At 37.8% G+C, this 144,179-nt stretch overlaps 1 protein-coding gene across 2 annotated transcripts; it reads left to right on the top strand.

Moving 5' to 3' along the window:
- The first annotated feature begins 30,041 nt into the window (after nucleotides 1-30,041).
- On the top strand, nucleotides 30,042-143,747 carry PARP8 (poly(ADP-ribose) polymerase family member 8). Of its 2 annotated transcripts, none has more exons than XR_008203176.1 (26): nucleotides 30,042-30,443; nucleotides 31,129-31,183; nucleotides 81,688-81,725; nucleotides 86,787-86,876; nucleotides 87,905-87,975; nucleotides 90,187-90,264; nucleotides 94,740-94,834; nucleotides 97,161-97,221; nucleotides 98,880-98,970; nucleotides 102,268-102,334; nucleotides 103,683-103,808; nucleotides 105,824-106,388; nucleotides 108,658-108,711; nucleotides 108,814-108,909; nucleotides 121,986-122,078; nucleotides 127,359-127,484; nucleotides 128,911-128,976; nucleotides 130,236-130,303; nucleotides 130,661-130,709; nucleotides 131,535-131,647; nucleotides 131,818-131,890; nucleotides 133,755-133,824; nucleotides 135,693-135,769; nucleotides 136,745-136,814; nucleotides 137,234-138,528; nucleotides 139,507-139,545. XR_008203176.1 is itself a non-coding variant. In XM_052670118.1 (26 exons), exons 1-26 carry the CDS (start codon nucleotides 30,353-30,355, stop codon nucleotides 139,607-139,609), a joined length of 2,571 nt encoding a protein of 856 aa, XP_052526078.1. In that variant the 5' UTR covers nucleotides 30,044-30,352; the 3' UTR covers nucleotides 139,610-143,747. The 2 variants fall into 2 exon arrangements, 1 of the variants encoding a protein (XP_052526078.1); XM_052670118.1 differs by having other exon boundaries at nucleotides 30,044-30,443; nucleotides 138,444-138,528; nucleotides 139,507-143,747.
- Nucleotides 143,748-144,179: the final 432 nt, after the last annotated feature.

Below are 144,179 nucleotides of genomic sequence, written 5' to 3'. Positions count from 1 at the left end.
GCCAATGGGTCATTCTGACTATTGGGATGACATATGCCTCCGGCTGATTTCTCATCTTACTGGAAACAAGTTTGGCAGAGGAAAAGGTAATCTATGTATGTGGACCCCATTCCCATGCTTAACACCATTTAATATGTTCTCATGTCAGCTTTGTGGTTAATTTTAACTCCAGAGAATTACTAAGCCACTCACCTGAGATAGCACTGGGACAATGTTATGCTTGACTGCTCTTTTCTAGCTTCTTCTCCCTTTTATTCTGATTCCTTGAGAAAGAGTTGGATAAGTGGAGAAGACTGCCAAAGGTGCAATGAACAAGTCAGAGGCATTCTTTACTGACCTGCTTTTTACACTTCTTCCTTTTAGGAGAGAACAAGCCATGCCCTTTGTACAGCCAGCGTGTTTGGACTTGGCGAGGGAGGAATTTGAGTTGCCATCTCTAACAGCACAGGTTGCAGGGTGAGCATCAAATAGCTATGAGACCATGGGGATTTCATGCAAGCAAAAGTTTGAATGCATTTATACATTGACATTATGTTGGAAATCAGAGTCAAATTACCAGTAGCCTGAAAAATTGCAATTGTGCAACAGGTTCATTATCCTGTAGGATTTCTGCAAGGAATTTGATAGTAGATCTCCAGGACTTGATGGTCTTTTGAAATTACAGCTACTGTAGTATATAAATAGGAAAAAGGCTGCTGAGGCTGAAAATTCTTACAGTGATATATTTCCTGGATTTCACAGATAAATAATGTCTAGTTTTAGTTTAAAAGTGTCATGTTCATTACTACTTTGGACTGTCCTGGGATCTTCAATCCAGAAGTAAGATTTTAGTTACAACTTCTTAGTGGGACAGACTTAAATATGCCTGAAAGTTTCATAAAAAGTGTTTAAATCTTCTTACAAAGTTGGTAGAACAAAGCCTATTAATTCTAAATTACTTCATGGCTTTTTTTTTCTCTTGATAATACACCCTTGAGGATGATGGTGCCTCACTATTGTAACTCATCAAACCAGAGGCAGTGCAGAAATTAATTACATTTCTCTACTCATCATTAAATTCTACTTCACACAGACAGTGACCTCCATGCAGTAAGTTAATTGAACTTAATAGTAGGAAAGTAGGAGACCAGATTGCAGAAGTCACTGCCTGAAATCTGTGACTGGTGTAGCTGGAAAATACACGATCCTCTTTTCATATGCCTTTCTTAGTCACTGTTCTACTTAATCTCAGTAAGGGAAAAATTAACTCCTGTATGGCTGTGGACAAACTTCCTGTATCATCTACTGCAACCCAGTTTGTTAGAGCAGCATAATTGATCACGATTTCTACAACTTCTCTGAAGCATCATCCCTGAACTAGTTCAAAGGCAACTGTCATTACAGCACAGTATTTTTCCAGGTGTGTGCTGAAGAAGTTGCTCTGCCTGCTGAAACTCCATAGGTCACATCATCCCTTCCTAGTAGGAAAAAAAAATCAAGTGCATTTATTTATTTTTTTTTTCCCCCAGTTCCCTCTTGAGGGCATTCATTCTTGAAGATGTTTCCACACTTCACCAGGCCATCATGCTTTGTGATGTCTCTGGTAGAAGTGCTGCAGAAACTGAGATCCTGAAAGCCCATATGTAGAAAGACTTGCAACAGGGAATGTGAAATTGAAATATAAAACTATTTAATCTCACAGGTAAACTGAGGGATGGGCTTTCAGTCAATTTCACACACTTTTTTGCAAGTTGCAAATATGAATCTATTTTCAAGTACCCTTTGGTGTTCTGATGATGTCAGTAGAGTGGAGAGCACTGTTACTGTCTACTTTTTCCTGAAGTGGACACAATATAACATTCTATCACAGGCATTAAAAAAACAAACAAACAAACAAACAAACAAACCCTACCACTACCAAAAAACACACTTGGAGCTTTGCAAAAGAGAAACTTTTCAAAAGAGAACAGGATCTTGTAATGGCAACCTGAAGGCAACTGAAGCCGGAAACATCATGTTTTCCACTTCTTTGTCTGTATGCCAAGTATGCAGCTTATCTGATTCACAGTATGACTGTCCACATTTAGTCCTGAACAGGCATCCTCTGTAGCTCAAAAAATTAAATGTCTGGGCTTTCCAAAAGGCAAAGTACAAAAGTGACATGTCTGACAAAAGGACTGGATTTCAGTGGGATCAGATCAAAGTTTTTTTCAGAAGATTACTACCAGTGCTATCAAGAAGCATTTTTATTTTTCTTGTTCAGTGTTATGTTTCTTGTTCATGTGCTTCTCTCCCACTCCTGCAGTAGAAGCTAGAGAATGTTTATCAACTGCATATTTATTTCTTACTCTCTAGGTGTTACTTACACGTGATGGCTTTTGCTTCTTTGTGTGTATGTCTGAGTATACACGTGAATGAATGGAGAAGCACAGTTCTCAATTACATTTCATACTGGGGAAGGAATGTGAATGTCATCCATCCCCTTAATGCTAGGTTTACATAAGTTTATATAGTTCTGTTTGTTTGTTTTATCGCACTTCGTCCTACATACACCCAGAGAGAAAGTTGTCTTTCTCTCAGATCTTGAACTACAGCACAAAAATGGCTTATAGGAAATGTATTGGATTCTTCGTAGTGTCTCTGAGGCAGCAGTTACACTGGCAGCAGGCACTGATCAGAGAGCAGGCTTGGGATCACACTAAACAGCAGTGTGTGGCAGAAACTGCCAAATCTTGCCCAAAGTCCATGGACTAGCATGGATGAACCTGGACCTGAGTGCAGGTTTGGATTTGTATCTGCAGTGCAGTGTAGATGTATCCAGAACAAGCCATGTTTATATAAAACCCATATATAACCTATATATAAAAGCCATGTTTATATAAAACAAAGAATATGCAAATCTTCCGTAAAGCAAAACAAGAAAACTTTATTCAATGCAAAATTAACTTTTTGTATGGTAATGACAAGTTGTTAGTTTCTCTTCATAGATAACAGTAGTTTGCCCTAGGGCACAAGTTTGCAGGGAGGAAAACCTTTGTATACCTCTGCCTCTGCAACTTCACTGCTGATATCAGTTGGCTGACTTGGAGACAGTGTAGATGTGTGGTGTCAGATATTCTATTTTGGGGAATGATGGTCTATGCTCAGCTGGGAAATAAGTCAAATTTTGTCATGGTAAATCCATTAAACTTATGTTTAAATTGGAGTCTCTGCTTTACAACTTAGTGAGCTCTGTTAAAATAGTAAGAGGGAAAAGTAAAGATATCTGCAACAATTGATTGGTGATTTAAAGTCATCTATAACAGAAGTAACTGATACCTATTAATAAAAAGCCTCTCCCTTGAAAGACAAGAGAGTAATTTCCATCTCAAATTCATACAGAATCTGCCATTCCCTGTGATTTCTTACCAATTCTCTTTGCAAATATTTATCAATATTCTGACAGTAAATTAGGAAACAAAATTGAACCTCCTTGCAATTCCTGCAGCAATTTACACAGCATATGCTCTCCTGTCAGGCTCACAAGCTGAAGCGATGTCCTACTCCTGGCACGCCATCTAGTTTCCTCCGCAGTTATGACTAGAAATCTACCCAGAATAGACCCACCCCCTTGGGGACCTCTATCTCTCTCTGGTATTCAACATAAACTGGGAATGTCCAGAATCCCAGCTCTCTGCAAAAGCGGAGCAGCCTGCAGAAAGCCACTAGGCTGCCCTGACTGCCCTGCTGCCCAGCTGTATCCTGCAGCAAGCCATTAGGCTGCCCTGGCTGGGACAGCAGCTGTGAGGAGCTAAAGCCCCCGTCTCTGGTCCAGGCTCAGAGTGTGTGCTGTGAGCATGCTCCTGAATATCCCTTGTTCTACTTGTCTTTGAGACAGCCGACTAACTCTTGAGACTGCAGTGTCTGGCACTATTTTAAACATAGCTAACAAATAGATAGCATTTTTCTATTATAATAAATAGTTTTCTTGTATTTTTTTGGTGTAGCCTTCAATCAGTTCTAGTTTCCTACAATGTTTTGTTGTCTCATTGACACTTACACATTTAGTCTCTTTACAGTTTCAGTTTAAAGCCTAAATGTATGCTGGTCTTCCTCATTGTGAGCTGTTTCTTCTCTTAGGATACATCTAAAAATGAATAATCCGTTTGTTTTTAAAAGTGCTAACTTTTAAAACTCTCCTAATACAGCACTCTCCTTATACAGCAGAAGAATAGTGAAAGAATGTTCTGGTGTTAAAAGCTTGGAATGCAATAAGATTTCATAGTGCATTATATAAAGTACTGAATACTTTTATGAAGATAACAGCATTCACTAATTACTAAGAGGCTGGTTTTGAACTACTGACCTGCAAGATAAAAAGAAGATGGGATCATTCTCTGGAGATACATAATGTACTGTCTAGTTTTTAATGTAAAAAAAATTACTGATCCTTGGAAGAAGATCCTGCATGTTTAATTGTTTTGGGAGATTTATTTTGTTTTAGTTATTTATTTTGGAGTGGAGAGGACTAGAGTCAGGTGAGACTAATTGCGGCAAATAAAATCATGGTCAAGAATGTTGATAATAACTGAATTTTACTTATATTACAAAGTTTCTGATGGGTCAGTTTTCTCTGAGTTGCATTATAATGCTCTGCTGAGTATGACTTGAAACTGCTGAAGCTATGATGGAGTATAAAAGACATTTTTAAAATAAGTATTGAATAGATAGTCTAAAAGGAGTTGTGTAGAGTTTGCAGTCAAATCTGAGGTGAAGGCTAGAATAAGAAAGGAGATGTGTGTGTTTTTATAGGGGTCTTTTAGTGCTAGATCTGACTGCAATTTCTGTATTGATTACTTCCACAGTGAGCTTCAATAAAGAAACAGAAATGGCAGAGAGTTTTGAAGAAACAATAGATACTTCACAGTCATGGAGAGGAGCTAGTATCATCACGAACAAACAAATTAATTGTTGTTGAACAAAGTGTTTTCAGCAAAACGTGAAAAGATAGATGGATTTTCAATTGTCAGTAAATAACAGGTCATACCCTTGCATTTTTTTCATCCTGAAACATGGACATTGTAAGTAGTATCTTTCTTTTGGATAGTAAGTTGTAAGATTATAAATATTGATCAGATGACTAGAGTAGGAAGTAAATGTTCTAACACAGTTTGTGTGATCTTTTTGCTGTTGTTTCTGACAGTGCTTAGATCAATTACAATTTTACAAGAATTATTCATCATCTATCACAACAGTAAGTTGGACTATGACTTTGTTTTATGTCCTTAGATATCTGAGGCAACGCTGAATAGTGTAGGATGGCAAAGAGTTCTTTCTGTAGCAATCAATCGAGAATGAGGAGATGGTCTTGGAAGTGATTCCTTTACTCCATGATTGCAGCGTTTTACCCTTTTCCATTCACAGTGAGAAAAACTGTGACTTGAGAAAGTCATGCCTCAGACTAAGAATCAAGTCTTTTTACTCTATCTTAGCTTGCACTGTGTTCTTTCTCTCTTTACAATTCAAATGTTTTTCTATATTTTATCTCAATCACTTATTTTTTTGGATCAAGGAAATTCATGTACATGTACTCCTGCACAAGGCAATCTGCTCACCTACCTTCATGCTGAATTTAAAACTGCCTATTTAGTACTTTAGTACTTCATGTTTTCATGCATGCAGTCTGCCATCATTTGTATTTTCTCAAGGCACCCATGCCCCCACCTCTCACTAAGGAGCTGTCATTTCTCTTCCTCCTCCCTCAGACTTGTCCTGACATTCTGAAGAGCTCTGTTTTCTTAAAACAAACAAACAAACAAACATTCCCATCTGACTCAGGTCCAGGAATGAAGACAATGCTCTAGTTTTGTAACTATTTGGCATTCTTTGGGATTTTAATTGCTTTCTAGGTGTGCTTGTACAGGCACTTCAGAATATGTTAATTTCCTTAAAGAAGAATGTAAAGCATATCTGTTTTTGTGTCTTTCACAGTACTAAAAGTACATAAAGAGGTACTGCAAGCTATTTGTCAAGGCAAGAGTTACTGATACCAACATCTCACTACATCAAACTTACTACATTTATAATTAAATGTAGTAATTTAGAGACTGTAGAGACCTGTCTATCTCAGGGGCTGAGCCTGACCAGAACTGGTTGATGAATGAGAAATTGTGAAATTAAAGCATCTCAGCATCCAGAGTGGGATAAAATCCCCTTGTCAAAAGGGCACTGAGAGAAGACACACCTTTCCCTGGGGAGCCCTCCAGCCTAACGCTCCCTATTCCTGGAACGCTCTCTGCCCCTCTGCCATCACTTCCTTTTATCACAGCATAATTAAACATTAATTAGAGAAAAGAGACAGACTGAAAGGGAGTACAAATCTGTGGCTATGCAGTCAGACACTCACTGGGGAGTGACTGAAGGTACTTTTAAGTCCTATTTATGTACTTTGTTCAGTAACTGTTCTTGAGAAAGTGTTGGGAGTTCAATTTTTCATTTCATTTTTATTCCAAATTTTCACTTAAATGAATGCTGAATGCTATACAGGACATATCAAATTGTGTTTGTCCTGTACTGAAAGATGTCCAGTCATCATAAGCAGCCCTGGTGGAGGAGAAGGTGCTGATCCCCACCCTGGAGGTGTGCATGGCACCCTCAGTAAACCAGGCAGCTGTGAGCACAGATTTAAAAATAAGCACTTCTTTGCAGGTCAGAAAGCAGAAGGAAGTGGAATATAGAGGTGGAGGCATGCCTTTCTCTTCCGACATGAGACCCATCGCATCACATGGGGCAGAGTCCCTCACTGCTGTTTTGCCCTCTCACTGGCTCTGGCAGGAATGGGGCTTGTTCGTAGCAGTACTAAAGGAAACTCCAACACACTGGAACACTTGCATGGGTTACAGTGGAGTCTGGCCTGGGGATCTGAGCACATCAGTCTGTCAAAACTAAAGGATGATCTGCAGAACTGGCACCCGTGACATTGGTGCATTTCCAAGGTAAGGTGCCAGCTCAATGGTACTTTCAGGCTAAGTAGTTAATACTTTTCTAACACTTAAATGCAGGACATCTCAATTCCTTGGATCATACCAGGTTCATTAGCTAACATTTGATTGTTATGTACCTCCTTGTGTGTTCTCTAAAAAACTCTACAATAATAAGTTAAGAAAAAATAGTCTTTCATTGCATCGAGACAGGCAAATACTTTGTTGTCATTGTGAATCTCATCAAAACCACAGCATGTTTTATTTAATTTTATACTGTCCATTTTTGTTCTCATTCAGAGATAGCTAGATTTAGATTTAGATTTAGTATCACTCCAGGATTTTTGTTATTTTATCTAAGGAAAAAATGGTAAAGGACTAGCATGATAGTTTTTATTCCTTTAATTAAGATTTTCTTCTATGAAGTAGAGCAATAAATTCTTACACCTGACATATAATTGTCTGAAATAAAATCTTACCTATGCTTTTATTGATTTAACAATTCTTGGAGTAAAAATATACTTATATATGCAATTTTGCACACCTCCCACACTTAAGCTTCTGTAGGAGCTGCATATGTTGTACAAGTCAGCATTTTCTCTTTATTTTTATGCGTGCAGTTTGTTATCAGATTATACCCCTTTAAGGCTTGGCAGTTATTTCAATAGTGCTCTCTTCTAGTTGCAGTTTTCCTTTCAAATGACACTTTTCCTTCTTGAGGCTTGTTAGAAATACCAGAAAGGTGTAGAGGCAAAAGTGTTATAAACCAAAACAGATGGCATTTCAGTTTCAGAGGATATAGTGCAGTTTGAATGTAATGTTAATTGTCTTGTAACCCAGTGCATGCATTTCGTATGCTATGTTGAAAATCAGCCAGATGCTTCCAGGAGGAAGGATTTTAATGCCATTTAGGAAGGTATCAGAAAAGTAACGTACAAATAACAGAATAGTTGGAGAGGTTGATCAGGGCTAATATCAGGACTTTGGGCTAGCTGCTGCTTTTGAAGACATCCAGTCTTTTCCAGTGACTGTATTTAGTCATTTAAAAGTACTTAAATACTTGAAAAGAGTATTACCTCCAAGAAGGTAACAAGGCCAGCTGAAGTGTTACTACACCAAGCACACAGCTTGGGGAACAAACAGAAGGAGCTGGAAAGCAATGTTTTACTGGAGAACTACGATGTCGTTGCCAGCGCCGACACCTTGTGGTTTTAACACAACTGGAAAGAATGGACAGGTGAAGAAGGAGGGAAGGAGGTGATTCCATCTGAATCAAGAAAGGAATACAGTGTGAAGAGCTATCGCTGAAGAATGGCCCTAAGCAAGTCAGAATGCTATGGGTAAGAGTTAGCGACGGAGGCAAAAAAGGAAGCCTTGTGTGGAAGATTGGTGTTTGCTACTGCTTGTCTGATCAAGCAGAACTTTTGATGAAGCTTTCTTCCACCAGGTACAGGATCTTTAAAGATGCTTTCCTTATGGCACATGAGCTCTCCATTCTCAGGTGGAGGAAATCATGAAAGGAAGGTAAAAGACTGGCATGACTGAACCAAGCCCTGCTGATCAAACTGTATAACAAAAAAAAAAAAAAAAAAGATAAATGAATGCACAGGCAGTGGAAGCATGGATTTAACTGGAAATAGTATAGGGATGCTGCTAGGTTGTGTAGGGACGGGATCAGGAAGGCCAAGGCCTAACTGAAACTGGACTTGGCAAGGTGTGCAAAGAATGAAAAGAAAGGCTTCTGTAGGCACATCAACCGGAAAAGGAAAGTCCAGAAGGGTGTACTCCCTAGGTGTGCAATATAAGCAGTCTTGTAATAACAGAAAGGAGAAGGCTGAGATACTCAACAACTTTTTTGCCTCCGTCTTCATGAGCAACTGCTCTACACACAGTGAATGGTTCAGAAGGTGGGAACTGGGGAAGTGATGACCCTTGCACTGTAAGCAAAGATCAGGTTCATGGCTGACTGAGGAACCTGAAAGTCTATGGGTCCTGATGAAGTGCATCCCAGAGTCCTGAGTGAATCGGCTGACGTAGTCGCCAAGCCATTCTCAGTGATATTGGAAAAGCTGTGGGCACATGAAGTCCCTGGTGATAAGAGAAAAAGGCCATGTCACACACATTTTTAAGAAGGGTAGAAAGGATGACCCAAGGAACTACTGACCGGTCAGCCTTACCTCTGTACTGGGGAAGATCATGGAGCAGATCATCCTGGAAGCTATGCGAAGGCACATAGATGAGAGGAAGGTGATATGGAGTAACCAGTGTAGCTTCTCCAAGGGCAGGTCTTGACAGACCAACCTTGTTGCTTTTTCTGATGGTATAACTGCATCAGTAGACAAGGGAAGAGCCACTTCTGCCATCTATCTGGACTTCAACAAAGCCTTCAAAATGATCTCTCATATCCTTCTCTCCAGTTTGAAAGATATAAATTTGTTGGGTGGAGTGTTAGACGAACAAGGAACTGGTTACAATATCGTACCCAGAGAGTGGTGGCCAATGGCTCAATGTCCAGATGGAAATCAGTATCAAGAGGTGTTCCTTGCAGTTCAGTACTGGGACTGATGTTCTTCAGAGTCTTGATTGATTATATCAACAGTGAGTTTGAGTGTACCCTCAGCAAATTTGTGAATGACACCAAGATGTGGGCTGTGGTCAACATTCCTGAGGGACGGAATGCCATCCAGAGTGATCTAGGCAGATTTGAGCAGTGGGCCCAGGTGAACTGCTTGAAGTTCGACAAATCCAACTGCAAAGTCTTGCACCTACGTAGTGGCAACCTCCACCAATACAAGCTGTATGTAAAGATAGAATGCAGCTCTTCTGAAAACTGTCTGGGGGTACCGTTGGATGGCAAGCTGAACATGCAGCATGCCCTTCCAGTCCAGAAAGCTAACCATATCCTGGGCTACATCAAAAGAAGTGTGGTACCAGGTTAAGGGAGCTGATCCTGCCCTTCTACTCTATGCTGGCGAGATCTCACCTGGAATACTGCATTCTGATGTGAACTCCTCAGTACAAGAGAGATGTAGATCTATTGGAGCTTAACCAGAGGAGGGCCACAAAAATGGTGCGAGGGATGGAACACATTCCCTACAAGGACAGGCTGAGACAGATGGGGCAGTTCAGCTTGGAGAAGAGAAGGCTCCAGAGAGACCTGATAGCAGCCTTTCAGTATCTAAAGAGGGGCTGGAAGTAAGGGGACAAAATCTTTAGCAGAGTCCGGTGTGACAGGACAACAGCAAATGGTTTCAGACTAAAAGAGGGGAGATTTAGATTGGACATAAAGAAGTTTTTTACTATAAAAGTAGAAAAGCACTGGAATAGGTTGCTCAGAGTGGTGGTGGATGCCCTGTCTCTGGAGACATTAAAGGTTAGGATGGACCAGGCTCCAAGCAACCTGATCCAGCTGGGGATGTCACTTTGCAGCAACTAGATGATCTTTAAGGGTCTTTTCCAACTCCATATTCTATAATTCTATCATTTAGAATTCTCACATAACTTGACAGCCCAGAGTAATTCCAATACTGAAACATCAGGATACTAAGAGTTGAGCTAGTGCATACCTCCCAAGCATAGCTTCATCGTTGTTGTGTTTTACCAGAAAAAAAAACGAACAACAAAAAAAGCTGCTTGTAATTCATTTTGGAGAAGGAATAAAGTATATGCTATTGTGACAAATTCACTAACTTTGGTGAGCTGATTACTTGGCATAATGAGTTGTATTTTCAGATAATATGATGATAATAGAGCTGAGATTCCAATTTCCTGAACAGATATAAAAGCATGTTAATATAACCTTAGAGGCAAAATCTGTGTCTTCAAGGTAAAACAATAAACAAGCAAGCTACCCTTGTTTACAATTTTGTGTGCTCTAACTACTTTCTGAACTGGCTTTTCCTTTGCACTCTTCCCCTTCTTTTTTCTGACATCACATTAATTTTTCATTCTTTCCTTAAGACTGTTTTGCTAAATTGCATGCAACAGACGCTATCAACCTTATATGAAAAAGAAGGTGCTGGTGATAATCTTGCATGTACTTCTAAATTGGATAAAGGGTTTCCATCTTTTTATAGCTCTCCCTTGAAGTATTATTAAGTAGAACAGATATCACAATGCAGTACAGTACAATTTGTATATATGGGTGGCTGTTTATTAACCAGAAGATGATAGTTTAATAGAAATACCTCCTACCTGGTTTTGCTTAAACGAGTGTTCATGTTTCCTCAGAAACCCAAAAGTGATTTTTCTCTTCTTCAGAACGAAAAATAACTGTGCATTAATCTAATTCAGAAAAAAAAAAATCGCTCATATTATGAAAACATAAGCTAGTATTGCCTTAGAATGAAAGCTATATGACATGAATTTAATGAATTTGAAAATATATTTGGAAAAAAAGTTATCACAGGTATTTACTTGCATTGAGCTATTTAACCATAATATTTTTTGAAAGATAATATGTTAGTATTTTATTTATGAAACACTATCATATGAATTGTAACATTGGACTATAGCATCAAGGTTAAACTATGATTGTAGTAAAAGAGGATCGGAATCCATCTGGTCCTACATCCTATACAGGATCCATAGGAGAGAATTGCTTCCATAACCTCAAAGCACTGTGTTTCAGCTCTGTGAATGTGTTATATACGTATATATATGTTATATATGTATATATATATATGATTATATGCCTCTCAATGAAGATGTCACTGTGTTTTTGTTTCCCCCTCCTTCCTTATTTTGATGGAAATGTCTTTGCACAGCAGAGTTTAAGCCATCTGTACAACTGCTTGCAGTGCTTAGAGCTTGGCTGATAAGAGGAAGGGGAACAGTAAGGAGCTTAAGAAACTGCAGGCAATGGCAAGCAGAAATGAGAAGGTGGTCAGGGTGCACCTACAGCTCACCTGGAGGCTCTGAGGAAGTTGTGGTTACCTCTGGATTTTTGTCACTTGTTGGACAGGGGAGGTAGGTTTCAGAGCACATGTACACTCTTTGGTAGGACAGACAACTCACCTCTGATTATTGGAGAAGCTAAGGGATGTACAGAAGCCTTATTTTCTGCAATCAGCTGTCCCCCGCCTTCTTTGAACGCTGCAATATTTGCCATGTTCTCTTACCAATAACAATAATGAGTACAGTGAGACAAAACAATTTGGAAGAAATTATTTTGAACTCAGCTTCAGCTACAGAATCATAATTGCTTAGAATAATAGTAATTTTTTAAAAAGTCTAATGAGAGGCAGCTTTTTAGTTAAAACCAAACCTTCCACTTCTGTTGTCCTTATATACTTAGCACACTTCCTTTCCTGCTCACTTCTTATTTTATACATCTTAGCTATTGCTTTCCCAAGACCTGAGTCCCACCTGTCTTCCAGAAAATTGCAAACAAAACAAAACTGCACAGATTGACTTAATAGGCAGTTGTAGAACACAAAGAATCTGTATAACCAAAAGGCAGCTTTCAAATGACCAAAATTTTGGAAATATACAGCTTCAGATACATGAGAATGTACAGAGCATCAGCTGTCTAACTGAATAGTTCTGGTTATATACAGTTAGAGGGCAGTGGTACACACCCTACACAGTTCCTTTCTCACTTGGCTGTGTATTATTTGTTATGATCTCAGAGAAAATAAGACAGCAAGGTGGGATTTAGCAAATCTTATCACTGTAAATCATTTTTATATTGTGTAGCATGAAGTTACAAAGAATATATTCCTTTTATCTCTGTTATTTTTGGAGATATATCTGGAAGTAAATGCCCAAAATCTTTTAGAAAAGTCACAAGGCCACATACTATATTTTGTTCTTTGGACTCACTTGAAGAAACCTGATTCCACATAACTGATACGCAGTTATTATGAGTACAAAATATTTCAGGATATGTGGATACATTGACAAAAAAAAGCAAAAAAAAAAGCAAAAAAAAAAAAATCTTAATACAGCATCAGACAAAGAGTAAATACAAGGATATAGGTCTCCACACTCATTTCTTGCTGAAGAATTAGGAATGCTACATTACTTTCTGAAGAGGTAATGCAGCCATTGAATAATACATCATTTTAAATTGTGAAAGGACTTAATGGACCATATGCTACAAAAGGAAATGAATTTCTGAACTTGTGATCAAAAGCTTCTATGCCTTTTTTTTTTTTTTTTTTTTTTTTTTTTGCTGCTGCATTTTTTCTGAATTCTATTTCTCATAAGTGTTGTTTAAAATAATTTATTGGGTAGTATCCTAGTATCCTGCTGCTTCTCCCTTTCTAAGAGGACAGAAGTGATGATCTGAACAAGGACTGTTTCTGTGGTTTATACAGTCAGGGAGCTTGCCTTGGCCAAAATGCTGATGCTTATTTAGATAGAAGGGTCACCATGAGAAGACAACTACTTTACGCAGGGCTCTGTTCTCACACACCAGTTTTGAGGCTGCCATTTGGAACATATGAGCCAGCAGTGTGTCCTGGTGGTCAAGAAGGCCAATGCTGAGGCGCATTAAAAAGAGCCTCACCTGGAGTACTGTGTCCTGTTCTGGGCTCCCCAGCACAAAAAAGAGAGATCTCCTGGAGAGAGTACAGCAGAAGGCCACAAAAATTATAAAGGGCCTGAAGAATATCCTCTCTGAGGAAAGGCTGAGCAACCTGGCTGTTCAGCCTTGAGAAAAGAAGACTGACAGGGCATCTTATTAATTGCTATAAATACCTAAGAGAGGCAAAGGGATGAGGCCAGACGCTTTTCAGCAGTGAGTGGCAATAGTACAAGGGGAAATGGCCACAAACTGAAGCATAGAAAGCTCCTCAAAATGTGCATGAGAACTTCTTCACACTGAGGATAACAAAGCACTGGAACAGGCTGCTCAGAGGGGCTGTGGAATTTCCTCTGGAGACATTCAAGACCAACCTGGATGCCTACCTGTGCAGCCTGCTGTAGGCAGCCTGCTTTGCAGGGAGTTGGACTTGATGATCTCTGAAAGTCCCTTCCAGCCCCTACAATTCTGTGATTCTGTGATATTCTTTCTTGCTCAGTTTGTGTCCTTACAATGGGGCAACTGCCCACCCTGTAAATCTGAGCCAACCTCATCATCACTGGAGTGAATGAGGTAATTACATCACAGTATTTGGCCTTCTGTTCTCTAAGACTCCATTTTGTGATGAATTTTTTGTGTCTTTCTTATATGCAGAGTTTCATGTAGTAAAGCTCAACTGGCATTCTTTCTGTACTTCAGTAGCTTTATGTTTTAGAACATAAGGTTTATATACCTGTACAAGGGGTACTTAGACTATTTGACTGTAATCAGTATATAAGCGACCAGATTCAAGCTTGAGAAACTTCTCAGAGAAGCTGCAATCTATCAGCAGGGTCTGCTGTGGTCCTGCCCTCTCTCCTGAACCAACAATATGCTAGAACAAGTTAATATGCTCTAATAAGACACAAGTCTCTTGAAATTGCTTTTTCTAGATACTTGATTTTATGTTTCATTCTCTGAACAAGCTAATTATGGGATTGCACAATATCTATGCTGGTCTAAGAAAGGCGTGTCAATCACAACCCGAACTAGAAAGTAAGTGGACTGTGGAAGAATGAACTTAATTTCTGAAATTTCAGCTTTATTCTGGGGGTGGAAGAGTGGTGGGAAATAAAGGAGACATATCCTCAATATCCACAGAACAGTATTGTCCAGCGGCTGTTATTTGACTTCACAAAGAAACATGTATTCAATGTATTTTGACCCTAGACTGCTAATTTAGAAACTTGGCCTTAGATAATTCTAATGATTGTCAATTAAATATTTTTCTCAGAGACGAGTATTTCAGAACTCCAGAGACACTCAAACTACACATTATTTTCTTGGAAACTTCTCTTAGGTGAGTGTCACAGTGATACACAAACAATTGATCTTTCTGTCAAGCAACAAAAATGCCTACTAAGGGAGGTCTTGAATTATTTATTCTCGTTAATTGCATTGATAGATTCTTTATTCCCAGCTGAAAATAATATTCTCCTTCACTGAGTAATGTGGTTAGTGCATTCATTCCAGAAATAGGAAAGTTGAACTGAGCTCCTTTCTCTTCAGGAGACTTAGATATTACACCTCTAAACAGAGTGCCATAAATACACTGCTGTCAGATGAGTGCTGTCACTCTGTGCTTGTAAAGCTGTTTCTCTTTGACTAATCCATAAGTTAGTTTAGGAAAAGTCTGTTCACAGGTCTCATTGAAAGGGCTTTAAATTAGGGTGGAAGGGCACAGGAGATAAAACCAAGTTTGCTAGAAATCAGCATAGAGACAGAATTCCAGGGCTGGGAGTGAGACTGATAGCCTGGCTGGGCTGTATCTGTACTAATGCATGCAGCATGGGAGCTAGAAGCCACTGTGCAGCAGGAAAGATATGACAGTCATCAGCTCCAAAACATGGTGGACTCACAACTGCAGTGCTACAAATGGATGGCTACAAACTCTTTAGAAGAGATGGGGATAGGCAACAAAGGAAGGTCAGTGGCTCTCTATGTTAGGGAGAGTGTTGGTGTTGTAGATCTCAGCACTGGTAGTAACAATGTCAGGTACTTATGGGTAAGGATCTGGGGAAGGTCAATAAGGCTGACATCCTGGTTGGAGTCTGTTACAGACCACCCAAGCAGGATGAATAGAACAGATAAAGCATTCTGTGACTAACTGGCAAAAGTTACATAATCACCAGCCCTTGCTCTTATGGAGGACTTCAACTTTCCTGATGTTTGCTGGAAACGCAGTATAGCAGAGAGGAAGCAGTACAGGAGGTTCCTGGAGCGTGTGGCAGATAACTTCCTGACACAGCAGCTGAGAGAACATACCAGAGGAGTTGTTCCATTAGATCCACTGTTTACAAACAGAGGAGGAAGGGTGAGAGATGTGGTCGTTAGAAGCCATCTTGGGCATAGCAACAATAAAATGGTTGAGTTCTCAATTCTTGGTCAACTCAGGAAATTTGGGGGGTGGGGGGGAAGGGAGGTCCACAAAACTGCTACCTTAGACTGTTCAGAACATTGTCTGGGAGAGTCCCTCTGGAGGCAGTCCTAAAGGGCAAAAGGCTGGGCAGGCATAGGAACAGGCGATCCCTTTGTGCCATAAGACAGTGGGAAGAAGGCCTGGATGAGCAGGGAGCTTTGACTGAGACTTGGGGAAAAAAAAGTTTACCACCTTTGGAAGAAGGGGCAGGTGACTCAGGGAGAGTACAGGGATGTTGCTATGAAATGCAGAGAGATTAACAGTTGAAAGCCCAGCACGAACTTAATCTGGCCTCTACTCAGGGAATGGTAGTGAATAGAGCGATGCCAGCTGGCGATCAGCCATGAGTGGTGTTCCCCAGGGTTCAGTACTGGGGCCTCTCCTATTTAATGTCTTTATTGATCTGGGCAAAGGAATTGAGTGCATCCTCACTAAGTTTGCAGATGACACTGAGTTGGGAGGAAATATTGGTCTACTGGAGCATGGGAAGGCCCTAAAGAGGGATCTGGACAGGCTGGATAGCTGGGCCCAGTCCAATCGTATGAGCTTCAAGAAGTCCAAGTGCTGGATTGTGCACTTTGGTCACAGCAACTCCATTGTTGGAAAAGTGGAAAAGGATCTGGGGGTATTAGTTGGAAGCTGATGAACACGAGCCAGCAGTGTGCACAGGTGGCCAAGAAAGCTAATGGCATCCTTGCTTCTATCAGAAATACTGTAGTCAGCAAGACTAGATAAATTATTTTCCCCCACTGGTGAAGTTGCACCTGAGATACTGTGTTCAAATCTGGACTCCTCACTACAAGAAAACAAAGAGGGGCAATGAAGCTGAAGGGTCCACAGCACGTCTTATGAGGAATGACTGAGGGAACTGCTATTATTTAGTCTGGAGAAGAGAAAGCTCAGGAGAGACTTTATTTGTCTCCACAATGACCAGAAAAGAGGTTGCAGAGAGGTGAGAGTTGGTCTCTTCTCCCAGATAACTAGTGATACCTGCCAATAAATTCAGAGTCTTTAGTGATTAATTCAGAATCTCTAGCAAGCTGAAATTCTGTCCAAGGAAAGTTGTTTTTTTTTCTAGATAGGCAGGATATCTGGCACCTAAAAGTGGAGTCTCAACATTCCACAAGCTACGCAGGAGGTACACTGTGTCCTGTTAGGGTTGATAGTACAGGCACCATAACAAAGTTGATGTGCTGGTTAGAAACTTAGTCAACAGCCAATTTTTTGAAAATAACTTCTTGACTAATTATGAGACCTGGCTGATGTAACACAGGAGAATTTGCCTGGATAATGCCTTACAATGGAACCCCATGACCACCAAAGACCCCTTGCAAAAACCTCACGTTAACACAGCACTTTGTAGTATTAGATTAAATTTTAATATATATAGCAGTTCTTGGAATATGCAGAAACTGCAGAAATTACATGAATATTCATGTTATGTGTATACATTCGTATTCTTTAGCTCCTGGATGTACATATTAGGAAGAGAGATCTCCAGAGTACCCAGTGCTATAGTAAAATAATGTCAGCTTTATAACATGTCATTCAGGTGGTTGAGCTTCATTCCCAGATTTTGATAACAATAAGAGCAATAATGGCTTTAAGTTGCACTAGGGGAGGTTCAGGTCAAATATTAGGAAAAAAATTTATTTGAAAGAGTCCTCAAGCATTGGAACAGACTGTCCAGGGAGGTGGTGGAGTCTTGATTGCTGGAGGAGTTTGAGAAGTGTGTAGATGTGGCTCTGAAGGACATAATTTAGCAGACATGGTAGTAATGCATTGAAGGTTGGACTTGATGATCTTAAAGGTCTTTTCCAATGTTAATGATTCTATGATTCTAACTACTTTCCCTTCATATGTAACTCAAATGAAGGCTCTGTTCCATGCAAAGCAGGAACAAATTAAACTTAATTTCTAGTAAGTATCCTAACTAGTGGCTGGATGAATTTTCTGGAGTGAGGTGCTCTTTTTGAAGCTGTTTCAGCTGCTAGAAAATATTTCTGCAAAGGCAAAGTGGTGAAACAAACAATCCACAGTCTCCTCAGGCCTTGTAAGACAGTGAATAGAGTGTTTCTTCAAAGTGTAGTTTTGTTCTTTTTCTTTTCTTTTTTTTTTTTTTTTTTCTAAAGTGAGTGTCCCCAAATGAAACTTTTTTATTTCAGGCTGAAAAGAACAATTCTTTGTTGTATGGACCAGAATTTCTTGTCTTCTATCTCAGTGACATTAAAAAAAAAAAAAAAAAAAAAAGTTTAGCTTAATACAATCCAAGTATGATTTTCCTTTTTCTTTGACACAGCAGCATAAATTGCATTGTAAAGGACCTCAGAATGCTGAACAGCTGTGCCCTATCACTTCTAGGAATGCATATGTCACACCTCTGTTATTTAGAAATATTTATGTGAAACATCAGTGTGAATACAGCCATCCTGTATTGCTTGAAATTGCTTCAGTCTAATCACAGCTTAACCAATTACAGTACTTCATCTATAAGTGTGGAACTTCTGTTACACGATATCCTGTTTATTTCTTGGTTGTGTAAAAAGAAGAGTTTTAAGGATCAAATGTAAATACTAATATATGTACAAAAATTATCACGACTACATACTGACACCATCCAATAAAAGTCCTTGTGAATATTTTGAAAAGAGGCAAATACAAGTAATAGGATAATAGCCAAATTATAAGGGATTTGTGAATGTCTCCATGAATATTTTTTCCTAATATTTGCCCATTTCTTCTCTTGTGCCTAAGTTTACCAAAGTACATAAATCGGTATCGAGCATTTTAGGGCTCTATCCAGCTGCATTTTTCTTTTAGCATTCTCTTTCTAGTATAAAATATTTTGCCAAGAGCTGTATCCGTGTAGTTTGCAGAATTTAGATAATTATGTGGGAAGAACAAAAAATTAATTAAAAGAAATAAAAATAGGGTTTCTAAGTATAGAACACTCTGTAGCTGCATAAAAAATCACCAGGACACAACAACAACTATGGTATATCTTCTTATCTAAGATCTTATCATTGTTTTGCACAACAAAACACTATGGAGCACCTCTGTAAAACTGAAATAGTTTAACTGCCATAGTAATTATTGGTTTAGGGAAACTGCAAATGTATAAATAAAAATTTGTTGAAATACTATCAACTAATTATTTTACTAGAAGTTTATTTCCAACTTTGAAATAATTCCGAAGATATGAGTGTTGTCCTTGTGATTTTCATGAATTTGGAAGAAAAAAAGAAGACCATTAGACATTAAATAATATATAGAAAAACTTATAATAATAAATGTTCCCATCTGGAAATCTGTAGTAATGACCTAGTTATAATTGTGGCTGTTTTTCTATTCTATTCCTATAGAGGAATGTTAGTCGTTTAACATTCTGTTTGTCTGTTTATCTATTTGTCTGTTTATGCTATTTTATATTGCTCCCAAACTTTTTATTTATTTATTTATTTTACATTTGTTTCTTTATTAATTTTGTGATTTTAAACAAACGTGGCATCCCTCTTAGCTCAGTTAGAGGACTTGCTCAAGAGAGAGGGTATCATTATCTTACTTTTAGCATATAACCTTGTCTTGCTGCATGTTTTGTATATCAGAGAAGGAAAAGAGAAGAAAATACCACTGTGAGAGCTCACGTGCTTGCATTAAAAGAGAATTTTCTCACAAAGAGAATTCTGAATATTTTCAATAATGATGGTAAATTATTTTGGCATTGTTTTCAAGAAGACTTGTTCATAGTATTTACCTAAATAATATTACCAGAAATATATAGGAATAATATTGTTAAAATTATGTTATCAGACTAAGTGGAGCTTCACCAGGCTTATAGACAATGCCTCTTTTTGTGTACGCTTCAAATAAATATATGGGTTTTAACAGTCAGAGTAAGAATGGATCACAGACAACTAAGACCTGTGCTTAAAAAATAATTCATTTCTTCATTTTAATTCATAACTTGTCTTGCTCACCTCATTGTGACTACTTATGCTGAAAGCTTAGATGAAATTTGTAAAAGCAAGATCTGACTGAATTCATAATTTCAGCAAAGGAAATCTTTGCAGAAATATATCTTCAATATAAACTGTTAATAAGCGTTGACTTTTTTTATTCTTCTTTTTTGTAAGAAGCAAGAATACTGACATGATCTTTAAGAAATCAAGTTAAGTATTTGATCGTGCTTTTTCTTCCCAGTAAAAGAAATCTTACTTCTTTTCTTCCATTTTTTTCGGGATGCTTTTTCATGAACTCCTCTCATTTTTTCTTCCCTTCCTTCCCTTACTCAATGCCTTCACCAGCTGTAGATTTACTTTTCTATAGGAGTACTGCACACTTTCTCTTACATCTGATCTTTGTCTTTGATGGGGCATCAGGTTTTCTTTCACTGACACTTGTTCTGTTTCATCCCTTTCCTGTCTTGTAGACAGTTAGCAGTATACTCATTGGACATCAGAAGCTGATAATCTGCTGAAAAGAACTGAGAAAACAATATGTAATTTTAGAAGGAATGACATCTAGTTGATATGCTGCAAGCAAGCTTTTATACAATAACTGTACAAAGTGCCTCAAAATACATGTAAAGGAGTTGATTTGTTTCTACTGTTATTCTGATAGTTCAGATTTATGGCTCTAAAATCACAGAATCACAGAACTGCAGGGGCTGGAAGGGACCTACAGAGATCATCAAGTCCAACCCCCTGCAAAGCAGGCTCCCTACAGCAGGCTGCACAGGTAGGCATCCAGGTGGGTCTTGAATGTCTCCAGAGAAGAGAGTCTCCACAGCCCCCCTGGGCAGCTTTTTTCAGTGCTCTGTCATCCTCAGTGTGAAGCAGTTATTACATACATTTGTGCAGAACTTTCTATGCTTTAGTTTGTGGGCATTTCCCCTTGTCATGTTGTCACATACCACTGAAGAGTCTGGCCTCGTCCCTTGCCTCCCACACCTTAGATATTTATAAACACTGATCAGATCCCCTCTCAGTCTTCTTTTCTCAGCAGACCCAGATTACTCATCCCTTCCTCAGATGGGAGATGCTCCAGGCTCTTTGCTGGACTGTCTCCAGCAGATCTCTGTCTTTTTTGTACCTAGGAGCCCAGAACTGGACACAGTACTTTAGATGAGGCCTGACCAGGGCAGAATAGTGGGGGAGGATCACCTCCCTCGACCTGCTGGCCACATGCCTTTTAATGCACCCTATGATCCCATGATCCTTCTTAAAGGACAAAACTGTTCTTTGTCTCAAAGCGTGCTTTGTGAGGCCTTCCGGTGATAAGACTATAACAGACAACTAAAAATTTAAAAAGTTTCCTGGCTGTCTTCCATCCCCCACGGTGACGAGTTCCTGACATCAACGGATGTATTATGAACCATGCTCGGACCCATGGTGGTGACTATCTCTCTCTTGCTCTCTACAAAGACTCCTTGCTTTTATTTCCTCTCTCTTTTCTTTTGCCCTTCTTTCCTTCTCCATCTCCCTAAGTGACTAGAATTTGTAATCAAATGGTCAGGCTAACATTTGACTCGTTGTGTCTTAATCTCGCTGCCGGATATACATATACTAAAAAAACCTCCTCTCCCTCCTATAAATTGGAGCAAGACACCTTCTTGGCCACCAAGATACACTGCTCGCTTATGACCAACCTGCTGTCCATCAGGTCTCCCTCTGTAGAGCTTCTCACCAGCAGGTCATGTCCCAGTCTGTACTGATTCTTTTAGAATAACAATTTTTTAATGGTTCTAGTTTCTTTGGGAGACAAGAAAGGCAGCAGATTTTTATTAGTTTAGACTATGTAGTTACTTGGTTTTTAGTTAAGTTTTAGCTTAGTTTAGTTTAATTTTTAGTTTAGTTTAGTTTTTAGTAGTGACTTCTGTGTTCTGGATACTGTCGTTTCCTACAGGGTTAGAGTACCAGCGAAATAACGTAAAAGGCTGACTTAATCACAAATAATCATGAACATGGCTTGCGAACAAATTATCTGGATGAATACCGAAATGTATGATGAATGGTATTAATATTGTACATATTTGGTTGGATTTCATATCAGCTAAAGAGATAAAGAAAACACTATAGAATGTATTCTCTTGTACATATTTAATGTTAAATACAATGTTTGAGCTATTATTTATGAAGAATAAAACCTACTCTGGCTCCTGACAGGTTATGCAACTATTTTGCCAGGCATAAAAGATGACCTATAAACAGATTAAAAAAAACCAATCTGCTTTTTTGACCACTGATGTTCTGTATACAGTACTGTGGGAAAGTGACTAAAGACAACACTCATGCAGAATTTGAAAGCTAGGATGTCGTGTGCAAGCTGGGGATGCCTTTGGTAAGAGATGCGCACACTCATTAATTTTTGTAAATGTCACTTTCTTTTATGTTTAGTTCCTTAAGATTAAAGAGTGCTTTGGTTTAGGAAAACTAACTGAACATTGCATTAACCCCTGGTCCCAATCTTCTGAGTAGATGAAATGCAAGCACCCAAATCTAATTACTTCTGTGGGTTTCAGCACAGTTGGGCAGCAGTAGCCAAGCAAATGGGTACAAGAAGCAATGTAAATGGCAATAGCATGAAACTCTGTGTGTGCTAATTTCCCCATTCTTGTCCTCTCATTTAGAGTTAGGTCAGAGATCAAAACAGTACACCACAGGTCACAGTAAGAATGAGACATGGTCTACTGATGGAATTAGTCTAATTTCTACAGGCTAATATCACAAGGTATTGAGGTGTTCTCACCCTATCAGTTTCAGCTGAACTGAGAGTACTTTGCAACTCCTTTTAAGTTTCGGTTACAAGTTCTTGGTTAACATGAGGCACCAGTTGGTGACAATTGAGGTTTGTATAGCAGAAGAACATCAGATGGTGACAAGATAAATCATATTTACTGTTGCAGAAAATGAACTATGTGGAATATTTTTAGAAAGGTAAGTATTTTACAGTTTGAGTACTTCTGGCAGGGCAATTTGCAATTAAGAAATTGCAATCTGGATATAGGTAACAAAGCATTTTTTTAACAATGCATCTGCTCACTAATTGAGAATTTTGCCAGGTAGTAAGTTCAGCTGTAGTAAATGACACTAGTTATGCTATGGATTTTAGAAATAGTCTGTGTACCCTAGAGCTATTCTGTAAATATTACTGCCTATAACTAAATGTGAATAGGGAGAGAGCTGCTTCTGTGCTGCTGGCTCAGTAAATGAAGGCATTTTTCTGGAGTACGTTAAAAGGCATGTGGCCAGCAGGTCAAGGGAGGTGATCCTCCTCCTCTACTCTGCCCTGGTCAGGCCTCATCTAAAGTACCATGTCCAGTTCTGGGCTCCTAGGTACAAAAAAAAGACAGGGATTTCCTGGGAGGAGTCCAGAGGAGGGCCACAAAGATGATAAAGGGCCTGGAGCATCTCCCCTATGTGGAAAGGTTGAGCAATCTGGGTCTGTTCAGCCTTGAGAAAAGAAGACTGAGAGGGAACCTGATCCAGGTCTATAAATATCTAAGGCGGGGGAGGCAAAGAGACAAGGCCAGACTCCTTTCAGCAATGTGTGGAGACAGGACAAGGGGGAAATAGCCACAAACTGAAGCATAGGAAACATAAGAACTTCTTCACAGTGAGGGGAATGGAGCACTGGAACAGGCTGCCCAGAGGGGCTGTGGAGTTCCCTCTGGAGACATTCAAGACCCACCTGGATGCCTACCTGTGCAGCTTGCTGTAGGGAGCCTGCTTTGCAGGGGGTTGGACTCACTGATGTTTGTAGGTCCCTTCCAGCCCCTGCAGTTCTGTGATTCTGTGATTAAAGTTCTTGGAAAGGGAATGTAGAATAGTTGTAATGCTGAAAAGGCAGCATGGTGCACAGCCAAGTGAGAAATGGATTTGAAATTCTGCCTCTCCTCTGGGTGCCTATCTGCATCTGAGCCTCTTGACCCTGATTTGGAAACCAGTTCTTAAGCTCAGTCAGGATGGTGTACTTTCGGGACTTACTGCTGTTTAAGTTTAGGGCATAGATGGTTACAGTTAATTATGTTATTGTCAGTTTATGAGAACAAATTCACAACTCTTAACTCCTTGAGCAGTATTCTAGCTACTGGGCTACTGAGTAATCAAGAAGAAGGCCTTGTTACTTGCTGTACACAGCACTGTCTGTGTGTAGGCAGATGTGTCTACAATTCATGAAAACAATAGTGATGCTGGCAAGAGGCAACTCACTGCAAGAACTGGCAGGAGGTACAGGGTTCCCTTTCTGGATTTGCTTGTAATTAACATAAAATAATGAATAAAAGGTTTAGAAATATTCCTGCGTGCGTTTATTGTAAAATTTTGTATCTATAGACAAAACACCATTTTAGCTCTCTTCTTTCATCTGCTCATGAAGTGACCTGCTAAGGGGCACTCCTGTTCACCTATTGATGGCATATTTAAATGAATGTAATGACACACTTAAAAGGAAAAAAAAAATCTTAATGGTGTAAGAGTTAATGAGGAAAGGGAAAAGGAACAGGAGAAATGAGGGTAACTGGCAGACACTGAAAAATGGGATTACATTAGTGAAAGAGAAAAAGCAAGTTAAAACCATCAACAGAAAGACCAATGCTAGGAACTATAATAAACTGTGGTGCTATTTGGGACTCTGATTGCATTATTTATTTAACATTACTGAGGCCGTTTATCATGCCATCAGCAATAGCTTTAGCTATTATGGGTTTCAGTGACAACTAAAATGATGAGTACTTGGTCTTTGATTGAAAGTTAGAGGATGCTAACAGCAATCCATACATCTGTGTGTAACATCTGTATATCCTTTTGTTTGAGATAGTTCTTGCTGCTGTTTAAAATGGATTGGAAAAAACAAACAAACAAACAAACAAAAACTACTTTTGAAATTCCAACACATTTAAAATACAAGCCTCAGTATTTTGGAACATGACTGTGATGCTTTCTTACCCCCACCATTGCTACTCCAGAACAAAATATCATAAAATCATGGAATGGTTTGGGTTGGAAGGGACTTTAAGGATCACTCTGTTTCAACCCGGGCTGTTTCAACCCCTTGCTGTTTCAACCTCTTGCCTCCCACCACATCAGGTTGCCCAGAGCCCAATTCAACTCAGCCTTGAACGCCTCCAGGGATTGGGCATCCACAACTTCTCTGGGCAACCTGTGCCAGTTCCTTACCATCCTTTGAGTAAAGAATTTCCTCCTAACATCTAACTTATATCTCTCTTTTTTTAGTTTGAGACTGTTCTTCCTTGTCCTATCACTATCAGCCTGTTAAAAAGTTGGTCTCCCTTTTGTTTATAAGCTCCCTTTTGAATACCGAGGGGCTGCTATATATGCTCACCCCAGAACCTTCCCCAGACTGAACAAGCCCAGCTCCCTCAGCCTTTCTTTGCAGGAAAGATGCTCCAGACCTCTGGTCATCTTCATGGCCCTCCTCTGGACATGCTCTAACAGCTCCACATCTCTCCTGTACTGAGGGCCCCTGACCTGGACACAATACTCTAGATGGGGCCTCATGAAATGGACAGAGGAGGACAAGCCCCTCCCTCTCCCTGCTGGCCAACACTCTTTTGATTCAGCCTAGAACATAGTTGTCTTTCCAAGCTGCAAGCACACACTGCTGGCTCATGTCCAACTTTTCATCCAACAGAACCCCCAAGTTCTTCTCCACAGAGCTGCTCTCAAGGAGTTCTCCCCCTAGTCTGTACACATACTGGGACTGTTCTGGTCCAAATGCAGCACCTTGAACTTAGCCTTGTTCAATCTTATTAGATTCACATGGGCCCACGTTTCAAGTGTCCCTCCAGATGGCTTCCCTTTTTGTATTATATCAACTGCATCATCTGCAAAGTTGCTGAGGGAGCAATCCCTTCAATCCCACTGTCCAGGTCACTGATAAAGATGCTGAAGAGTCCTGGTCCCAAGACAGACTCCTGGAGGATTTGTCACTGCCCTTCACTTGGACATAGAGCCATTGGTCAAAACTTCATGCCTGTGACCATCCAAACCATTCCTTATTCACTGAAGAGTTCACTCTTCCAATCTGTATCCCTATTCTCTTTGGCTAGAGGAGAAGGACTTGTGATGAACTAGACTGGTGACAGTTAGAGATACTGTTTCATAATGTAAGACATTACTTCACTTTTCGCCTTATAAAAATATTTAAAGCTTTAATGTATCATGTATTTGAAATCATGTTACTGATGTTATTTTATCTGGCTTTAAAAAAAAAAAAAGAAAAGCTATGGCCTTTTATTAATGGACCTGTGCTAAACTACCCCAAATTTTTATCTAGGTAAACACCATACTAATGTCTTCTTCATCCAAGTCATGGCACACTCAGAATGTTGACCTCATAAGCAAATCTATTAATATTCATTTAACAACTTTATAATATCACCATGATTTGAGTGGATACCCATGGATTGTGGCAATGTAGGGTGGCAGTGTTTATTTGGAAGAGCAGATGAAGGTAATATACAAGACAGCTGCCTTGAAATCTGTCTAGAAGGGGAACAGGCTTAAAGAGAAGTAAGCGTGAGCTCAGCATTTACTTTTTCATATTGCATCAAAATTTTAGATTGAAACTGCTAATATTAGAGTTATGGTGAAAATTACACCAAAGTTCAAAACAAAACAAAGGGTTTTATGCTTTATGGCACTTATCTGTTGGTGGGAATAACAAAGTTACTCTTATAAATCTCACAACTGAGTGCCTATGTTTCCAGAATTCTGCACACCTACTTATTCTGAAATGTCTGTCATTCTGAGGAAGCTTACTGTAAGGCCAGCACTGAGTTTTTGTGCTGTAAGAGTTAGATGGTATTTTTTTTTACGTTTCACCTCTCAGAGCTCAGTGTCTGCAGAAATCACTGAGCTTTGCCCTGTTGGTGACTGGCAAGTTGTGATTGAAATTGGAGAGTGTATGTAGAACAGTTCTGGCTGGTGCGTGTAGGGTGTTGTTGTTTTGTTTTGTTGTGTTTTGTTTTGAAGGGCTGATGGTGATTTTGTGTTCTGGAGGATTTTGGATTACGTTCAGTATTCCTGCTCTTTGGAACACTCTCCTATATTACGAATACCTACATTACGAACACTACAGCTGCTAAATTATCATACTGCTTTGCATATTGCATACATGGCTAAGTCTTAGTATTTTTATTTTTTCCTAAGATTTATAATGTTTAAATGTAAGAAGAACATGATCAGGAAAAAAAAAAAAACTGTTTAAAGAAATACATCGGGGCAGGACAAGGTATCTTAATGCTCACTGATCCATTTCCAACAGCTTTCCTAGTAAGTGGAAGGTTTTTTTGTTTTGTTTTGGTTTTTTTTGTACTTTTTTGCAAAAAACAAAAAAGAAATCTTAGTCTAAAGGAGACAGAACCCATCCATGAAAAGAAATTGTCTGAACTGTGCATTAACCTTTTCAGCCACTGCTCTTATGTTATTTTAATACATTCGGGGTTTGGTTTCTATTTCTCTAGGTCTTTCTCCCATTGTATATTGAAACAATCTTTTCATATAGATATTATACTGATGTAAATTCTCATATTCCCATTTATTTTTTACCTCTATAAACATTATCAGTCTCCTGGGAATGCAAATATAAAATTTTCTTATGTTTCTCTTTTACTTAATTGGTGTAATCAGTTCAATATAGCCAAGAGCTAAGCTAAACTTGAGATGGATCTGAAAATGACAAGAATTGATTTTCAATACTGAAAAAGTAATGAGACATACACTGAATTCCCTTAAGCCAAAATCATTACTTTCCAGACCAACTGTCTTGTTGTTCATGAAATTACTTGTAAAACTCTTCAGAAAGTTTCTTCGGGAGGGTGATATAACGTACATCGCTGTAGGGATTATAGCACACTTACAGATATCAACTGCAATTGAGGTTAAGTACATGGTCAACAGCCTGACAGTCTTTACAAATTTAAGGATAAATTCTAACTCTAAAAATTTACTCTGATTTTCCAACATGCTCACTTTTCAGTAGTTATATCAATAGAACAATCTCAATATATAATATAGCTTGTCCTCACTAGAAGCAACCATCTCTGCAATAGCAGTACTGGAACCAAACTGGTTAAGAATTTTGGAAGTTTAAAGCAACTTCCAATAAATAATAATAATAAACATTTAGCTAACTATATTTCTAGCCCTCTTGTTCTATTCAGTTGATGCTGTGAAATCAGCCACCAGCCATGTTAGTTTTCCAGAAGATTGGAGTGTTTCTCTGTGGATGACTTTTTAATGCACTGTTACCAAGCCTATGAAAATAGTGTGAGGCTTAAAAAGGCAATCAGGAATTATGTTAACTGGTATGATTCTGAGAATAACCCTGCAGTCAGAATCAGCTGTAAGTGGAATTGCCAGCATAAATACCCTGTAAAGATCCAATAATCCTCCTCTTATTCCACATCCAAGTGGGAGGGATAACAGAGATCCTTCTCTGCAAGGCTCAGGACAAAAAAGCAAAAAACAAAAAACAAATAAATGAAGTTCTGATTACATTTCTTAATTAAGGTTAAGGAGAAGGCCACAGATATGGCTGCCGAGGTACCAGCTTGGGAGAAAAGCTGAAACAGTCAATATCCAGGAAAAACTCTAGAAAAGCATTGCTCATTGACCATGGTAGCTGAACTTGACAGAATGACAAAGCCTCACTGTATTACAGTGACAAGTTCTGTAACCTACCTTGGAAAAGACTTGCTGCAGTAGGAGAGAATTTACTGAACAGCATTGAGAAGTAGTCTGGAAATCTCTCTTCAAAGATAAATCATTTTATTAGGGGCGGAGATTTGTGTCACATGGTGCTTTTTTGTGCTCCTTCAACACTACCTGCATTCTCTTATAGTTTCCCTTCTCCCTTCATCAGATAAGAAATCTTAGGAAGACAGTCATAAGTGTGGAATTTTTTATTCTTATTGTAGTCTTTTCACTTAAGAATGAATGAATAGCGAAATTATTATTGTTTGCCTCCCGTGCTTGAAATCAACATGATATATGATTAATACAAAATAACTAGGTAAAATAACTGGGCTCAGTAACACAGAAGCTGTGTGGAGGCGGACGGATACATAAAAGCAATTCGTTGTCAATATGCTTTTGAATTTCGTAATCAAATTTGTTTCCTCTGTGTCGTCGCGCATTTATTCATTAATTATTCAACTCACACTCCGGCTGATGACAAACGCTGGGTTTGGCAGACCTGACCGTTCCCCGCGCTGTACTGCAGCTACTACCTGCCTCGCAATAGGGCGGGCCGCCGGGCACCGTTCTGACAGCCGGAGTCCTTCCCCGAAGCCCTTAGGTCTGACAGAGAGCTTTGCTGAAGGCTGACAGCGGAGGCCGGAGCCGGACGACAGACGCGGCCATTTGCTCCGTGCCGTGCGGATGGACGAGCAGCCCCGCAGGGCCGGCACGGCTCCCCTCCCCGCTGCCCGCGGTGCCCCTCGGCCGCTGTCGGGTGCGCAGCCCGCGGCGCCCGGCCGCTCTCCCCGCCGCTGGCGCAGCGCGGCGCCGCCCGCTTCCTCCTGCCCGTCGCCGAGTCGGCAGCCTCCCCAGCGTTTGCCATTTGCATTCCTCCGCCTATAGGGAGGAGGCGGAAGCTTTTGCCCCCCTCCCCCCCTTATCCGGGGGGGTGGGGGGGGGGGGGAGGATAGGCGACGGCCGGAGGCGGCCGGGGCCATCGAACCCTCCGCCGGGCTGCCCCGGCGCGGCTCCGCGCACCCGCCTCTTCCTTCCCGCGCGCCACCTCCGCCGGGGGAGCCGGCGGGGGTGTACGTGCCGGGTCGGCGGCGAGGGGAGGGTCTGCGGCTCGTCGTTGCTGCGGCAGCGCCAGCCCAGCCGCGCCGCCAGGGACAGGGTGCGGGCGCCGCCGCCACCGGGCTCTGTGCGCTGCTGCTTCGCGGCGATCGCCGCTGCCGGCAGGAGGGGCAGGGATGTGAGCGGCCGGGCCGGGTTGGCCCCCCCTTCCCTTTTTTCTTTTTTTTTTTTTTCTTTTCTCAGGAGGAAAAAAAAAAAAAATCAAAAAAAAAAATCAAAAAAAAAAAAAATCAAAAAAAAAAGCCAACCACCCAAACCAGCCGACCAACCCAAAAAAACCCTGAGGGCGTGGGGGGTGGGGGGGATCCCGTGTCGCCGCCGCCACCCTCCACTGGATCTATTGTCAGGGAAGGAGGAAATTGCCATCCGCCGGCAGCGGCGGCACATCTGGGCGGGCACATCTGGGCATGCAACATCGGCTGCCGGCGCCCGCCTGCTCCGTCCTCCTGCCGGCCGCGCGGATCGCTGCGGGGCGCGGAAAGGCTGCCACTCGTCCGCCGCCGGGTCCATCGTCGGGACCGAACGCAGAACCGGGGGGTGGGGGGGGGGCTGGGGATAAAGGCTGCTTTTTTCTTCTTCCCCTGGGATCTATTCCATGGGGATGTGTTCAAGACAAGAGAGGATTCAGAAGGATATTGACGTTGTGATCCAAAAGTGCAAGGCGGAGAAGGACTGCCTGTTTGCAGGTGAGTTTCCCCCACGGGCGCCGGTTCGGCGGTTACGAGGCTGCCGCTGCCCGACCCAGACCCGCGGTGCCGCGGCCCGGACCGGGCCGTGCCCTTCGCTGACGCCCCCTGAGCGGAGCCGCCGTGTGTCTGCCTGGAGCCCCCTTCCTCCTCCTCCTCTCCTTCCGAGGGCATGTGAGGGCAGAGGAGTCCAGGGTCGGCTGGGAAGTGGGGGGGAAGGAGGGCATCTCGGGCCGGGCAGCGTGGCAGCGGCCGCACGCCGAGCCGTGCGGTGTGCGGCTGTGCGTGTGCCCGTGCCCGCCTGGCTCAGCTCGCAGCTGCTGGGCGAGCCGCTCCCCGCTGCTCCTCGGCCCGGAGGCGGCCGCGCGGCTGTAGGGGTCCCGCCAGTGCGGGCGTTCAGTCCCGCGGGGTGGGGGACGGGGCCGGACCCCTCCAAGCCCCAGCGCCGGGGCTCGGCCGGCTGCCGCCGCCGGGAGCGGTTGCCTGTTGCCTTTACCGACGTGGAAATCCCTGCTGTTGCCATAGTACCGGGCACTTGTTGCGAGGGGCTGGGGGAACTGCCGCCTTCTCGCTGATGCACACCTACCCCAACCCCGTGTCGGTGTGCGAAACCCTGGTGATTTCAGCCCAAATAGAGAACCAGCGGGAAACCAAGCGCTAATAACGCGGCCCTTTGTGTTTTCAGATTTCAGGTACTCAGACTCCACCTTTACCTTCACCTACGTTGGAGGCTCCAAAAGGTACCTTATTTTTAGTCGTTACACCCTTGTTCCCGGCTCGCAGCATTGTTTCATCCCCTTTTGCTGCCTTGCCTTGTGCAAGGAGGATCGATCAGTAAATCATCCGCGTTCGCACAAACGTGCACTGAGGAGGAGGTGTGGAGGGAGGTGACCAGAACGGTGATCCTCGCCTGAGCGCTGCTCAGAGGCGCTTCGCTGCTTGTTTGTTCATATGTGTGCATAAGCTTAATTTCTGCCATATGTAAGATTAGCTTAATTTCTGCCGTATGTAGGATAAATTGCAGGGTGCCAGCATATCAGATACAGAATGAATTCATCAGAAAAAAAAAATAAAAAATAAAAAAATGAAAAAGTTATGATTTTAGTAAAAGATAGTCTATATCTCACATCAGCATCTCATTCTCTTGCATTTGATAGCCATGTTTGGTCCCACAACAGAAGCAAGGCTGCCTGTAGTTAGCCAAATTAAACTCCTGAGAGCTCAGTGAAGCATCAGTGTAGCTTGCAAGGTTACAACATTGCTTTAACTAAGTGCTAGTTTAAATACTGTTGCTAAACGGCTCTGAGTTTTTGATTATAAACCGAATTAGGTTTTATTATTATTTTTTGCCATTTATTGTCTTCCTCTGTTTTCAAAAGGAAATATTAATTGCACTGACAAAAGCCCACACTGGTCAATCACACATCATTTTTGTCGCCCTGGCTCTGAGTTGCCATTTCCTTGATGGAGTATTTACAGTATATACTAGCTTGTTATCTTTTAGTTGAATTTTATTAGACTTGGCAATGTATTGACTTTTTCTTTCTTTCTTTCTTCTTCTTCTTCTCCTTATTATTATTGTTGTTATTATTATTATTTCCTCAGCTTATCTCTGGGAGCTGTTTCTCCTTCCCGGGGTATGACAGGTTACAGTGCTCTGGAGTTGCTCTTTGCAAGGAAGCCCTGGGTGCCCCACAGCCTCCGTTCTGCTCCATGCACACTTTGAGCACTAGCCGCAGGATGGGCACCCAGATAGTCTCTGGGCTGTTAGGCTGTTAGGCTGCTCAGAAAATGCATTCCTGACCTCAGTGCCCCATATTCTCTGACTGGAGAAAGAACTACATGTGTCATTTTCAATGGAACAGAGTAGTTCCCCTACCAGAGAATCAGGTATGCCTTCAGGTTGCTTGAAGTATACTCTTTAATTTAGGGTTTTAGTGTTTTGTTTTGTTCTTGTTTTAAAAGACAATATACAGTGAAAATGATCTTATAGAAAATACTACTGTTTAGTTAAAGTAATTGAATTTGAAAGTTACTTTGCACTGTTTTCTAAACCACATACTGCAGCAAGAAACCAGGAAGTGAAACCTGTCTGTTGTTTCTGTTTCCCAAGCTGAGTAAAATAAAAGGCCTAAGGGCTTAGCTGGTGGAAAGCAAACCGGTTTATAAATGCTGGAACAAAATGTTTTCACATTGCAGATCAAGGGAAGACGGAAGATCGCCATGCATCCCACAGCCCTGAGTTTTACCTGGGGTCAGGATTTATGTGGGAAGCTGTTGACTGAAGAGTAGTACCAGGATCTTGAAAATTCAGCTGAACGGAGAAACTGCTAGGCTTAGTGAAGGTGATGAAAGTGGGCTGTTACAGGGAGGATACCCAGTTTTCACTTTCCATTTGGTATTTAAAGATATTTTAAAAAGCATCTTTAGGGCTAAGAGTTTCACATTCTCTGCTTGTTTGTATTTTGATGTAGGAAGGTGTGCTGCACACAGCTTACTGAGAGGCCAGGTTGTGACAGTGAGCTCTCCTTTGAGGTACATAAAATGGAAACTCCAGGTCTTCACAGTCAAAGGTGCAACTGTTGTTCATATCACAGAGATGCAGTGGTTTCTTAGGGGAGCTGCTGGCCAAGCTGCATTTGGTCTGAGCCGTATGTGGCATCAAGGCAGGCCTCCAGCATCATCTTGGTGAGGACCTGCAGTCAGTAGTGCATTACTCTTTAAGGATCTTTTCCATGCATTTGGCTGTGACTTTTTTTCCTACTGATATTGCTTGCAGCTGTGGACTTCCTGAGTAGTGAGGCCTTTTTTTTGAATATTGCTCTCAGGAATTGTCCCCAGATGACAAAAATGATTTCCTCATGATCAAAGGCTGAGGGGCAGCTGGTAGGCCTCATTCTACTTCTTCAGATACTCAGTCTTTTATGACTTTGTTCTTCAAACTGACCTGAACAAGATTTGTATAAAGCTGTGTATGCTGAGTTCTCAAAACAAGAAGTAGGTTCACGCAAATAAGTGTTGAAATTGTATTTTTGGAACATTGCAGTACTTTGGCACTTTCCTGCTTTGCTTGGAATTACTTCTTTTCCATACTTTATATTCTCTGGATGTTCCTTTAGGTCAGTATCATAATGCCTGCTATTAATTATATGGAAACTACAACAAATACAAACAGTGCAATAACACTGTGAATTCCCAGCTACAAAACATTCTTTTTTAACCTAGTCACCACTATTGGCTATGCATGTTCACCAGTGATGAACAAGAGCTTGAATACCACTTCTGTAAAAATCTGCACCAGCAGAAGTGGACCCCATCTCGCTGTCACCTGCTGAAAAGCACCTCACTGCTTCACTATCCTCACATCCATTCTTTGGTCTCCATAAGTGTTCAGCAAGTGCTGAGAATGTCAGTGGGTGCCATTTTTTCCACACGGAGGAATTTGGTGACACACTTTTGCTTAATATATACTTTCATGTGTCAGGCTGCTCCTCTGCTGCCATCTCTCACATGGCAACAGCATGTAATATTGGAATATTGGTGGGAAGGTTCAACATCTACTGCCATACCACCAGCATCTGCCTCTGATGTTGTGGGCCAACATCATAAAATGGAAGGCATTGCTTTTGGAACAGTCCTAATATGAGAGCAGAAACCCCTGAAACATTTATTTTCTGTTTGAGAAGGAAGATTATCTTGTGCCTTAACTTATGTGTAGGCAGATTGTAACGCTCCTGAGTTTGACATCACTAGAGGCTTTTTCCTCATCCTGTTGTTAACTCTGCACTCTTCTGCACATTAAGTCCTTTTGTCTGTGGTCTTAACTTGCTCAGAGACAACTTCTTGGTAACTGGTATACTGACATAACCATAGAACTCACTGAACAGTATTATTATTTCAGGTACATGGAGGAGCTGATACTTGTGTAAGTTCTTTAATTTTTTAAGCTTGAATGTGTGATGTTTTTCTTCTTGGAACTGGCTTCTCTACCTGATTTTTTACTGTTGCTTGGGTTGATTGCTTGGCACCTTCCTTTGTTAGTCCTGTTCAAATACAGAGGTGATACAAAACAGCCTTACAGATCAAGTCACGAAGATAGGTCTGATCTGAAGTATATTTATCATAGCTTCAGTGGAGTGGATTTGTATTCCCATAGCAGAGCTCTGAACCAAACCTGAAGGGCATGACTTAGCTATCATTCAAGTTCTAGGGGAACCAACTGTGAACAGTTATTATTTTATTCACTGCATAGATCTGTTCCAATACTTGACCTTTAGGCTGTATTAAGCTATTAAATTTCGTAAATAACATATGTAAATGATCACTGGATGAGCATAAATACACCTAGAGGAGGTTTTACATTTGTACTTAGAAGGGAAAAATATCTCTAAGTACAAACATACATGTATTATATGAATTATCATGAAAAATCTTTTACCTGTGTATTTCATTTAATCCTTTTGGATTGTATTTCATGTTCAGACACTACTTTTTCCTTTCTTTCTTCTCTTTAAATGCATTATTTTCACACCTCCAAATTTTTGGAGTTGTTGGACACTGCACTGTGAACGTGCTTCATGGATTAGAAGGGTTACAATCAGTAATTTATTAGTGGAGCACATAATGTGGGCACTAAATAGGAGGCAAATTGTTTATTACTTTGATAATTTTTAATTTCACTGTCAGAAGGCCATAGTTAGGGTGAAGGATACCTTTTAAAGTAAGGTGTTCATCTGGGTACTGTGTGCAAGATTTACTCTTCTTTAACTACAGCTGGCGGGATATCAGAAATGAGTGGATTCTTTATGCTTTTTACTGCAGGATCTAAACAGGATATTAAAGCATGGAAACACTGAGGTGTTTTCTTTTCTTTAAGAATCTCTTGTTTCCTTTGTGCTATTATCTGCCCCTCAGTGAAGCATTCCTTCTCCACAAGCCCCGCAGACTGAGCAGAATTGCAGATCTGTCATCTCTCAAATAAAAATGTGTGATGTCCTGAGATTTTTTTTACTTCATGTGTTGTTTGACATTGTTTACATAAAAACAGTGTTGGCTACGCTGAAGAAAATATTTTTTTTTCATATTTTTTTTCTCACCACAATCACCTCTTTGCCCTGTTCTTTATTTATTTATTTATTTATTTATTTGAGGCTAACCGAGGACATCACATCAATCTGAAATATCTCTTTATTCAAACATGTACTTAGCTTCCACTGGTATTGAAGGAGAGTGACAGTAAGCTGTTTATGAAATCAGATCTTTCATTGCAGCATATACCGTAAAGAAACTACATAAGACATATAAAACCCAAGCACAAAAACTAATTTTGTCAAAAAAAATTCCCATCTCCTATTTGCACAGTGGACTATTGTGGTCTGCTTTTCATACACGAGCAGAATGATCACACTAATGGCAATTCTGCAGTTGCAAGAGAAGCTGAATTTTGGTCTGAAGTAATTGCTTTTATTTGCTTAAAAATGTAGACTTGTATTATTTTCATTATGAAAGTTGTTTTTTGTGTTTTTCAATTCAGGGATTTATACGTAGCATTTAGTACTGCAGCATCAAAGATTCTCATGTAAACACAATGAGTTAATTCTCACCTCAAGTAGCAGTGAAATATTTCATAGCTGCGGCATTGAAAGAGTGACTGAATTCCTTGTGGCTATCTACAGCCAGAGACTAAACCCACTTATCTGAAGTCCTAGTACATTTTATGCAGTACATGTTTGAATGACTCAATGACAAATAATTCAGATTATTGTAATTTTTCCTTTTAGTGTTATGTCTTCTTATTTTTATTTTTATATTTTTATATTTTTGCTTATATCCTACTGGTACTAACATGAGCTCAGTAAGACTGCCTACATCAGAGATGCAGTTTGGTGAATAGTTTTGAAATTCTGATGTCACTGGTAATGTTGAAAGTCTTCAGCATTAAAATAAAAAATCAAAACAACAACCCAGTGAAAAAAATGATTTCAGGCTAACTGATTTGTGTTTTTAATTATAACTTACATTTTGCTTACATACTATTGAAAAAAAAGAAGAAATGGAATTGAAAAACATTTTCTAAACCATGATATTAAAAAACTGTGTATGTGAAAATATCAGAATGGCACACTTTCCTGAACATTGTAATTTTCTTCGTTCATTTCCACTGCAATCTAGTTTAAGATGGGCCTTTTTCAGGTAGGTTAGTTTTAGCCTATCTCCTTTGTCTGGTTCAGCATTTATCAGCTTAAGGAAGAGAGCTATGCCAAGGAAGAGACTGTGGATTGCTCCTTTTGGAGCCCCTGGTGGCTTGCATCAGATGCAAGTGTTGCTGAAAGCATGACCTAAGACAAAAAAATAGTTCTGATGGAACCTATTGTTCTGACTGAGACAAGTTTAGTTGGACTTGTTTTTATAAAGGCCTTCAGAAGGGTTGGCGCAGTTACGGTTCATCTGTTACTGATGGCTGCACTTAACTGTGATCAGGTTATTAAATACGTAATTACATTCCTAAAATCTGTCTCTACTGCAGTAAGGTAGGTATGAAAACCAGACAAACAACTTGTTCTTAACGCTGTTTATTACTATTTCTAAACAGCTGGAAGGTTGTACAATGTCTTTGAGTTTTAACTTCATCAAATATGACTTAACTTTTTTGCTGGAACCGTAGTATTTCCTGGAAAGATGAATCTGTGATATGAGTTGGGATTCTAGTTTAGATATAGCATGGCATATCTTGAGATTTTCATTTCTTCATTAAAAATTCTGTAGATGAATTAATGTTGAACACTGCCTTGAGTACTTTTGTAAAACAATTTTCTGTCAGGTATTAATGAAGTTTCAGTTTTTAAATCTCCCTTTAGGACAAGCATTTTCCATCCTTTAAATTCCAACTAACACTAACCTACTTATTTTTGTACTGATACTGACTGTGTAATATATATATGGAGTCTACTGGTACATTTCTATAGATATTATTTTTTATAGTTTCCAGAGGAGATTCAGTAGGTGTGTTTTAACAAATGATTCAACCTAAAAAAAATCTAGTAGAATAATGTAGTAGAAACGTCATTAAACGCGACACTGAAGATTTGTGAAAAGAAAAATCCATTCAACTCACATTTTCATTGAGCTTGTTTTCATTTGGTGGTCTTGTTTCTGACAGGTCTTTCTTGCTTTACTGTTAGAGTCTGAAATGAACCCAATCCCCATCACTGCATATGGTAAAAATTATTTTCTTCAGGGAGATTGCAGTCCTGCAGAGATCTGTTTCTAGTCTGGTGAAGCTGGGCTCTCCCAGCTCTGCTATGTACTGTAGTGATATGAGGAACAATGCATTCAAATTGTGATTGTCTGTCTTTCTGTCATGAAAATGTGTTTTCAGGCACATGAATGTATGGCCTAATTTTCAGAACTGCTGAACTCCCACAGCATGTAGTGGTCTCAGTGTTACCGTGCATTACATTACACTGCTTAGGACTTTTAAAAAGCATCAGATTCTTTATGCAGCTGTACTTGTATGCGCTAGTGCTTAAATGTTGCACCAGCACAGAGCTGGGAAAAGCGCTGGAATTTCTTTACAGAAAATGTTTTCAGCAACTACTTCTTTTTTTTTCACTACATACTTTAACACAATTAGTATCTAAAAATATACCTGCAGGCCTATTGTTAGAGCAGCTGTTAATGTCTTAATGTGACAGGACAAATAAATTGAAAAGTGGAGTTCACTGTAACAACGATTTAGATAATTTTGTCTGTATTGGGATTAATGACATTTTCATCACTTATAAATAAAGAGCTGAAGATAACTGTTAGCCTCTTTTTTTTTTTTTTTTTTCATGGATTACTTATTGCACAGAATATTAATTCTTATTTGAATCAGTGTCAAATCACTGAATCAAAACATCTACTTTAATAAGCTTCAACAGCTAGAGGGAAAGAAAATTTTAAACTGCTGCCATAGCTCAGTTTAGCTAAAGTTAAAAGTAAGAAAGGAATGAAATGTGAATAAATCTAGAAAAAGTCCAATTTACAGTTCCACCTGGGCTTTAAATAAATCTCACTTAAGAGTACAGCTTTTAAGATTTAATGTCCTCTGTCATATAGGAGAGAAGATTTTTACAGATGCTTCACTGGACTGTCTTCATCTGAGGAAAAAGAGCTCCTTTAAACAGAGTAAATTGTTCATAAAGATAAACCTGCTATTCTTTGCAGCAGTAGCTGGAAAAATCTCACTTAAAAAAAAGACTAAACAAGGTACAGAAATACATCTCCTTCCCAGACAGCCTTCTGCATACTGAAGATCTAAATGCCAGATTGCACTCAGTCTATTTGTATGGGAATAAGAACAGGAAAGAGCCTTGCATAGGGACCGTGAACAATTGTTGCTTTATGAGTCAGACTTCTCCTGGGGATCCATTATCTCTAGGGAGCTTTATATCAGACTGTGTTCACCTGCTAGAAGGACTAAGCAACATCATATACACTTTTGGCATTATCTAATCCAGTGGGATTAAGTCATAGTTTTGCACATGCTCACATAAGGTACCAAGGAGAAAGCAATCGTGGGTAACGGTTGGAGGTTGAGCATCTTTCCATGACTGATTTGAAGGCTGGATACCTGCATAAACCCTGTAGAAGGGCTTTGGATTCTCTCAGCTGTTTCTGGAGACCATACCCTGTCCCAGCAATTAACGCTGAGCTGAATCACTTTGATAGAGTCGTTCCGTAGAGTTTAGCAGGAGCCTGTCTGAAGCAAATAATTAAGGACAAAGAGGAAGCTCAAAGAAGCCAGCCATCCCTCTTGATGTCACCTTCCAACTTCAAGGCAGTGATCAGAAATAAAAGGAGAAACAGCACGTCTCCCTGTGTAGTGAAATTTACTATTTGCCAAAGAGCATGCAAAGAATGGTGATACACCATCTGTAAAATGGTTTATATAATTAAAGAAGATCATTTTGAACTGTGTACAAGTCTACATTTTATCTCATATATTACAGCTTGTCATCTTGAAATCTTGTTGCTTTAAATGAATGTTCCATTTTATGTTTATAGATAAGAATATTTTAAGAGCAAAGCTAAATGGTAGGGTAACTTAGCACTGCTCTCCCCTGTCTTGTTTCTACCCAATTAAGGTATTTGTGACAGACATTTGCTCTCACCTAGAAAAAGCAGCTTATGGGTCAGAAATGGTATTCCAGGTCATTAGCTTTTCGACAAATGATGTAACATTTTATTTGACAGTTTTGTTTGTGTTTTTTTTGTTTGTTTGTTTGTTTGTTTTCTCATGCCTGCTCATTCTTTTTCTTTAATGATGAAAAAAACCTTTGACGGAGAATTCTCACCCAATAATAATCAGGCAGGAAATATGATAGGAAAATAATTAGGGTGCTCTTCTGTCAAATTAGGACCCATGTAAGCACTGCCTGTACTAGGCATCTCTTCCTTGTTGTAAAGTACTCACTGATGGTCAACTGCTTGGTCTTAGTTACAACTGGGTAAATATAGAGTAATTCCTCTCTTGTGAAGGGGCTTTCTTAGATCTGCATTAATACTGTCAAATTTTTAATTTGATCTTGACATTAGTACTAGTGAATGGCAAGTCAAGTCATTTTTGCCCTGGTGGAGTCAGGAAGACCAGAGCTGTGCTTTAATGTTACTGTTTTTGCAATGTATTCTCATTTCTGAGTACTTTCCTGGATGACGGAAAAGAGGCAGTTTATTCAAGGAAGAAGGGCTTTATTTCATGCATTTTTATCAAGCCGCTGTCATTGCAAAGGGCAAAGATAGAAGGCCAATTGTCAAAATAAAACTAGTCTTTTTTTTTTTTTTTTTTTAGCCTCAGCATCTGGAAAGCAGGTTGACAGAGAGCCCTTTTTTAACAACTTGCTAGGCCACATGAAAACCTTTTTACTTGCCACTTGCTCAGAATCAGTATTAAATCTTATTGATTAAATTTAAAATGAATTTCAGAGTGGCTTCATAGCTTTTTGTAGCTATAACCATTAGCTGAAACAGAAATGCTAATTTCTTAAGGAAAACTATTCTGTGAATGCACCTGGAAGAATCATTCTAACTTGGCCCACATAAAAAATATGTGAAATCACTTGTGTGAAATCCAGTCATTTCACTTTATAGTTGTACAAAATCTAGTGGAAATATGTAATGATTAAAAAAAAAAATTAACAGTAATTTATCCTAAAAGATAAAGCCTTTGAATATTAAAAACTTTTGGAAGGCATGCATTTAGTTAATGTTTTAGTATGGAAGTTAATGGCTATATGAACAGCATTCCTTTCTAGATATACAACTACATAAATTAACATAGCATCCTGGCTTAATATGGTTTTATGAATATGTATGTTTAGATGGCAACATGAGGAACATAATCCTCTGCAATTATCTCCCTGGACATGCAGTAGTTTTGAGAACTCAGGCCAACAGAAATTTTAGTACTAATCTCTTGTGTATGAAATGAAGAGTCACAATCACCAGTTTACCAAAGATGCAAGCTCTCTTTCCTTAAACTGCCCTGTGTTCACATGCTACTTCTAATATATATATATCTAATGTTATATATGTATATGTATAACACAAGAGCAGCAGAGCATCTGGCGTATCATAGTGCTTCCTAGATGTTCCCTATGCCAAATTCAGCTTTTGAAGGAACTTCTACAGCAAACTTTAGTCTTGGTTAAGGCAGCACAGCCTTCATTAAAGACAGAAAATTGCATGAGATGAGGAGTTTACCGGTTTAGTTCTCGTTAAGGTATTTTGCTAGATAGCCTCATTCCGAAAGGACATTTACAATTCCATATTATGGCTTGTTAACATTTTGTTTGTTTGTTTTGACACTTCTGTTTGGTATTTTTATTCTACTTAAAAATTCTTGTTTGGGTTTAACTAGAATAATAAATCAGAAGAAACACATTGTCCCTATGTACTACGCTACAGGGAGTAGATTAATGGAAGAAGACTCCAGGCTTCTTCTGTATCTGAATTTATATTTTACTGATAAGCTTTTTATTTGTTTTAGGTTATGCCTCTTGTTATAAACAATTACATACTGCATTGTTTCTGTGTTTAAACAACAGTAAATAGACATTTAAAAATACCACTTCATAAAAATGTTACCATTTACTTAAGGTGTGAAAAAACACATTCATCCTGTAGTTCAGCAAAAAAACTCAGCCTTAATCAAGGACAGCAAACACAGAGATACAGAGTGTAAATACCTTTTACATCTAGCACTGCCTGTCTTCAAGGCAGGCATGGATGTGCAGCTCCAAGTGTGCTAATAAGTTTTAGGCATTTGCTGTCCATGAAAAGAACAAGAACTACAGCTACGTGAGTCAGGATAAAAATTTCAAAGGCTATTGATTTTTCTTGTGGAGGACATAAACTAATGATCATTTAGGGTCAAGGAAATCTTTTACTGGCTACCAAGTCTCTCTGTACCTCTTCTGTTAGTAATGGCACTGTCAGTTAAGAGTAGTGGGTCAGGTCTTTGACTCAAGTATCAAATGAAACCATGGTGGAAGGTGGACCATGCCACAGGGTGGCATGTCTTATCTGACATGGCTATTTCTAACATATCTGTAGCATTTTTTTAGAGTTTTGTAAAGCTTTTGACATGAATTCTGAGTAAATTTGTCTGAGCAGATATTCTATTTACTGCATATTTCCATCTATATCATAGAACGAAACATAGAATTGCCTAGGTTGAAAAGGATCACAATGATCATCTAGTTTCAACCCCCCTGCTATGTGCAGGATTGCCAACCACTAGACCAGGCTGACCAGAGCTACATCCAGCCTGAATCTTATATATAAGATCTATAAGTTCTTTCTTGTACTTCATGTGAGGTATTGTTATCCATATTCTCAGCTAATTTAAATTGACAAATTTCCATGGAATTCAGTAAAGTCACGCCTACTTTGAGTACTGAGGAGCTGTCTATATCCATCTTGTTAAAGAAGCTTAGATAGAACAAAGCTAAATATAAGTGCAGTATGTTATCTTCACTGATTTCTAATAGAAAAGATTAATAGGTTCCATAGCAAAGTGAAATTACACATTGTTTGTCTTTGCAGTTCAGTAGGTAAGGGAAAGCCTCATGGAAGCTGATGAAATGAGATATCAATTACCTGACCTGGAGATGGCTCGTATCAAAGCAGCGGCAGAATCATTATGGGTCAGAGATGCCTGAACTGACAGGGAGATTCCTCCATGTAGTGAAAGCATTCTTAGGCGTGTGGAATGAGAGTCTTGGTTCTGCAATGATACAGCCATATTAGCAAAGGCACTGGCCAAGGCTTTTCACTTCAGTGTTAGGGAAAGCAGTACAGAGCCCTTTCCTGTCTGTGTGCAGTGAAGAAGTTAGCACAGAACAAGGCTGTCCCAGAGAATGTCCCAGAGAATGCCCACAAAGTGTCACATCTGGACATTGGTTTAAGTGATTATGGTTACATGAATCTGCAGAAGTTGGAGTTTTCACATCAGTCTTGGCCATGCTATTTCCATTTCCCAAAGCACGGGCTTTGCACAGTTGTCTTTGCTTATGTTCTTAGCTTTTCCCACCCTTTTTGCTCTTCGCTTTTTGTTATCTAGAAGTGCTTTGCATCTTGATTTTTTTTGACAACTGATATTCATTGTGTTGATACTATTGGAGCAGACAGTCATGAAATAATTGCTATTAAATAATTGTAAGTAAGTTAACAATATAGACCAAATATAGATCACGTATCTCTCACTTATCAGATTATATGTATATCCTGAAATGGTTGTTATAGTTTTCAGGAAGTTTCACCAGAACAACAGTGAATGCTCAAACTGTTAATCAAAGAGATCACATGTTCACTGCTATTCGTTATTCTGTTTTTGGTGTCTGTTTTTGGTGGCTAGAAAAAAAATCACTATTGAAATAATTGCAACTGCAGCTCAATGTGTTTGCCAATTAGGTTTTAAAATCTTTTTTGACAGTGATTTCTACTGTATGTGAGTAACACTCAACATAGATGTTTAGAAATAATATGTATTTCACATCTTTCACTGTAGATGTTGTAGATGTGTAAGAATGCATTTTAATTTGAACCAATAAAAGTGTGTGCTCTCAGGCAGTACAGAAAATGTTCTAAATAGGATTGCAAAGTAAATAAGAAAATAGATGTTACTTTCTACCATGTCCCAATTCTCTGTTTACAAGTTACTTTCACTTTAAAAAGCAGTCTTTCTCAATCTTTCAGATTCTCTCACCAGTAACTATCTTTCTGTTATTTCCCCCCGAATATGTTCTGATATTTCCATAAATAATGCTTCACATTTTGTTGAATGCTGTTGCTCTGAACTTTGGGGAGCTGAGTGTTTGATTTTGGAATCGTTACAGCATTCTTTTAATGTATTTGTCCAGTAATGTAACTGATGAAGGGCAACTTCTTGCCCTTTGCGATGTTGTTTTAAGTTTTCCTTGGTTGGCTTCTGCTTTGTTTTGTACTGATTTATTTGACAGATGAAAGCTGTTCCCTCTTGTTGCAAACTAGTTGGCAGAGTTTCGCTAGCGTGAGCTTTTTTGTGAGAGTTTGTCAGTGTTTTGCAAGGGTGAGCCTTGACAGCCAGGTGTGCCTGCTGTGCTGGTGACCAGCCCTGAGGGCATGAGACACATATGCTCAAGGAAATCTAGGGGGTGGTGTGCCAGTAGATGCATCTGGAAGAACAGGCTACAGGCTATGACGGCTTGGGTGAATAGATGGAGGTTGACATTCTTGTGCAGGCACCTGCTCTACAGGCAGCCAGTTGGAGATAGGTGGAAGTGGCACTGAAATCTGCCTTTGATGAGAGGTGATGGAACAGGAACAGTGCTGCCCAGGGAGTGGTGGGGATGCCCCATGCTGCCTGCAGGCCTTGGTGCCTCCTTGTGCTGCTTGCAGGCCTCACGCCCATCCTTGCATAGCAGAGGGGCTGTGCTCTGGTGTTGGACAGGCATGAGTCATGGCCAGCTGACACAGCAGTGCAGCTCCAGGCACTCCTCGGCAGGAGTTGGGTGAAATAAGTAATGAACCACTTAAATGAAATAATGGGGAGGAAGTCACTGCCTTGCCAGCTGAAGACCTGTCAGGAAAATTGAAGGAGTAATGTGAATTCAGCATTGGTAAAATTTGGAAGAAAAGGTGGATTGAAGACGGATCACAGATCTTACTTATTGCCTCTTATTTGGTTCTTTAGGTCAAGCTTAAAATGTTTTCTCCTGGAAAAAAGCTGAGTGGAGAGTATTTTTCTATAACTATTAATTTTATAAAGCAGTGTAGCATGCTCAAACCTACAGCACATGCAGCTGCGCCTCACCAGATCAAAAACCTGCATGCGAGCTGGGTCAGTCCTTTGTCACATGTATTGTAGCTCTGAGAACATTTTTAGTGCTCCATAATAAGAATTTTTCTCTCCTTGATTCAAATCTCTGTACATCTTTAAAGTATGCATGCAAATGACTTGAGCCCCTCAAGTTCCTGGTAAGTTGCCACAATGGCCAGGAGCATGGCAGAGGTTCTGCACCAGTGCCCTACGGTGCACAAAGTGTGACTGCATGTGGCAGAGCCATGCTGCAGGAAGGGGTCTGTGCTTCCTCTTCATCGTTGCTGCTGTTGTATGAAGCACTGTAGAAGAGAAATTTAGAGGGAATGGTAAAGGACAAAAAAACAAAACAAAAAAGAAAAAACAAAAGGCAGGGGTCACCAGGGTTACATCCATGCAAAGTAGAAGCAGTGTCATTCACTTCTATTGGGCTGTAGATGAAAAGGCATCCTCATTAAAAAGATTAACAGAGAGGATAGGGAGGATAGGATGGCTTTTGTTGACATCTACTTTCACCTAAAATTAAAATACTTTAAAAGGTAATAAGCAGAATGTAGATATCAGGGTTTTTTTTTTCATTATTGGTTTATATCTACTTTCTCTTAGAGCAGTTCATTTGTTTTTAATGCTAAAAAATAATTCTCGCAGGAGGTCAAATCTGGGCATGTTATGTACTACGGTACTGTTATTTCCTTCAGAGTTCTATTGCAAGGTTTTGCTTTATTTTTAAGAGCTGAGGATGATCATTGCCACGTTTTATTCTAATATTTTGGAATATATATATATTTAAATTAATTAATTTACGTATCTACTGACATGCATTCAAGCCTCAGATAGATGAAACAGAAAAGCTGTTCTGTTCCTAGTAGTTTGATGCCCCTTGTTGCATTGCTACATGTGGCACTGCAATGGCACTATGTTGGCTGGGACATCAGATGCTACTAAATAAGTATTCTTTACTGCTTTCAAACTTGAGTTAATGTCTAATGATTTCAATATGCTTGTTATCAACTAAATAATAATGTTCTCTAATGAGAAATTACTGAATTGTGAGGTGGAGGCTGAGTGGCCTGGAGTGATACAGGGACTTTTCTGCATAGATTAATTCTATTTTGAACCACTGTATTTTTTATTGTTGTACTTGATAAATTTCAATAGGTCATCACATAAACATTTTCATTTTGCAGTTGGTTGATATTTTGACTGAAATAAATTACAGAAAGAGTTTCTACATTTAGCCTGTTCCTCTTCACCTCAAGACTATGTAAATTGATGAGATGATGTGAGGCTAATTAAAGAGAAAATGCAGTATAATTTCCTTTATATTGTTAGATTTAGCCCCTATTCACTATTTTCAGTTTGAGATTACTGGAGTAGCTGAGAAAAATATTTAACATTTGACCAAATTTTACTCTGAAGTAATTCCATTTATACTTTGAATTGCTTTGATATCTTTTATTGTTTTAATACCTGTAGCTGCAGCCATCTGCATAAAGATGAAGCAATTACACTGTTTTTACTTAAATATTAAGAATTTAACCATATTTTCTCTCTGGCTAGGTCTAGCTGAAAACCCTCTTCGTGCTTATGTTTTGATTCCTTTGTTAATACAACTTTCATGAACATTCACCCTCTCACGTGGTCAGTGTCACGATTAATAGAATTTTTAAAGAAGAATTAATGATCATTGCTCAATCCATCAACTAGACTTCTGAGGGATTCTATTTATCTGAGATTTTCTTTAGTGTGTAATATGCAATGTTTATCTTCATGATGTTTCTGATGATGGCAAGTTGGGTTGCCAAACTACCATCTTTCCTTATTTCCTAACCAACTGCTTTACACACAGTTACAGTAATAAAATATTAAATTGCACTGCAAAGGTGTCCTGAGAAACGTCTTTAAGAATAAAATGTGGGAACTTTATTTTCTGTTGAAAGTGAAGATGGATGAAGATGTACCAGCGTACTGGTAAGAGTGCTGTGCAGTGTCCACATCAGAGAAAATAATACTTACTAGCTTTTTGAGTTGTTCTCGGTTTTTCTGTGGAATGGAGTTTGTTCATTTCTTACAGCACATGCCTCACAACACGTACTGGCATTGTGTCTGGTTTCCTGTGTAGCGGAACTACCAGTGTTGAAAGCCAGCTCCCAGGCTGCTGAGAAGAGGCTTTTCCAAGTTGCAGCAAATGAAGGGGGAATTTCCTAGGGTGGCTGGGAGAAAAAGCTGCCAGGTTTATGATGGGACATGCTCTCAGGGAATTTAGATACTTGCCTCCTATACACAGTTTTGAAGAATTAGATACCTGCACCAGCCCTTCTGTTCCAAAATGTAGCTGAATGCTTGGTGGCAGTGGTTCCTTTTCCTTAGCAGCAGCAGTGGGGCAGGCCCTCTCTGAGGTGTGTTCCTGCTCTGGAGCCCTATCAAGATATTCAACTTGATGTTCACAGGCCTTCCACCACTGCAACTGGACTGTTCTGCCTAAAAACAGAACAATATCTATCAGAGAAACCTAGTGCCTTAAAGTTACTTAAAACATCAGTGTGTCCAAGCTCCTTCATTTGCCATTTTACCTCTGGAAGTTTCTAAAATTCTGCTTATCTCTAAACCTTTTTGCTTGCCTGTGACTAGTTGTGCAAGATTGCTTGGATGCAGGCAGCTCTGGTCAGACTGTAGAACAGAAATGCAAGTGCTTAGGAGACATGACTGGTTAGCAGCGTCAGTGTCAAAAGACTCTTTAATGAGCATTCAATCTTCTGTCTCCTGGGTCAACTAATGAGCTCCTTTTGTGAAGTGAAACTCATCTGATGTCAGTTGACATAGCTTCATGTATTTTTCAATGGAATTTTGCTCTAAATCCATCTTTTAATGCAAAGCAGTAGTGAGATTTGTGTTCCACTGTGGTCTTCTGAGCAAAATAACAGTTGCAGCTCTTGTGTGCCATCTGTGCAAGATTTGGTACCACTGAAATGTGAAGTGCTAACATTAGGATGCATTTCATCAGAGAAAATAACAGCTTAATTTATTTCACTAGTAAAGTTGGTGTATTCTGATCCTCAAATAAACACATATTGGTCTTACAACTTGACCTCAAACAGCCTTAGTGCAGCGTGGTGTATAACCTATTTCTGCTCTCACATGTTCTCCTTCACAGATGGTAGTCTTAAAAAAACCGAGATAATGGAGATGTTCTACATTATCTTTCACAGATGGGTGTATGAAATGGTGTAAGGATATATGAAAAAATGCAATCAAGTCATGAGCATTAACCTCAGAAGCTATATAGTATGAATGCATATACTTGCATTCAGTTATTTGAAATCGTATTTAAGGTATCATCTGCAGCATAGGACAAAATATTGTAGTTGCATCAGCATGGACATCTGCAGATTTCAGCAATGAGAAATACTCTTAGGTCAATTTTAAACAATTTGATGATGCAAATTCTGCCCTGATGTAGCTTTGCTGGATGTCAGATAACTAAACAAATGCTGTTGCATTACAAAGTCTAAAATTCAAAATTTTAGTGACATTAGATGTCACTGGCTTTGCTAATGTGCTCTGGGACGCTAAATGTGCAATGCCCTCCCACCACCCCACATCCAGCTTCATGCTTTCCTAACTTGGGCCACAGGTCATCCTATATCCATGAAAACAGTCCTTAGCTGAGCGTACTGCAGGTTCTGGCTGCAGATTGAGCCAGAACTTGCGTATGGAAGAGCATGATGAGAAGAGATGGTGCTAGAGAAACAGCGACAGTAGGGAACAGAATGGTGCTGGATATGATGGAAGGACAGAAGGAGCTGCAGAGATAGACACACGTACAGTGGAAGGGGAAATGGGAAGACAGGTGCTTGATAAGAGAGAAAATGCTGCCAGTAGGAGCATGTGAGAAAAAATCGGAAAAAAGAAAAAGAAACCCTTCTGAGAAAGATGTAGGAATTTTAAAATGTGTTATATTCTAAATAAATGTACTGCACATCAAAATAATTTACAGCCTAGGAAAAAGAGTCGAGGCAAAAGTGCATTTTTTTGCTATATTCATGGGACAAAATAGACGAGGAAAAAAAATAAAAAGAGCAAAACCCCTCAGAGCAGTATGTAATTGTGCATGTATTCTGTTCAGCTATGTAGAATAAGGTCTATTTTCTCAGTGAGCATTACAGACAAAAACCATATACTTCCCTATTATACGTAATAAGATGATATTGGCAGGACAGTTTCTGTCTTGCCAACCATTAGGATCTTGATTTCAGGATGTCTCCTTGTCTTACAAAGGCATGTATTTCTTTTTCTGGGTAAAGAACATATTTTCTCGGCGTTATTGTATGAAATAATTAACCCATTCTACATTTTACTTCTCTCTCCCTCTCTTTTTTTTAAAAAAAAAAAAGAAAAAATGAAAAAAAAGAAAACTTAGGATGGGTCCCCTGTCTGAGAAACAGAATTATAGTGTGGTTTTAATGGTGCCCATGCAAGGTACCCTGATCAGGTTCAGATTTGGCTTTAAAATCATTTATGACTACAGAACATGTGAATTTGATTGCAAAGTGTAACAGCAATCACTGGCAGAGGCAGTATTTTCTTTACAGGAAAACAAAACTAGTGTTAAATGGGGAGGTTGGTGGCCCTGCATGTGGGAGAGGGGTTGGAGATTCATGATCCTTGAGGTCCCTTCCAACCCTGGCCATTCTGTGATTCTGTGAAAATGGTGTTAATTATGGAATACCTTTAGAACAGACATGGTCTAAGTTTCTTATTGAAATACTTCTGGCTGCAGTCAGAAAACTAAACTTGCACATTTGAATGCAAAAAGATGAAGATGAGGTTTGTAACATCTGCCTAATTGTCAATGGGATTTCAAGAATGGATTGCAATTCCCACTCACAGAAATTTACACGTGGAGGATGTAGAGTTAAGGAGTCAGACTAAAGCCTGTCTGTGTAAGTACATGGGGATTTTGTAGTAGGTGCAGCTGCTGACAGAAGATGGAGAGAGATAGGGGATATGCAGTGGTACCATTACATATATTTTAAAAGCAGGTCCCATTGTACACCAAAAGCAAAAACTTGAGACAGGACTTGGCATCACTGCATAAAACCCTTGATGCGTTTCAAAGTTCCTCTTAAACTATAGGGAAGTGTGGGCTGCTGGGAATTGTGTAAGTTCAAATGGAGAACGGAGAGAAGGAATGTGGGATGTGGGTAGATTTGGAGATTTACAGAAATATTTGAACTGAGAGACATAGCTATGAGAAATCAGAGCATGCAGCAAGAAATGCAAGCTCCCAGCATGTACTGTTATGTCCTGCTTCCTAACACTGCACTATATTTTCATACTGGTAACTCAAACAACATCAAACATAAAATCTAATAGTGTGTCAGTCTACAATGACACTGGCATTTGCATGACTTTTCCTCCACATGAAGAAGAAAATAAGTTGCTCGTTATTTTGCAGCTCAGTCCCCTTCTCCCATCACTAATGGCATTTAATTTGTGAACAATTTCTTTTGAAATTAATGAAGTTTAATGGAAATATAACCAAGCAAAAAAAGATGAATCTCATTCTTTTTTAATTTTTTGTATACTTCCTTTTCCACATCTCAGACTTCAGATCACTTTGATCCTGTTAGAACAATTTCCACCTACTTGCATTTGCATAGAATCCATAAAAGTTTAATTGAAGCATATTAAATATTTGTATGTCTTCCTAAGGTTTCTTTAATTTGAGTATCAAGTGTTTTGCACCGGTGTAGCTCCTATATCTACATGAAGAAAGGTTGCCATTGTGAGACTGGTAAACCCCAGGAGCGTTTTCCATGGTTAAGGGAAATGAAGTCAGGTCAGGATAGCATTCTGCATTTTAAGCTGCAGTGGGTTTATTTATCTGACCCAAAGGTATTTTACCTCTGCTGATTAAATTTAAAACAAACCTTCAAGCACATCTGTCGGACAGATACAGAGAAAATATGTCTGAGGGGGAATTTAGTTCAGATCTTCCCTTTTAATTTAAGAGTTCTGGTAGTAATGGCAACTCAGAGATATTCATGGACTTGGAAGAAAGATGAATGACATTTTTATGGTGTCGTTTATTTAATCTATCAATGCTGAGACTCTTCAGAATTAAAATATATGGTCCCTTTAACTGTTTTTTACTATGTAAATTCCTTAAATAAGAACGTCAGATGTGCACTTTTTGAACATCAGAAGGCTGTGGGTCACAGCCTGATGTCTGTGCGTTCTCTGGAGGCAGTGCTGGGAACATCAGCCCTCTAACTCCCATTCTTTGAAGAGCTTCCTGTTTTCTGAAAGAGGAATTTATGTAGGTGACTGCTGCCAGTGTTTTTCTCAATTGCATTCCTCCAAGGTGTTGATTAAAATCTGCTGCTGTGTTTCTGTTTTGAAGATCTACTACATCTGTGTGGTGCGATGGTCAGCACTGAGACTCCTCTTTGCTGTCTTGCGTAGAAAGCCTGTATGTGTAACCAAATATTCTCTGTATCAAAGTTTAGACTCTCTTATCTTGCTCCCATTTGAGCATAAGGGCTCTGATTGTGTTGTATGTCCTTTCTCTACCTGTGGATACGTAATATCAATAGATACACAATACAGTAAGCTGTAGATATTTTTCTGAGGGACCTGCACTCTTTCATTAGACATCACTATTCATCATCAGTAGGTTCTGGTGATGAATAATTCTCTGTATGTGAGAAGTTGGTGTTTTTTTTGTTTTTTTTTTTTGCATAAAAAACATTCTGTGTTGTGAATATTCACTAAGGTGTACTAGTAATGCCTTATCCTACAGGAAATGGTTATAATGTGCCCTTAAAATGAAGATTTACACTTTAACAGGTACCTACTGATTTAGAGGGTAGGTGACCAGGGGTTTATTGTCTCAGTTTTGCATACCTTGGACTATATTATAAATGAAACTTCCTTGGCTTCTTTTCTCACTGCTGCGAAACAAGCGTTAAGGTCTTCTGTGCTGGCTACACTTCCTCAGAGCCCATGCTAACCATAGATTTGAGGTTTGCCTGCCTACCAGGAAAACCCTACCTCTCACGATTTCTGAGGGTTGGCACTGCCCTGTGTGTGTCCTCCTCAGTTCCTTGAAGACTGCAAAATGCACAGTTGGAGCCTGGGCTCCTTTTTTGTTGCTAGGGAAGTTTTTATCCCCTCTCTTTAAGACCTGCACCAGAGAAAACAGGAAAGCCATTATTGCGCTGAAGTATTCATTACTTACTAGTTCTAAATTATTGAATTGGCTTTTTGTTTTGTGTTGTTTTGTGTTTGTTTTTTTTTTCTCTGACAAATTGGTAGGTGTTATTGCTAATGTTTTCAGTGGGAGGAATGCTGCTCAATACACTGTGAAAGTGAAAAGCAGCTGTTACACATAAAAATAGAGGCAGTTCATAAAAGCAGTACAGAATTCATGTTTTGTATATACAGATTCACCCATGGCAATACAGACAGCATTTTCAAGTTTTGCTTGTTCCGTCTCCTTTTTGTATTGGTTGTCAGTCTTTTAGTTATACATGCTTTTTTTTTTTTTTTTTTTTAGTCTGGAAAAACACAGTTTACACATGCCTAATGAAAATACTCTTTTGTTCTAAGCCCTTCTCTCTTTCACCTTGCTTTCTGCTGTCCTTATTTTCTTTTGGTATTTTTGTGTCTCGGCGTGGATTTGAAACCTAGTAGGGGAGAAATGCATCTAGCATTACTCAACATACATCTCCAGTTTCAGCTGCTGCACCCTGTGTAGAATCACACAGTTTCTTTATGTGTGGACAGAAAGAGAGATAGACATATTTGTGAGGGAAGATGTTACCTTTACATGCTCAGTGCAGTCTTAGAAAAGGAAACTTCAATTTCAGGGGAATTACTGTTTGGGTTCAACCTCTTAGTATGCTGCCAGAATTAATCTGATAAGCATATGAAGTCTCTTGAAAGGTTTCTTCTTCTATATGCGTAGCTGTTTGTACAGTGATTTTTCTGTAGAGATTTGACAGAAAGGTTAATATGTCTGAAGCAGCAGAGAGTTCTGATTTGCATAGTGTTCAACTGCATGCAAAAATTGAAAATTCTAATTATTTTTAATTTTTTGTGTCTCTCAGCTGTCACATCCTTAATCTTTGTATAGTAACAGAAGACATGATTGGTGTGTTGAATTCAGCTTATTTCAATAAGCATGATTTTTCTGCCTGCGAAAGCAAGGATGCAGTACATGCCTGAAATCCGAAATGCAGTGTTTTTTAACTATCAATTCTTCTAGAACCTCAATTTCACCAGTATTGCATGGGAATTGTTATTACTTCACAGTGATATTCTCAGATTAATTAATTCATAATGCTTTATCAGTATGAAATCAGAATTGTCTAAGTTCATCATCATTATGATAAGCAAAGTTCAGGCAGCAGGAGTAGGGGCTATTCCAACAGTGGATGACTTCTGCTCCCTCTGCTGAACTTTGTGTACTTGCATTCCAAAGCTGTCCAAAGTACTGTATGGTAGGCCACTTATGTACGTAGCAAACTGTACTGTATTTTTCTTTTATTGCCTTCACTAATAGAGCATTTACATTTCCTCCTTCCTTGAACTGCCTGTGCTTTAAGTCTCTGTAGGTATATACCTTAGGATTTGACATTTCAGTGCTTAGCTTCTGCATTCTGTGCAAGAGGAGAATTTCACAGTTTATGCTTGTGGCCCCACTAGTTGTTTCCTTGGGGGCTTTGAAATCCTGTAATGTATCTGAAATGTCTTCATAGCCAATGTATTCTCTCATGTCCATTCCAATCTGGAAATTTAGGTCAGGTGATACAAATTCAAGGTTGAAATTGGTGAAACCTGTTTAATCAATTCCAGGGTATTGTTCCTCCTTGTACTTAATGTAATCTAGCTGCAGACTGCTGCCCACAGGCAGCTTTTGATTGCCCTCTGGTAAAGAGGGATATGTTACTATATTAATATCCCTCCCTTCCATCAGTGAGTTGATTTGTTGGCAGACAGATGATTGTAACTTGCATAATCTTTAGATTACAGCGTAAGAGGGAGTGCAATGGTTTGCTGGGTCTTGAGAGAGAAGAGAGGCACGTCTTTCTTTTTTTCGTCTCGAATGTTTATGTTGAGCTAAGCATATTATAATGCTACTATCTCAGGGGTACAGTACTCAGTTAATTGTGAGGTCTTTCAGCACCCCTGGAGCTCACCATCCTTGTTCCTACTGATCTCTCTGTCAGAACGTTTCACTCTCCTCTGGCTTCAGCTTGTTTTGCGCCATGCCTTGTATTTATACATTTGTCATCTCAGACATATCTGTATGCCATTCACATTCTGAATAGGAAGCCATAAGCATCTAGCTTTATTTCCCTGTGGTCTGATTTGGATTGCATTAGTCTTGCACTTCAGGTGTTTCATTCCTCTGACGCCTGAGAAGAGGTGATGAATGCTGTAACGTTTGCTCCTTCAGACTTGTGTTTTTGTGCAGAGAGCACGTTGAGACAATCTCTCACTGTCTTGCTGCAGTGGCAGGAGCAGGCACATCCTTACTGCATGCAGACCATTTAAGCATTCAAGAGTAGTTTTATTCACACTAGGCTCCGGTTATAGCTGGCAGGTTGAGAATAAGCTATTAGGAAATTTCCTTAGCCTTAGTATTAATCACTATACAGCAGCAGTGAAATGAATTCTAACAGTATATTTCTACTAAAGCAGATAGTTGTGATAGCTAGATAGCAAATGAAGTTAAAAACTAGGAAAGGGGCCAGCACTTTTGAAGTGTCAGGGTTTGGGACTTCCCTACCTTACAATATAGCTGAGGTTGAGGTGGATTTACATAGGATGGTGTATTCTGTATCAAAGTATTCTGGTGATAGACCTGGCTGAAGCTTTGCATATAAAATTGATAGACTCTGTAGCATTGAACCTATTTCTGGGCAACTGTCAAGAAATCCACTTAGATGTATAAAACTCCATACAAGGCAAATTGCATTGAGAGACATATTCAGACACCTTTTGTTTATTAAAAACATTTCACACTCTGACCTCAGTGTAGGTAATGAACAAGTACTCACCCACTTGTTCTTGCCTGAATGCTTTCCTATACTTTAAACAGTTGCTATTTTTTTCAGTTTTATCAGAGATGTGTCACACTCCACTCAGCTTTGTTTTTCCTTGGCCTTATGTAAGGATAATTCTCCCTCTGCCTAATCGCTTAGTTCAGGAACAGCTGCTAAGAACCTGTGAAATGAGGACTGATTTCTGACCACAAAATAAACATCACTTTCATCTTTGCACTTCAGCTTATTGTGCTAGGTGGGACCTGTTAAATCAGTATTAAAATTTCATTAGCTGCACCATCTTAAACAACTATTTCTGATTAAAAGAAGACTTCTAACTGAAGGCAATAGCTTGTTGAAGAAAACTGAATGTATTCAGAACAGCTGTTTTTCATTTATTCTGCTCACCTGGAAAGGTTTTCAACCATTGAAAAAGTGGCAGCCATTAACCTGGCATCTCATAAGGGAATGTTTGAGTTCTCTTTCAAGCCATCTGTTCTTATTAAAAGACAATACTATAAATTAAGGAACTTAGTGTTCCCCAGTGTTATCTCACAATCTCATTTGTTAGCTGGCTGTTCTATCATAAAAAGCTTATAGCGTTGTTTGATAAGTTGTACACTCACATGTGAGGGAGGTGGAAAGGTGAGCTTGTAAAGTTTCTCAGGACTTTAAGCTTATGTTACACAGAATTATGCTAGTAAAAGCTGTATCTGAAAAATCTATTGTAATGATTAATGGGATGGCTTTTTTTATGCCAATTAAAAAAAAAGAGGGAAGTATTAAAATGAATTTAAGGCAAATTCACGTGTGTGTGTGTGTATACACGCATATACATATGAGTACTTTGTATTTCACCTAGTTTGTTTTCTGACCCTGATGGAGGGTCTCAATACATGGCATTCTGACATGTCTCAAAAATGAGTTAAACTGTTTTTTAACCCAGAAGCTAAAAAGAAAAAAAATAAAATAAAATTCTACCATTATTTTTTCATTGGTTATATATTTCATGCTTGCACCCGATATTCTGTACGACAAAATAATACTCGTGTTTATATTCACAGGCTTCTACTTGGCATATTAAAAACTGGACTATTCCCCAGCATAAGCTTGTTCTTTGTGCTTTGCTAGAGCCACGTCAGTGTATGAGCTGCAGGGTGGGCCCTTAACCAAGATTAATTTCATACATGTACTTCTTTGTGCAAGAGCCTTGCCTTCATTTCTCAGTGCATATCAGATTTCTTGACACTGACTCAGATATACCCCACTTAACTTTAGGTACTTACCTGGAATGATGCTTCAGCTGTTAACAGATGGAATTGCAGACAAGTCTTTCACACATTAATACAGCATTCTATTCCTTCTTACATTTACTCTGTTTTTGCCTTCTGGCTTTGAACCTTTTTTGTATGATGTTTGATGTGTGAAGGGTGAATGATCAAAATAAGCTGTTTTTCTTTATGCATTTGCTCTTCAGCTGTTCTGTTTACCTCAGGGGAAAAATCTGTTTCCTGCATTTCAGAGAAAGCAAGAAGGTATAAATCTCTCTTTTTGTATGAGCTTTCTAGATTCCTGTATTAAATCAATAGGTTCTCTTCTCTTTGTAATCCTTGATTTCTGGACAATTTACTGGAGTCGGACCATTGGGCCAGGCATGCTGTATTAAATGTTGCAATCCTGTAGCTTTTCTTTCAGTTCTGCATTGTTGTGTAATGAAGATAATTGAGCATTGTTGACGTAGCATATACTTGTGTTTGAGTTGTGTCAATAGTATGTTTCCATGGGTGGAAAGATTCATTAGGAAAGGAATTTTAATAATGCATGCAGAAGGTAGGGGCTCCAAAGCAACCAAAACAATAATTCAGCTAGGATCAATTTCAATGTATTTGTAAGGAGGCAAAATGTGAAACAGTTGTTTGGAACTCTAGAAGGATCATATTAAATGGTCTTAATAGCTTTACACTAATTATTATAATTTAGTCATCATGGGGACAGTGGGATTTGGGTTTTGTGCTTCTTACTTGACCAATATAGCCTATGTGGCAAGTGTCAAGGGAATAATAAAAATACTTTTTTACACCCTCAGGTTGTGGAGAATTTCCTATGATTGCACTGTTATTATTATTATTTTCTATTATTTATTACAATTGCCTTGTAGATGACAGTTGCTAGTTCTGTGCCATAATGTAAATGGAAGAAAGAAGGGGAATATTAATTTATTAAAGAAGTTTGTGTACTCTTTAATGAGGCTTATGCATCTCATCCCCTTTAGTGCTTTTGAGTAAATATTCTATAATAATAACTATAGCTCAGGGAGAATTTTAATTGTAAAGTTCAATTTTCAGCTGAAGTTTGTTTTTCTCTCCCACCAAGGGCAAAAAAAAAAAATGTCCCTGGTGGAAGTGGTGCTGGCAACCATTTTAGGAGGCTGAATAAACAGGAGGGAAAGTGTTTCACAGCATATGTGAAACTTGCTTTATAATATATATTGTTTCTCTGCTGTGTGTTAAGAACTTGGGGAGGACTGGTCCTAGTTGCACATCAGTTTTTATTATGTTCAGAGAATACTCACTGAAAGTTACTGGGGCATTGGAACATGATGCTCTTCAAGGTCCCTACCAACCCAAGCCATTCTATACTTTTATCACACTTATTTCACTGCTTAGTCTCTTAGTATTTACCTGTGGATTTCTGTGTGAGTTTGAGAAGATCATCTTGATGCCTCCTACCAGTGAACAGGAGTTTCATAAGGAGACTCACTGCTGAGTCTTCTGATTGTCACTATCAGGTTTCTGTCCTGCTAGGCATGAAAATAATTGGAAAGTCTGGGTCCGTCATCTGTGCTACACACATGGGTAAACCTACATGAATGTCAGAAAAGTCACACTGTCCTCTCCGTTATGTATTTTCAAAGCCCTGGTGTGGACATTCCCTCCAAGCTTATATGCAGGATCTCACATCCAAATCATGAGTTTTAATCACATTTTGTTGTCTGTTTTTGTGTGTCTGTGGTATGAAATCATAAAACTGGGATTGAAATGAGACTGTAGATTTGCTTGTTTAGGCATTCTCTTAATATATATCTGTGAAGGGCGCAGGGGACAGAGCTCTTTCTTGAGATATCAGATGTTAATGTTGTACAAGTAATTAATTCAAGCTGTTCATAATTAAGTTCAGTTAGTGGTTTTTCTTAATAAATGAACTGATTGTAGAAGTTTGCAAACAGCTCAGCTTAGATACTGGTCTCATATTATTTCCTTATTGTATTATTGGCAAGGAAACTGCAAAACAAACGAGCATTGCTGTTCCCTGTGACCCCTGAGCCGTTCCTGCATTCTTTGTACTTGTGTCATCTGGCAGCTCAATGGGCAAAGCAGCCACAGAGCGAACTCCTTCCTACAGCTTGAGACATTTTGTACGTTGGCTATCATGGAACCAATGCTTCTGTTTTCCCTCTGGAGTTTCTCTTATTATCTCTTTGCAATGAAATGTATGTTTAGTTGGTTGGGTACTTGCCATTAGTGGTAGACCAAGCCTGTGAGATTCTGCTACTGCATTAAATATGGGATACTTACCCTGTTCAGACCACAGAAGACATGAAGTTCCTCAGCTACAATTTTGAAGGTGATCTGAGGCCATATAAAAAATTTTACTTGGAAGATATTCAGCATTTTTATTGAAAACTCATCTGTAGGAAATATATTCTTCATGTTGAATTTTTTGGTTTAGTAAAGACATGATTTTTGGTGTTTACAATAAATAATGAAGAATTTTTAAACCATTTAACATAATGAATTGTGTTTAACATAATGAATTGTAGCCTTTTCAGAACTCTCTGTGGACCAAGAAAGTAGAAATGGGTGTGAAGAAGAGGAAAAAATGCAGAACATAATTTAGATGGAGGCAAATTAGAATTGAACTTAGTGTTACATATATATTGGTCAAAGGAGAGTGCACCCCCTCTGATAAATGAGGAACGAGAACTAGTTTCAACAGAGACAGCTGAGGTTCTCAGTAAGTTCTTTGCCTCAGTATTCACTGGCAGTCAGGCTTACCATGCATCTCATGTCTCTGAACCTCTAGGCAGTGGTCAAGGGAGCAAAATTGCTCCTACTGTAAGAAGAGAACTAGTCTGAGACTGGCCTTATGAGACTGAATGTGGACAAGTGAGATCATGTGCATGCCAGGGTCCTGAAAGAACTATCTGATGTAGTTGCTGAGCCACTCTACATCATATTTAAAAATTCATGGTTGTCAGGCAAAGTACCTGGGGACCAGAGAAAGGAAAACATCACTCCAACTTTTAAGAAATAGAGATCTGGGGAACTACAGGCCTGTGTGCCTGACCACTGTGCGTGGGAAGATCATAGAGCAGATTTTCCTGAAAGCTGTTTTAAGGCACATGCAAGATATGGAGATGGTCTGAGACAGCTGGAATGGCTTGACCAGTGGGAGAACATTGCCTGGCCAGTCTTGTGGCCTTCTATGTTGTAGTGATGACATTGGTAGACAAAAAAAGTTGTGTGATCAGTGGTGCAGTCTAGTTGGAGGCTAGTGATGTTCCCAGTGGTCAGTACTGGGTCTGGTCTTTATGAATATTAATAAAAACTTTGCTTAGCTTTCCAGTGAACCTGCAGACTTCTACTTCCATGGGCAACAATGTTCTGCTAGTGTTATTTTTCTTTTTTCTTTTTTTTTTTTTCTTTTTTTTCTTTTGAAATATAGATTTTAGAAACTGTTATAATAAATGCAACCAGATTTGTGTGAGTGTGTGTGTGTGTGTGATGAAAAATGGTATCATCATAAAATAATATCTGAATTATTGTTACATAGGTATAGCGAGATAGGGAAGCAGGTTGTCATGTGTTATGAATAACTTTTTTTCAGGTTGTTTAGCCCTAACAATTAGATTAGGTGAGATTGTGGAGAATAAGAGTTATTCCTTTCTGCTGGTAGTGTTAAAGCCTTGTGTCTCCTGGTATACCTCTGCTGATATTCTTCTCAAACAGCCAAGGGTTGCAGTTTATCCAAACAAGATGATTTGGTCTGGGGAAATGGGAGGAGGTTGTTTTTATTTGTTTGTTTTGTGTTTTTGTTGGCTTATTTTTAAATAAAAATCTCTGAGACATATGTAGAGTTGTTTCCATACTTGTCATTGACTTTCTTCTATTTTTATTCCAGTGCCTTTATTTCCTTTCCATTTCTCATATTGATCACTGTGAAATATGAGTATAGAGATTTCTGCCAGATTCTGACCTCAGCATACCTAAATGAAGTGCTGAGGGTGAAAAGTTTATCTCGCTGTGAAGAAGTTAGCATGCTATCATGGGAAGTACAAGCAGTCATTTAGATCAGCCTGAAATCAAGGGAAAGAGAAATAAACCATCCCCTGTTCCTGTTTGTGTTATGTTATGCGTGCTAACGAATTTAGATCAGCATTTGCAGGTCTTTCATGTTTTGCCTAAGGGCTTTGTTCTGACCTGTGCTTAATGAAGTATAATACAATGCCTTGAAAGGCAGATGAATCTTTAGCCCTGTAATAATTCTTGTATTCTTCACTTATATATTGCTTTGGAGGTTCACTTCTAAGGAAACATTTGATAAGCCTGAAGATATCTTAAATGAATTATGACTACTCGTGACTAGGAATTTGGATCTTGATTGAAGACATTATTCTTGGATAATGGTCCTGTGAAACCTGGGCACTCTCATGGAGTGAGAAAGGAAAAATGTTCTCTCTTGTTTTGGCAGATGACGTTCTGTGTTCAGATGGTATTTCTGTAGCACAGACTCAGATAGGGCCAGTATACAGCCCACATTTATGACCATAAGCTTACACAGGAAATGTACTATGTTGCTGCTCTATTCCTAATCTTGATAGATATGTTTACGGTATTTTCTTCACCGAGCTCAATATAAAGTTGTAGATCCTACTAGATTTTCTTGGCCTAGCCCCTGCATATGTTAAGATTTCAGAAGTGAAAAGGTTCCCCAGGAGAAACAACTGCATATATATGACAGCTGTCAGCTCTTTGACTGTCTGCATGAGCAGGTTTCAAGGAAACTATCTTGTGTTTGAGTTCAAAAGGCAGTGAGTAGAAAACCCCAGTGCTTCATAGCTCTGTTTTGGTATTGTTTTCTTTTTCTTCACCATATGGTACAAGTGTTAGTGAAACTGTGTGGTGTTACCCACCCCTGGATCTGAGGTAAAAAGTGTCTGGGTTAATGTCCTTATTCTCGTGTTGGGAAATCGGATAAATAAATCTACAGATGTTTATTTGGGACTGGCTTGATCAATGAAAAGTGATAGTAGACATCTTCAAATCTGCTCTCAGGTGAACTGCTGTTGGTTTGAGGTTTTCATACTCACAGGTGACTGATTATTCTTCCTGTGCCTCTAGGGAGGCTCACACTAATGCTCTCTGAAAGCACAATGCTTTTGAGTGTAGCTGTGGTTGCTTGTGAGAACTTTTGTCCATGTCTGATAGCACCTGTCCTTCTTTGTGTGAGTAAACTTTGATCTTTTCCCCTTTATAAATGTACTATCAAAGATTGTACTATTTCAGATAAAGATCTATGAAGCAAGTCAAATATTTGTTATTGGGCAGGTTAAATTGGGCACCTGCATTTATTAACTGGCTGAGTATGTGCCTGGTGCTATGCAGTGTTTAAACCTGCAAATTTTCTAGACAAATAAGTTTGTCTAGAAAATAGGAAAAGAACATGGGAAGAAATCCCTCTTGTCACAGGCAACCCTGTAGTGTAATGGCTTTTACAACACAGCAAAATGTTAAACAAAATGATCTTAGCAAGAGACACCTAAGTTTCAACTAACACACATTGATATTTCACTGGAAACAGAATCACCTTCTGTCTTAAGCTAAGAACAATGCAGCTCTTTATTTACCTTTATTTACGACACGTAGGGGCTGTCAAGACAATCTGTGTTTCATTTTTCTCATGTATGTAGAGTGTTCCTTGGCCTCTTTCCCCATGCAGAAACATTTTCTCTCAGTTTTCCCACATTACTAATCTCAGTAGCAATGCTTTTTCTCCTTCACTGATGTGACCAAAGTGTGCTGGCTTCTCTCTAATGTAGGTTCAGTCTCCTCCCTTCTTAGCAGACAGGGAGGCACATGAAGATAAAGGGAAGTGTGGATATCCATAAAGGGAAGTGTTTATATCCAGTGCCTGGGAGGCAGAAGGGCTCTTCAGCTGGCAGAAGACATGTGGGTCAGGAACCCTACCTCTCTGCTGGAAGTATTTAAGGCAGTGTCAGGTACCAGAGAGCAGAAGGTGCCTACTTCTACTTGCTACTTCATCAGATCTTTCTGATCCTGATTGAGACTAGTTCCTCCTACTTCTCAGAAAAACCTTCTCATTTTCTCTCAGCCCCCTAGAGTTTTGTTACCAACATTCCAAGGTACATTCAGTGCTGTTGCTGGGAAAGACTCAGTACGCCCATCTGCTGAGAAACCGTGAGTCAGCTTACTCAAGGGACGGAGGAGGCAAGGAAATCTCTTTTTTATTATGTCTTCCCACGCTTCCTGGTATTTCTGTTTCAGGCACACTGACTCCAGAAGCCGTGGACTATGTTTTGCCCAGCTTCTGATTGTGTGAAAATTGTTCTGCTCATATGAGGATGCCGGGATCACCTCCTTTTCCTGATACTAGGTGTCAATATCTGAGATGCCTTTCTCCATCTATAACAAAAAGAGGACATTATCAACTTTTAAATGTATTGCAACAGAGGTGCTGGGACAGGAGGCTGAAAGCCTTTGCTGATGTCAGCAGAGTTTGAATACAGCTGTGTTATAGGGATCTTACAGGTTATGTTTAATCAGAGATGTTTAGCATCTAACAGTTTGGGATAAATCTATTTAAATTCATAGGAATTGGGGTCCTTACTTAATTAAAGCATAACTACACTGACAGCACTAAAAAATGAATAAGTTATGTTCTTGCAAATATTGCACCATTTATTTTGAGCATTTAATACAATAAAAAAAATCACTTTTACATCTGTATTCAGGTCTAATTCTGAGTGCAAGCATAAGAGCACTGAAATGATTTGAACATATTAAGCATCTTGATACAAGTGATTACAGGAGGGGCAAATAGCCAGGTTCAGTTGCTGAAAAAATCTTGTAAGTGCTTCATTTCTATTTTATGATAGAATTTAGAACTGCTACAATAGTTACAGAAAGAAAGAAATAGAATTGTTTCAGCTCTGTTCTTACACCCACAGATGTTCTTTAGTGTGGAAAATGAGTCATCAAGAAAAGATATTTTTACTTTGCAACAGACATTAGAGAAATGTTGATCTTCAAACAAAGCATATATCAATTGATTTGCCAGTCAAAAGGTTTGATCTTGCTTGCATTTCCTTATACAAATCTTTCTTTGAAACTGAGAAGTCATAGCCAGAAGTGACCAACTTCAGCTGCCCGGAATTGTACGTAGTTCCCCCTTTGATAGTTTTATGACATGACTTCTGTGAGAGATCTGGTGAGTTGTCTGAATCTCTGAGTTTGGAAGAATGTGGGGCAAAACATTAGCAGAGGTTGATTGTCCTGGACTCTTCTGACATTATGGCAGCAAGGTGTGGCTGCTGGCATAGAGCTCATTTGCCATTTCTGCTTCTGCAGGTTCAGGTTGGGTATTAAGAAAAATTTCTTTGCAGAAAGGTTTGAAACTGTCTGTACAGGGAAGTGGTGGAATCAACATTCCTGCAGATTTTCAAGGAAAGGGCAGACATCACACTGAATGACATGGTTTAGTGATATTGGGGTGATGAGTTGATGGATGTGTACTGGATGATCTTAGTGGTCTTTCCAACCTTAATGATTCTATGATTCTGTGCTCTGCTGGATGCAGCCATGGATGTTTGTTTCTTTATGAGGTAAGACTTTGACATAGCTTCACAAAGTTTAGTTTTAGTAGAGTCTCCTGTTACAGGTAAAAATTAAAATAAGAACTGATTTGAAACCCATCCTTTTGGTTTGAGAACACTGCCAACCAGGAATGGAGAATTACTGCTATTTACCATCTGAGAATGCAGCCATTAATTTATTTTTAGTTTGTATCTTATTTAGAATTATAAAGCCTCATTTTAATGTGTAATAAGCATAAACTTTTCATCTGTAGTTTTAAAGCATTTTGCAGAGAGGAACAGGAAGCATTATCCTCAAAGCCACATAAAGGATTTTGTTTGTCACCAGGTCCAAAGCTCAGAATTCATCATTTTTACTTGACCACACCTTTGTCATTATCAACTTTTGAAAGATGCTGATGTCTAAACTCAATATAAAGGTGCAAATCTACAACCACAAGCTGATGTTCATCACTCCAGACTTGTTTCAGGCAAGATAACATAGTTTTTAGTTAGCTTATTTCCCCAGTCAAAATGCAGAGCTTTTATTAGAGATTCTATAGCATTAACATGTCTGTTATTCAGTCTGTCAGTATTTACTCTGATATCACAAATTTGCACAGATAGAACATCTGGAAAACTTTCTGCATTGTTCCATTATAATTGACCTTTGCGAGTTTGTGAGCTGTGAGGATTCTTCTTAGGATATCTTTAACAGTACTTTAACCATACTTGAATATAGTTCTTCCTATACAGAAATCAGACAAGGCGTTTACAATTATTTATGCAAATCCTGCATGGAGATGGTATCTGCTAGGAGCTGCTGACCGTGGTTGCATGCCAGAAGGAGGCTGTCACAGCTCCTTGTACTCCAGTCCAGCTGGTATTGAGGCTGAGCATGTATTCACAGACTGAGCATTCACACTTAGCCTGGCAGTACATATGGCCTAATCCTGTCCCCTCTGGCAGATCAGAATGAAGGTCTGTTAGTGGGAAGTGCCTATGCTGTGGGTCCTCCAGTCTCTGAACACAGGTGAACTTAGAGGCCCTGTGTCCCTGGTCCCTCTCTAGTTTCTGCACTCAGTCCCTGGCACATACACAGAGCAGAGTGCCTCGTTCAGGGAAAGAGCTAGAAATAGTTCCCTGAGGAGAGAGACCAGCACACTCTGACCAGGCCAAGGGCAGGGCTAGGAAAGCATACTGCCCAGCAGAACTACTATTTTCTTTTTTCCTTCTGTTCTTCCATGCATATTCCCCCAAACCACCTTTTCCCACTTTTTGTCCTTCCTCTAAACAACCCGTCATAAATACTGGGTATTTCCAAACTTTACTTTCCCAACATCCCATAATGTGTTGTAGGTCTCCTGACCGTACCCCTTCTGTAAGGTGCTGTGAGGAGCTTCCCCCTTTGGTTCCATGTTGGATGCCATTCTCAACCTACTGGACTGATGGCTCCCTTGGGGCTCCCTTGCTCTGACCACACTGCAGGGATCCCTCTGCCTGCCTTCGTGCTCCTCTGCTCCAGCATGTATTTGACAATGTTGGTCTCGGCAGTAACTCCAGTAAAGTGTATAGGGTCCTAGTTTTCCTTACAGTTGTGTAAAATGTTCATCTGCCAATTCCAGAGGCTTGCTTCTGCTGGCAGATCCAGCTAAAGGCCTTGTTATCACAGGCACCCATCATATCTAAATGCCATGGAGATCTCTCTCAGCTGCTGCATTCTACTGAGTCATCGGGTTCTTTCCTGAGGGCTTTATCTGTCTATTAATAAACTGACTTGTATTACTTTCACTTATGCCTAGGCAGACATGAACTTCTTGAACTCTTTTCCTGCTTATTTTAATTAAATACAGATTGATAGCAAACTGATTGAAATAATCCTTTTTCTTTTTTTTTTTTTTTCCCCCTATATATCTAAGCCTCCTGATGGGTTGTAAAACAAAGAGCCACTTGACTTTTATCTCTCATAATGGATGCTTACCTGATGAAACCTCTGCTTGCCTGATTCTGCGTGTAGCTTTTTAAATTCATAGCAGCAATTCTCCTCCTATGGAAATGAATGTATGAACGTGAGAATTCCATTGTTTCTACTGGCGTATTAATTTAGAAATGTAATCACAACACTTTCATATTCCTATCATCTTTTCAATTCCACACATTCCTTGAATTAAAACATCCTTGCCTTCAAACATCTCTTTCCCTGATCTCTCCTGTGAAAAAGGGGCTGGCAGGTTGTTTTCAGTTCTTAAAGATCTGAAGGTTCCTTTTTTATGCCTGTGGATTTGAAGGAAGAGGCTGTAAAAGGAGGAACAAGCAACCTTTGGCTTAGAATTTTGTTTTTCTGATGATGTAAGAGGTCAGCAAGGAGACTGCATGGCCCTGAAAATAATAGGCTCCTAAACTAAACAGTTCACATTCCTAGACTTATCATTGCCCGAATGAGCTGTTGGCTTTTGTTTTTTGTTCTTTTTTTTGTTTGGTTGTTTTTGTTTTATTGGTTGCTGTTTGTAGATTAAGGCAATAGGTTCTGCTTGCACAAATACTGTAATGAAATCAAATATAGCTTTCTGGAAATACATGGTATAAGTTGCTGATGCCTATGTTTGCTTACTTTGTTAGACATTTATAGTATGCTACTTCACTTCCGCTTCTTTCCTGATCTAATAAAGTAAATATAGTATCTCAAGTGAAATTAGCTTCATTTCACACTTAACAGTTGATCCAGCATCCTGCTTGATCTTCTTTTTATTTTTAAAACAAATCTCATGAACAAAAAGCAGTTATTTCTGTACAATTTCATTTATTTCTAATTATCATTTTTTGAGGCAAGTAGTTTTGATGTTAGGAAGATGTAGAGCAAATTACACTGATGTTCATTAGGTTAGAATGACATGGTGAATTCACAGAAGGTGTGGTATAACAAATTGCTTAAGAGATTGAATTTGAATTATAGTGATTTCTTATTAAAGCTAAGATTCATTAGTGCTGTGAAGTATATTGTGTGAGAGCAGTTTTATTTCCCAAGTTTAAATTAGAATAGCATTGAGCTGGTATTTCAAATGATCTGTAGTGCAAAGAAGGTTTTTAAAAATATAATATTGAAAAGGAGAGAAGTCAATCAGTGTGAAAGACTCGTAGCCTGCAGAGGACAGCAGTTTTGCTAGTGTTGAAAAACTTTATGAGAAAGGATGGCCTGCCAGCTAGTGCATGCGTACAGAAGATCTCTTGATACCTATCCCTGACTATCTTTGTGAGTAGAAACATTTTGGTGTCCTTCATGTATGTTTCCTGCCTATAAAACAAAAAAGTATCAATTGCTTTCCCACTGGAGCTTGATCCTAGCACTTTTGGTGGCAGTCCCCCACTGCAGATGACCAGAGAGAGCAGTAAGTGTGCCTATTGGTGGTCCAGCAAAGAGAGAAACTGGGGGAAGGAGGGGAGAAAGGCTTATTTCTATTTTCTCCAGCTGACAGTGTATTTTGCTGCTGAATAATACAGGAATTGAATTAGTCAGTGTTTAGTCATGTTTTTTCTCTGTCTTAAAAAACCAAGAGCTTGAAATTTGTTTACCTTGCTAGCTGTGGTGGTCTTTTTAAATGCTGTTAGTTAGTACTTGATCTGATTATGTCATGTAGGTAGCTGTTAGGTTAGATTTTCCTTTATGCATCAAAGGCCCTATTCTGCAAGGTGCTAAGTAGCTTCTGTTTCCACAGACTTCTCACAGGAGCTGGGAACACAGCATGTCTTGGGAGGTGGTAGGTCCTCCTGAAACTGGATTGCATGCAGTCTAATGCAATTTAAAAACATGATGAAGCTTTTCAAATGCTTTGATTAATACATCATGAACTCTCCCACAGTAATAATTTCAGTGCTTTAATATATCACTGAAAGTATTTCATTAAGCAGTAAAATACTGCTATATTTTTCAGACCCTCTGCTGTACACGTCCTGATGTGAAAGGAGACTGTTATTTTCCCCTTAATTTCTCTAGTGCAAATAAGTGCTACAGCTTTACTGTTCCATTTCACCCCAGGCAATAATTTTGAGCAGTTATCCCACTTCTCTTGGGCTTAATGACGCTATCAGATGATGGAAAGTGAGTGACCTTTCAAAATGGAGTGAACCATAATCACTCTGCCTCTGGCCTTCCAGTTTGCTGTAGCACCTGATGAGGCTGTGGAAGATATTTATTGATCTAGGTACTCGTATGACTCACATCACTGATGTGTCTGGCGATAAACAATTGTATAAGCAGGCGAACAGTTTGACCCACATCTGCGGATAAATGTTTAGAGGGAATTTTTTTGAGCATATTAAAATGCAGTGTAGCCAAACACCTGGGGACCTGCATCTGTGTGACTCAAGGAAAGCTCCAACCCTCAAACTAAAAAAATACACCCAAGTGTTCATATTTACGTTGTTTTACCTCTTTATTCTTTGAATGATAAGCAGTTCACTTACCAGTGCTGTGTTTGTCTTATATCATGACATGCGCAGGAAGACACATTGAAAATTTGTGAAACTGGTCCAAATTTTAAGATGTACATCTCTGAATAAGACTTCTGTTTCTCTATATTTAGGTGCCTGAGAACAGTGTCTTCAGTAAGCAGGGTGACACACATTTGCAGCTGCATTGCTGCTTCCATTGCTGCTTTCTCTGCAGCCTAGTGCTCTGCTAGCTGTGCAGTTCTTCAAGGCACTGCAGAGCATGTTAGCAAAACATCAAGAAGGGAGGCATTTTTCTTTGATCTTTTTTCTTTTGATAGGTTAAATTTTGCTGTTCATGTGATATTTTGTGATAATTTTCATCAATATTTGTATTTCTGCCTTTATTAAGGTGGAATTCAGATTAAGAGTTTTGCATTAGTGAAAGACTTACTGGTGGTTTAGTCTTACATTAGCAGAAGACTGAAGTTTCCTGACCGTGGTTATTCTTCATTCTTTAGTCTTAGTGGAAATACTTCACAGACTGACTGCTTACAGACTTTATAACTCACAGATTGTTTCCAGTCTTGAGCACACTTTCCAGATTCTGATGGCAGTGGAGTATGCTAAACTGTACAAACAGACCAGGGAGTAAAGAAGGGATGAAGTCGATACATTTTCTCTGTGCTTTTTTCTTTTCTTTTCTTTTCTTTTCTTTTCTTTTCTTTTCTTTTCTTTTCTTTTCTTTTCTTTTCTTTTCTTTTCTTTTCTTTTCTTTTCTTTTCTTTTCTTTTCTTTTCTTTTCTTTTCTTTTCTTTTCCTTTCTTTTCCTTTCTTTTCCTTTCTTTTCCTTTCTTTTCCTTTCTTTTCCTTTCTTTTCCTTTCTTTTCCTTTCTTTTCCTTTCTTTTCCTTTCTTTTCCTTTCTTTTCCTTTCTTTTCCTTTCTTTTCCTTTCTTTTCCTTTCTTTTCCTTTCTTTTCCTTTCTTTTCCTTTCTTTTCCTTTCTTTTCCTTTCTTTTCCTTTCTTTTCCTTTCTTTTCCTTTCTTTTCCTTTCTTTTCCTTTCTTTTTTGTTTTTACTGTAGATTAGCTGATGAAGAAGATGGAGATGAAGGGTAAACTATTTTGAAGTTTGTGAGAGTTTTGCTTATTGAATTTCATAGGGCCAAGACTGTTGTCTGTATGAGAAAAGTGTGTAGCAATTTTGAGAACCTTCACCTCAGTCATATTTTATCAAGTTTTTATCAATTTCTCAAAGAATTTTACTATCAGGCTTTGTAGAAAGTGTCTAGTAGCCAACTCCCTGAATTTATCAACTCTTTGTATACCTAATTAGATATTGAATTATCTAAAATAGTAGATATATACTGATGAGATTTTGAAGGGAACATAAATAGCTCTGCATGAATTTTATTGCTTAATTATTTTTTAAATATAGACTTGTTTTCAAAACTGTAGATGATTCCCACTGATTTCTGTTAGTGAAGTAGAGGTTTAGCACGTGTGAGAGGCAAACCAGTGTGTGAACACTTTGCAGTTACTGATCACCTTTTAAGAACGTGTGCACTTTTCTTTCTCACAGGTGTGTGGCAAATCACAGCAACAGCACTGAGAACAGACCAGCCTCTTCCTTTGCAAAAATACAGGGGCTTCCTAATCAGTATTTCACCTGACACGTAATTAGTTCTTGGAGATGATAAAGATCTAATTAAGACCAGGGGAGGGAATTTTTGAATTATATCTTTACAAATTAAAATAGTATTCAAAATCTACCTATGTGATGGCATAGTGCACTAAAATTTGATTATTCTTTTTTGTTTTGTAGTTTACTAGGCATCTTCTATAGGGATATCTGCCAGAGAATATTCATACGTGTTTGTGTATGGCATGAAATGTAATTTTATTAGAGTAGTCATGTGTCTAGAAGTGTTCTGTGACCCAAATACAGTATGTATATTTAGGAATTATTCCATATTAGATGTGCTGACACTAAATGATGAGTTGATGCACAAAAAAAAAAAAAAAAAAAAGGTGCAATGTGCATTCTGTTGTATTGTCATGAAGAGTGCAAGTGAATTTCAAAAACAGCTAGAATAGTGATCCTTAGGCAGAAAAGCTGCTTCAGAACTTAGATGATGCTGCCTCTTCAAATGTATAAAAAATTCTCCATCTGAAATTCCCTGCTGCTGTTATACCGCACACTACTGAAATACTGTACAGGCAGCATACTTTGATTTTTTTTGTGTGTGAGTCACATTGAGAGTCATCAGTGTCATAGTCAACCTAGAACTTTGTTCTCAGAGCTACTCTTCAGAAGACAAGTAACTTTCTACTCATTCAGGGCTCTTTGAAACTAGCAGTGGGAAATGCATTAGTTAGTATCCTTGCCAGTACAAAATTGTTCCATAAATTTTAGTTAAGCTCTTTCTCCTGGCTGACTTTAAATGGCTGTGTGATTAGCTTGCCACCACTTCCCCGGGAAACTAATTTACTGTTTAATGGGGTTCACCATTTCTGATTTATGTTTGAGTTATACTTTTCTCTCTAATTTCACCCGAATATGGCTTGTCATTTTCCCTTGGGCAATCATATAAATATGATACTCATCTTCCTGTTTGCCTTCTGGAAAATATGTCTCAGTGACTATGGTATTTCCTACCACACTTGCTCATCGATTTGCCACAGTGTATACCTAGCTGTCTGAAACAATTCACATTTTATTCCTTGTCAACCTGTTCAGCCTGTTTGGCAATTGTTTCTTGATGAATCCTGAGCTCCCTCCCATTTGCTGACATCTTTCTAATGCTCAGGACAACTTGTACTCAGTGTTATATTTGAAGGGTTATTTCACCTGTGTCCTCAAACTGAACCTGTCATAACTGAAAAGGAGAGGAAAAAAGGTTGTTTTTTTTCCCATTGTCATCTCATTGTGAATCCTCTGTTTTGTTTCCTGTTCATGAGTGCATACTCTTCATGAATGTGATATGATGGCAGAGATGTCACAGACATCCTTGACCACTTGACCACTCCTGATTCATGTCGCTTCTGGCACCACTCTTGTTCTTGGGTCTATTAGGTTAAGGATGCAAAGCCTGCCTCTGCCCATAACACGTCCCTGTGGGTCTGTGGTACACAAATGCAATATTTCAGCAATACCAAAAAGTTTTGGGGAATTCGTTTGTGGGGAAACTAGAATATTTTTGATTCTGTCATGTATGACAAACAACTGCATATTATTACTGTGTTATCTCTTCCTTGCACAGTTGTTGTGGCTGTTGTGTGCCTCACTAGATAAACAAGCAAAATGCTAACTGATTAGGGAGTGGTCTAAGAATGTTGCCTGTGACATTCCTCCTTTGCTGAATGTTGTGTAGAGGAATGCAGCTGCTCTCCTTGCTAGGGGCACGGTGACATTAAACAATGAATATGTTGAGGGATTTACAGATGCTTTATTTAAGTATTTAATTATTCTCAAGAAGCTGGATTATCTGTTAAAAAGGTTGGCTCTGACATGACTTCCTCACTTCTGTTGCTTGGCACATTGGTATGCTGTACTTCTTCAGTCTGCAGTTTACCCTGCTTCTCTGCCATGAGATCATAGTAAATTCTTTTCTTGTCCCTTTCTTCTTGTTCTGGAAGATCTCAACACAGTGGCTTTGTAGAGGGGATGGAAAGGTTTCTTCTGTTCCGTTGATGTAAGTTGATAACTGAGTTAGTAGAAGTACAGGCAAAAGAATAAGTCTCAGAAAAGCCTTCCAAAAGAACAGTGTAAACCAAAACCTCAAGGCTTTGAGATAACTCCTAACTGATTCCAAAACACCTTGTTGCTGCTTCTTACAGCAATGCCCCCAAAAAGACAAGAAGTATGATGAACAGTGGAAAAATTTATTCTGCTGAGCAAAACTTATTTGAATTGGAAAAAGCACAGCACTGAAAGTAAGGTGACCAAAGGCTGTGATTTTATATGCTGAGTTTGGTGTCCAAAGATTCTTTTGCATTCCGTATTCTGGGGAAGACTGAACATGGTTGGAGAACTAATGGGGAGGACTGAGAGAGAGAATGCAAGCCCGTGGGACCAGTGGAGAGAAAGAGCACAAAGGAGAGATTTAAAGAGATCAGTATTAATCTGGTGATGGTCAGACAGGGTGACTGCAAGAGGACTCCAGAGGCATTGCTTATGTATTCCTGGGTGCAATAATCCACTTCTTATGTAGTCTGATTGTGGACAATCTGACATTGAATACACAGTCATATTTTTGGGTAATTTTATGTAGAAAGCAAATCACGGAACCATAGAATTCTGAGAGCTGGAAAGGACCTCTGAGAGCTATCCAGTCCAATTCTCCTGCAATGAACAAGGACACCACAACTAGATCAGGTTGCCCAAGGCCTTATCCAGCCTCAAAGTGATACATGGCACATGCTTTTTTATCTTTTTCCAAGTGTCCTTGGTATTCTTCATGTTTGCTGAAGTGGTGACTAATCCCATAGATTATGCGTATTTACTAGAAGTTATGCATTTTTTCACTGGAAGCTTTGCTCAAGGGAAATGGTTGAGCTGCTGTCTTTTGTGTCCTCTTTGTTTAAATAACATGCTAAATCAGGCAGCTCTTTATGAATAATGTTCACCATTTGATTCAGATATGCTTTGGTTGTATGAAAGGGTCAGTAGTATGATTATTCTTAGTGACAAATGCAAATATGTAGTAGTTTTGACTCAGGACCGCTTTTCCTCCCAATTGTCAATAAATGAAAGCAGTGCCATTTTTTATATATTGACATTGCCTGTATCTCTTTGAAACAGTTTTCACTTGTCATCAAAAGAAATGGTAGATTTGCCAGGAATCTCTTATATGTGATCACACGTGCACGTTCTCCAGAAACCAGAGGAAAAGATAACAGTCACATGTTGTTCTCTCCCATGTAACTGCAGATGTGCCGTAGAGAGATTTGATGCAAAGGGGTGTATGCACAAATCCAGTTCTTTGCTATCAGCCTGGCTCTGTAATAGCAGCAAGACCAGATCTGCCTGATGCTGGGTTGTCAATTATTGGACGGCAGGGGATGTGAAAACTCAAGAAAGTAATGTGCTTCAGAAGGAGATTTAAGATGGCCTGTGTATGTGAAAACAAATTGCTGGCATGCACACATGTGCATTCAAAATGACTTAAAGAGTAATTAAAAAGTTGTTTAGAAGTCCAAAGGCATTTTTCTTATTTCAATCAGGAATCCAGAAAATGGCAGAGATTTAAAATGATTCACAGTCCAGTTGTATAGGAAGTTGCGAATGTGTAAAACAAACAAAAAATCAACAAAACTTGTAACCTGTGAAATACAACTGGAAATTTTTTGCAAAATAATTTACTTCTTCTTTATAGAAACACCAGGAGTGTCAGTGGCCAGAAATTTTGTATTTTCAGTGCAACTTACCTACAATCTCGTCATATTCTAAGAACTCTGTTGGACTTCAGTGGGATTTAATTCAAATTCCAAGTCTCCTTATATAAAAATAAATAAATTTTATTATAATTAGAAGATTCTTCCATAGCTGGGCTAAGCGCAATACAACATCACCTTTTACTGTTTGTCTTATTTATGGATATTTAATCATCTTTTCTAGATAATAATGATGGATTTTAGTAACTGTTATTTTATTTAATGGTATCAGTTTTTATTTCACTTTTGTTTTCTAAAAAATACGTAAGTCTTCTGCTTATGTACTTGACTTTGAACTTTATGTACTTTGACTTTATGTACTTTGACTGTTGAATGAGTAAAATGCATGCATATTTATTTGTGTTTTTAAAAGCCTTTTGCAAGCTTTTATCTTCAGAAATATAGAGGTCACATGATTAAAATTTGCATGAGTCTTTCTTCTGTCCCATTTAAAGATGGGTGTAGCTTTGTTTTTAATATTTTTTTTTCACTTCTATTCATGTTTTTGTCCCATTATTGGGACTACATTTTAGAGGACCCATGAATGAAATACAGTACTCACTGATCTTGTGTGTGCTAACAGTACTTACTTCACTCACAAATGTGATTTGCGATACATTAAAATACATTATATTATAAATATGTGCTTATAGCTATATTTTTAAAGTTTCACATATGTTTTCATTAAAGACACTGTAGTTGATTAAATAGCATACCAACAAGAACAACTAGAATGTTGCCATCATTTTCTGTTTATTTCTGAAAATTGGCATCGGTGGAACCTCTGCTTATCATTTCTCTGCTTATAATGTCCTGAGTGAGATGGGCTCTTTAATTAGCTTCAGCATGGAAGAGCAGGATTGTTTTTTGTTGTTGTTGTTTTGCTTGTTTGTTTTGCTTTTTTTTTTTTTTTAATTCACTTGCTCATAGTCAAAAAAAATAACATCATTTACTTTGGCTGTGACAGTTAAATGTTGAGAGGGATTTTGCTTTAAGTTTCTTTGGTCTAGCCATAGGTCTACAGGCCTTTATCTGTAGGCCTAAGGATTACTATAGTTTTCATTTTACGGTTCCTTTTATTTGAAGGAGTAGTTAAATTTGTACTGATTGCAGCATAAAGCAAAATCAGTGTATCCTATCTCTGATACTGGAAAGTCTGTCTTTTGGCAGAGTCCATTAAGCAGAAGAGATTTTTGATGCTGAAAATTACTGCTTGTGACTGCTGGGTCTCTTTTGCTCTTATTTGCATGCTTGTCATCTTCATACAAATTGGAAGAAGAACTTGACCTTGAATCCTTTTGCAGCACCTTTAACTTTTGGATTTTAATTCTCTTTAGAGAATTTGCCAATTCTAATAAGGCCAGCTATTTAAAAAAGAAAAAAAAAAAGAAAAAAGAAAAAAAGAAAAAAAGAAAGAATTTTGTTTTTTCTTAAATATTCTAGATTCTCTCGGGCCAACCTAGTTTTTCAGTCAGTACCTGAATGCCTCATCTCAGACCAGTTCCTAGAAAAAAAGAATTACATTTGTTTGTTTTAGAATTCATTTTGAACTGCTTTTCTTTCATTTGATCAAATAGAGTGGTCATAAGTAAAATTATGGGAAGAGTCCGACTTCAGGGTCAAATTGTGGTTTTATGTAAAGAAGGGTAACAAAGCTCATGTAGGGTCTGCAGCACAAGTCTTAAGAGGAGTGGCTGAGGGAGCTGGGATTGTTTAGTCTGGAGAAGAGGAGGCTCAGGGGAGACCTTATCACTCCCTACAGTGACCTGAAAGAAGGTTGTAGCATTGTGGGTGTTTTCCACTACAGATAGTGGCCTTAAGTTGTGCCTGGGGAGGATCAGGTTGAATGTTAGAAAAATTTCTTCTCAGAAAGAGTGGTGTGCTATTGGAACAGGCTGCCCAGTGACATGGCAGTCACTGATGCTGGAGATGTTCAAGAAACATGTGGATGTGGTACTTAGAGAAATGGTTCATTGGGCATGGTGATGATGGGCTGGTGGTGGATGGTCTTAGTAGTCTTTTCCAACCTTAGTGATTCTATGATTCTATGATTCTAGAAAAGAAGGCTAAAGGGCACAAAAGCAATAGAAATCCACAGAAAGATTTGGAAGAATTTTCAAAGATTAGGAAATGAAGCAAGACGAGAATGGAAATACTTTTTTTTATAGGTAGTGGACATTTGTGAAATGTTCTTCTGTTACATGTCATGTGTAGATACTGATGATAAGTTAAAAAAAAAAAAAAAAAAAAAAGAAATTACAATTTCTGTTGTATCTATTCAGTTGGACTTCGTTCATCTTCCTTCCTATTGCTTCATCCAGAGTGGAAAGTGAAAACATCACATTTGTGTCATGATGAATTTTCACAAATATTATATAGGATCTCAAACCAAAATTTTCACCAGTACGATTTTATTTTTCTTGAAAGTATTTCACTAACCTTTCTTTCAGCTTGCTAACTTGTTCAGAAGGCACATAATCAATCCCGAAGCAGAATTTAATCTTCCGTATTTGTTCATAACTTGCTCTGCTGAGTCTTAGTATTGCTTTGCTTGTACAGAGCTTTGTGCATCCTCTTCTTCCATTACTTCACTGATGAACTAGATTGTGGATTTTGACCATCAAACAAAAAGTAACCTATGAGTTCTGTAGCTCTTGATGCATAAAGATGAAGAAAGTCTTATTTACTCTTCTTACACTTTGTTATAGATTGGCTTTAGATTATCATAAGTTCCACATGCCAAAAAATCTTGTTTCTGCAAGCTTGTTAGCAGCACATGGAGCTCTGGCTCTAGTAGAAAGAGCTAAAACTGGAATAGAAACTACATCACAATTTCCACACTTAATAAGGCAGTAAGTCAGCTGTTGCCATGGGACAGAGATGGTTGAATTGTCAGAACTGTTCCATAGGCATAAATCTTAGACTTGTACCAGATGCTTCATGCTGTTTCTGCTGTGAAAAGCAGTTGGAAATTCAGCTTGAAGGATTTCTTTCCTAGAGAGAAACTGCAGGTGGCATAAAGTAGAGATAAAGTGAATGGGGAAGATACGTCATACACTTCTGCTGTGTCACTATTGTGCCTTCAGGATGCATGTCTGACCGTATGGTTTATGCCATGATAGGTAAAAAACACAGTTCGTGGCATGGAAAACAATCCCATAAATCCTATAAATTGATTTAAAGAGATACAGCTTGGCAAAATGACGGGTACAAGTTTCTCAGGAAACCTTTATTTTCAAAAAACCTTGGTATCTCTAGATTTTTTATTTTTTTGTACTAATCCTCTAGAAACAAGACCACTGTTATACGTAAGGGAATAAACGGGTGCAGTACCTTTCGCTTTTCTGCCTGTTGCAGTTTACATGATTCTGTTTTATTTATTTATTTATTTTCTTTGCTCAGGATCTTACATTTTTGTGTATTGTATTGCCTGGTAGCATGTTCAGTTTGGGCCCCAAAACACATGTCTTACACACAACTCCTGTGCAGGAGTGTGGTTCACTGTCTCAAAAATCTTGCTTGGTTGGGACAACTGCAGGCAATTTAGGCCTACCTTTCTCAGATCCAAGTGCTAGAGGCTCGTACTTATGTCTGCATGTACTTTTTCTGCTCACTAAGTAATGTGGGTTTGGATCCTGCCTCTGGAAATGGCTCTGTGAATCTGCAAAGACTGTCCTGTTTAACTTTTGGAAATTATAATAATAATAAATGTGGGTGAATGTGCTTGTTCTTTATCAAAATGGGGCAGACATATGAAAAACAGCAATTATGTTTTGGCTCTTAATCTAAGTTATGACTTAGTTCATGAAGGCAGATAGATTTTTGCAGGACAATCTCTCTGAATAAGGAGCAGATACGGTTAAAACACATTACAAAATGCTTGCAAGAAGTGCTTTGTGAATAGAATTGTTTCTAAGGCTGTAGCTCTGACTGTTCATATTATTTCAAGCGGTAAGAAGTTTACATTAAAATCTCAAGGGAAACATGACATCTCTCACTAATTTCATATGGTGCTTTACTTTTATTTAAATAACAAAAATTTTACAAGACCATTTATAGACTGAAGGTTGTTCTGAGCTTATAGGGTGAGAAATATATGTTCTGTGGGATGCCCTTCGGAGAGGGTCTGAGCTCAATAAAGCAGAAATAAAATGATCATTGAGGCTTTGTTTACAGCGAAGTTTAACTGTGCTCATGAAGCAATAGAAGCAATAGAATGAAACTAGCAAAGGTGATGGCTGGCTGGTTTGAATGTGTTTATGGGAATGGGCATAAATTATAGTGCTATAAGCTGTATTTATAGCAATGTAACTGTACAGGGTTGTACAGAGGAGCTGCTTTCCAAAAGAAAAAATCACATCCCTCACTGAAATAATCGTTTTACTTCTGTGCAGTGTGGAGACCAGACCTAAATTCATTCCAGTTGCATTTCTGAGTACTTAAACAAGAGAACTGCTTCAGTGCAGCCTCTCTTTGGCTCTGAAAGGATTTAACGCTGAGAGGTGTGAACATCTGTGCCTTCACTGAAGTCTGTGATTTTTGAAGGTGCTTTAAGCTATCAGTGTCTTGTGTTTCTGTTTTGGTTCCAAATCTTATTAAATAACTCAATGGGAAAATGTTTCAGTGCTGCGGGACTGGAACCTCTTAAGAGACCTTTGTTAGCTTGCTGTAGCTGTGTTTCTGACAGCTCAGGTGGACATTTGGAAAGAAGCATTTTATCCTTACTGTAGAAAATGTACCCAAATGTGATCTCATATATGGCAGTCACAGAGACAATTTGGAACAGAAAAACAAGTTGTACTCTGTTCAATAGTTGTGGCTTTTTTGTTTCCATAGCCTGAACAAAACTAACATAGGCCTACCCAAGCAAAGCACTTCCTCTCTTTGGCAGCTTCAGCAAGCAATTTTTTCTCTCCAAGTAGGATTTTAGGTTTGTGCAAGTGGAGTGACCTATCTGAAAGGCTGTACTTATGGGAGATCTTTCTGGTGTGATACTTCTCAACATACAGTGACTTGGGACATTGAAGCTCTCACAGCACAGGGACATCAATGTGCACTGAAAACCAAAATTTAAATAGAAGACAATTCTATACATCCTCCCGCCATTGTTAATTTTTTTAATTTTTTTTTATCTTTTAGAATGGAGAGGCTAACAATATGATCAGGTTAAACACACTCAACACAGGAAATAAAAAAAATGCTGAATTGAGGACTAAGCTATATTTATTCAGTTCCCAATTCAAATCAGTACTATTTCTAATAAAAGCTGCTGTTTTATCTAATTGGAAGTGAATATTCCATTTTCAAGTATTTTGCTCTTTAGGCTTTGGTTCATGTCTCCTCAAAAATCTCTCCTTTGAGGTGGCAGTCTTAACAGATGCCATTATTACTTCTAACATGTTATGATTTTGAGTTGGCAGTTAAACTCTCTGTTAATGCTTTTCAAGTTGAAATGACACCATATATTGGTGCAAAATTTTATCTGTGTTAGGATTCTTTATTTAGATTTACAGAAAAACAAACAAACAAAAAAACCTTCATATAATTTCTACCTTTCCCCTTCCTGGTAATATTCACCACAGTGCTGAGACCACTACGGGAATTTATTGGTCTCTGTACTGGACCCTGAATTTGCTTATAGTCATTGCAAGAGGTGGTTTGAAGTTATTTCTAACCTGCATCTTCATAAATCTTTAAATTTATTTCTATCTTTCAAATATTTTTCCCAGAAGGGTATTTTTTCATGAGTTTCCATTTAATGTGACCACAACTGCTGCTGTCACAGCTCCTATATGAAGAAGAAGGAAGAGAAACACAATTTTACAGGGTTTCTGTACAAAGGAGCATAGAGTAACTCACAAGCGGAGCAGCTTGTGCAGGCTATCTGGTCTACTCTCTGTTCAAAGAAGGATCAAGTTGAAAGTATCATCTGTCTTCACAGTTAAGTAGCAGAGGGCCTTATCAAATCAAGTTTTTAATATCTTCACTGAAGGGAGTTCTGTAACTACTTGAGCCCCTGTTCCTCTCTTCAACATAGTTTACTTATTTATTTTTTATTATTTATTTATTTATTTATTTAATGTAAGTACATGGAATTTCCTTGCTTTGCTTCAGGTTTTAAAATGGATTGATAAGATTTTTTTGTTTGAACATGGACTATTTGCTTGTTTCTAGAAAGATTTTTCTTTTCTTTGTGATGGAAGCCTACACTTGAACATCATTCTGTTTGACATCAGTCAAACAAACCCATACAAAGCCGACAGCAAAGAGGTATGCAAGCTGCCGGGCTAAAAGAGTGAGGCTGAAGTACTGCTTTGGGTAAAGGTCATGGCTGCAAATGCAGTTTCTCAAAGATAGTTTTACTACGAACAAACTCTTCATTAACTTATTGCTGTTTTTGTTGGTTTTGTGCTTTGTGTTTTGTTGTTGTGGTCATTTGTACCAGAGGACAAAACTCTCCACAAATGACTGTACTGAGATTTGTAATATTCCCTTATTTTGAAATATTTCTCCTCTTAAAATAATGGCATTTCATGCCTTGAGAGATTAACTATGTTTCAATATCCCCTAGTCCTTAGGGAAAATACTCTAAGATGGTGAGTTACAGACGATTCCTACCCAAATATCTAGAAAAGAGCTAAAAGAGAAAAGTCACAACATGTTGGCTTTACACAGTGATGGGATTTAATCCTGGAATGACTGCAGCATCAAGAGTTGTGTGGCTAAATCTGTTGTCAGCTATAATAAACACTCTTTCTGCTTCCACATATGTGAATATGTGCAGCTGTTGAAGAAACAGGCATCTCTGCTTCTTAGTCAAACAACACATAAAACGAATTATGTTAGAAAAGATTATGTGCAAAAACAGGTGACGGAGCTGTTTTGTAATAGATTGATTTACGGAAGAAAGTATGAGATCTATTTTTTTTTGTATTGATTACCTCCTACCATCATTGAATTTTGAAAGTAGAACTCATTTAGCTGAAGTCCTTGAGAGAGAGAGAAAAATCATATATGAATTTATTTTATAGTCTACATGGGAGTTGTATTCATGTAATTGAAAAAGATGCACTGAATATGTTTTCAACAATGCACAATGCACAGTAAAAATTATTAAGAGAACTGTGCCATTCTGTCTTTGTCTGTCTCCTTAATTCACTACAGACATGAACATGCATCATGAATTATTTAAATGTGTATGTTGATACATACAATTTATAGAATTCAGAGATGGGAAGAATATGAATTATACAGCAGAAAGCTTTCAGCATGTTGTAGAATTGATTTTTTTTTTTTTTTTTTTTTAATTTAAATGAAGATGTACATTAACCTTAAAAAAAAATAAAAAATCAAAGGGGCAGTGAATTTAGTGAGCCTTATGGAAGGCACACATGGACCTAGGTAAGAGATGAGAACAGTCTTTGTGTATCTGTTTTCTGGAGAAACAGATTCAAATAATCTATGTGTGGTGAAGACACTAATGTGACTGAAGCTCTTTTAAATTTGAATTGAACTCAGCTTGACAGAGAGATATAGGTGTCAAATAGGATTGCCACAAGTCTTATAAATGTGGTGTTTTGTTGAGAGGAAGGAGCCTAAGCAATACAGAGCCTGCTACAGTTCTCTTACTGAGTGTAACAGAAATGTAAAGAGGTACCCTGATGCACAAAAGGCTTCAGGCTGGGCTTTGAGTAAAGCTCACAAACAACTGCAGAGAAAGCTGGGCTTTTCTATATATGGTGTTCACAGAGCAACTTTTTATTTATTTGTTTATTTAGGCAAACACACATGGTGAAATATCACTCTGAAGTAAAAATAATACAGTCTTAATATTCTTTTTAAGAAGGTTGAAATCAGGATGTGCCAGTTCAGCAGAGTAAACTTTTAGAATGGGCATGACACTTTTTCTTAGCTGAGCACTTCAAAAGCCATCAAAAAAGCTGTTAGCTTCTGTTCTGGAAACCATCGGGATTCTATAAATAAACACAGGATAACAGAGGAGCAGGAAAAAAAAATTTTACCTCAGCAGTTATTGTAATTATTAATTCTGTTGTTTCTTTCTTCTTCTTTTTTTTTTTTTTTTTTTTTTTTTTTTTTTTTTTTTTTTTTTTTACAGTGTATCCTATTCAGTGCACGTCTCTGAGGACTACCCAGGTACAGTGCAACATTCTTGTTCATGACATATGTATATGTGTTATTATAACTTACAGTATTCATATGAGAATATTTGAAAGAGTGTTAATGTGTTCCAGGTGCATCCTTGGGCTAATCACTTCCCATTAGTTAGATAATTTTCACAGTCATTTCTCCTTTTCAGGCATCATTTATCAACTGGGTCAGGGTGAGAAAACCTGGTTCACAGGTTCCCTGAGACCAGAGCGTGTGATGCTTCTTGTGTTTGGAGCCAACATTGATAGAGGAGCGAGAAAGTGCCCGACTCTTCTTTGGCATGGTAGATAAAGCTTGATCCTTCAGGAGGCTGAGCAGTCTGGCATGGGGCCAGCAAAGCACTTCAGTGTATTAAACCTTAATGAGACTACTCATGTTCTTAAAGTTAAGCCTGCGAACTGTGCACTGATGCTTCTCAGAGTCTGCTGGAGCCAAGGGCTTATGTGTGGGTATGTCTTTGGTAATGTAAGCTTGCAAAGCTGTTCCCAGCTGCTCGGTCCTGCCTCTCTGCTTCACCCTGAGCTGAGCTGGCAAAAGAGTTTGTGTAACCATGTGGCCAGCCTAGACAGGTAAATCACCTGTATAAAACGCAGCTGGCCAAGAGTAGAAGCTGATTGGCAGCTTAATTATTTTCACTATTTCCTTCACAGACAGCCTGCACAGCTACTTTATAGGTAGATTCTCATGGCAGATAGTCTACACAAGCAGCAATTGAAGAGTAAAGCAGGGATGAGGGCAGACAGGCACTGTGCAAGTAGTGGTCCACAGTAACAAGTGCAAGATTGCACCACGTTGTGTATTTTGTACCTGGGAGTATTTAATAACGTTAATACTATGAATGGTATGAAAGCCTGTGTCCTTTTTTGATTATTTTCCGTAATATCTCTGTAATATGTCTAAAAAGAATATTTCTTTTTTCTTTTACAATCTCTGAAGTAGCAATGTCTTCATCTTCTTCATTGTTAATCAGCAGCAAACTATGCCTGTTCAAAACACCAGTGTTTGAAGCAGAGGCAGAGAGAGAAATTACTGTCAGTAGTGATGATAAATACTACAGATTTTGTGTAAGAACACTCATAACCTTTATGAGAGATAATTTTTTGTTTTCACTAGTAACAACTGGAGGAAAAATTGCTAGAAATGATGACCTGTTCAGCAGGTGGTGCAGAAAGTTAGATTCATAAATTACACAGTCATGTTCATAAATTAATTAGTCACTTGATTACTCTGACAATGAAAAGAGACAAATAGTTAATGTTAATGGTTAGTTTTGTTAAGGAGTTGATTTATTCATTTCAGTGATTAGGCTGTTTTGAGGTTGCAGAACTTTATTCCTAGGAATCTCTAAACTAAATGACATTCCAGAGCACTGAACCAGCAATTGCTCCCATGGCAAACAAGATTTAATCTCCTGGCAAGCTCTTCTGTTTGACAGACCTCAAACCTCCCTTACCAGGTGCTGCTTGCAGTATGCCCCAGTGGTCTACAGGTCTGAATTAGTTTGGCCCTAAAACCTAATAAATATTGTTTACCATTGCTCCCTGTATATTAGTGCCAACTAGAATTTGTTCATTTTACACTATAGTTAACTTGGTGAGGAGGACTGAACCAGCTGTGCATGTTTATTGATTGAAATCTAACCTTTCAACCCTTGGGAAGAGCTGATTTTATTTCTATCTCAAGCTTTTGCGATACGTATACCTGCTCTACAATGAAGAGGTGCTTAGTGAATTAGGAATAATAATGACACTTCGCTGTTTTTCAGCTTTGATCCTAAAAATAGGCAATGTGATTTGGTAAGCCAGATTCTCTTCTCTTTGTATTAAATCTTTAAGTTAACATTACAGCTGATCGTGGCTCTCCTCTTTTCTGGTATGTATTTTTAGGGATGTTTCAGAGACACATCTGAATGTAATGGTGTCCACCCTGGGAAGCTCTGTGCTGGTGTCCTCAACTCAAAGATGATTTTAAGCATTGTTACTAGTTGCTGGAGTTCAGAGCAGCATGTGCTCATTAGATTACATTTCTTATAGGATAAGTCTCTGCAGATCAAGGTTTAAGCCCATTAGTGTGTAGCTATATCAAAGTTGTATCATTTGGAGATTAAAGGTATGTAGTACACAGTGGATAAAGCTTTGAAATCCAGGAGATGAAATCTGGGAGAAAACTGTCAGTTGATCATAAGATAAGTTGCTAATTTATATGATCAATATACGGAAAGAGAAAAAAATTTAGCCTTACAAATGTTCATTCAGCCAAAAGTGACCCCACAAATAAATCTTGGATACTGTAAGACCTGTGGGTACAATGTATAGTTCCCTGCATTGCTGTTACACATCACCGTGTTGGCATTGATAACAGTGTGTAGCTATCGCTGAATTGATTCATAAGGCATCAAAAGATTACAAACAGCTGAACATTAAATCATACCTGTGGGAACCATAACATGACATGACAACTTTCAATAATGAAAAGTGCTTGAAAGTTTCATAATTGCGAGTGAAAGCTAAAAATACGCTCACAGAGGCATGCTGAAGAAGTTAATGAGAGTGCTGACACAGTAATGTCTGAGAGTTATACATTGCTGAAAATGTGAAAATATCACTGAAAACTTCAGAGGTAGGGTAATAACAGTTCCAGCAAAATACCTTGGTAACCGTTTTCTCATAACATTGAAAAAAGTGAGGAAAAATAATGCTCCTTAGGAACAGTTGTAGAATATACTATCAGTGAGAAGACTGAAGTCCCATTAATAAGAGTGGATCATGACTCGTGTGAGAACAATTGCAGCAGCAAGCATTTTGCTAATGAATATGTTTTCTGACTGATACTTGCTGGCTGCCATAAACTTTTAGAACTGATGCAGTCTTTTATCTGAGTTATTTCTGGATTATAGATATGTTAACAGAATCATCCCTTTCTTAGACCATGTTAGACTTTAGCAGAGGTGGAGACAACCCACTTGGTAGTGATTGGTTTGTTGCCTCTCTGAATTAGATTCAGGCAGACACTGCCTATGGGATCCTCCAGAAAGCAAATGAAAACCAGTATCTTAATTTCAAATTTCATTAGACAAAAGGAAAAAAAAAAAAAAAAAACAAGACAAAACAAACACAAATGTAAAAAAAAGTAGTAGCGGTTGCCAAGTAGAAAAGAAAAACAAAAGCTTGGCAGTGAGTGAAACATACTATGCAGCTGCCAAGAATGAGTGACAATCAGTGGACATAAAAATGTAATTAAAATCAATACAACTTTAATTGAGTTGTCTTTTTTTCCATATATGTATATTTTGGTATATTTACTACAGCACAGATTGTTGTATTACCTACTATTTCATATAGCTATAAATTCTAGCACGTGGATTTCCACTCCCCCACCCATCTATACAGTTCTGGGTACATTTATTTAGAATCAAGTTATGATCTCAGTTATTCCTGCTCGTTACACTACACAGCAGTAAGTTATTCCCCAGCTTTAGAAAAGAACGGGCATAAGTTTCATATCCAGAGGTTGTGGTTGGATTTGATGATCTTTAAGATCTTTTCCAATTTGAGCAATTCTGTGTTCTATGTTTTATGCAGGGACTGAAGCAATGACAGTGAGGTGTGCATGCAGATGGAGGCAAGGCAGTGGGCATGGGGAGGGTAAGGTGCAGCTGCCCTGAACACACAGTTACAACCTGTCCTCCCCACAGACAAGAGCAGCAGGAGTGAAAGCTGACCGATGGCTGGAGGGGCCCCCTTTTGTGCTCAGTGTGCTGTGCCAACTGCAGAGCAGATGCCGACTGAGCAGATGGAGCAGGTTGCTGTGCCTGCTTGAGTGTGGTGCTCAGGGAAAAGTGCCAGCCTCCTGGAGCACTTAGCTGCTCACAGGGTGTATCTGCTGCACTGTGCTCCGATGACCCACATTACCTCTGATGAACACAAAGTAGAAGCAGGAGAGAGTGTGGGACTGCACCAGATGCAGCAGGTGTGTGAAAGTGGCAGAAAGGCTGATTCACAGTCCCACAGAATGGGAAAGCCCCACCTACGAGCGGCAGCATGGCAGCTATGGAAACCCCAGAGTCTTAATGCAGGCTTCTAGGAACCACTGTAGTGCGAGGGACAATACTGCTGAATTTACTGATAAATTAATGCTAACATTTCTAGCGTTCCATTGAAAGCACTCCAAGGCTTTGAGACCCAGATTGCAGTAGTATGCTTACAATTGTATGCAAGATTATGCTCTTCACTGATGTGACCAGGGTGTTCAAAGTGGTGATAGCTCTTGTTTCAGTTCTGTTACTTCTCTATCTATGATAGTCCTAATTGTCAATCTTTTTGCAATAAAGTGCAAAGTCTATTTCAACCCATGTCATTAGAAAATAAAATCTTAGTTCCTTCATAGGCACTTCAACAATTCTTGCAAAATCAGCTTCTGCAGGTACTACCTGAAACCTTGCTGCTCCTCTTCTGTTTAGTTGGAAATGAAATAAAAACACAGCCTAACCTCACATTTTATGAGGAAGCTTAGAATATAATTTCCATATTCGTATACATACCTAAGACTTTCTTTTTCCTGAATCTTGTAAAGAAGATGTTCTCCGTTGATTAGAAGATAATTCAGACATGCTTCTTGAGACTAGCTAACACGAGGCACAGGCATCTGTGAATACTGTGCTCATAAACTCACTCTGCATGTGTGGGTGTTGATGTCAGGCATGATAAAAAGCCCTGAAGAACTCTTCATTTTGGAAAAGCTTCACTCAAACCCCCATTAGCCTTGATAGAACAGTTCTGAGCATTGCTTGATACACTTCCTGAAAACTGTGACATTGGAATCCTGGGGTTTGCTTGTATAAAATATGGGTCTCAATCTTCCATCTTTTTTGATATTTTTCTTTTTGTCAGCAATCTCATTAGAGAAAACACACCAGGAGATGTATGCTGGCCTTCTTTAGTCACTGGCAAGGTGGTACCTTATGACAAAAGGGTGGGATGGATGATGAGGGAAAGGGTTGGCAAAGCACCATGGGCCTTCAACATACAAGGTGTTTTTCTTTTATAGATAACACTTACGTTTCCAGTTCTGATAATGACGAAGATGTATTAGTTACAACAGAGCCAATTCCAGTAATTTTCCATCAAATTGCTACAGGTAATCTTACATCCTGATGATTTTACTAAGTTCTTAGTAAAGAAGATGCTTTGTGAAGGAGGACAAGATGTTGCCTCTACTTAAATAGATGTGTTAATGGATGCAGTTGAAGTTTGCTAGTTCCTCATGGGCTTACTGTAGTGAATTGTCCTACATTTCAGAATTTAATAAATTAAAATGCTTCTTTTATGGATCTACACAATTGTGTAGGCAGAATGTATTTTATTCTTTTAGTGTCTTGCAGTCTGTACTAAAGCAATTTTCCTTGAATAGTTAGATGTGCTTAATACTTCTTAGTTATATATTTTTATGCTCTCTTGCTTAAAACTCTATGAAATCTTCACCACTGGGAGTGAAACAGTCTGTAACTATCATTGCCTCTAGAGAATTACTTCAAAAAATTTCATGCAAAATGGTTGACAAAATGAGACTGTAGAAAAAATATAATTCCAATGAAATTATTTCATTTGAAATTATTTCCATACTTTTCAGAAGTAGCTAACAAGTAAAATGGCAGATCTTGGCAGAAGTCTAGACACTTAGATACTATGTATTAGTAAGATCTGTGCACATTTCTTAGAGGCTTCTTAGGTTTTATCAGCTAAATTCCTTGATGATTTCAGATTGTAGGAGAAATTGTGTGGAGCAGTCTAAATTCTGACAGTTGCTCAGATGGGATTATTATGTTTATTATTATTATTACATAGCTTATTTTTTGAATAGAAAACAATCTGATTAAAATTTTGGTAGGGAATTTTGATCTTGCTCCTTTTTACACAAAAATGTAAATTGATTGAGCAAAACAAATCTTCTGGATAGACTAGCTGAATTTTATTTGACTCCATAAGATTTCTGAAATGTATGGGCTTCTTTATTTCAGATGGTTGTAAGCAATTTGGTGCCCATCGTGCCCATATCTTTATGTTCCTTATGCACACCATTTATTTCAACTAAGTATTTTGAGTTGGCATATGCAAAATTATTTCACGTTTTTCACAGATGTTCCCTGTTTTCCCTTTTCTCTTAAGAATTAAGAAAAACCAGCGATGTCAACTATTGCTTATCCATTAAAGCAAAATTACAGAGGGAGAACGGAGAGGTATGTACTTCTTATATGTGTATTTTAACAGGTATTTTAAGAAATGAGAGAAAACTGGAATGCCTGACTTAGAATTTCTATCAAATGTATGCTTACTCAGATTGTTGATACATGTATTTTAGAAGTATCTTAATTCACTTAGGCTACTGCTGTGGTGTACAGCACTCCAGCTGGCGTCTCTGGAGCTTTCCCTGACAACGTTCACTGTTAGTATCTGAAACTGAAGCTGAAGCCTTGTCAGTCAAGCCTCTGGCATGGGCCTCTAACCAATCTCTCTGAGATGATATTAAGAAAGAAATGACAATAGAATGAGGTCTTCAGAGGCTGACAGTGTTAAGGATTCAAAGAAAGTGCCACATAGGCTTCCATGCCAAGCCTGAGAATGAGTACTGTGCCAAGAATTCAAGAGCTTAACTTAAATACTTTCTCTGATAAGTTTGGTTTCTGGGTTTGCAATACTTGTTTTCTGACTACTGCTTTAAGATTCTGATCTGTATTTGATCATGGAAAAGGTCAGTTTTGATAATGGGTGTGGTGGGGGGTTTTTTTTGTTTTTTTTTTTTGTTTTTTTTTTTTTTTGTTTTGTTTTTTTGTTTGTTTATTTGCTGGTTTTTTTTTTTTTTTTTTCAGTCAATTTAACCTGATTTGATTTCAAAGGCTGCAATGGAAGTTTTTTTGCCTGTGTCACTTCATAATTGTTTTCAGTGCTCTGTAAACATTAGAAATTAAAATGCAGTAAGAATTATTAATTATTTTTTTTTTTAGATTGAACAAAGTAGTTAAGTATGAAAGTACTGAAAGAGCCTTTAAATAAGTCTCTAACACTGACCATTTCTTTTGGCTAGGCAGTTAGAGGTTCAGGTTAGGACAGGATGGGTTTGTCATTACTCTCCTATGAGAGTTTCATTTCTCTTTACTTTGTATTGAAACTTCTTCAATTGGGTTCTGTTTGAATACAGACTTCCCCTTGAGCAAGGGTTATTGTTAAACAAATACAACTGAAGTCACTTTGTTTCTTTTCAGTAAAGCAAAAGCAAATACAATTTTTATGCCTCGTCTCAGAAAATTGCTGTGAAATTGTCTGAAATACAGTTTTTCTTCTATGTGCGTATGCAGTATCCAGAGCAGGAATTTAGAGGTAAAGATAAGGAGATGGGATTAGATTGTCTGGCCATAGAAATTGGTGATGTTTACAAATATATGGAATTTAAACATACTTTCTCTACTGTGATTCATAGATCTGATTTCTATTCCATTGTGACAGTTCTGTGTAGGACATAAATACAAAATATGCAATAAGTACATTGTGTTTGGATTTAAATGAGGTGTTGTGGTTTTATCAGGTTTTTTTAGGGGGTTCTTGTCAACAGAGGGCCTAGAAATAACAGATGGATTGTGGGAAACAGTATTAATAATATTTTCAAGTAATTACGTAATTATAAATGAGGGCTCCATTAGTAAGAAGCAGAATACAACACTGTAGCTCATGCTGAGTTGCAGTCTGTACCATGAGCAGTTCTATTTACTTGAGTGCAATTATTCACAGAGAACCCAATTATGGTAAGTTTTACTTGGGTAAGCATATTACTTTTTAATCCTTAATTTTCCGAATCTTGGAGTAGAGCTGGTCAGAAAATTAAGATTTAACTTTCTTGGCAACAGGCTGGTACTTTTGTTAAAAAATAGTAACTAAACAGTGGTGTGTCAGAGCTTTTTACATGAGGGAACTTAAAAAATCTCATGGTTGGGCTTGAATTATTTCCTTAAACTATTAGAATTGATTTACCAGAATAAAGTAAATTAAAACTTTATTAGATCAGTAAAATGCTAAACGAATTAAGTCCAGAACCTCTATTGGTGGGTAAATTATGCTTTGTTTAGCAGAAGCAGAAAGTGAAGTAGCTCTGAATATCCTACTGAATTCACCAGTTCCCTAAAATACCACACTGTGTCTACACTCAGACAAAGTATTGTTTCTCTGATCTATTTCCATGGTGTTTTTTTGTGCACTGCTAGTACGTGCAGGCTTTGTTTGCTATTTCACTGTTCTTAAAATAGGCCCACTGTACACCTTGGGAAAAATGATACTGAAGTGTCTTTTCCTAAAGCTGTGTACAACTTACTTATAAAAACGTAATTATTGTACTCAGAACATTAAATGCAAGACAGACATATTGCTTATGTCATTGTTAACTTTCCTTTTTAATTAAGGAGTCACAGCACAACAGCACACTTGAAGAAGACTCTGAAGGAGATAATGATTCTGAGGAATTTTATTATGGAGGACAGGTAATTGAGGATATTTTTGCAAAAGTTTCGAGAAATGGATACTTGAAACCTTCCATGGTTCATTCCTTTACATATCTTTGATAACTGATTTTGTATGTATATTCAATACAAAATAGAATGTGACTTGTATGTGTACATAGTATTTTAAAGTATTGAATGATATATTGTGTATTTGTGTCAAACTTAAAGTGAGCTCATTTACATCTGTAAAACTGTAGGAACAGAAAATCCAACTGTTCTTGAGGGTGTTTGAAAATAGAAGCCAGTTGCTTATTTCCTGGAAATAGGTATTTACTCTTTACAGCTTATCTGATTATTTATATAAATGAGAAGTCAGGATGGATCCAAATCTGTTTCCTGCTGGAGGGTTGCCATTTTGTAAAATCAAGAGCACTGCAATTTAATGGTAAAAATGGTTATTTGAAAACAATTTTGATCTAGGCAACACTCTATCATTTTTTCTTAGCTCTGCAGTTAAATTCACCTCAGAAAATGCTGCATATTTTTAGGTGAATGTACCTTTCTGCCTTTCCTCCTTCTTCCTTTAGTAGAATTAGTTATTATTACATCCTCTGATGTATTGAGAAATAAAATCTCTTTATATCTTTACCTTCTGCATTGTCAACAGAATGCTTCATGCTGCTAGACTCTGTATTCAGATTTTTCTTACCTTTTTATTCTAAAGATTACCTCAGAGAAATAATTCCTCCCCTACGTTGTTAGAACTGTTTGTTTCAATGGACATATTAAGGAATTATGGCCGATATTTGTGAAAGTCATCATTGCCTCTGCCTGAAGGCTGAAGCCATCCATGCCCTCAGAGCAGAGAGGAGAGGCTGCAGGTGTGCGTCAGCAGCGCCGGCTGCTTTGGTTTGGAGCGGACTGTGCAGCATACTGATGAGCAGGGCACCACTGAGCCTGTTCTCCAGGCGAAACGCAAGCTAAGGCTCTGTACGTTTGCTGTAAAGAAAGCTCACCCCTAAAAATCTGTGAAGAGTGATTCTGAAACTGGTAATGAAAGAATGTATTTTTAGTGACAGAAAGCAACTATCAGGGAGTGTGGACTCGTGTTCACTTTAGAAATGACTGCAGCAGTTGCCTCACTTCCACTGCCTGTTCCTGCACCCTGCAGAGCACTGGAGAGGGCTGTGTACACGCATTCCTTTGCAGAGGCTGATTTTAATCTGCCTGCGAGGAAGAATCTTCTGATTTTGCCCTGTAGTGATGAGTTATGTGTACTGGCTTCATTTTTAAACTTTGCAGAAAGAGCATTAACCTCGGTGAAGTAAAAGCCAGCAAACAGCTGGAAGTGCTCACTTCTTGAACCAGCACAACTACACCTGATATAGGATGACTTGCTTGTGCGTATGAGATATATACTCAGAAAGCAGTAAATAATTTTGTAAGATGTAAAAGAGCTTTTCAGTAGCAACTACTAGTCAGAATTCAGTTGCCTTATATTATAAATTTGTAGGTTAGAATTACATTACATTGAATCGTCCGGTTTTTTTGAGGCAGTTTATTTAATTGAAGAAATTGCAACAGACCAAAAAAAGCAGTAAAATTACAATTAAATTGGCAATTAAAAAAAGGTAGTAAGTGATTGTGAATGTCTACAGTATAGAAAACTCCAAAAACAATATAAGGAGAACAAAGCGAAAGCAATGACAAGAAACCAAAGAAATCATCAAAAATATATTTAAAGAAACCTAAAAAAAAGAAATGTTTAATTTAATGTTTCTTGGCCAAGAAAATGGCATTCTAAGGAAAATCTGTAGACTGAAGTGATTGATGACTTACAAAACAGATAAAAAGCCATTACTGAACTAAGTTCCTGGAGAATTAAAAGAATCCTGTCCAAATGAGGTGAGTTTAGAGAGTTATTAAATGATCATAACAGGTACTGGGATTCAGTAATATGAGGAAAGACTAAGTAATTGACTATGTATTTGGGGAACAAGTAAGATAAGCTCCTTTATTTGAGAGAAGTGGTTGCTGTGGCCATAGAGAGAGGGGACAAAAACATTGACTGCGGCAATCAGAGGGAATAGAAGCCAATGTAAATTGTGTGCAACGCAGCTGGAAAAGATTGTTACAGGTTAATTCTAACATTTCTAAATGGTTTTAGCTGGAAAGACAAGGAGCAACTGATGATGAACCAAGAAGCTTAGAAAATGTGAAATGGCACTTGATGGGCAGTGAAAACATGATACGACCTTTTGGTCATGAATTAAATGCTTGTATCTGCTTCCTAGGCACCTGCATGTAATCCTCCCTAAGGATTTAATGAGTAAGGACTTTAAAGTAGCTAAGTGATTCAATAGCCTAAATCTTATTGATTTTCAATGGGATTTAGGTCTGTAAATCACCTAATCTCCTTTAAAAATGCAACCTTTTGTCATTATATGGGACAAAATAGTCTGAATCAGATCTCAGATTAAAACTGAGACTTTCTAAACACAGACCCTTCTGACACTGCAAAGTTATCAGATTTTTTTAACCTTTTTTTTCACTTTGACTCTGTTAATTCTCACTTTGAATCTTTAGCTTCTACACTTGCAATAGAGAATAGGAGTTTGGAACAGTAGCACTACTGACTGGTTCTTTTTTTCTCTTTTGTGTTTAGCTACAGAACATACTTGCAAATTTAGATATACTAAACTTTGGCAGTCTCCTCTGCATACATTAGCATGTCCGTAGCACTGATTCAGGGATGGAAAATAACCACACTGTGATCTAACAGTTTGCTAGGACACTTCTTTGTTTTCTTTTGGAATTCATTACCTCTTACTATCAGAAAATAGATGGCAGAAAGCATTATGCTGAGCAGTTCATTGTTCTGCATAGCATTCTGTTTGGATTTCATTACTACTAGTACATTAGAATGGTTAAAAATGTAGGTATTAAGTGCAGTAAAGTGGTAGGTGAGCCACAGTCACAATTTTAGAAATCATTGCTGTGCCCTCTTTGGAAGCAGGACATTATTGATACATCCTGAAAGAATTCATCTTTGGGGAAGAAAAAAAAAAAAGTTTTGTTCCCTTGCTTGTGTGTGGGGGAAATTGTCCTGACATGTCTTCCCAAACAGAACAAGGATGATTGGCTTAAACCTTTCTGGTTGGGAATATCACTGATATCTGTAAGTAATTGCATATGCTGTGCTGATGAATTGTGTGCCTTACAGTTGAAGACTACCAGCTCTAATCAAATTATTCAGTTGATCAGTCAATTGTTATTTTAATTCAGTTGAAATTTATTTAATTAGATACGTAATGACAAGTGTGGCTCCAGATATCAGAACTGCGGTGCAAGAGCATTTGGATCTGGGAGAACTGAAGAAACAGTACTGCAATTAGATAGGATTCTGCGTAGCAGGAATTCTCAGCAGGATTCATATATAAGGATATATTTATGAGTGTGAAGGGCTAAATTACAGATTAGCACTTTACTCTTTGACTTTGGCAAAGGTACAGACCAAATCCTACTCTCATGTCTGAATCTGTCTATATCTCTAGAGTTCATTAACTTATGTGAAATTATTATCATTCTAATTGGTATAAAGAGATAGCATTGAATTAACAGAAGCAGGCAGATTGATTACCAAGAAAATAGAAGTAGACATTTAGAGGATTTTTATGAGCTTAATAAGGATTTTTGTCCTTATGAAAAAGAATATACATTTTTTTTTATTTCACATAACCTAGCTAGATAGGCTCACAGTTTTTGTTTTATAGTGTAAACACCAATATAACTATATGTCCTTTTCATGTGGAGTTTGAAAAAAATTGGTGCGATATCTAAATATGTGTTACATCAGTTCCTATTTGGTAAAAATTCTTCAAATGAAAATGTGTTCATCAATTATTTTTCTTTTTCAATCTGATCTGACTGCACTGATGGTCTCATATGCAGACTGAAAATGTAATATATGCTAAAAAAATGTAATATATGCTAATATATATAATATACTGAAAATGTAATATATATGCACTTAATGCATAGAAGAGTCTAGTGCTTCTCTTGCTGAGGCTAGGCCATTCTGCCTGTAAAATACATGAGAGCATGGCAAGAAATGGAGGAAAGCTTGTCCTTTCCTACTCTGGACTGACGAAGTGGGGGAAATCTGATTCTTCTCCTGCTTTACAGTTTTAGAATTTTAAGAGATCCAGAACAACCCTCAGGACAAGACAGGACAGTGGAATGAGTTCTTTCTATCTTCTCTTCCACAAATAGGGGTTGGACCCTCTGATATTTTGATACAGAGGTGCCTGCTTTTCTTCTCAGCAATATTATATTATGATATTATTGCTTAGAGGAGTTATACCACTTCAGTGCTTCAGCTAATCAAGGAAGTTCTTTCTGAGCTTGTTAAGAAATCTCTATGGAAAATATTTTGCAGGGGGAACTTTCAAGAGCCTAGATCAGATGCCAGTAATGAAATGAATAAGAACTCCTAGATTATTTTGTTCCAATAGGTTAGCTATGATGGAGAACTTCATAAACACCCGCAGCTGGAAGCTGATTTGATAGCAGTGAGAGAGATCTATGGACCTAATGCAGTATCTCTCAGGTATGTTATTTACTGTTTTTATTGTGGAACCTTTAAAAATTTGGAAAATGAGTTCTATGTACACTTACCCCTACAGCTAAAACTATGATTTCTGTGTATTGTGGCAAAAGAAAGGAGCTCTCATAGCTAACAGTAATGCTGGATTTGGCTTCGTTTCATGGCTGAGTACTCTTACAACTGCCTATGTTGAGAGCAGGCCCAGGACGCCTGTTCTAAAACATTGTCTTTTGCAGTTCAGTAGGTAGCTGATAAGGCTGTTGTAATTTGTTGAAAAATGCTATTCAGCATTACTCTAAACCCTTGTTAAACTCCTTCTCTGTCATATTATCTTCTGCCCTGGAGGTGGACAAGACGAATGATAAGAGATTTAGTAAATATTGTCCTTAGGGGAAGGGAGAAGGAGTTGGCTTTGTCTAGTCCGGAAAAAGAGTCAGAGGCTGTATATAAACAGGAGTGATCAAATGTTCTCTATTGCTGTAATGAGAAAATAAGAGGCTAGGTTGTGGGCAACAAACAAGAAATTAGGTAGATTTTAGGAAAGATTTCTACTGTAGTAAAATTGGAAACTGAAGAATTCTACTTAAGCAAATAGAGGAATATTTTGCAGAGCTAGAGAGTTTGCAGAGAGATTATGTTAAAATTTTCAGTACATGTACAAGTGTGCATGGTTCTGCTCTAGAGCATAGCTGTATGATGTATTGAATTCACTTCAAGTATTTTATAACTTCATTTTCCATTTATGTAATATTAATAATTTCATTAAAATAACAGGCAAGATGTAACATCTGTCAGAAAAATTACAAATAAAATATCAAAACTGACATATAACAAAGTAATGAAATATAGAGAATATTAATATAGAGATAATAAACTTAGGCATACATGTATTGCAAGTAACAGTTCCCATTAACCTCTAAACAATAATCTCTATTATTTTAGTCTGAGAGATAATATCTACAAATATGGTGTAATGTGTCTTTTGAAATTAAGTGGAAATTCATTACATTTCAGGGATCTATTGATCTGAAATCCATACAGTTGTGTATGGGCTTAGGAAATGAATGAGATAAATGTTTAGTTGCCAAACAGTTAACTATGAAATTGAGAATACCTTGGTATTGTGCTCCCTCAGGCTTCTAAAATTGGAATTTGGTATGTAACCTTTCAAAAACTATTATCTGTCTAATTTGTTGAATCAGTGTTTCATTATGACCTCCTTAGGCTCACTGTACTAGAAATTGGCATTTGTGGCTTTTGGCATGTAAAAAACTTTCATGCTTCTTGCACTCGGTGGAAAATACTTTTGAATTCTTGGAAATGATAAACACAGAATTAGGCATTCAGTTTCATCCCTCTCCAACAGCTCCACTTCTCTGATTGCAACAAGCTTATCTAACAGTGAGACCCACAAAAATGCATTTCATAGAGAGCTGACCTTGTTTTTGTGGTCTCCTACTGTCAGAAAGGGAACTTTACATATTGAAAAACAAAATTCCTGCACCTGCAAGCTTTTCGTAGAAAAAGTGTCAACTGATGTTTGAAAAACTGAGAGTGAACGAGCTTTCATACCAGGGGTGCTCCAAAAGAAATGCCTCCTCTTTTGTTATGTTGGCCCATGTTGTCAGAAGTGGATGGTGCTATGGCAGTAGTGTTTGAAACTTCCCGACAGCATTCTGTTTGATTTTGTTGCCATGCGACAGATGAAACATCAATGAGCATAAGTTAAATGTGCACCTTGGGAACTTTAGCAATACTGCACACAGCAGATAAAATAATGTTACTTATTGCCTTGAGCGCATTACGCCGCAATTGGTACCTTTTGACAAGCAAATGCTTGAATGTATGAAGCAATCCCACAGGTATCATATGCCACCTTTTAGTCTGTGTTATATTTATCTTCAGTTGTTTATCTCAAGGCTCTGCTTAGGTTACTGGCTATGAACCTAAAATACCTATGAAACTAGGATTTTCTTTTTTTGTAAGTAGCAACAGTGTATGGCCATTATTGTTTCCTTGGTTTGTTTGTGCAATATGTTAGACAAAAATACATGGCAACAATGGTATAGACTTTGGGAAAATTGTTTAAAAAAATAAATTAAGAAGTTGCACCCTTTGATTTGAAAGAAAGTTTTCAGTGCAGCAGACATTCACCCACTGGATTTATTGATCCAATCTGTGTAAAAGTATATTTATACACATTCTGAATTTAAGTCAACATTATGCTTTATCATTATCCTTTATAAAATCTTCCCTTATAAGTACTCCTTAGGCTGAGGCTCAGAAATATCTTAAAGAGATTTAATGTAATGTCATTTCTTCCTTTCAGGGAATATGGAGCCATTGATGATGTAGATATTGATTTGCATATTGATGTTAGCTTTCTTGATGTAAGTAATCTCATCACAGAACTGCATAATGAACTTTAATACCCATTTAATTCTGCTACACTTCAGACTCTGAAGCAAGTACCGAGACCTTCCTTTTTCAGAGGCTTGATCTGCACAAGTGGCCTTGTTATTGATTACTACCCAGCAGAAACATTTCCTTTTCCTTTTACAATCACAATTTTTAAATGTTTTTTATACTTTTGTTTACTATATATATATTTCCTTTAAAACTCTTTTTGTGAATGGCAAATGTTTTAAGTGATATAAAGCGTTTCCTTTTTTGCTATCTTAGACATTAGTTAGCTGAAAGCACTTCATACAGTCCTGAAGGAGGGATGATTGTGGCCATGATATAGGCTTGTTTAGTAATAGGGGTCAGTATGTTAGTTTAAAGACTTAGCAAAAAGAATCAGTGAGTGCTGGTCATAAAACTTTCCTTTTTAACTTTGCTCGGTGTGTAAACAGCCTTGTTTTTCTCAACGATTCTGCTTCATGGATGCACTGGAGTCACAATAGACTACTTTCATCTTTGCATCCACCGGGTGAAAGGACTTTTTCCTTCGATTTCATGTATGTTGTTTTGGATTATAGTGCACTAATATAGAAATTGCTCATTATGGCCTAGCAAGCAATGGAAGTTTGCCAAACTGGGGAAAAAGGTCAGTCAAAAGTCACTGTGATTAAGCTGATGATGGAAAAACGGGGATAAAGTAAGCGGTCGAAGACCACCAGAGGCCACTACCTTGCATGCACAGAGAAATATTAGCCTGTATTAATGAGTTCTTGGAAAAGAAAGAATGTGTTTGCAAATGTACTGCATGTGTCTGTCTTAACTGTTTAAATGTATAACTTGAACTTCAAGAGTACAAGCTTGATTTGTCAAGTTGTGTTTTACATATTATAAGGAATAAAGAAATGCTGCTTTCTAACATTACACTGGGATTAGAGTTTTCTTCCCAGATTTCAGATGTCAGCTGGAGATCTCCTCTGTGTTCATCATCACCTGCAGCTGATCAGAGAGAGGCTCGAGTAGCAAAAGAAACTTAAGACAGTGGTGCTGTTGATTGACAGCATGGCTTCTGTTATGTTGTCTTTAACTACACACACACACAGACCTCATTTGTGCAGTAGCTGCCTGTTCTCTAGACACTGAATCAAGATAGTGCTTTTAGGAGTGTTGTTAGTTTCAGCACATATATATCATATTCTCAGGTCAGAACAGCACATAAGCTTTTCTTGGGCTCTTGTAAAATTTAAAAGAACTTGATTGTACTCTAAATTATTTTAGTCACTCATAAGAGGGAGCAAATGTTTGCTTTGCCCTATGTTATGGTTTGAGTGTTTTCCATCTTTAATTCCTTCTTCTCAGCTCTTAAGCAATATCTCTTGATAGATGGAAATGTGTCTGCAAACACTGCAAATGCAGTGCCCTGTAGAAACCCACACTCTGTTGAAATGGGCATATTCTGACTTCAGAAACAGTTTAAAACTGCTTTTAAGAGAATTAGCAAGGAGTAGTTTGTCCTCTTTCACATCTAAATATTCCACGATTGGGTAAATAGATAGATGATGTTTATACCGACTCAAGATAAACAGACAAAATGCAGCTGTTCTTCATGATGTTTAATGGTGTCTCTTCTCTTTTTATTTTGATCTAGGAAGAGATTGCTGTTGCTTGGGATGTAATTCGCACAGAGCCCATAGTGGTGCGATTGCACTGTTCACTTACACAGTACTTAAGTGGTCCAGGTTAGTCATCTGTGTATTTTTCATGTCCTTTGTGTGATGTCTTGTTCTGAGACGTGTTCTGGGTGTTAGATACTCATTCACTGCCAAATCTTTGACTGTGCATGTGGTCAAATCTACTGCTGAGGACAGTCCTGCTGGTATGAAATTACGCTTACGTGTATTTGTAAGATAAGGCCTCCATAATGAGATAGGTGTCTTCTTTTTATATGGTGAGTTTTGTCAACTGGTTTTCTTGATAAGTTTTGAAATGCCACTGTTTCCATTAGGAATCTGAGGGTTTAATAATAATTTTCTATACTGTTTCTAACATGAGATTTCCTAACTTTTGGAATTGAGGGATCATCTTTACAGAAGCAGATATCAGTGATTGGGTATACATACACAGATCTGGGAAGCAAGTCAATATGCACTTTTTCATGCAGCTCTGAAGAATCAGACCATAATATTTATGCTGCCAGCTTCTGATTTTTATATGAATGTCTGAGCTCTGGGCAATCCGTATAGTTGAATGACAATTTTGAATGTCGTGTTTGCATCCTACTCTGGTTGCTGAGTTAAGCTTCCTCATGAGAGTGAAAATGGCCAAACTCATGCAGGATCAACTGAGATTGATGATCTGAATTCATATGCAACAGTCAATTTTATATTTATTTTTAGAGAAGAAAGTCAGAACCAGATGTGTAACTTGTATTGTAACTTGTCTGACTTTGGAGACTTCCAGTACAAGCTGTCAGTTCAGGCTTGTATCTGTGGGAGAATTCTGCCTCTGGAAAATGAGTAGATATTTTTAGTCATAACGTGTTTAGCTGAATCTGTTCCAATAAGCTATTTTTGTAGGATATGTAGTCTGCTGATGCTTACTATAAGCCATGTTCTGTTCATTCAAATGATCGTTTTGTTACATCACTCTTTTTTTGCCTGACTTTGGTCCTTTTGTTTGTACTTTATTGCTTCAATTTTTTCTGTAAGTATGCAAGTTTTAAAATATGTATTTGCCATAGCAAGTAGCAGTGTGTTAGTATTAACAATATTTCTATCAAAATGTAATTTAAAAAATGCAAGCAGATGAAAGAGAGTGAAGCGTGAAGAACTTCATGCAGTAAGAAATGATAGAGTGAAATAAGAGGCAACAAGAATTTGTCTTTTGCACTGTTGACAAGGTTAGAACAAAAAATTTACTCCCGAATCCTGCAACTCACTGATTGTGAAAACGCATTGGTATTGAGAAAAGCAAGATCAGGGTCAGAGGCAAATGTTTTGCTGCACTAAATGCTGTTTGTGTCAGGTCAGTTTATTCACCAGAAAAGGACAACTAGACCCACTATTTTTTGTGTTAACAAGGTCCTTTTTCTGCATACTCCTTTTCCCCCTTGTAAATGGTGCTTAGAGACTGTTAATTTCCTCTATGCTACATAATTTTCTCTTATAATACTTTCTGCTGATAAAATGAACAAGTAACCTTTGTACAGTACACTCCAAAGGAGAAGGAGAAATTTTTATCACCTCATAGCTATTTAATATCTTTACACAGTCTTTCTTCTAATTAATACCTAGTCTTATTAGTGTACCAGTTTGTCCCAGGTACCTTAGAAACTTGTCTTAGATTAGGATGAATTAGCCTTTGGGGGTACTGGACTACCTCCTCTGACTTTAGAGCTTAGACAAGAGTTGTAGATTTTAAGATTACTGGAACTAAGAATGGTGATTCTCATTGAAAACAGTTCACCTCCCACCACGTGTCTTAAATTTGACAGTATAAAGTCACTGATACCCTAATCAAGTAATTTATCCTCTTTAGAAGATGAGGTTATGTTTGAATGAGAATCTTAAGTTAAAATTATCTGCTTTGGACCAAGTCAAATTGGGTAGCAGGCTTAGATACATAATGTTTTTTTTAATTATGCATTTATTAATGGGAAATTAAAGAGTAAAATTTGGCCTTTTGAATGAGAGTGATCAAAATAATACAGATTTTAAATTACTGATTTTCTGATTAAATTCGAAACAACCTCAGATTTTTTGCTTTCATTTCATTTTTTATTTTACTATGGTCGTTATCTCTTCTGTTTGCACTTGTAATATGTGTTGGTTGTTTTTCTGTTTCAAGGACCTGAGTCTCTTTTAAGAGGTGCTCAAATTCGCCTGCCACTTCTATCTAGTAAATGTCATTTAATAATTTTAATAATACCAGGAGATAATTTCCAGCCTCCATCTCTTATGCTTTCAATTTTCAGACAGATGAGCATATTAATGGTAGGATGGAAAGTTCAAGGTAATCCTTGGCAATTGGAATGCATATACCAGGCACTTAGTTGATGAGTTTGGATGATTAAGGATGTTGTATTAAAATGCCCTTAGAAAGAAAACTCAGATACTGGTTAATTTGGTTTGTTCTGCTTTTGTTTTCTTCACGTTCGTATGAACTGTACCAGTGTGGAGAAATAATTGACTAGATACAGGTTTTCTTCATATGCGGATTCAAGGTCATATCTTTTATACATTTTTATGAGGAACGTAAATTAATTTTGCCTTTACTGCAGAATCTTCAATTCTGAAGCAGAATAGCCTTCCCCAAAATAAAAAATACTCTTGAACACTGCATCTTTATAAATCTGTGAAAGTCAGATTAGAGGGAAAAACTCTCAGATTTTTTTTGCAGAAAACCTGGTGTATGTCTGTTGACATACTAAAGAAAGTGTGTCAGATCTTTCTGGGAAAGGGCTTAATTTAATTGTCAGTTACAAAGGAATGAAATCATTGTTTTTCAGTGACAGCATGTTCACTTTAGTCTACAGACACTGCATTTAGCAGTTCATTCAGGCTGACCCGCAGCAATTAACAAAAAATGCCATATAGAGGCACCTTGACTTTTCAAGTTAAGATTTTGTATGCATAAATTTACAACTAAGGTATCATAATCCGTGTGTATTAAGAGCACATACTTAAAAGAAAATGTAAGAGATTAGATGAGGTGAATTACCAGCCCAGATACATTTAATCTGGTGTTGCTTTCTAGTAATAAAGATACATTTTTATGATTAACATCCGTGGGAAGAGACATGTTCTAAGGAATCCAATTTTTAAAATGCTAATTTGCAAGATTGCAAATTATATTGGCTGATACTCTGAAAAGGAACATTAATTTCTTCATGGACTCAGGTGACATGACCACTTTTACCATTCCTTCAGTGACATTGCTTGTAGTAAATGTTCAGATAGAATATCCTTACATATGACTTTATTGTTATAAGTTCTTGGTTATTCCTTTAAATTCAACAATGTCTTGTTTTATCATAGTGCCAACTGTGGATGTATTTCAGATCTCTACTAAAGAAAGATTTGGTCTGGGACATCAGTTGAAAAAGTAAGTCTGAAAAAGTGCTTTTCACGATCCTCTTTCACTTCCTAAGTAAATACTATATATTTTTCACTTCCCAGTAGAATAAAATCTACAAGGTTGTCAGGTTAGTTAGATCAAAGTTCCTTAAGCTTGCTTTTTTTAAATAAAATTTAAAAAAATTGGCCTTTTTAAGCTTAATTTTGACAGTTGTAGCACAGAACTTGATTTGTGCTCCCTACCAGAGTTTTCTGTCACTTTATTATCATTTAGAAAGTTAGTTATGTAAGTTTGAAAAGGCTGTAGCTGAAAATGTTCATTTTCATGTTTCTGCTTCGGTTATAAAGTCTCTGTAGCAGGAGTCTTTTTGAGCATCATCAGTACTTTAAGGGGACGGTACTTTCATGGTGGCGTCTAGGATTTACCACAGTAATGAGACAACCCAGGTTTTGAGGGCAGGAAAGAAGAATGTGAGAGGACAAAGTAGGATTTTCATGTGTTTGGAGTATAATTGAATTTAATACAATTCTTGCTGAGTCATCTTTTCAGATATGCTTGTCTATATGTAATGAAATGATGGGAACATGGACTTTAATGTCTGATCCTTACAGCAGCATGAATTTCTTCAAGGAAAACAATCTTCTTGCTGTTTGGTGTTTAAAGCAATTCAGTGCTCCATTTTCATAAATTTACAAATGAAGCAATGTTGTTGAAATCTTTCTGATTCATGACTTTGAAAAAAAATTTGAAAGCTCCTCAGACGTGAAAACTCTCTTCAGCCTTTATTGGGAGCATGTTGTACTTTACTGCTGTTCTTGTGGATGCTTTTTCTTTGTAGTTTTTATGGTGGTTTTTTGTTTTTTGTTTTTTAGCTTCTTTTGGTGCAACATTTGCTGTTCACCTCAGGGAAGTGTCTAGCTCTAGCTTCTCTGTAAGCCCCTCTGGGTAGTGTAATATTCAATATCCTGCCTTCATGTTTGTGCCTTAGAGTGTGCACTTGAGGAGTGTGGCTCCTGGATCTTTCTTCTGCAGTCACTGGCAGGGCAGACACCTAGAGTTGAATGAAATGTCCCTGAATTAGTTTATCTTTAGATCTCCTTGAGAAACATATGTATGTTAAGTCCTGGAGTAGTTGTTCACACAGATTTTGTTCTCAATAAGAGTTCCATGTGAATAAGTTTAACTGGGAGAAAAAGAAAGGATTTTGAGGAACTAAGTTGCCCATTCATCAGTCTACATATGTGACAGAGAAACTCTGCCTATAGAGTGAGGATGTTGCATTATGTAGGCTGCTTTGTTGACAGAGGGATACTAATATTAAAGTGCATTTGACTTGCTTACAATAAGAAAGTCTTTTTTCTTTCCTAATTTGCAGAATAATGCAGACATTTGTAACACAGCAGTGGAAGAATAGCAAAGAGAAATCTAATTGTACGCACAATAAGAAGGTGTCTGACAAAAAGGTGAAATCCCCTCTGCACATCTTTTCTACATTGCGCAGGTAATAGCAAGAAAAATGAGCTTTTATCATTACAACCAGTTCAAAATCCACAGCATATTTCACAAAGCGAAGTGTTGACTTTTCTCGACAGGGAAGTGCTCTATTTATATCTTATCTCATGGGTTTCCAGTCCTTGCCTTGCATGACTTCAAAAGCGAACTAGGCAGTATTGCAGCTTCCGTAACTATGTGAAGACAAAATGTGTCCGTGCCTTGCTCTTTGAAACAGCCATGATTCATTTAAAACTGGAAATAATTGATTTTATATCATTTCATTTCATATCATATAATTTAAATTAGTTGTATTTGTGTTTTCACTAGCTTGGTAGCATTTGACTGTTACTTGAGTAGCAAGAATTTTTATACGTATTTTTGTGGCTGGCCAGCAGTTCTTTCCACAGCTGTGTGTACTTTTTAAATCTTTTAAAACTCAAGTAGTTATTAATCCAAGACTGAATTCAAGACCTCCTGAAAAGCTACTCCTCTCTAGTATTTGAGTTAAAGGAGTGTTCACCACTTGTGAAATGCAAGCACAGAATTTCAAAAAACAAAGGTATTAAAAATGTAAGAAAATATTTTATGAATAGTAAATGGAATTCATTATGAGTTCTTCTAGTTACTCATAAGTATCTGTAAAATGAGGCTCTGGTTTTATGTCTTTCAGGAAAATGACTATTTACTCTAGCATGTTTTCCTGCTTATAAAAAGGTCACAGATCATCTCTTTCGTGAATATCTGTTGAGTGATTTTCTTTTGAGCATTTATTCTTTTTTATGAATTTGGCAATTTTAAATTCTATGAATTTAGAGAGAGAGAGAGGGTACTAATTCATGTTTGAAGAACAGAGGAATATCAAAGATGACTAAAGATTTGCCTTTTCAAAGATAAGTTACCTGCTCAACACATTGTGAAATGCACACTGAAGGTTGGGACTTGGTTTTGATCAAAAAGAGGAGAGAAAAGCTAGTCCAGTCTTTCTCATCCTGCTATGGCAGCTGCTGCTGCAGTTCCGAAGATCACTTTTAGCCCAGATGTGGAGACTTTCCCTCCCTGCCTGCTTTCCTACCTCCTTTCTGCCCTAGGGTGGCCATGAGTTAACTGCAAAAGTGAGTCAGTGAGCTCCATATGCATTTTCCACTGTCGCCATTTGATAATATTGTGAGGAAACTTGCCAGCCTCTGGTGAACCCCTTGGAGTTTCTTTTTTCTTTGATTCAAGACAAAAAAAGATCGGGTTGCTTATAAGCTATAGGAAAACAATTTGGCATATGTGATACTAATTCTTACTTTGCAAGGACAGGTGAATGTGAATGTGAACATTATAGTAACGTAACAGTACATGTGCATGTTGCTTTGCAAAAGCCTTTTTGTTCTTTAATTCTGTATTTGTAACATGGATCCCTTACATTCTTATTTCTAGAGTTGCAGAGCTAGAATCTGTCTAAAGTGTGACAGAAGAGCATCAAGTGGGCTTCCACAAAACATTGAAATTACTGTGAGACTAAAATTAAATAGAAAAAGCTAATTCCAGCTGACTTACACATCTGCAAGTTTCATTGCTCATTATATCTATCACAGGATCTGCATATAGAATTTGTTAAGTTATGTCCAAAAGATGGTAATGTTAATGGAATCATGCCATTATTACTAAATAGAAAAGAGATATTTTGATAAAAAATGTGTTATAATATTTTATGGTTTTAATTTAAAAAATGATTTCCTGAATGAATGGTTTGCTTAAAGATGTAGGAGCCATATCAAACACTGTAAGGATATATCTTTAACTTGTATTTAAAAAGCTGCTAGAGTGTTTGTGTAAACATAGGAGTTAAGGCATCTATTTGGTATTGGGAAATTGATTCTGCAGACATTTGCTCTTTTGGGGGGATTCTCTTTATCACTTGTTAAATTCATCAAGACAGGTTGCACTCAAAAATTAGTTTGTAGATCTGAACTTACTTGCTTTTCTCAGTTTTGATTATGCTCCAACGATGTCTTCCTCTTCTGTATTTTTAAGGTCGCCAAGTTATCCTCCACCTGGCTGTGGTAAAAATAAATCAAAACTGAAGTCAGAACAAGATGGCATCTCCAAAACTCACAAGCTACTGAGAAGGACTTGTTCCAGCACAGTTAAGGCAGAGGATGTGTGTGCCACAAAATCTCATAGAACCTTTGGCCGCTCATTGTCTAGTGACCCCAGAGCTGAACAGACGATGGCTATTAAATCGCACAAACTCTTGAACCGTTCTTGCTCTGCAGCTGTCAAGCAGGAGGAGTGCATTACTTTAAAGCCCCACAAGTTATTAAGTAGATCATGTTCTGGGGATCCTCGATGTGAGCACAACAGCACCTTGAAGCCCCACAAACTTTTAAGCAGGTCTTACTCTAGTAATCTTAGAATGGAAGAATTGGATGGATTGAAGAATCACAAATTACTCAGCAAGACCTACTCCAATGCCCCTAAATCATCCAAAATGGAGCCTTTCAAGGAGTCCAACATAGCAGAGGGCAGGCGGCTCTCTCTTACCTCAGGGCTTATTGGTATCTTAACACCATCTTCATCATCACCTTCACAAGCTGCTGTGCGTAGTAATTTTTAAAATTCCACTCATTTTCTTATTATTTTCCAAACATCTTGTTATGCCTGTTATGCAAAAGTATTAATATTCAGGGGATATGTTAGCAGATACTTACATGAAGAACAATGAAGTCAGCTTTTTAAGGTGCATTTAAACAGCTAAGCATACAAATATAAACATCATAAAAATGGAATCTGCCTGGGTGAAGACAGAGACTTCAAATTTCATCTTGAATGCAGCTCAGTGTACAGATATTGGCCACAGGAAATGTTCAGTTGCACACTTCCTTGCTTACCTTCTTTCTTACTGCAGGAGGAGAATGCAGTGTGAGCTGCTACGCAGGAAAATTGTCTTGGTCATACATGTCCTTTCTAACTTCCCCATGTGCTTCCTGGGGAGAGCCATCCATTGGCTCATTCAGGTGCAAAGCCTCCTCTCCTGCTCTTTTCATCTGTGACTAACACTGTAATGAATAAATGCAGTCATGGTTCAGCTCACCTTTTGCACATCTGTGTTTTGCAAAATGTTTAACCTTCAAACACGCTGACAACTGGAAGTTAGGAATTAGACCCACACTGCCCATCTGTCTTTCACCAGAGAAATCAATGACTTAGAAAAGAAAGAGTAATGCATGTTCTTAATTTAGGAGATAGAGCTTAAACTTAATTAACACATAATCTGCTTCCACCTTTTAAAAGATGTCTATGCTAAGCAGGTCTATGCTCTTTCAGGGAACTGTCAGGGAACTGGTCTGTTTTCTGTGGTAAATGTGAGCAGAATTACTTAGGAGACAGCCCTCTCCACTGCCTTAGCTCAGTGGCACCTTGATATTCTCAGCCTGCAGAAATGGTGATCCTGTCTTGAAATGGCATACATACATTTAAATATGTGCAGGCTGAACAATAAAATTGCAATGAGTGTGTTATGTACCTTGTGATAAATCAGTTTAATAAACCATGAGCTATACTCATCAAATATAAAAGCAGTAATGTGCTATCATTAAATAATTTATTTGCATGCCATGTTGTTGATTCCTGTAATATGCACAACAAAATTAATTTAAGGTCATCCAACAGACTTTTTGCCTGTTGCAGTTTAGATACTAATTTTTTTCCTGAATCAGCAGAGGCAGTCTGTACTTATCAGACTTTTATATCCTTAAGTTAATAGGAAAAGTTCCATTGATTTTGATGATATAATGAAGAGTTGACTGAGTGATTTCATTACTGATATTATTGGCTGATCTGGAAAAAATACAAACCTTGCTTGACAGTCTATAAAAACTACCAATAATTTTATTACTATAATGCATTTACTTTGAGAGAAAATCACCATATACATGGTCAGGTGTCATTTCCCTGTTGTCAGCAAAAGGGCATTAAGAGTCTTTTTCACATCCTACATACAGGCAACAGATATTTGAGTAATTTGGTTATCTGACTCTACGTTAGTGATGAATTAGGACCCTAACTTCTTTTCAGTTCTCACCTAAGATATTTGAATGTCGTATACAGATACAGTCGGTGAGATTATTTCCCTGAAGAAAAAAGTGTAAATGTTGCCAAATCAACAGTTAGAGAATTAAAACAAATAAGCCTATTTAAAAAACAGTAACTACAAAACAAGCAAACAAACGAACCAAAAAAAAAAAAACCACACCAAGAAAAACAACCTGATTTTAACTCAAAACAAGGGCTGATCAGAATAGATGTCAGCATAAAGGGAGTGCACCTTACTGATTTATACAGCAAAAGTACCCTCTAATTTACACTGTTGTATATTGAAAGAAAAAGGCAGAAGGAGCCTGAGTGGGATCTCAGCACCTGTTAGCATGGTGTTCTCTGAGGTGAGATTGTTATGAGTATAAAAGAAAAAGATTTTCTGCACTTCTGTGAATTACATTAGTCATTCAAGCCTAGGTATGTAGTGCATATTTAGACAGACAATACATGGTAAAAATTTAAAGATAGTTACCAAATGTCAGTTCATTTGAATGGAGTGAAGGTGTGGGTGTTTCCATATGGGATTAAAGTTTTCAGGATGCTGAGATAAAAAACTCATCAGGTTTAAGAATGCTAAAAATTCATCCTACATTCAGTGAACAAGGAAAAGGATTGTTCATTTGTAACGGCTTTCCAAATTAGGCATTTTTTAAAATGCAAATATTAATAATTTAATTAACATTTTTGTATACAAAAATTAAAAATATTTTATCATTTCCTTGTCATTAGTTTACCAACATTGAAGTTGCCTGAATTTTTTTTCTTTGCAGCAAAACTATGGTGCAAAATGCATTCCGGTACGAGACCGTGGCTTTCTTGTGCAGGTAGGATGTCATGTCTTACCTATTTTTGAAACACCTTTGAGCATGAGCTGACTGTTAATTTTTTTAAGCAGATGCTGTTATTCTCATTTTCACTGTTCTCAGACTATTGAATTTGCTGAGCAGCGGATACCAGTATTGAATGAATACTGTGTAGTTTGTGATGAACCCCATGTGTTCCAGAATGGTCCTATGCTGAGGGTAAGTTGTGCACTTGCTGGGATAAACAATGCATTTTCTAAAGCCTTAAGTAACAGACCATATAAAGCTGTTGAAAACTCCTGAATTATTTAAGATCTGTTTCATCCTAATATTCATTCAAGATGCAGAAATGTAAAGCATATTAACTAGATTTTACTGAAATTTTGAAAAAAACACATTGCAAGGGAGATGGAAAGCAGGCTTGTTTGTAACTATAGAAATTTAAAAGAGATATATTTCACTGAATAGTGTTATTGTATATGGTTGTAACCAGATAAGCTGAAGGAAGTGAGCTGGACTACTTTCACGGTCCCCTGGCATCCTTCTAAAACCTCAGGGTCACCTCAGACTTTGAGCCATCACAGTATTCAGATACTCTGGTGATTATGCTATGAAGCCTTGAAGTGCTTCTGGCCCTCTTTTGCTCATTCACTGTAATGTGATAAAGAAGCCATGAGGAGATGTTCTGTGAAGTGTCTGATGTAGCAGTGACGTAGCTAGGGTAATGTGGTTGTTCGGCATGCCCAAGCTCCATCTAGTTATACAGCTGTTCTTCAGTCCTGTCTGACTGAGAACCAGGAATTTTATAAGCTAAATGGTGCACCCTCTCATGCCATTGGGGATCACACAAATTAGAAAAAAATAAGATTTGTCCTGAAAGACACAATTTGCCTGGAGCTGCTAGGTTAGTGCAGCTTTGTAAAGAAACATATAGGAGAATGATAATAGAATCAAAGAATGGCCCAAGTCGGAAGGGAACTCAAGGATCATCAAGTTCCAACCCCTGCCACAAGCAGGGCTGCCAGCTGTTAGACCAAGTGCTAGATCAGATTGCCCAGGGCTCCATCCAGCCTGGCCTTAACCTCTCCAGGGATGGGGCATCCACATCCTCCCTGGTCAGGTTGTTTCGACACCTCATCACCCTCTCCATGAAAAACTTCTCCCTGACATCCAATCTAACCCCCCCCCCCCTTTAGTTTAAAACCATTTCCCCTTGTTCTATCACTATCTACCTGTGTAAAAAATTGCTTTCCCACATGTTTATAAGCTCCCTTTAAATATTGGAAGGCAGCAATGAGATCTCCCAGCAGCCTTCTGTTTTCCAGGCTGATCAAGCCCAGTTCCCTCAGCCTGTCTTTATAGGAGAGGTGCTCCAGCCCTCTGGTCATTTCTGTGGCCCTCCTATGAACCCTCTCCAAAAGCTTCACATCCCAACCCAACACATTTCCATTGGGGGCCCAGGCCTGGGTGCAGTACTCCTGATGGGGCCTCATGAGGGCAGAATGGTGAGGGACAATCATCTCCCTCGTACTTTCAGGAAGGACCTTGCAATTTAGAATTCTTGTTTCGATTATATTGTGAAAACTTCTTATCTAAAAAACCATTAAGTCTGTGGAAAACAGTGTTTAGTATCAGTGTGTAAATGATCTAATGTCTCATCTACCAATTTTTTCACAATATGATCAGCAAGTACACAAGAGTTGAAGCAGGCATCATCTATGATAGACCTGTGGAACTAAATTCAGGAACTAAATTACTGCTTACATAGTAGCAAAAGTAATGTCAGAGTCATCCCCGGTGTCACCAAGTGCTGCCAGAGTTAGGTGTTCTGACAACAGTCAGCAAGTAGGCTGCTGTTAGAATTTGCAAAAGCATCTACAGTTTTGATTAATACCAATTCAGGACATGTAAAGCCTTCATACTTCTAGAAATGCTATGAGGTATCTATTTGTCTCCTCAAGCTCAAATCTGCTTTTTAAAAACATGGCTTTCTGTCAGATCCTGTCAGATATTAGAAGGCTGTGGAAAATGAACCAGTTCCTTGTCTTTTGTCTTCAGATATGCTATAATGCTTGCTACTTGTGACAGGATAAGACTGAGTGAATTAGATAGAAAGCTTAGATACTCTAATCATTTAAATGACTGGGTTTTATCTATCATCCATAACAAAAAGTAAACAGTAGGATTTCTTCCTGCTCACACAATGAACTATTAAAAAGAAATAAATTGGAAAATCGTCTGCTCTAAGTTTAAAAAAAAAAAAAACCCTTGCTTTCCCACCTTAGGAATCAAAATTCCTGAGAATGACTTTTCTCTAGGACATTTTCTTGGCATAAAGAGGGGACATTTTTACCATCCTTTTGAGAGTTTGTCAGTGCTTCAAAACAGTGAAAAGTGAAAACGTGTTTGCAGTAAACACATATTCCTCAGTGCCTTTGCAAGCTGAATAACCTAGCAAGCTTTGCAAAAATGAAAGATGTCCTTATGTAACCCAGAGAGATGAAGATAGCAGGAGGAAATCTAGCATGCTCTGTGCGTGCTTGAATGACTGCAGAAGCAATATAGAGCCTCCATTAATCAGTCTATAGTTCTGTAGAAGGTGAGAAAGGATACTGATTTGAATATAGCTTGAGTTTGCCAAGGATTCTGAGGAAATTTTTTCTTCTTCAGAAAGCAGTGGGAGAGTAGCCTATAGGCAATTGTGGGGCTTATATGCATACTTTAGCTGCGCATACATATGTGTGTGTATGCACCTGTGTCTTTGTATGGATATAATGTATAAAGAAAATGCATGTAAAAGGAATGAGGAATGACCCAATTGAAAGAATACTTTGCATGCAGTGCTGCTACAACAGCAGATCTCAGAAATATAGTACTTTATTAAACAGAATGCCCGTAGGTGGTCAGTAAAGGAAGGATGCATGGGATCCTTATGTGGATGCCTAATGCCTTATGTCATTTCATGTATCCCATTTGTAGTATCCCCAGCTTTCATAAGGGGCCTTGGAGGGCTTGTGGTTTTGAGGCCATGATATCTTCTTGTTGTCATAAAGGTCTGAACCTGTCTGCTTTTATTTTTAGATTCTGTATCTTGCTCCCATTTTCTTCAGATAATCATGTCTTTTTCATTCAGCCTGTCAATTTCATTACATTGACAGGCTTTATCTAAAGCTGGTTGTATTGCAGAAGATGTCACCGACTACATAACTCTGGATGATTTCCTTTTCTCTTCCTTTAAGGAATAGTTCACGTACACAAATGCTTGTGGGGATCATATCTGAGTGTACATGATGAGTTTGCTTTTACCCATTTGGACCTTTATTTAATGACAAGACATATGAATTTAAGAAAGCTTAGCAAAGTTATGGCATGAGAAATTCATTTTAAACATTTTTAGTCTGGATGTTCTGGTGTTTATGCAGTTGCAAAGAAGCCAAACTCATTGATGCCAGTAAATAATTTGATTCTGCAGTACTCCTTGGTGTCAGCCTGACACCTTTCCTGAACTGTAGCATAGCTTAATTAATTGCCTTGAAATGCAGCTTAAAATTTTAACAGTTGCTATCACACGATAATTACATTCTCTTAATACTTTAATACTTATCTCCTATGCCTTGATGCAGTCTTTTGTGCTGGTTATTTAGGACTTGTGCAATTTCGGTGCCATCCTCAGGACTGGTAAAGATTCCAAGTGAAGCTGTGAGATAAGATTTTCCTTTGTGGAGATTTGTATTACAACCTGTATTTTTACCTTGATTATACACTATCTTTCAGTCAGAATCTCTCAGTGCAAGCTTCCTTCTGAGGACTGTGATTTCTTTTCCTAGATAACATTTTGGGGGAGGTGATTTTTTTTAATATCTGTTTCAATTTACTTCTGCTTTCTTAAAATCTTGACATCTTTCCCACAAGATAAAAGTAACTTGATGACAATGTCATGGATTTTTTAAATAGTTTAATTCAGACACTATACCAACACGGCAGAAGTACCACTATATGGAAGTCTATTGTAAAACAGTGAATAGCAAAATGGCATACTTTCAAGTTCATACTCATAAAATAGACATGTGTTTTGCTCCAGAGCTCACAGTAACAATGCAAATACTTCCTGCTGGTTCAGGGATCCTGTAATAACACAGGAATTTTTGGTTGTTAGGCTATCTTACTCTCCTACTGAGGATAAAGAGACTATCATACTCAAGGGAATTAAGAAGAAATTCTTAATATTTCACTTGGGAACTCCTGTTTGAAACAGATTGTGGACCTTGCAGGACTAATAACCATCTACCTCTGGACTCCAAATGTTCCCCAATGTCCAGAAAAATTGCCAGGTAGAGTCCCTGTATGTACTTCACAACTGTATGCATTAGTAGAAACAGAGTATACAGATGAGGTAACTTCAAACCAGACACATAATTTTTTCACAGGGAGCTGTGTTTGAATTAAGGGGATAGGGAGTGGTCAAAGACTACAATAACACATCATGAAGTCGTAACATATTTTTATAAAAATCCATGGTTCATTACTAAATTCCACCCTTTAAAAAAAAAAAAAAAAAGCCAGTGAAGTTAGCAATTCCTCCATGTAGGTATTCACATCTTTTCTATACCAGATGAGGGTCAATATGCGTTCTCCATATAGCTTCTTTCTTTAGTATCTATTTCAGGAGCATTATTAGATCTAATGATTTTTTGCAGTGCACTCAAATTTATGAACACTAAAATGGATGCATAGAAATACATTCATATATAGAATGCCACTGAAAAATGGAGATTTCCTGAAATCACTTCAGGGTATGTCTTTCTGCAAAAGAACAGAGGAATTCAATGAATATAGGGATCGTAGGTAGAATCCTTTTGCGTACGATAGGCTAGGATATTTCATGTAGTTATCTGTGATAATAACCTGAGTCCTGCATATTTCAATCTGCAAAAGGATAGAGAAATGGCCTTGAAATAAGCCATGGAGCAGAAGGGCAAAAGCTCACTTGATCTTGATTTTTAGTACGAATACATGCCGTGAAAGCTGGGCCTCACGATCCTTCTGACTTTTTGGGTTTGAGTTTGGAACTCAAGTGAGGTTTGGAACTGCAGACGTTATATCCAAATCTCTCTCTTTTTTTTTTTTTTTTTAACCTGAAAAGATTCACAGAGAAACAGGCTGCTTCCATCTGGAAGGCGACCTGTGTTGCACAGCTCTCAGGGGCTCTGCGATCTGTCTTTTCTCAAGTAGCCCTTTGCTTACCTCTGAAAAACAGTGGGAAGGATGAGGTCAGACATGGGTTTTGTGCTAAGGAGAGATGGAGAAGTTAGACACAGTAAACATCGTGAAAACTGCAAGTCTACTCACTTGAATCATTCAACAGTGCCTCATGATTCTGTTTCTGAATTTATTTTCAAAACAGTTGTTTAGATCAGTAAGATGAGAACAGTTATTTGTTTATAATTAATTGCAAGATTTTCTTCTTCAGACGTGAACTGTTCCAAAAACAAGCAGTTGAAGGTGAGTGAGCTCACATAGGTTGTTAAAATAGTTAAATTATCATGATTTCTGGCTGGCTGAAAGCTGGACAATGCTAGAAAACTGACAGGAAATGTGCTTCTGAGAGAAGTAAATCTTTCATCTGTTCCTTTCTATAGTGCTTGAGGGAGAGGGCCCTTCCTGGGTAAAGTGTTTACAAAGAACTACAGACTGGTTGAGATTGGCAGCCCTTCTGCATCCATCCAACCCCTCTCAATCAGGGATACACTGGACCTGCTCAGGATGCCTAAGACCATGTCCAGTCTGCTTTTGGAGATCTTCAAAGAGGAGACCCAATCTCTCTGGGCAACCTGTGCCAGTGTTTGATAAAGCTTTCGATAATGCTATTTTACTCTTCAGATAAAACTTAAGATAAAGGATAGATAGAGCTACTCCAGTATGAATGAATAAAAGGGACTAACTGGCCTCCAAAAGTCCTTTAAAACCATATGATTTGGTTTGTCTAAGCAAAAAAGAAGGTAATTTGCAAAGCAGGTGTCATAAGATAGTAAAGAAACTTGAGCATGATTAGGTTTTATATTAAAAGCCTATTAGCTTTTTGTTAATAAAACATGAAATTCTTCATGTTACTCCAGAGCTGTTAATAATATTCTAGGGAAGAAATAAGTATTTTTATTAGGCAACAGTTTTTTCTGACATCTTGTTTTAGAAATTCAGCATGTGATTTAACTACTTTTATTACAAACAAATTTAACTACAGTGAGATCTCAAGTTATTCACAAAAATGATTATTACACATGAGGATATGATTTAAGTAAGTATAATAAAAATATCTTCTCCAACTTCTTTGCAGTAGATCTATTCTGTATGCCTTCCAGATTTCCTTATCTGCCATTGGGATACAAAAGCTATTGATAAATTTGTGCAAATTAAACATGACCAAAAAAAAAAAAAAAAAAAAAAGGAAATTATTCAATAACATTTTTTAAGAGGGACAAAAAAAACCCAAAAACTCTGGATATCAATAATATCAATAATTTCTCTTTGACTCAAGAAGACTCTTTACAGTGCCATCTTGTGTTGAAATTTTAACTAAGACTTCTTTAAAACATGGCAAGAGATAGTAATAAAGATAGTAATAACAATTTAAAAAAAACAGCAGAACTAAATACTGCAGCTAATTTGTTTGAAATTTATACTCTGGTGCAGACATTTCTGCTGTTTAAACAACTTTCCATAAAGTATGAATGTAAAACAATTTTTACTGTAAAACAATATTTTAAATACCAGCTGTTTGCATTTACCAGTAAAAATAAGTGCAGTATTTAAATCACAATTTGTATTTACTTGAATATTAGTAACCTTTCAGAATATTTTGAATGAACATTTTTAGGATGTTTTTCACCCCAAGAAATTCAGTTATGATTTCTTATGATGGCTGGTAAGTTCCCACGGACTGGTCTTGAATTACTGTGTCCTTTGAATGTTTATTTCGTAGCCATGAGTGAAACACAGTGACACTGATGTTACGGAATTAGTATGCCATTTAAGGGTGGGAGGCTTTTGAGGCATCACTGAACTGTGGGGAAAAGTGTAAGTGTACAGACATGTTTGTCTAGACTGGATTTTAACCGAGATGTTGGAGATGTTTTCTTTCCTGTGGAATAATGTGTGATCCTTCTTATCCTTAATCTATAACATAACCTGTTGTTATCTCTTTTTATGAAAAAGCTGCTTCAGTTACAATCATTACTTTAGCAGAACATACTTCAATCACTTCATTGTTTATTGAGAATAAAATGTATGTCTCATCCTGTAGCCAGGAACTTAACCACAGCTCACCTTGCCCAGCTAGCACTTTATATTGTTTGCTTATTTGCCACTATATAAGTATTTTGGATGACTGGAGAAAACAAACAAACAAACAAAATGTGGCTAAGATATCCAAGCATCTAGAAATAAAAAGAAAGTGAGAAATAAAATCTGAATCAACCAGCCTAAACAAACCCAAACAGAACAAGTAGTATTTCTTTTTCAGCCTTTGTCTATTCTCTCATCTTTCAAGAAATTGTATCTGCTTACCACTGTGGTATCTTCAGTGTCTTTCAGCAATGTGTTCCATGTATCACGTGCATATTGTGAGGCTATTCAGTGAGCTTACCTTACGTATTTTTAGCCAGATAGGTTATTCAATAAATTATTCCTGCTCTCTGTCAGTGTGTATGCTGCTGTAGAACTTTGGTTAGTGGTCTGACTTCATTTGACAATTCAGGGCAAAAATGTACTTTTTGGTAATTGTCAAGTTTTAAAGTATTGCCTAGATCAATGCAAGTTTAAGCCACCAAATGCAGTTATATGGTTAAGAATTTAATTTTGAATAAGTTTATTTTAAAATGTATATTTTAGTGTAAACCAGAAGCCTGTTAATAAGGATTATTAAAATAGAAGTCTAAATTTTAATTTTAATAAATCAAAGTATTTAAATTCACTGTGTGTTAGTGTCAGCTGGTTTACTGGGAAGTATAAACCATGGTATAGTAGGAAGATGATTTCACTTATGTTACAAAATAACCTTGATCATTATTAGTTAAAATTGCTTGAACTGTGAATCTTGATGAAACTTAGTGTAGAGGTAATGGTAATTCTAGATGAGATGGCTTCTGTAATGATTTAATTAAGTACAAAACTCATACAGCTTAGACTCTTAAATCTTTGCCTTGTAATTCTGTGAAAGTAAGTTCTAAGAGATGCATTATCTACAACCTTTTGGTGTATCATTTTTCAGATGTGATAATGGTATCCTTGTGGGCCTGAATGTAATTGGTCTGTAGGTACTGTGGACTCACTCAGGTATTAAAGCATTAGCAACCAGTCTTACTTTGCCTTTCTTCACAAATGTTACTAAATCTAAAAAGCCATATCTCACACAAATTGAAAAATAAACCTGAAAATCTTGAGAGCTCCTTTGCAAAAGAAACCTTTACTTACCAATCTTCCTTCCTCACTTCCTTCTTTCTTTTGCTCTTCTGTCCTCTTCCCAGCCCCTCTACATATTTTGAATATTGATGCTGCTCTGTTATATCCTCATCCTTTTTTTTTGAGACTAATGAAGAGGAAGAATTTCCTTCTGCAGAAAAAAACTAACCATTATGTGGTTGAATCTGGGAAACAGAACATGGATGTAAAGATACATTTCATTTCCGCTGCTTATTCTTTTCATTAGGAGAAGCGGGATGTTCGCTAATGGTTTCACCTTTACTATCTGTTACACTTACTGATGCTGAGGCTCTGAGTTTTCCCTGAGCTTCTCTTTTTAGATCAGGAGTTTTTAGGTGTGTCAGTCATACTGCAGCCTCATTAGTGTCTGCGTGACTTCCCCCGGGACATAGGAGAAGGTTGCACATTGCTCTTCTGAGAACAGCTGCGGCACACATTAGAAAATAGCAAGATAGATCAATATCCAGAAGGAAGGTTTCACCTTTTTTGAATTGAAGAATGTCAGGAAAACATTTTAAGTAATGTATGAGTTCTTGAATCAGAATATGTCATAGTAGCTGGATAGTTTGCCTGTCTGCCTGTCTTCTTATGTCATCTCATGAAGAAACTCTGAGCCTTTTTTCTTTCTAGCAGCTACGGATGAGTACCATGGAGCATACAAAAACTGGAGATGACTGAAGAAAATTCTGAAAGCCTTGCTATCATTAAAAAAAAGGGCTTTCTGCTTCTGTCAGTGCCTTCTGCTTCTGAGCATTTGCAGACTCTGGTTAACTGTCCAGCTATTATTTTCTATTGTCTATTTTCTGTTATTCTCACTGGAATAATTATCCTACTAAGTAATCTTCCAGTTTTGTGGAAGTTTTGTGGAAGCCAATGGCCTTATTTTAATTTTCTCCCTTCAAATTTAATACGAAGTATGTGTGAAAGCACCTTCTGCTGTTCAAGGAGAAGTAAAACTGCACTCTAGGTATTGGGCATCAAAGTTGCCTAGACAGGCAGCTCTGAGGGTCTTCAAAGTGATGGTTGTATTTGGCAAAATTCTACATATCCATAAGCCTGCACTGTCAGGCAAGTTCCAAGTCTGGAAATGTATATTTAAGTGTATAAACCATATTTAGGCATGTATTTCCCCCTGTGAATCTAGTAGTATAATATAGGCTGAGTATTGTGTACCTTTATGTGTATGGGTCCATATCAGCAAGACCTCGTCTTTATTTTCATGTGTGTACGTGAATATTCTTAAAAACTTCAGCCTACTGTGTTACTGCTTCTAGTTACATGGCCTTAAACCAAAGTGAAAGTATCCAAAAATGACAACAGTGTCACATTTATAAATGTATTATTGTTGTAGTTACTGCTTGTGTACTGCAGCCAGGGACATTTCTTGTATTTGTGTTACAAAGTCAGAACAAGACTGTTTCTGTCTCATGGGCTCACATCCAGTCATGAGCATAGAGACAAGTGGATGCCACGCACTAGCAGTAGGTGAAATACTAGAAGCATTATAAGAGCTGCTCTGAATCTCTGTTTTACAATAAAGGTTTTGATTTTCTTTAAGATTTTTCTTCTAATCTTTTCTTCTAATCTAATTGATCTATTATCTTCATTTTCATATTTTTTTTCATTGGTTGTAGCATGCACAAGTATGGACAAAATCAAAATGTGGTAATGTGTCACTAAAGTCATCACATGCTAAGAGCGGTTGGAAAGTCTGCTTCTTAATTTTAAGCAAATTTTCATTTTGGAGGGAAAGAGTTTCAATTTTGAGGGAAAGGAAAGAGTTTAAATGCTTGAACCTAATGAGTGGTTGAAGGAAGGTACTTTGAAATAGCCACACCAACATCTCTTGGAACACTCTAGTAACACATTTGTGAAAATTAAGTTAAAAGCTTCTGATTGCGTTAGATTGAGACAACTATCAGAAACAAGGACCAAAAGTGCTCTGAAAATGGCTGCAGTTCAGGTAAAAAGGCATCCATAGTGGATGGCAGGCCAATGAAGTGTCTGGATAGCTCAAGGATTGTGGTTATTTTCCCCATCAGACTGACAAAACCCTGACATTTTCATGTAATGTAAAACTGCACATTTGCTCCAGCTTTTAGTTGAAGACAGTTTGTAGAATGCAGAGGTTGTATAGAGTTCAGTTTTTCTATGTAGTTCTTTTTTTTTTATTATTTTTTTCTTTCAATCAATGCTACTTCAAACAGGGATTTCCTCCATTCTGAAAACAGACATACTTAACCAAGTAAATGCTAGAAAGATGTAGTGAGTAATGAGTCAAGAAAGATAAATTTAGACTGGAGGTAGCTTACATTCTAATAGTAAGTTTAAGAAATCTGTGAGAATAGTCTGGATATGCTGTTTATTATTTACTAGACTACTGTGCAACAAAACCATGTGGCTTCCAGAAGGATTTGTTTCTCAGATAGAAATGAGTCTGATGAAACTCATTTTCATAACAGGGAAAAGTTGTTCTTTGTTAGTCTTTTGAAAGGCATTGACAAAGTTAGTGAAGCAGTTCCTCTGGCTTTATTATCATGTAATTTATATTTATATATATGTAATTTATATTTATATCACACTACACCATGAGGTTTGAGGGAGTGCTTTGGATGAGTTGACTGACTTGAAAGAGATTATGTTCAGCTTTGAGGTATTTTCTGCAATTATATTGTCTAAATATTGAAATACATCCCACTAGATTTTAGCAAACTCGTTTCTCTTTGTGTTTCTGAAAATCTTATTTTGTCAGCATTGCCTTATGAAGTTTTATTCTAAAAATATTCAGTAGGCATAAAGGTTTATCAAATACATGAAGTCAAAAGAATTATATAATCTATCAGTGATTTCAGTTCTGCTTGAGAAGTCAAATTTTGGTGCGTTTGAAAAACACAGTTCTTGAACTTGAGTTCTTAATCCCATTGTCCACCTGAGCAAAAATGGCCTTTCAAATGTCAGGCAGTGATGATTTTCCTTCCATTCATTGTCTTTAAATCTCAAGGTAACATACTTTGTTGAGGGTTCAAACAAAGTGATAATAATAAGTTAATGCCTTTTTTTCATGGCAGGCATGGCTAAATTGATTATCAAGCCTGTGCAATATTACTATTGATTATGACAGTCACAATAACATGTGCCACCATGCTTCCCCAAATAAGCAAGTGATTGAACCACCTTCTGAATGTGAAAACCTTAGAATAATGACAATAATAAATACTTTTTGTCTAGTGTGCAGTGGCACAGTGAATTGGATCATGTTAGGCTTCATCTGCTGCCTAATGCAATGTAACGGCAGATAAAATAAATCAAATGGATGACACTCTGTTGGACTTGAAATACGATAGCTCTTGTAAAGCAATTGATGTGGGAATATGTCACTGCAGTACATCTCAGATGTTTATTGAAGTCTAGAATCTTTGAATATGAACAAATGCATATTTTAACGGCCATGAAACAAGTGACTACAAATACAGCAGTATGCTTATTACTGACAAAGCTTTTTCCTAAGACAGAAATCAACTACATTTTATGTTTATTTGTGTGCTTGATAGCTTTCTTTCCCTGCAAGGGCATCTTAGAGGCGTTGAACTTCGAAGCAAACTGTTGTGAATCACTTTAATGATTATCCTGGTAGCTAGACTTAGATTTTAGTTATGAAAGTCCAGTAGTGCCTTCTAGAGATCATTTGTAAGGTGTTGGTGAGTTAGGATTTAATAACATAATTTCAAGCAAATAGCATTCAAAAATATTGTTTGCATTGTAATAAGCTGTGTTTATTGAACTCAATTTTAAGGAAGGTTTTAATTGATTTTTCTTGCAAATGTTTGCTAATTTTGAATGCTTATTACAATTCACTCCATATGATTCATTACTTGAGCATTCTAAGAGATGATTTACTAATTATTTTTCAATGAATAAGTGTACAGTTTCTGTAAGAGTTGTTAACAATTAGGAAGCGTATTAAGATTAAGACCCATTCCCTCTAATTAAAACTGTGGGTTTTTTTTATTTCTCTTTCATATGCTTCATTAATGTGGAAAGCTCAAGTCTCACTTAATTTGCAGAGTTTTAAGTATGGTTTTATTTAATCATTGTGATGGAATTATGAATTTTTTTATTTATTTATTTTTTTTAAGATAAGGAAAAGAATGTTTCAACAGGAGCAGGTTTTTGTGTGTGTGATTTTTTTTTTAAATATATTTAGGAGAGGCTTCATGATCCTTTATTTGAAAAAAAAAAACAACATGTAGCATTCCTTGAATACAGTGTTTATTCAATGAAAATATAATGCATTTTGTTAAAGTTAACAAATAAATTGTTAAATTGGTCAAAATTAAATGTAGTCTGTTAATGATTTTGTCTTTTGGATCAGATCTTTGATTCTCTTCTCAATAGCAGAATAACAAGCTGTAAAGAGTAAAGCTGTGTTTTCAAAGTAGGTATACCACCATTAGTTTCTGGATTTGTTCTCTGTGAGTTCTAATTACATACAACAATTTGAGTCTCATAGAACAGTGTGAGGTGCATTTGAATACTGTCACTGTAGTTTTGATGTTGTAATATGGGTTTAATTCAACTTTAGCCTTCTGGAGTACTTAGAGTTCTTAACACTTATTTTGCTGATTATTAAAATGCTTCTCAAATGTGTTTTCCTGAATAATCAATATGTACTTATAATTTGAAACTGATGTTGCAGTTAATATCTGGAGAACAGTGTTAACATTAAAAGTGTTTGTTCTCTGATGAAGGTATTGCATGATAAAACCAATAATCCCAAATTAGAACAAAAATATAATTAATGCTTTTCTTCTGTGCAGCCCACCGTTTGTGAACGGGAGCTCTGTGTATTTGCTTTCCAAACATTAGGAGTAATGAATGAAGCTGCTGATGAAATTGCAACTGGGGCTCAGGTAGAATTATCTAATCCTTGTTGCGCATCTAATTGTCTATAGTATACATAGTGTTTTCAGTCTCTTTTAAAATTTATTTTGACTTGTACTCTTTGGTAAGTATTATTTATTTGTGCAGTCTTACAGCTGTAAATACACTGTTCTATGCATGACATTTTCAAATTTTACTAATGAGGTGCTTCCATTGTTTTCCTTCCTGTAATTAGAGTAACCCTGTTTTCTTCTTCTGTTGCATTCAATTAGGTCACCTGGGTTGTTAATAAAGGTAGCTGTTGTTATCTGCAGATAATTCCCATTTATTTTCACCTAATGAGCCATTACTACTCACATTCAATTAATAAGCAAGTTCCTGTTCATTGGTGTTGGGATATAACTGTTCACTGAGCATCTGTTGTTTTGATCATTAAATAACAGTGGGAAAGTCCTTACTGATGTTGCTACATGGACTTCTTTTTTCCCTTCTCAAGGAATAGAAATTTGACATAGTCTTGCTTCCTGACTCAATTATTCAGTTCAATTATTAATTTATTTTTAACCATGTAATTACTTGACTTTCATGATTTTAAATATGCCCTAAACAAAGTATTTTAAGCTATGTTTCTAAATCATCATTTAAATTTAGTTTACAGTAGTTGTAGGTTTTCAGTAAATTCAGAAGTTAAAATGACCTTTTAAGTCCTTATGGAAGAACGCATTCCTTTCTAATTACCTAAATATGCATAACTTACTATAACTTTTGCAGTGAGCAGGGTTGTTTTTTTTTGGAAGAACAGGGATTCAGTTCAATTAGCTTTAACTAGCACTACTGAATCTGGCCTCTGGAAACAAACTATTTGGCTAAATGCCTTTAGTCCTTTCCTCAGAAGAAGAAATTTGGATCAGCATACCGCAACTTCTTCACTTGAGAATGTAACTATAGGATCTGAATGGCAGCTCATCATAAAAACAGGGAGGTGCACTGATGAAATCCCTCTTCACCAGCCTGAAGTCCTCCGAAGATCTGTTATGTCATTCTATGGAGCTGGAATTTTATTTTCTGAATGTACGAATACTTACATTGTACTTATGTACACAAACTAACTCTCGCTTCTCTTCAAATACAGCTGATGGGAGAGATGGTCCTTGTTAATTCTCATTGTATATTTTGGAAGATCTTGCTGCAGATATATGCAGAGTTAGCACTGGATCTCTAGAGAAGCTCTTCATCTACTTTTCCAAAGACTGCTGAATTTTTTCCAGCTTATAACAGTGCTTTAAAGAGGTAGAAGGGGGTTTTGTTGATTGTCTTACTGGACTTTGGTGACTAAATTTTGCTGAGTCTCACTGTAGTGATATCATCACACTCAGTGCATTGCATCTCATCTGGCTGAGCTCTTTTTCCTATTTCCAGAAATAAGTCAGTACTTTTAGGATTTGATTCATCTCAGCTGTTTTTGACATTAGTTTAGGGTGGAGTGAATTGCAGCATAGAGTATCTGCACAGCAGTGATTTCCTCTATGGACTGTGAAGAGAGCCTCATCGGACTAGTGTACAAATCCAATATATTTCATCAGACAAATCTTCCTCCAGGTCTCCAAACCATTTTGTGTGGTGAAAATTTCTAAATGCATATTCTCATTATTGGAAATCACATTCTGATTTTTGTGCTGAGTTTCAAACTAGTTTCCTAAGGTAGACACTGTGTCACTTCCAATACTCTGATGGTTTCTTAATAACAAGAGACTACTTCCCAAAACTTTCAAGCGTGAACTCACCTTGCCTTATTTTAGTCATGGTTGAAATGCCTGAAAATTAAATACCTGACTTTTTTGTTTGGACTTCCTTCAAAGATTCTTGATGGAGAGAGGCACTAAAAGACTTACGTAATACGAGAGATTTGTCATTGTTAACCATCATTTTTTCCTCCTTGAAAATATTTAAATCCTAACTCAAGTTCTTCAGTACCCACTATGAAGTAAAAGGAAGATTATGCCTGACTGTATGGACATTTAGTCAATCCACAGCACATCCTATTACCAGGGAACACATAAGTGCACTTGTATTGTAACTTTTGATTTAGACTTATCTCCAACTTTCACCTACTCCATGTTCCACCACATCAAAATGATCTCAAAGGAAATCAGAGGATTATTTAGGCCTAATCTATGCAGAGTTTCCCCCATTAAAGCAATCTGATGGTATCATGGTGGGAGAGAAAACAGAAGTCAATAGTTGTTTCAAGAAGAGTTTGGGATGCTGTAGAACCTGTCAGAGCTGTGCCAATTTTGAGACAGTGGCCCGCTGTGCAAGTAATAATGCAAGACAACTTTGGATCACTGTGTCTAGGGACTAAGACAACTCTTCACTATTAATGTTTGGCAACTGAAAGCAAAGAAGTACCTGTGAGAAGCAAGGTGTATGAACTCTGGCTCAGTTTCATGGTAATACATTTACACATTTGCAGGCCTAGCTGCCTGACCTGGCTGTATATGAAGACTCCCTTTCTCCTTTGCAAATGCTAATACAGATGCTCCATTTTGAATCATCCATCACACTTGTAGATATTATAAACTGAAAAGATATTAGAATAGCATAGAGAAAGGAATGATTATTTAGATAACTTCATTTTTTAATATATCTGAGATATTTTAAAACAGAGAAAATTGTTCATTCATGCAAAAGGAGCAGAGGAGAAGAATGGTGACAGTATGAGTCACTGAAGCAGAGTTGCTTTTTCCTTTCTTTATGATTCTTATTTTCACTCTTCTCTAAAGGGCCATAATTTTTATTTCCTCCAAATGATCAGATACAATGGCAGACATATAATAACTCCTACAGTGGCTTGAGCTGTGAAATGAGATCTTATCCATTTGGGACTGTAGGAGGAACTGAGGATACCTACTAAGTACAACTCATCTTGGCTTCTTGTTTCTTTCATGAAAAAGTCTGGTTTTACAGAGGGATGGTTTCAGAAGTCAGAGAGAAACCAGGGGAAATAAGCCTATTTGCAGATACATTTTTGTGTGGCAACCTTGAATTTCATTATGGATTTAGGTTTCACAGCTGCTAGAAAGCTGCTGCTTCTGTTTTGCTGTGGTCTGTTTTTAACTTCTGAATTACTAATTTTGAAACATTTAAATCACAAATTGTGTATGTGCCTACAGGAACGCATATGAGTGCATGTCTGTACAGATTACGCACATGATCTTATATGATTTTGGAAATAAATATTCAAATGGACTTATAGTTACAGAATCACAGAATCACAGAATGGCCACGGTTGGAAGGGACCTCAAAGATTATGAATCTCCAAACCCCCTGCCACATGCAGGGCCACCAACCTCCCCATTTAATACTAGACGAGGCTGCCCAGGGCTCTATCCAATCTGTCCTTGAACACCTCTATGGACAGGGCATCCACAACCTCTCTGGGCAGCCTGTTCCAGCACCTCACCACTCTTGTAGTAAAGATGAGATCAACCTAAATCTTCCCTCCCTCAACTTAAAACCATTTCCCCTTGTCCTGCCGTTATCTACCCTTTCAAAGAGTTGATTCCCCTCCTATTTGTAGGCTCCTTTTAGGTGCTGAAAGGCTGCAATGAGGGCACCCTGCGCTTCTTTTCTCCAGGCTGAACAAGCCCAGCTCCCTCAGCCTGTCTTCGTAGGAGAGGTGCTCCATCTTCCTGGAGTATCATCTTTGTGGCTCTCCTCTGGACCCTCTCCAACAGCTCCCTGTCTTCCTTGTACTGGGGGCTTCAGACCTGGACAAAGCACTGCAGATGGGGTCTCACAAGAGCAGAGTAGAGAGGGACAATCACCTCCCTGTCCCTGCTGGCCACTCCTCTTCTGACAGAGGTATCCTGTTCCAGGATACCATTTGCTTTCCAAGCTGCAAGGACACACTGCTGGCTCATTTTAAGCTTTTCATCCATCAGGACCCCCAGGTCCTTCTCTGCAGTGCTGCTCTCAAGGACTGCTTCTTCCAGTCTGTATGGATGCCTGGGATTCCTCCGGCCCAAGTGCAAAACCTTGCACTCTGCTGTGTTGAACCTCATCAGGTTCACCCGGGCCCACCTTTCTAGCTTTTGAGGTCCCTCTGACTGGTATCCCTTCTTTCAACCGTGTCAACTTCACCACTCAGCTTGGTGTCATCAGCAAACTTGCTGAGGGTGCACTTGATTCCATCGTTGATGTCATTGATGAAGATGTTAAAAAACACCGGTCCCAAGACAGACCCCTGGGGGACGCCGCTTGTTACCAGCCTCCACCTGGACATGAAGCCATTGATGACCACCCTCTGTCTGCGGCCTTTCAACCAGTTTCTTATCCATCGAGTGGTCCACACGTCAAATCCACATCCCTCCAATTTGGAGATAAGGATGTGGTGGGGAACCATGTCAAAGGCCTTGCTCAAGTCCAGGTAAATGACATCGGTTGCCTTTCCCTTGTCCAATGATGCCTTCAGTCCATCATAGAAGGCTACCACACTGGTTAAGCATGACCTTCCCCTGGTGAAGCCATGCTGGCTGTCTCGGATCACACACTCATTCGTCATGTGATCAAGCATATTGTCCAGGAGGACCTGTTCCATAATCTTCCCAAGTACAGAGGTGAGACTCACCAGTCTGTAGTTCCCCAGGTCCTTCTTGTAAATGGAGTGACGTGACTCTTCCTCCAGTCATCTGGGACTTCACCTGACAGCCATGACTTTTCAAATATAATGGAAGATATGATGATGATATGATAGTTAAGTATTACAGAAAGAAAAAAGAGGAACTGGACTCCCAGTAGGAGTTGTGCAAATGGCTTTTAAATCACAGCACTGTTCTGGATTTAGCAGAAGCAGTGTTTACTAGTGTTTCTATGATTACAGTGTTCAGAAGAACTGAAGGCAGTGGTACAGGTTCACAAACCCTTCCTCTTTCTTGAGCGGCATTCTTCTTTGACGTCTACTACACAAGGCTACACAGATCCAGCATGACTTCATTTCCCCAAAGAATGAATTTAATCCAGGTGTTAGCACATGAACAAGAGAGTAAGCAGGACTGCAAGGAATGCATCTGGTACATTTAAGAGCAGGTACTGGTCTTACTAATGCACCTGGAATAATATACCTGGTTTAGATCCAAAGCCTTTTGAGGTCAATGGAAGAATGGCAGTCTTATTTCTTGTTGATGGCGTGGTTTGGATGATATAATTAGTAATGAAATAGAATATTTCTAGAATGTACAGAATAAAGAAGACTGGATGATACAATATAAAAGTAAATATATTAAATAAATTTTTTTCTTCATCTCTAGGTAGTTGATCTATTAGTATCAATGTGTCGGTCTGCATTAGAGTCACCTAGGAAAGTTGTTATTTTTGAGCCATATCCTTCTGTAGTTGATCCTAATGATCCTCAGATGCTGGCCTTTAACCCTAGGGTAAGTAGTTATCTTTGATTATGTCACAGTTTGGTTTTAATCATTACTTAGGTTACAAAGCAAGCCTTATTCTGGAGGGTCCTTTACTAGAAAAGTGTAACTCCAGCATATAATGTAAGCATGTGATTGTTTTCAGAACTCAACACTTTTTTTTAGTTGTCTCTGAGAAGGTGTTTGCAAATAAACTGTAAGTTGTAGTTAAAGTTATGAAGTCTTGAAGCAAAAAACTTATTTTAAGATACTAATTGTAGATTAGATTTTGTTGTTGTTGTTGTTGTTTCTGGGTTTTTTTCTTTTGTGTCTTTCTCTCAGTGTACACACTGGACTCAGAGAAAGACTGGTATAACTGTCAGACTTAGAATTGTTTGCTCCTCAAGCTGCAAATGCTGCCTCTCAGGGAAGCCCTAGGAAAGCTGTGAACCCCTTATAGATCACCTGAACTCTCCTCAAGGGTGTAATTGGGGACTTTGGATGTCTTACATGGGGATGCATTTCATTTCCTGAACAAAGACCAACTAGCAGTGATTCTTCCTCAGAGGAAAGGGTTATAATCTGTAGCATGCAGGAAGAATTGACAAAGAGGCTGATAAGGAGACAGATAGCTTGGACAGGGCAAGGATGTAAACTGGTGTAAGGAAGGAGAAAGCTCATAATAGAATCATTAAAGGTTGGAAAATGTAAAAGACCTGTAAGATGATCTAGTCCAAACATCACATCCATGATAGGAGAGGAGCAGGGCAGGCCGAGGAGGTGTGGCTGACTGTCTCCTCCCAGGTTCTTGCCAGCATGAATGAGGTGAAAGCCCCTGGGCAGGAGCTGGCTAGAACCAAAGATAAGTGAAGGTACAGTGAGGTGCCCAAAGGTGATGTGGCCTGTGAAGCTGATGAAGCACACAGTGTCAAGCTCATCTGCTCAGAAAAGATGGAATTCCCTGTTGCTTCTTCCCAGGCAGGGTGCACGCAAAGGTCAGTCAGGCAAGGCAGAGCAGAGAAACAGCTGAACAACCTCCGATGTTTCATAGAGCTGTTAGCAAAGTAAATGCATCTGCTTATTTAGCATTTTATTTAGCAGTGTTTGTTAATTGCATACTTACTAGCAGCACATTATCTAAATAACTGGCAGTGCCTTTATGCAGCTACAAATATTTGTTTAAAAAGTGACTAGATCTTTTAAGTGAGTTACATTGTTGTATGTTTGAGAGTCTAGTGACATTCAGAGAACAATCATCATAGTAATATTTTTTTTTTTTAATGAAAAAATTTGTGCATGAATAAAGCGGAAGGAAACTTGCTTAAAAAATACAAAACGATTGGTTTGCTGAACATTCATCCTAACTTTGATTTTATACAGACTCAAAAAAATTGAGGGTTTTGTACAACTAAAGACCGATAGTCTTAATGTATTTTCTTATTTTATTTTACATCAGAAGAAGAATTATGACCGAGTCATGAAAGCGTTGGATAGTATAACTTCTATTAGAGAGATGACACAGGTGAGTTTAAAAATGTTTACATAATGTAACAGCTATTTCTAGATCTAGGAGGATACTTATTTGAGTCTGTGATGGGTGGGAAAGGTGATGACTTCTTTTTTTGTAAGGCTAAAATGTGTGCTAAAAATATCAAACTACTGTATTCACAATGGCAATGAAATTAAAGTGATGAAGTAGAATTCAACTATTTTGAAGTTTAAATAAGAGATAACAGCAGATTGGGACTTTACAACAAGATAATCACCAACTGCTGCATTTCTGGGAATATCAAACTGTGTCACTTTGTTTCCAAAGAGAAAGAAATCGATTTTGTGATGATGCTCTGAATTATAGCTTTATTTCTGATAGAACAAAACACTTGTTCAGCTCAGTATGGATGAGAACTAGGAACATTGGGTCTCTTGGGATCACTACCATACGATTTCTCAATATTCACAGTAGGACAGAATCTGATAGCTGTTCTTATATTTACTGTAACAATTCATTTCCCAAACAGACCCTCTAAGTATAACTGCTTATTGAAATCTCTCACATACATCTTGCTTTTCCAATTGTTTTATAATTGTAATTTCACAAGATTTTATAAATCACATTTTGCATGTATTCGTAAAGTACTTTGGAAATATGGAATGCAGAATGATGTATAGAAAGCAGCAAAACACATTGAATATAACAATTGAGGTATTTTTGTTAGTTTTTATAATATCTCCTAAAGTAAGCAACATTTTACTACTTTCAACATTAAAATAATTATTGAACTGAAGATTTTTAAATGAGTACTTTGCACTGCAATAGAAATCAAGAAATGTCTTCAGGAGTAATATAAGCTTCTAATAGTGTTTAACAGTTTTTATCATGAAACAGATTTAAAAAAATGTGGATTAACTTGGGATTTTATGGTATTTTGAGAAACTTGATTTTGTGTGTCCCCATCCAATTTATTAGTCCAAGAGCTGAACATTAGTGCATATGTTTTGCTGTTGTCCCTAAGATCACCAATGTTTTTTATAATATACTCTTTTCGATGCTAATTATATGCTTATTATTTTACTCCAGGGAAAATAATTGCTTTATTTATTCTTCTTGTTGTCAAAATACATTTGTAACTGTACAATGCTAAATGTCATCAAAGCTGTGATTTAAGCCTAAAAACAAGTCCCATGTATTCATTTTTATAGATGAAGTCACAGACAATGTAACATATAACACTTAACTTTATGATTTCAACCAGCATAAAGAATGTAATTACTGTTTCCTAGGCACCTTACTTGGAAATAAAGAAGCAGATGGATAAACAAGACCCACTTGCACATCCTCTTCTACAATGGTATAATACTGACTCACATGGCATGATTATTCACTTGCCAAGATGAATGAATAATTACTTCACCAATTTAATTTTCTATAAGCTCACCCTAAGAATTACTGCCAGAGTTAATGTTTGCAACTGCTTTGTTCCTGAACTGTTTCTGGATCTCACCTGGAGTTTCTGAAAGCAGTGGAAAGACTCTAGCTTATTTTACAGCTTCAGATCTGACTTCGTAGCCAAGATGTAGTCTGCTTTAACCTGATAGGTTCAAAAGCCTGCAGCCTCATGTTCTGTTATGGCTATGCATTATGTTTTTTAGAGGGAAAGTTCTGCTTGTTTGTCATATCTAGTGCATATAATTATTTCTTCTTTTAGGGTTATTTCTAGTAACAGATCACATATTGTGAAGCTACCAGTGAATAGGGTAAGTGTCTGTGGGTTATTTCCTCATTTCTCATGGTTCACATCAGCATAAATGAGAGTCCTGGCCAAATGTAAATGTCCATGTTTAAACTGGTCTTATGGACTCCATTAATAGACAGTGGAGAGAAATAGACAGTTTTGAGTTATGACTTATAGCATTACATTGTGAATATCTAAAACAGGTGAAACAAATTACAGTCAGAAAAAGACTATTTTAGATGAGGAGCTCAAATACAAATGTCTGCCTTGCAGTCATCTGAGATTGAGTGAGAACTTCACTGCTTTTGTTACCATTTGCAATATTGCCATTGCCATTTAGAATAACAGATATAGAATTGTATGAAGAGCAGTGCAGACAAACTACATCTATCAGAAGAACCACATATGAACATACTATAAAAACAGCATAGCTCTGACATTTTAGATGGGTGGTGCTGAGATTCATTTCTGAGTATCTTTGGCTCTGATGCTCTGATTAAGGGTGTAGTAATCTGCAGCCTTTCAAATCTAAACCTTAATTCAAAGACAGCTTTGATTGAGATACCAGGAGAAATTGTTCAATTTAATTACCTTACAAGAGACATAGCAGGCTGAAATCTGTTTCAGAAACTTCCATATGTTTCATAAACCAAAGACTGTTTTTGTGTTTGATTTCAGATAAAAGCTATAGTAATTAGACCAATTTCAACTTAGTTCTTGGTGTATAAACGTAGTTGAAGTTAGTAGTGTGCAAAACAACTCAGTATATTAAGAACTGCCATTCTGGAAGTACAATGCTATTGTGTTCATCAGCTTCTTTTCACATATGCACTATTGTATTTTGCAGCAACTAAAGTTTATGCACACTCCACACCAGTTCCTGCTTCTCAGCAGTCCACCAGCCAAAGAATCCAATTTTCGAGCTGCTAAAAACCTTTATGGAAGTACCTTTGCATTTCAGTGAGTCCATAAGTTTGTATTAATCAAAGGTTACCAAAATGTCACACTGTCTTTTTTTTCCTTCTTGCCATTTGAGGTTTCCAGCTGTGAATGTACTGCTTTAAAGGACTAATGATTTCATTTTGAATTTTGCACTGTAGATTTTAACACTTTCTCTTTTACTTTTTCAGTGGTTCACACATTGAAAATTGGCATTCCATCCTGAGAAATGGCTTAGTTGTTGCTTCCAATACGAGGCTGCAGGTGAATAATCTAGATAGACTTTAGCTAACCTGTGTATGTTTGATTACATATTAAAATCAGGTGAATTTTCAGTGGGTGTATTTATAGTAGTCATATTGGTGGCAAATATCCTTACGTTTTCTGGAAAAGGTAATTTTATGAAGCAATTAAAATTAAATAATGTGTCTGCTAAAAATGGCTTTAAAAAAGCCATACGAGTGGAATCAAGCGTTTCGTTTTTACATTGCACAGCAGCACCTCCACGAGGCTCGGCTCAGAACTGCTTAAAGGCGATCTCAAAGACCAGAATTTGAGGCACACCTTTATTACAGGATCCCAGAGCACACTAAATTTACAGATGCCAAGCTTACAGTGTCTCCTTCCCCCCTCTCATTTTCTTGGGAAGGAAATATGAGTGTACTGGCAAGGAGGGATCTATGGAGAAAACTTCACTTTGGTTTCTTAGGCTGAACCATGAGACCAGTGCTGCAGGGGAAAGTAGGCAGTACAAGAGTTGCCTAGAGGAATGCGATTCAGTGTGTTTTAACATCAGAGTTTTGGCAGGTGTTCTCCAGAGATAAATCCACAATCCTGATACCTTGGAGGGAGACCTAAGGGTGCTGACTGAAGATTAGGGAGCAGGAAACACTGAAAAAGGGACTGGAAATTTCTGCTATTCTTTCTGGTGCTTTGGGTGTTTTTATTAGCATCTTTCAAATATACATCACCAAGAAAGCACAACTCACACTCAGAAATTCACCAGAGTAAACCCTTTTGTTTGTGCTTATTGTTTGTTCAGACTTAAGATATTGAGAAGAGGAAAAAGCATTCAAATCTGTCTCACATACACCATCGTTTTTAAATCTCTCACATGACTAAGCTATACCATTAGTCCAGTTCATTCTGTTTATCCCAATTCTGTTTATCTGGATACCAACCAGTCAGGAAGAGTATCTACTCACCAGGGATCCCATACAAGACCATACAGTCTGGAGAAGTGACAGTGCATACCTATGGGAGCTCTGGTACATTGCAGACGTAGTGTAAATATTGTGGGGTCAGACGAAAGAAATAAGGGTGAGAGTAACTCTGAAGCCCGATGACCATAACACCTGTCTGTGTAGGAGATGCCCTGGTTTCTCACATGAGCTGCAACAACTACTTTTTGTGTCTTTTTTGAAGGCTTATCTACTTAAGGCAGTCAGAACCTGGATGAAAAGCAGAAACTGTATTTCCTACTTCCCTGAAAAGAAAATGGCCAATAAAACATGCTTGTCTTGTTGCTTAGCCCAAGCACTGTGATTTGAGCCAGTTATGCTGGTGAAAAAAGTCTTCCCTTTCCTCTCATCTTCAGACACATAACTCTGTGGCTAAAGAACTGTTCTGAAGTGATGGGATATATATGGCTGAATAGGCTTAGGCAAAAGCTTGGTTGAAATCATCCCTCCAGTGCTCAGGCTGAACACAAAAATAATTTTTTATTATTATTATAATATAAATATTAGCAAATAAGCACTTTCCTCACCATTTCTTCATTTCTTAACTTAGGAAAAAAAAAATAGCTATTATTAGATTGTTTGCATACCCAGTTCAGCAGGCATAGTTTGGAAAAACCTTCCGGATCTAGTTCCTTCAAAAGTGATCCACAAAGACTCCCAGAGACAGCCTAAAATTGTCTTTGCACCCTTGGACACAGTTTCCAGAATGTGTGGTATTTTAGTTGTATATTCATGGCACTTATTTTTTTTTTTAGACAACTTCGAGCACCATTTATTACCAATCAACAAATTAATGCTAATGAATGGTAACTCATCTACATCAAGCCTTGTGCATATCATTATTTTTTTATCCAGATGCTAAACAATTGTTCTGTTCTCTCTTTCAGCTCCATGGTGCAATGTTTGGAAGTGGCATCTACCTTAGTCCATTGTCAAGCATATCATTTGGTTACTCAGGTGATATTTATAAATCACTCTAGAGTTAAGACATGGAGGGATATCTCAGTCTATTATTTTTATCACTAGTTTTGCTTCTTATGGCACCATAGAAAATTTGGTGTGTAGTAAATTCTGTAGTCCAAGATTAGATTCTCTTTTTTGAATTAACTAGTTTTCCCTTATTAAATACTTGTCCTCATTTTTGAAGGTGACGAGTGTCTTGAAGCTCTAGTTGAAATAAGTAGTAACTAAAGCTGAATGTTGTTTTTAATGGAGCAGGTCTTGACCATACAGTGGAAATCCAATGTAGTGATTGATTTGTTTTTTGTCAGTATCTACCTAAGTTCATCTATTATTATGGATATATAGGCTTTTAGGAACTTATCTGACCCAACAAATATTCATCAAAACACATGTTCAGCTATATGTGTTTAAGAATGTTGCCAAGTGTGATACATCAAACATACATAGAAAATAATGGATCGTGAATTCATTTTAGCATTTGAACAGAAGGGGACAAATTTGTCCCACTTGTGAATCCAGAAGTAAGCCATGCAGAGCTTTCCATCTTAGAATCATAAATAAAAGCATAACAAGTACATTGTCTGCCAATGTAAAATAAATAAAAAATATCTGTATTAAGTAACTTTTGTGAAGATTTTAAAATGCTGTGACTTTTTTCTTTCCTTATGTTGTGTTCAGCAGCATTTTCTCTCATGTAAAACTGCTGGTATAGTTGAATGTGAGTTTTTCTGCATGTAGATAAATTCTGAAAATGTTAGTTATGCTTTCTGATTTTTTTGTATTTTTAGGTAATGTCACAATTCATTTCTAGAGCTCAGAATTTTTTACTGCTGTTTATTGAGTTTCAATATCAGTAATTTCTAAATGCACTTTTAGCTTCTCGGAGATTACACAAGTATGGGAGCTTTTTAGGGCTCACTGAAAGTACCGACTGCAGAATTATCATTTTAGAAAGTGACCTCTTTTTTGTACAGCATTGATCTGTGAATTTCAGTGTATCTTCTCCCCTCTCTACATCTTTTGATGCCTTCCATCTAGTCTCTTCCAGAAAGGAAACTTGTGTACCTATTAAATATGTAATATTAATTAAAATATGTAACATTTTGTAACACTAAAAAAACATGGTGGATCCTACACTCATTATCTCACAGGCATAAAGTTCAGCATAATCTGGTGTGTATTTGCAAATTATCAAGAAATGTAGAGCAGTGGAAACTAAAGGAAGCCTGTAATAATGTACTATACAGGAATGTTATATAAACTACCAAGAAGAATATAAATGAGATCTAAGGCACCAATATAGGAGTTGAAATTTTCTGAGAAGGAAATTGGATCCAAATTGATTGACCAATACTTTTATGGGTTCACCTGTATATAATTTAACCTAGGGAGACTTTAAAACTACTTTTATATAAACTAAGTATTACTGAAAATTATTTAGACTTTCTCTAGAACTAAATAAAATGTTCTAAATGAATATCTGAAGTTCATCTAGGGTAGGATTTTACTATCCTACCCTCAATAAATGAAACTGTTCCTTCAGCTTCAGTAGGGTCTGTTAGGTTGAAACATGTTAAAATGCAGTCTGTTAAGGAACCACTTAAGAGCATTCAGTGGCATTTGTAATCATTTTTATCTACTTTCATACCTTCTTAGTGCAAACTTGGCTTCTTAATGTCTTTGCAACGTATGCAGATATATGGGTAATTTACAGGATTAAATTGAATTATTTTCTGGCAAAGTTAACTAGCTTTCTGCCTGCAATGCAAAGGACTGTAATTTTGACCATGCCACCTGTTGCATTATTTTGCTTACAGTTGTATTTATATGGCAGAGTATTTCACATTATTTTTGCATCTTAGGGATGAACAAGAAGCAGCAGAAGGTGTCAGCTAAAGATGAACCAGCTTCAAGCAGTAAGGGTAGCAACACATCACAGGTACAGTAGTATATCAATCATCTCTGGAAGATTTATAGTTTTATGTTGGGAACCTGGTATTCGAAAGGAAGCGATATTTCCGTTGTGAAAGCTAATGGTTTTAGTAAATGAAATCAACAAGTCAAAATACTGCACTCATCACATACAACCCAACTGCTCTAAGAATTTATGGAGTATATTACAGGTCCCAATGCTCTTCTTTTCCAACCAGAAGAATTTGGGAAGAGAATGAAAACAAAACACAGATATCATTATGACCTTTAACAAGGCCTTGCTTTCTGAGCTCTGGAATTTTAATGAACAATGTTGCAGAAGGAGTTAAGAGCAACTACTTTTGGAAAACGAGCACAGGATTTCAGTGATGGCTAGTTGGATTTTGGTTATGTTTTTCCACAGTTTCTACACACTAAACCTTTAGAATTCTGGTTTATTTAAAGCAAGCTTGTAGAAACTGCATGTAGAACTAAATGTTGAGGGAAAAAAAATATAACATCTGTCTCTAATACATAAAAACTACTGAATAATTTGGCTTTAGGTAAAAACTCACATATAAGGGCAGAATCCCTTGGAATTTAGGTGGCCAGTAAAGCATGAAAATAAATCAAGTGGCCAAAGAATCACTGATTAAATCACTTCGGTTTTGCTGTTGTTGTTTTTGTTGTTTTTCTGCTGTCAATTTGTTTATTGGTAATATTGATTCACTGATTGTAATCAGTGTTTATCAGTAAAAGTGATCCTTGCATAATCAGGAATTTTTTTTTCTGAATAAAAGAAATCAAACCTTTCCTATGAAAATCCTCCCTCAGAAAAGTTTTAGAAATTCTGATACATTTAGAAATAAGGCAGAAATTTTATAGAAAGACTGTCTTGATTTATAATGAATAAATCATTGAAAATAGCAGCTCTCTCCTTTGCTACTTTTTCACTGTTTGTCTTACAGCAATAATTAAGTTTTCTCATGTTTTTACATCTCAGTCACAGAAGAAAGGACAACAGTCACAATTTTTGCAAAGCCGTAACTTAAAATGCATAGCCTTATGTGAAGGTAAGCTGAAAGCCCTTGAAAAACTGTTCTAGTCATGAGCATGGTTATACTGAATGTAAAGCAGCGTGACCTTTAGTGCCAGTATTGGTTGGTTTAAGTAAGGAACTATTGGTAGGCATATGAGTACTTGTTAGCAGCTGACCTTTGTATTTCTGTTGAAAATATTTCCTTCTTCGAACAAGAAGTATAATACATGCTGAATTTTTATGTAATAATCATAATATAGAATCGTAGGATGGCTTAGGTTGGAAGGCATCTTCAGGTCTACTCCATTCCAGTGCCATGATCAGGCCTGTCACCCACCAGCTCAGGCTACCCAGGGCCCAATGCAAACTGGCCTTGAACACCTCCAGGGGTGGGACCTCAGAGTAGAGGACTTGCTATTGACTGTATTGTGACTGATCATCTGGTCTGTCCAGCAAGGTTCTTCATTTGATTCAGTGACTTCTTGTAAGCTTCTAACGGATACATAAAACATGTGACTCTGAGAAACAACAGCTTTCATACTGAATTTTCAAATGATTTTTAACTGCTCAGGTAAATTTGTTCTTCATGTGATAACCAACCTGCTCTTCTGGAGTGCTTCAGAATTTTTTTAAAGTTATAAATCCAGTGCTTATGATTACCATTATTCTTGAGAGACTACTATTTTTTGTCAAGTCATATTAAGGAATTTGAACAGTTGATAAGGAATCTCATTAAAAGAAATTATATTGAATTTAACTTGCTCTCCATTTTCAGCATTTGTTTACTTTAAAAAGTTAAAACTAGTACACTGTGTCAATGATGTTATTTCAAGATTTAAGCTAATTTTATGCAACTACGTAAAATACTTTTTTTTTTTTTTAATAACTTATGATTTAAAAGTTTCCATTCATGGAAGAAATAACTTGCAAATTGGATATGCACTTTTTTTCCTGGTAGCACTTAGATGTATTTATAGAAGATCTTTAAAGCGTAGATTCATGGAAAGATTCCATATGTGTTGATTTGATTATGCCATTAAACAGCATAATATTGCTGTTTTCTAAACACTGAAGAAGCTTTGGTGGGATTCACTATCCCTTTGATTATAATTTTACCTTTTAAAAAATGTTTGGTATTACAGCAAATCACTAATATTTGCCAGCTCAGTTTCAGGTGTTTTCAAGTGGTTGTCTTTCATGCCTTAGAATTGGCTCAGCCACCATCAAACACAGACATCTCTGTGCCAAAGATGTTAGCTGACTCAAATCCTTCTTAACAGCCCTATGTGCTTCTTAAATCAGTTTTTAATGCATGTACTTTTTCTCTTTTCCTATTTACTGGTCTACAGAGCAGGTCTTGCTCCTTCAAAGAACTTTATGTAAAGTACCAGATGATCACAAAAGCCAACTTTTGTTTAAAATGAGTGAGTTAAGGACTGCTTCTCATACATCAAGCATTTGTGTTTTATGGAAAATATAATGTATTTTGGAAAGAAGAATCTTGTTCATGTCCTTTTTTTTACTAATAGACAACTTGAAGACTACACTTGGCCATAGACATACATACACAAAGCTATGCAAAGTGTGTAAAAAAGCGGACATTTCAAAACGGTATCTTTCAGATGTGTTTTGATCACTAGAGAATTTATTCTTTTCTTTACAGTGATAACCTCATCTGATCTGCACAAACATGGAGAGATTTGGGTAGTTCCCAACACAGACCACGTGTGTACAAGGTTTTTCTTTGTGTGAGTACAAACATTCTTTTAAAATTCTGTCTTTTCTAGGACTTTTTTTTTCTTCACATTCCTGACAACAGTTGTAAGTGAAAGAGATAGAAGACATTTATTTCTAATTCTTTAAAGCATCACCCTAGCTTGTATTCATCTCCATATTTTTTTTCAAGTGATGTATGGATACATTAGCGGCAAAGGTTTAGTAGGTATTTTAAGTAAAAGAAAAAAAAATGCAGTGATTCGAGAGTTACTGATTTTTTCCCACTCTGTAGCATTACCTTATATTGCTGTACCTTTGACCATCTGTTGCAAAATTTCTCTTCTATTGGTATGTATTTTTTAAAGCTAAGAATTATTGAGAAAAGGTTTCTTATCTGTGATGTGAGCATTCCCCTCTGAGCTATGATTTGTAGTTATATACTGACGTGGATTTCAGCCCTGCAAGAAGAGTCACGCAAACCAAGGGAGAGGCACACAGACTCCAGATTAGCCACTGTTGGAGGTTTGCAGTGATTAGGACTGCTCTATCCTAAAGAGAAAATCTGCGAAGCTGTCATGGTGTCACCAATAAGCTGAGACCCTTTTGTGACAAGAGTTTAGTTACTGTAGGTGTTGCAGTGGCTTGTGAAATGCTTTGGTGCCAGCCTTGTGCAGTGATTCCTTTCTACATGCAGAGAGAGGGGAGCTGCTATCCAAACCTCAGCCCATTAGTGGCACTTCTGCTGGTGGCAGCACAGAAGTCCGTTTGGGTCCCAGTGTGTTGTTGCCTCAGGGTTTCAAAGGCAATGGAAGTCCTACCACATTCCTGATTATGGGGTCTGCTTGTAACAGTGAAGTGCAGCAGAGCATTTTAATAGTAATCTTGTTAACGGCCATAATGATTATTGAATGATTATTGGTGATTATTGAATAAAACAGAATTTGGGATGGTTTTAAACGGATTAATAAAGCACTAACTTGATTTTATTTTCTTCACTTTTTTTTTTTTAGTTACGAAGATGGTCAAGTGGGTGATACAAGTATAAATACACAGGAACCGAGCATTCATAAAGAGATTCTTCGAGTCATTGGCAATCAAACTGCTACTGGTTAAAAGGACCACTCTTATTTAATTGATGTGGTTTGGAAGCCTTCCTCAGTCTCAAAGCTGGATTTTGAACTGAAGAAGATGCAAAAAAACCCTAATTTATTATTATTATTCTAAGCAAATTAACCCTTTGAATACTTACTGTTTTCTTACTTAGTGTTTCTTATCTCATCAAAATACCTGAGATGGTATGAATTAACAACTGTTGGGGTGCAAAGTCGATTAACATACAACAACTAACAATAATTAAACAGGCATTTGGGTTGCTCACAATAAACAGACTTTAAAAAAAGGAGTTTTGTGCTGATATTTTTATATTAAATTATTCAGTTGGAGGTTTTAGTACTGTATACTGGTATTTTAAATTTAGAATGACTGAATTATGTGCAAGTGAGAAGATTTTATAGCGGAGCAATTGTATTATGCAGGATACTTTGCAATAAGTAAAATATTCTCATATATTTAAACACAATAAAGAATTGTCTGGAAATGTCAAATCAAAGAGATTGGTTACCTGCAGCTATCTTCAATTCATTTCATTTTACAGAGGCGCAGCCAGGATTTAGAATCAAAGACAAAATAGTGCAGTTTTGGCATAGTGTGTGAAACAAAGAAAACTAATGACCCTGAGGATGTATGTTGAAACACCGTCATATCCACTCAGCAGCTCAATTAAAATTTTTAATTAAGCAAGCTTAGCAAACATCTAGAAATCAGAAGCTATTAACTTTCTTCTTACAAATTTGTTTTTTATACACTAGATTTAATAAGTTTTTTCGAATGAGTAAGGTCCTTCAGCTTTTCCATCTTGACTTCTGTGAGATTATTTAGTGGTTAAATTTAGCCAGATAGGCAAAAGTACCTGCTAAATTATAGCTTTAACATGATTGAGTTAATTGTTATTTCTACCAGGAAACGTAAACACAAAATATACTGATATCACCAAGTGAAAGTCTTTTTATTAATTTATTCCTAAGGAAAAACAAACCAGTTCACATCTTTGGTGTTTGAACTAGCAGCTACTTTTTCCAAGTAAGCACAACGGCAACGTGGGTCGGGGCCTAGTCTCCAAAGCCTAAAGTATATCCTGTGCCCTGGGCAGCTCTCATAGCAGCCATCCTGCAGCATCTCACCTTACATATGGAGAGCAATTCAACTTGCCTATCTGTGCCCTGAGAAAGGGCTGAAGTCTGGGACAACAAAAGATGATCATGAGTAAGACATAATATGATGAGCATAGGCATTACAATTCACTAAGGTACCGTTAGCAGCTCAAATCCCCCCATTTGTGGGGTGGGGAAAAGGGATGGGGCTAACAAATCACCAGTATTGTGCCTGGGGGAACTGGGCCATCTGGAAGGCCAATCTCCAAGGACTTAAGCCCAGTATTGCAAGCAAAGCAATGGAATGAAATGACAGTTCACTTGCTACACAGTAACTCAGTCAATTTTTTAATTAGACAAAATGGGAAACCTCTTGGTGTTACTTCATTTACAGGTGGAAATAAGTCTTCAGATTGCTCCCCTACAGAAGTCTTTGTTCTTATTGGTGTTTTTTTTTTTTTAAAGATTAAGGAAAAGGGAGGGTTCTGTGTGGACTTACTTGTCAGTCACAAATAGATAGCCTCTCTGCAGCAAACTTCAAAATTTAAACAAATAATAATTGAAACAAATATAGTCTTTTTACAAATAGCTTTTAATCACAGAGAAAAAAGAGCCCCAGACTCTATTACTCTTCTTGGTAGAAATCTCCATGAAGCTGTGACTCTATTCAGCATGGAGCAACTGAAGGAGTTCCTGAGATGGAACTTTCTAACTTATTTCTACATCCCACACCAAATTAAAAACCCACAAATCTGAGGGTTTGATGGAGAAATTATGTTAATATTTTAATGTTGCACCCTAATTAGAAATTGACATATTTGTACTTCTGTAAGTATTTTAAACATTGAGAAAGGAATCAAAAAAGATGCTTTTAAACCTTTCTTGAAATTCAGTATTTAGCATTCAAGGGGTTAAGCAACTTGGGTTATTTTCTTATATTATATATGATCAGCATAACTATTTTCTTCAGCAGTACTAAGCTGTTTTGATCACCTAAGTATTTGGCTCTGCATTACTAATAATATAATAGCCAATTTGTATGATATTCTGCTTAATGTTTTAGAGGAACTAGTTGATCACACCAGAATTGTTTATGCTTGTGTTTTCTCTAAAGCCCTTGAAAAACTGTTACTGATGCTGTATAATTTTAATATTATAGCTGTTGGTACTAAAAATGCATCTGTTGAATAATGCTAAGATTATGCTTTTGTTAATACAAACAGAAGATCACTTCCAAATGAAGACTTTAGGCTTAGATCAATAGTACTATGCTTATAAATAATTTTCTACTTTGGAAATATTTAGCATACTTTCAACATTGATAAGTACAAAGTGGAAAAAAAAAAAACAAAAACAAAAGCGTTAACCAAAATAAAGAGAATCGTGATTTTGAAAGAAACTAAAAAATTAAATAAATATAGGAAGAGTGTATAGTGACTTTAGCATTATATTAACTAAAACGGATTTCTTCTTGGTTGTAGAAGATAAAAGTCAAATTAAAAGAGTACTTGTTGTGACTGATAGGGTCAGTCAGAGCAAAAGCACTCTGTAATCTTAGCATTTTCAAAGCATGCAGGTTTGGGGTCTGACCTCGCATTGTGCTATACATCCACTGCAGGTGCTGGGGGTTAGGCCCTTGAACAAATGTAGGTATTTTTTGTACATGTAATTCCTGGCTCTTGTGGTAAGTGTTTAACAGCCCTCTGATGCCAAGGCCTGCAGCTACTGGCATCAGCATGAAAGATCCACGCTTGGGTATGCCTTGGCCTGGCTTCTGCTACCTGAGAGCAGGGCAGCAGCAGAGACCTCAGTGGTGAGCATGGCAGGGAGAAAAGGGCATGAGAGGTCACAGAGGTCAGGGCTGAGCCTCGCTGTGCCCTCACGGGGCCTGCGCTTGTTTTGTGGAGTGCAGCAGGGTGCAGCACTGCGCAAAGCTGCCGTGTGCAAACTGCAGCTTGGGTTGGGTGTCCTGCTGGCGTCCTTGTTAGTTCTACCATAAGGGCAAAGAGGAGCCCGTGGGTTAAACGTAGCAAAGCTGTTTGTTGGCAGAGTGGATAAAACAAGCATAGGGCTGGAAGCGGTTTGAAAAGTATCTCGAGTGCAGTCAGCCAGGGCTGTATTAATAACCAAATTTATTCCTTAAAGCACTGAGGAGTAGAGGTAAGCTCATACCTCAGAGGGGATAAATAAATAAAATTTAAAGCAAGGCAGCTCTCTGCATGCGCAGTGTCACGTACAGTGCACGAGGCTGTCTGTCACAAGGGGATCGAATCTCTGGATTCGGCTTTGGACACTTCGGGTGTGAAGTGCGGGGCTCCAACACCTCATCATGGGGTCAGTTCTGGCCGCTGCCATGAGCGGGTGAGTGAAATACCGAGCTGCTCCCTGGTGTGAGGAACGCCGGATGGTTGGGTGTTCCTGGTCTGCCAGGGAATGGCAATGATGTATATTACAGCCCATTACACTTTGCATTGGGGTTTTGTATGATATACTAGGCATAAGATTTTTGTAATGAGAAAACAAAATAGAATTAAAGTAGTAGTTAGTTCAACGTATCTAATGTGTGAAAAAGCTGTTGAAAAGTAGATTACATTTAGTGTTTACCAGCAAGTCAGTAAAAATAGTCCTTATACACATATAATTTAATGTCCTGAAGATAATTTTATATTTACCCAATATGTATTGTATCTTTGAATTTTAAGAAGCATCCACTCCTTTCTGTATACATAAAATATGCCTATGTTTCTTTTAAGTCTACAACCTTTTTTTCTCTGAATAAATATATTAAATTCCGTGCACAAAATAGTACCGCCGCCTGCTATTTAGCCTATGGTGCCTTAGAGTTACTACAGATATTCAACAAAATGTACATAATGTAAATACTGCCAGAAGATCACTAAGGCCAAATATTTTCTCTATTCACTTTTTACTGCACTTGCTTTCTATTGCTATTTAAGCCTCTTTTATCCAGATTTGTAACAGTTACAACATTGTAGCCAATGTAAATGTTTACTTTCAATAAATCAGAATTTGTTCAATAAGCACTGTGCATTTGAGCACTGTTTTAAGAGCTCTGTTTGACGTTTAAAGCAGTCTTTTAGAAATTAAAATAAATTTAATGCCGTTTCTGGACTTCTGCTAGTCTCAACAGCAACTAAATCTTATTCTATGGTTCTACACTTATTACTGGAGTAAAAATTTTCTGCAGTGGTCTTTTTAAAAGCAGATGAACAGTAAAACCAGCCTTTCATGCTGTGTTTATAGGAATGATCTACATGACTCTTCAAAACAGAGAAACTGGAATGGGATACTGTGTGCAGGATATTGTGTGTATAGTACAAAATATGTAAGGATATCTCAAGATGCATTTTATAATTGCTTTTAAAGAAGTTCTCTGTCTTTCTGTAGAACTGTTTCTGTCATGAAAGCAGAAAATATATGAAGAACCTTGTTGTACTTAATGGCAGTTTGTT

Source organism: Tympanuchus pallidicinctus, unplaced genomic scaffold (assembly GCF_026119805.1).
Source record: "Tympanuchus pallidicinctus isolate F22 unplaced genomic scaffold, pur_lepc_1.0 scaffold9, whole genome shotgun sequence".
In the NCBI taxonomy this organism is placed as follows: Eukaryota; Metazoa; Chordata; class Aves; order Galliformes; family Phasianidae; genus Tympanuchus; species Tympanuchus pallidicinctus.
This window is presented reverse-complemented; position numbering and strand designations above follow the sequence as displayed.

Excerpts from the sequence above, each read along its gene's own strand:
- PARP8 (XM_052670118.1), top strand. The coding sequence starts at position 30,353 with ATGGGGATGTGTTCAAGACAAGAGAGGATTCAGAAGGATATTGACGTT. Across the intron at positions 98,971-102,267 it reads ACAGTACTTAAGTGGTCCAG|TGCCAACTGTGGATGTATTT; the intron begins GTTAGTCATCTG and ends GTTTTATCATAG. Across the intron at positions 130,710-131,534 it reads TGAAGCTACCAGTGAATAGG|CAACTAAAGTTTATGCACAC; the intron begins GTAAGTGTCTGT and ends TGTATTTTGCAG.